Here is a 121896-nt window from a genome sequence, read left to right as displayed (position 1 = left end):
TGCTTACTACCAAGTACGGATCCCTGCACATATATTTACCGTGGCCATGAGTTATGAACTCGTTCCCTTGTTATAGTAAATCGTGGTCAAGCTGGGAACGAATTAATAAAATGAGTGGTCATATATTATATTATATTATATTATATTATATTATATTATATTATATTATATTATATTAGCAAGGTTTACATGTGGTTACATTTTTACTGTAAATGACCTTATATGGGGTGCAAAAATAACAAATGTGATGAGGTTGCTAATAATAATAATAATAATTATTATTAAACATATATTTATTTAAATAATAATAACAATAATTTACCTGTCATGTGGCCTAATTTGGGTATTCATTATTATTATTATCATAATCATTATTATTATTATTATAATGAGAACCCCATCAAGAATATTCTCTCGCGTTCTGAGGGCTTTCATGTCTCGTCCTGCTTTCCGTAGTGAGACCGAAGGGGGCGGGACCGGCATGGCGGCCAAGGTGAGTTCACTTCCAGTTGAGTTAGTTCAAATGATATTGTGTACTATAGTATCACAAATTCTGCAGAATAGTATCACACATTTTGACAAGTATCATTTTTCATGATCTGCGTGATGCAGCTGTTAATCAGAGCGTAAGCACGGTGTTTGTTAAACATTAGCGAAGAACATGCTGCTCTTAAACTCACTGTCACACACTGATGATCTCTCACTGGCTGTGTTTTAAAACATAATCTGCTGCCTAGACTTCACTCTGAGGCATCTGTCCTAGTCAGGCAGCATTCTCTCTTTCTGTCACTCTGAAGACTCGAGACAGTAGGATTAAGATTATTACACGCGGTAAAGCGTCTTCTCTCGCTTCAGTCCATTACACTAATACTGTGCTTAAGGCAAGATCAAGGAGCTGAAACGGAGAAACCACACAGCCAGCCAAAGCTGATAGTTATTATACTGCACACGTTTAATGAAAAGTATACAACACATGCAAAACAAAAAACTTTTGTACATGAACCATGATAGTAGCATCTAAATACTATGGTATATGAATAGGCAGTCATTTAATACCATTGTATTGTGGTCAAAAATTGAAGTATCTGTATTATTAAACTATGTTGATCCTCAGATGCTGAAGTATGCAGCGCTTCCTGCTGTTGCAGTGGGTTTGGGCTCATTCAGGATTTATTCCATAAATGAGAAAATAAACGAGGAGCTAATATCTCCACGAGAGGTAAGAAAAATCATGTTTGCAATTGTAGTCCTATATACAATACTGTTTTTGCGGTATGTATGTGGTGCAATTTGTTAATTTCCTGTATGCATGGAATACCTGAGTGACCTACTACATTTATCAAAATGTATGAACAATGTACCATACAATTGTTTGAAATGTTAGTAGGAAGTGCAAGTTTGCACTTCAGACAACTTCTGTACATTCAAATGTGTCAATAAGACAGTTAAGATTTACTAAAACTCTAAATAAATGCTGTTCTTTTGAATTTTTATTCATCACAAGGATCCTGACTAAATGTATTGCGCCCTCTACCAAAAATAAAGCAGCTCAGCTGTTTTCAACAATTGAAATCAGCAAATCATTGTAGTAGAATGATATCTGAGGGATCATTTGACACTGAAGACGAGTAATGATGCTGAAAATTCAACTTTGCCATTACATTTCAAAATATGTTCAAATAGAAAACACTGATTTTTAAAATCAGATTTTGTGAAAAATAATATTTTTTCACAATATTACTGTTTTTACTGTATTTTTTTTTTTTATAAAATCTTACCTACCCCAAACTTTTGAATGTAAAGTAATACCCATGTTAAATATATCACCATGACCTCTCTCTTTTTTTCTGTCTCTGTCCAGTTGTCTATCTACTCCCCAGATGGTCCTGCTGTGCGGCTTGTGGAGGAACAGCCTGGTGTAGTGCAGACAGGGCTGGGGTCCGTGAGGGTGGGCCTGCAGCCGTACGTCAGAGCAGTGCAGGTGAGCTCTGTCACACTGTCATAATGACTTAATTTGTCATTGTTAGTAGTGTGAGTTTATGAAAGATTATCTGTTCTTGTTTTTACAGAACACCTTCACGTCAGTCAAAGTTGGAGTGATATCTGTTTACCACGCAGGGCAAGGTAAGCCTGACGTTTGCGAATGAGCGAGCGAGTGAGATAGAGGGACGAAATGACTGTGAACCTGACCTTCAACTCTTGACCTTCTCTGGTTTTAGATACATATCGCTTCCTTCGAGATCCACCTCCTGGCTTCCTGCCTAGAGTGGGTGTCATCGGTGTGTCCGGATTGGGTGGCCTGATATTGGCACGCAAGGGTAAACTTTGTATGCGGTTACTTTGTGTTGTTTCACTGTTTAAAAAGACAGCTGGGTATCGAGTTTCATACTTTTTAGGCACTGACCGAATTGCCTCAATACCATTGAGTATCAAAAAATATCTTGTCGTTCGATATACCAAATTTTGATACCTAAGGGTTTAATTTGGTTGTGGTGAGGCATCAAGGTAAAACACTAGTTTACGGGGCTTACACCATCATACATGAGGCTATAGTGTGCAAGCATCACAACACCCATAGATGAAAGGCTACTACTTGCACTAGAGCATTTTTGTTTTAAAATGAAAACAATCCTTGTCCATACTGGTGTTTCCACTGTGCTTCAGAAAAGATCTCCGTCCACGATACATGACCAAAAACACACATTACGTGACCATTTATGCACACTGTAGCACCATGCTATATAAGACAGTTTAAAAGATTTCTGCTACACTTTTACTCAAAACTCTCTTTAAATCACCATCGAGTGTTTGAAAAACGTTTTTTGAGGTGATGTAATATTGTTCAAATGGAATTCATAAAATTGGTATCAAAAAAAGTATTGTTCAGACACCGGCATTGAAGCCAATATATCAGTATCGGTATTGAATATCTTTGACCGATACCCAGCCCTAGTTTAAGTGAATAGTAAGCAGCATCTGTGTGAATGCGTGCTTTTGCGCAGGCTCTCGTTTAAAGAAGATTTTCGTTCCTCTTGGTCTGGCTACTGCTGGTACTGCAGTATGTTACCCCACACAGACTGTTGGAGTCCTGAAGGTACATTCTCTCTTCCACTCAAAAAAAAAACCTACATACTTGATGTTAATTTTTCACCCAAACATAGAAAATTATTGCGCTTATACTTTCAAATATACAAATTTCCCCTCATTTTTGCTCTTTTTTTCATAGATTACTGGTAAAAAGGTGTATACTGTCAGTTCATCTATTGCTTCAATGTTTAAATCCAAACCAAAGGAAGAAGTCATCATGCCTGTTGTTAGTGTGGAGGTAATCTACAAAGTTGCATATTAAAACCATGTTGGTTTTTAAGTGTCTGCTAAATGAATCAATGTCAATGCAAATTTAAAGTCCACTTGTATTGCAATGTAATTTAGATTTTTATGTTTAATATATTTACAGTCTGCTGCCACTGTAACAAGCTCAGATACAGAATCACCTGCTAAAGCGCTTTCTGAACTCCCGCCCAAGTCTGAGCCGGCCGCTGCTGTTCCAGATGAAGATGTCACACCAGTAACACAAGTTGTCCCATCAGTGGATTTAGCCCCAGTAGCAGATGTGTCAGGAGATTCTATTGAACCTCCTCCTGCTTTTGATGTTGCATCTGGAATCGCTGCCCCACTCTCTGAATCTCCCCCTGCACCTGTTCTAGAAACTGCCCCTGAGCCTGTCCTAGATGCACAATCCACCCCTGTTCCCAAACCAGCACCTTCTGCTGAAATGGATATTACTCTTGTTGTGGAGTCTGATCCTGAAATTGCCCCAGAAGCTGCCCCTGCTGCTTCAGAACTTGATGTCCCTGCACCTACAGTTGTTATAGAGGAGGCTACGCCCTCAACTACACCTACTGTAGAGGAAACCACACCCCCTGAAGATGCCAACTTAACCACAGCAGATAAGGAACCTGCTTCTGTTGCCCCGCCCCCTGCTGAGGAAGCCCCGCCTTCATCTGAACCTCCTGTTGATGAGCCAGCCACAGGTGAGGAAAAATATTTAGTTGTGAGGCAAGTATGGTTTTGATTTAGCATTTTCCCCTCCAACTAGTCGAATGCAGCTATCCTAGATAATTCCTGTGGATCAATTTCTTTTTTTATACTACCTGACAAAGACAGAAATGCTTAATTTAAGAGCAAAAGATGCACATTAAGTGTGTCATTTATGCTTTAGATATTTTATGTATTGTTTTTATTCTTTTGCTGCCACAAAGAATGATGGGAAATGTTGCTTAATGTTTTTGAAATAAGTATCATATGCTCACTAAGGCAGCATTTATTTGATCAAAAATAGCCTGAAATGTTCAATTTTATTACAATTTAAAAAAACTGATTTCTGTTTTAATATATTTAAAAATATTCCTGTGACATTACATCAGTCTTCAGAGTCACATGATCCTTCAGAAGTCATTCTAATTTTGATTTGGTGCTCAAGAAATCTTTCTTTCTTAAAACAACAGCATTTATTTTGAATAGAAATCTTTTGTAACATAAGTTTTTACTGATTTTCTACTTCATTTTTGATCAATTTAATGCATCCTTGCTAAATAAAAGTATTAATTTCTTTAAAAGAAAACAAATACTGGTACCAAACCTTTGTTCATGTGCATATTCATGTTTATGTTGAATTCATACATGACTTGACAGCATAAGCACTTCAGTTCTCCACACACTGAAATCCACCGTCCGTCTTTCCCTTCTAGTGAAGTCACATTTTGTCCCTGACCCTTCTCTGCTTGACCACGGCCAGTCGAATCCAGAAGACGCAGACATGTACAGCACACGGAGCTGAATGAGTGACAGAAACTGCACATATGAGATGTTTTAATGTGCCATGATTCCAGCAGCATTTGATCGTTTTGTGATTAGGATATTTGTTTTACCAGTGATGTGGAGGAAGGTAATGTCATGTTTCTTTCTTTCTGTGCTGCCTCACACTTGTGAGAATTTTCTTACCTCAGCAGAGATATCAAACACACACGTGTTAACACGTTATCTACATTTTGTTGACGCTATGGATGAAAACCCAGGGTAACAGTACTTTAATAAAAAGCCTTTGGTCCCTTAGTTTAATCTCCAGATTTATTTCTGACCTCGATTCCTGTAACAACAGGAATTTTGTTCATTTTATACTGTGAAAAAAACCCATCTAAAACTGGACCACACACACAAAAACTTTTTATATGATCAAAAACATTTGATGTATACATGTATTTTCTAAAATACAATTTATAAGGGTTAGGAGTAAATATAACAAGCCTCATCTTATCTATTTGTTTGAAATTGAAAAAAATAAATAACTAAAATAATCTGTCAGAAATAACTCTTAAATTTTGACCCGTTAAAAAATATTTCAAACACGACTCAGTGGTTACTGCTTTTCAGTTCTGGGATCGTCCAGCACCACTTTGGACAGTATTTCAATATATTTTTGTTAAAAGGTTTAATTTATGCTTTCTTTACATAAATCTGTATTGCCTGTGTAATAGAAAAGCATAAAATAAAAATAAAGGTATTTAAAAAATATTTTTGGGCTTGTTTATTTTTCTAAAATGTTTTCTGAAATTACAAACAAGCATATATTATTACTACAAATACAAAACACATTTCCGCCCCATTTACACACAAAATCAGTTTTCCAGTCGCCTAAAACAACTGAACTCGGATCGGAACACACTGAGATCCATTATCTGATTGCACAGGACTTTTTTCTTTGCATGATTATCTTCATGACGTGTGACGTCTCATTGAGTGTCATCAGGCTGGCAGATGTCTGCTGTCCTGTAGAGTTTGGAGCAGATTATTTCTACCCTGCGTTCTCCGAGCAGACAGAGATCAACAATACACACCACGCGCTCCGACTCCAGCTGAGGGGCAGAACGCATCAACGACCCTGCAGAAAAACACACACTTTAGTGCTACAATGTCACAGTGACTCACAGGTTTTTCAGCCGAGATGGACACACACACCTGGTGCGGGGCAGCTACCATCTGGCTGAACACACAGTTGTCCTGTTGATATGCAAGACAGCAGGGAGTTGTCATGCTGAGTGTGCGGCACTTCAGCGGCTCTGGGGTCATCAGGGGAGACGACAGGCACAAACTGAACATCTACTGCAGCTTTTTGATTCAGCCCTGAAAGAAGAAGAGAAGTCCAGTTATTACCTGAAGCTATAGCTCCAGTCCACAACATGGTGAGCTGCAAGTGCTGCTCTTACCCAGAATCGTGAGTGTGAAGTAGCCGGTGCAGGCCACAGGTGTGTGCGTGTGTGTCTGTGAGGTGAGATCGGGCGTCCATCTGGCTGGGCTCAGGTTCAGGTGATGTAGTAGAACTTCTCTGTCATCAAAGTGGAATTTTTCAGGAATGCTTTCCTGATCGAGTCTACCACAGCAAAAGTGATCGGTCACTTGCTGTTTCACTAAAGGCCAGACTCTGCTCTCCCATAATGCAGTAGGGTTGCTGGCAGCTTGCTGTACATCTGGGACTCGGGATGTCTGGTCAACCTCTAGAAAAAAATTTGATTACAATTCAGTTCAAAAGTTTGAGATCAATAAATTTATCGCTTTTTAAAGTCTTTAATGCTCACCAAGACTGCTGTTATTTGATAAAAAAATAGTAATATTACAATTTTAAAGAACTCGTTTATTTTAAAATATAATTTATGTATTTACATATATATTTGTGTCAGTGATGTTTAGAGGGTACAACACCTTTTCCTACAGCTGGCTGTCTAACTGATGCATGTTCGTCTTCAACCTCCGATTCCTCTGACTCCAACTCCCCTTCATCCTGTTGCTCTTCTTCTTCCTCCTCTTCATGAGAGGAAAGGCCCACCTGCCTGAGGGACAGGAAATAATTTTGACTTCATAGTACCTCAGTTAAAATTTACATTACGCATTTATTTACAATAGAAATCTATAGGGCAAGGCACTGCAATTTAAATCAATGTACATTATTACAGAAATGTAAATAAATGCATATTAAATGTAAAATTTTCAAGTCTTGAATATACATCAAAAGAAATTTCAGTCAGTCTGACCTATTTTAATCTCAGCTGGGTAGAACCTCAAAATACAACAGGCAGGTTTTCAGATTAAAATACAACAACATTTTAAAGGAAAAAGAAAATACAGATGTTCTGTTATTACTAGTTTGCTGAATTACACGAAAATATCTGAAATTCTGTCTATGAATAGGCTGAAGTCAGACGTGCTTACATTACCTGTTGGACTGCATTTTGGATCTGGTGAAATACTGCCGATGAACTCCTCTGAATAAAGAGGGAAAATATTTTTGGAACACAAATGAAATCAAGAAGACTTATTTTTTTATAATTTACATAAATTAGGCAATATTCATTCAACCTTGTTTCCACATCTGCCAATGGTAAGTAAACCAGCCATAAATGCTTTACCTGTCAAGAAACAGTATTTTGCACTGTTTTATTGACACATACGTTTTTGCCTTATTGACAATGTAATTATCTGGCTTTAGAATTTTTCTCTCCTCTCCTCCCCTTATCTTCCCTGCTTGCTCTCTCTCGTCTTGTCTATTGTCTAACACTTGAGAGACTCTTTCTGCACTGCTCTCCAAACCGAAAAATCATGGATTTGATCAACTGGTCTCTCAACGCAATTGACACCATATTCTCTACAAGAGCCCTGGGCTCGGGGGAGCCCAATTGTCCGGACGGGACGTTCGCTACTGGCTACACGATGGACGCATGGGAGAGATGGCGGGTCGTGTGTCTGGCGGCTCTTTCGTGGAGGACATTGAAGACATCTACCTATTCGGAACCATGATAACGGGTTTTCTGCTGATTGGATTTGCCCTGGGTTATCAGAGAATTCAGAAGACGGGAACAGCTGTCCAAAGCCTCACAAGGCTGCCCCTCATGATTGAAGCAGTGGGCAGAGCGGTCAGCACTGAGACTGGAACAATCAACCGCAATATGGATTCTATCACGGAGAAGCTCACGGCTGTGCTGAGAAACATTGATGGACTTGGAGACCAGAATGGACAAAGAGAGCTATGAAATTGGTATGCAGCCGCTCGCACCAAGACCAAACAATCTTATCATCTTTCGGCTTCCCAAAACAACAGAACTGCCTCGGACAAGGTCGTTCTGGAAACAACTCCCCCGGAAGGGCACTGCAGTGAGACGCTCTTGCTTCCTGACCCCTTCCACAGACACCTGGTGACTGTCGACTCCGTCTGGGTCCCGATCAAGGCCGTTTCCATGGCAATGCAATTGCTGTGTCGCTATCACAATCTGAGGACTGAGACAACTTGTTTTGGATACCAGCGGGGCGGATTTCCAGGCCTACAAATACACGAACTCACATCACACACATACCCATATATACAGACATTCCATTCACCCCCCCCCCCCCCCCCCCCCCCCGATCCCTCGCCTTCGCCGCTTTGTTCCGCCAGTCCGACAGGCGGGTCTGCGATCGGCGCTGATAATAGCTGCTGGACCGGATGGCTGTTTGTAGGAGCTGGATTACCCCCCACCTGTTGCAAGTTGTGTGTCTATGGTGTATTGATTATGTACTTTTGTTGCTGGGGTGTTTTTTCTGTTCTCACACTGTAATCCCATAGGAGCATAGTCTGGGGGTTATTTTTTTTCTCCCCTCCTTCCTCATGTTTAAGCTGTATTTCTTCCTCAATTCCCTGTCTTCCTGTTCTGTCCACCCCCTTGTCATATTGTATTGTATGTATGTTTGTGTATGTATGGACAGGTTGATGGCTAATTTCGCTGGTACTTGTGACTAGTGACAATAAAGGGCTACTACTACTACTATAATAATGATTTCTGAAGCATCATGTGACACTGAAGACTGGAGTAATGATACTGAAATTTCAGCTTTGCAATCACAGGAACGAAGTACATTTTAAAATATATTCAAACAGAGAGAAAGTTATTTTAAATTGTAATAATATGTCATAATATTTTTGCTTTTACTGAATCTGATAAATGCAGCCTTGGTGAGCATAAGACTTTTCTATTAAAAATATTTTAAAGGTCCCATGGCATGAAAATGTCACTTTATGAGGTTTTTTAACATTAATATGAGTTCCCCTAGCCTGACTATGGTCCCCCAGTGGCTAGAAATGGCGATAGGTGTAAACGGAGCTCTGGGTATCCTGCTTCGCCTTTGAGAAAATAAAAGCTCAGATGGCCCGATCTGGAATCTTCCCCTTATGTCATCATACAGGGAAAGGTTACCTCCCCTTTCTCTGCTTTGCCCGCCCATGAGAAAATGAGCTATGACCGTGCGAGGCGAGCGAGAGACATCACGGCTTGCAAACGAGCGAAGCACTGTTTTGCGTTCGAGTAATAACCTGCGCATATTAACAGACAAATTATGTTGATATTTAAAAGTCCAAAAAGTCCAAGTGCTTGTAAACGCTGTTTTGTAATTGATTTATTGATGAGTCTGCTGCTTTAAGGCAAACTGAAAGCACTGCTTCTCTGCCGCTCGCTGCTCAGAACAGACGGCGAGAGAGGTGACCCTGCGCTGGGAGAGTCAGACCTCGCGCTCGCGGGGCAGTACTGGAGACATCTTCCAAATGAATGATAAGGTTTTTTTGTTTTGTTTTTTTTAAGTCGCTAGGTTTGTTAGTATGTACCCGTAATGGGGAAAAAAGCCGCCTAAAGGGTCTGAAAGATACTCAATATTGTTCTAAAGTCGCGCTCGTGTGTGGGAGACACGGGAGCTGATGGCAGCGGGCAGTGGATATTGTTGCGGTCCGCCCAGGTAAAGTCTATGTGTGGGGAAACACTGACCGTATCCAGACACAATATTTTAAACTAACCATTCGGAGACGTCCTGCTGTAGCCGCTGAGTTGCAACTTCTTCATCTGGTGCTTCTCCATCCAGATCAGTTTCTGGGTCAAACCGAAAAGCTTGAACGACTGCGTGTCTACGAGCCATTGCGATACATCCACTGTCAACATTAACGCATGGTACCGTGGCCGCAAGCTTCAGGCCACACACCCACCCTCCACCTTGCCCCGCCTCTCTCCTCCTGATTAGCATTTAAAGCTACAGACTGAAAAATGGCACGTCCTAAGGAAAGCTCATTGTGGGACTGGCTCATAGTGGCTGAAATTCTGCACCAAGGCTAAATTTCGGAAACGAGACTTCAGATACAGTACTAGGGACCACTTAGGCCTATATAAAAGCATCCAAAAAACAGCATGTCATGGGACCTTTAAAAAATCTCACCGATCCCAAACATTTGAATGGTAGTTTATAATGAACAATATCCTCATGGATTTAATACACCATGGCGACTGGTAAAGAACACCTTACCTTGAGCCTGTCTGCACTCTCCTGCGTTTGGGTGAGACGGTAATATCAGAATCAGGTGAGGTCGAATCCACTTCTGTCTGTGTCAGAGTCATCTCATCCATTGTGGAGGGAGAAGCGGCAGCTCCATCGTCTCTGACTCCTCGTACGGAGACACCCTCCTGCCGTAATGACATATCATTATTTATTATCATTATCAGTACATTTTCTTAAAACGCAGGGGGAAATAACAGACTGTCCTAATGGTGGTTGATCATCTTGATTGAGTTGTACAGACCTGTTGTTCACTGTGTGGTGGCCATGTGTGGTACTGCACAGCAGCCACGTAACCCTGTACAGCCACTCTCCTGTGCTCTCTGTACTGCAGACTCTCCAGCTCCCCCTTCAGATCAGCCACTGCTGTAATTGGCTCATCTGCAACACACAGGAATTCATGTGTTTAGCGTGTTTAATTGAATCATAGTTCAGCACAAAAAGAAAATTCTGTCATCATTTACTCACCCTCATGTTGTTCCAAACCTGTATGAATTTTTGTCTTCACAAAAAAGAATATATTTTGAAGAATTTAGTTAACCAAACTTCCATGGTCAGTGGCTACCAGCAACTGTATGGTTACCAACATTCCTCAAATTATCTTCTTTTATGTTTCACTAAATAAAGAAATTCATACAGGTTTCGAACAACTTGAGTAAACAATGACAAAATTTAAATTTTTGGGTGAACTATCCCTTTAACATTTAAAAAACGCACAACAATTATCTCAATTGCAATACTGTTTAAATTTAATCTCACTGCTCATGTTGCTGTTGGTGATTGGTGCAGGAGGATAGCAGTAATGTCCTCCAACCGCAGTCCTCCGCAGCATGACACTGTCCTTCAGTGTCTTAGTCCACTGAATGAATGCTTTAACTTTTGGCTCATTGACATAGGGCTGCTTTTTATGACAGCCTAAAGCACACACACAGACAATTAAATAAAGCTGAGCTGATTGTGATTATCTGTGACCTCATTGGCTGATTGAATGCTCTGGCTGAAATCTACCTGTGATGAAGAGCTGTGTTTCTGTGCTACTGGTCAGATACACAGAACAGCCCGCCTTACACACTCTCATCTGAGTGCACACCAGATACGTCACTGCAGAGCAAGAGAGAAGTCATAAATAAGGTTATTTAGCATAAGAGAAATGCAATGTATGTGTTCATGGACTGATGGTTTACTTGGGCAGATGTTGTTGAAGATCTCTGGCTGGGATGAAGAGAAGATCTCCAGGATAAATGGCGAGTCAGTTGTCCCATCCACTGTATGTACCCAACGATACGCCCAGAACTTTTCAGGTCCTGACACACACACACACACACACAAGCAGATGTAACGGTGGTTTGACTAATTTCCAACCTTAAGTATGAATAGTAATAATGTAGATTATATTAGCAAGCACAATTACAGACAACCAGCTGTTTAATAAAAGACTATACCTGTCTTCTCCTTGCTCCTAATTCGCTCAACCCGGCCCACGTATGTCACTAGACCAATGATGTCACAGGCTTGGTTATTATTCATCGAGTCCACCTCTGACCTGATCACAGAGAGATATTTAGAAAATTGTTGATTGGCATCATGACAAATTTAAATGTATTGTAAATAAGACAAATGAATAACATAAAGGTATTAAAAACATGCAATTAAAATCCAATAAAATAACAGTTTTTAGCTATGCTTTTTTTTGCATAATTGCATTTGACACACACTGATTTATGCTACCATTCAAACGGTTGGTATCAGTAAGATTTTGTTTTTGAATACAAATTTTTTAAGAACTCTCTTATGCTCACCAAGTTTGCATTTATTTGATAAGCAATACTGTGAAACAGTAATACTGTAAAATATTATTACAATTTAACTGCTTTCTTTTTTTGACATACAGGTACATCTAAAAAAAATTGAATATCATGAAAAAGGTCAATATTTTTTGTCACTCATTTCAGAAAGTGAAACCCATTTATTATATAGATTCATTACAAATAGAGTGAAATATTTCAAGCCTTTATTTCATGAAATTTTGATGATTATGGCTTACAGATCATGAAAACCCAAAACTCAGTGTCTCAGAAAATTAGAATATTACGTAAGATCAATAAAAAAAAAAAAAAAGATATTTTAAATAGAAATGTCAGGCTTCTGAAAAGTATGTTCATTTCTATGCACTCAATACTTGGTTGGGCCTCCTTTTGCATGAATTACTGCATCAATGCGGCGTGGCATGGAGGCAATCAGCCTGTGGCACTGCTCAGGTGTAATGGAAGCCCAGGTTGCTTTGATAGAGGCCTTCAGGTCATCTGCATTGTTGGGTCTGGTGTCTCTCATCTTCCTCTTGACAATACCCCATAGATTCTCTATGGGGTTCAGGTCAGGCGAGTTTGCTGGCCAATCAAACACAGTAACACCATGGTCATTGAACCAGCTTTTGGTACCTTTGGCAGTGTGGGCAGGTGCCAAGTCCTGCTGGAAAATGAAATCAGCATCTCCATAAAGCTTGTCAGCAGAAAGCAGGATGAAGTGCTCTAAAATCTCCTGGTAGATGGCTGCGTTGACTGTTGACTTCAGAAAACACAGTGGACCAACACCAGCAGATGACATGGCAGTCCAAATCATCACTGACTACGGAAACTTCACACTGGACTTGCAACATGGATTCTGTGCCTCTCCACTCTTCCTCCAGACTCTGGTAGCCCTTTTCCTGAAGACATCTGAGCGTGGTGACTCTTGATGCACTGACTCCAGCTTCAGTCCACTCCTTGTGAAGCTCTCATAAGTGTTTGAATCGGCTTTGCTTGACAGTATTCTCAAGCTTGCGGTCATCCCTGTTGCTTGTGCACCTTTTCCTAACCAAATTCTTCCTTCCAGTCAACTTTGCATTTAATATGCTTTGATACAGCACTCTGTAAACAGCCACACCTTTCAGTAATGAAACTTACCCTCTTTGTGGAGGGCGTCAATGTTCGTCTTCTGGATCATTGCCAAGTCAGCAGTCTTCCCCATTATTGTGGTTTCAAAGAACAAGAGATACCCGGAATTTATACTGTAGGGATGGTCATCTGTGGCACGACATTTCGTTCCACTGTATGTCCCCACATGTAGCGGAATGACAATAAAGCTCAACTTGACTCGACTTGACTTGATTAATTGAAACTCAAATATAAATATTCTAATATTTTGAGATACTGATTTTTGACTTTCATGAGCTGTAAGCTCTAATCATCAAAATTAAAACAACAAAACTATTGAAATGTTTTACTTTAAGTTTCACAAAAAAGTTTCAGTTTTTGAAATAAGTTACAAGAAAACTTTTTCACGATATTCAAATTTTTTGAGATGTACCTATATGTGACCCTGGACCACAAAACCAGTCATAAGGGTCAACTTTTCGAAATTGAGATTTATACATCATCTGAAAGCTGAATAAATAAGCTTTCCATTGATGTATAGTTTGTTATGATATGACAATATTTGGCCGAGATACAACTATTTGAAAATCTGGAATCTGAGGGTGCAAAAAAATCTAAATATTGAGAAAATTACCTTTAAATTTGTCCAAATGAAGTTCTTAGCTATCCATATTACTAATCAAAAATTAAGTTTTGATATATTTACAGTAGGAAATTTACAAAATATCTTCATGGAACATGCTCTTTATTTAATGTCCTAATGATTTTTGTCATCAATAATTTTGACCCACACAGTGTATTTTTGGCTTTTGCTGCAAATATACCCCAGCGACTTAAGACTGGTTTTGTGGTCCAGGGTCACATATTATAATATGTCTAATTTATTCCTTTGTGTTCAAAGTTGAATTTTCAGCAGTCACTACTCCAGTTTTCAGTGTCACGTGATCTTTCAGAAATCATTCTAATATGCTGATTTGTTCTGTTTAATGATTTAGTGGAAACTGTAATCATTTATTTCAGGATACTTAGATGAATAGAAAATACAAAAGAACAGCATTTATTTGAAATAAAAATCTTTTGTAATATTATCTAGTCTTTACGATCAATTTATGAACAATTTAATGTATGTTTGCTGAAAAAAAGTAGATTTTAAATTTTAAATAAATCTGTGTACCTTGTGGCAAAGTTGTATGGGACATCAGGCAGATCCCACTGAGGCTGAACACTTTTTGGAGGAATCACTGTCACTACAGAAGCAGGACTTCGAGGATTCAGGCTGATCTCTACAACCCACAGAACCACAACAAACAAAGAGCTGAAATAAAACTTTTTCAAGAAATGGTCCAATACTTAACCTGTATAAAACAAACCTAGGTTAAAATGCAGCATAAGAAAGCTAGCAACAAAAAAGCCCTGGAGTCATACCAATGGAGTGGAAAGTCATAAGTGAGAGTGTGCGGATGTGTGGTCTAGACCGGTTCTGATAACTGTGTTTCAATGAGTACTGCTGCAGATATAGAACCGAGCCGACTGTCAGTCTGCTGAACCATTCAGGACAAAGATCATTCCATACAACCATGGACATGACGCCACTCTGATCAGCCACCTCACAGTACACCTGAAAGAGAGGAAGAGGGAGGAAGCGAAAGAAATAGATCATAGCCTCAAAATGTTTGCGGCGCAGAAGAACCTGTAGACAAAAAGAACGTTACGTTGACTCACCTGAAATGGGAAGTCAATGTTTTGTCCTGGTTTGCCATAGTACCGTATCCTGGACCTGTGCAGAACTCGGACCAGCAGTGGGAGAGGCCGTCTGGAGCTGTGAAAGAATGCTTCCAGATCTGCCAGAAGTGTGATTCTAGACACTGACACACACACAAATATAACATTAACAACATATAATAAAAGATCACACTTTTATTAAATTAAAAAAACTCTTACTGACAGCTAGGCAAAACCTAGTGGTTTTAAGGATAGTGGCAAAGATGGGCAAAGAATTAAAATTAGTTAATAGTCTTTAAAGTTTTGAAAAGAACATGATCTTATAATGTAAACGGTCTTTTTCCATATTCTCATTTCTTTTACACAAATTTGTGTCAACTTTTATTAAACTCAAATTATTTAACACTTTGAAAATACTATAGTTTTAAATATTTAAAAAGCATTCATTTACAAGTATTTAATTTGATTTAAAACAATTATAAGTTTATTAATAACTACAAGCCATTATTTGGGTGCTAAACTAACTAGCTTAAGAAACCATATGAAATAAATATAAACAAAGTGTCTACTTTAAAGCTTCAAATAACTTTTGTCAAAATAAAATTACAAAATATGGGCGAAATGTTCCATTTAGTGTAACAGATGTATTCAAGTAAAAATGAAACAATATATTTATTCTGACCTCCACAAATACTTTGCACATACCAAATAAAAAAAACTCTTGCTGACAAATGGGCAAAACCTAGTGGTTTTAAGGATAGTGGCAAAGATGGGTAAATAATTTAAATGACTTTAGGGGGCTGCGCTGTGAACCTTAAACAGTCTTTAATGTTTTGAAAAGAACATTATCTCATACCATCAATGACCACGTCTGGCGGTGGGCTATAAGGAACCCAAACGCTTCCATAAGGATCATCGTTTATCCACAGTGGTAAATAATATTTTCTGCTCAGCTGCAGGGGTCCATCGGACCGGGTCACATGGTCCTGACTAGGGATGTAACGATTACCGGTTTGACGATAAATCATGATAAAATTCCCCGCGGTTAGTATTACCGTTTCATATTTTAATTATCATTAAAACCGTATTCGATTACCGTGATTTAAACAACTCGCGATAAATAAATACTGTCCGGCATAAAGCAGAGTTTTCAGTAACAGTCTCACGAGCGCACAGCAGCACAGTAGTTTCGTTCTGAGTGAAAACAGGGCGGAAAAGCTGGGAGGTTTTAAAAGAGTGCTAAGGGAATTATACAAATTAATATATCAATGAATTAATTATATGAATGTACCTCTGAAGGTTCGGACTGTCTTCAGAAACAATTTGATGGCATTTTGTTCTCATCTTCGCTCCATGTAATACCTAAAGGAAGTGTTCGCGGAGTTCACAGGAATCAGCTGTAATTCAGCTTTTCCGTATAAAGCGCCACCTGCTGTCAGAGACTGGATTTACAGACACTTATTTACGTTCAGCCTGTGTGCAGTTTCTGTCTGGCCAAAAAATTGACCAAATTTGCATGACCTGCTGTACATTTTAACAGGTTGATGAAAAACAAACTTATGTACATTTAAACAATTCATATATGCTATATAGAATTATTTATGGAGCAGGTAAAATACATATAATCATTTATTAATTATCATTTTAATTTAACCCTTTTCTTTAAAGGCTGAAATGTGTGGTCTACCTTTATGTTAAACTTTTTCAAAGCTTTATTTGAACATTTACATTATTTATTTGAACATGCTATTAAACTGGTGTCAGTCAAATTGTCATTTAAAATCCAGACCTCATTGGTAATGTTATTGTTTTAGTGATTATGCAAACAAAAAGTCATTTTATTTGCTGTTTGTTGATTTTTAAGTATGAAACTTGGTGAAGTGATTTATGTTTCGGTACTTTTTGAACATCTCCAGCACATTTTAACAATACCGTGATAATACTGATAACCGTGATAATTTTGGTCACTATAATCGTGATTAGAAATTTTCATACCGTTACATCCCTAGTCCTGACACCACTCCGGGATACTCCCCAGGTCTATAATGGACAGAAAGCTCTCCGGAAGCTCCACGACGCTGTGGATGCTGTCTATCCTGATGTAACTGTGACTCAGCCTCGTCTCGTCGTGGACCATCGACAGCTGGGACACAAGGACCCCGGCCCCACAACGCAGCGAGCCCGTCCTCACCCACCGGCTCAGACTGTCCGCCAGCTGACACTTTATCCTCCACCGGCCGTCCGTGACCGTCAGGTCGTAGCTGTAGCTCTCAGCGGCGGGATGCTGTGCGCTTAGGTAGCGGTCCAGAGCGATGACAGCCAGGCACAGCGGGCGGGTGAGGGTCAGGGAGAGAGTGTGCGCGGACCGCAGCTGCTTAAACACCGCCTGGAGAGCAGAACCGGACCCGCTGTCACTGCGATCCGCCGGGCCTGCCATCACTGAAACCAGAGACGGTCCAGACTCAAACCCGTTAACTCTAGATTTAACGACGTAAGTTATATAAAAGCGACCGTTTATAGGAGACAGATACTCACTTAATTATATGAAATATACAGGGTTTTATTCATTTACATTTTGAAATATACGTGTTTGCGATTTTATTGCCCATGAAGTCAGCTCAAACCTCACGGAATGTAAACAAACTCCAAGCGCGCGGTGAGTTCGTGTTTCTTCTTCCCGAGTAACTGAACACTAAACGTTAACCATCGCCACCTACAGGCGCGGAGGACACAGCAGCGCCACCTACTGACAACAAAGAAAGTTCTGCCTTTGATCACGTCAAGTTTGATCCACTGAAAACAGCAGGCCGCTTTTTTATGGTCATAAAGTGTATTACGATAGAACAATATCTTTAAATCTATATTGTTGGAGTAACACAATTTCAGAAGAAACAAGACAATTTGAAGCAAAAGGTGGCTTTTCCTCATCCGATATATTATATATATATATATATATATTTTTTTTTTTATTTAGTCATTTAGCAGACGCTTTTATCCAAAGCGATTTACAAATGAGGACATAAGAAGCAATCAAAAACCAACAAAAGAGCAACAACGTGCAAGTGCTATTACAAGTCTTGGTTAGCCTAACGCAGTATAGATAATTATTATTATTATTATTTTTTTTATAAAAAGACATATAGATAAAATAAAATTAGAATAGAAAGTGCTAGAGTTAGAGGGTCAAGTAAAGATGGAACAGATGAGTTTTTAGCCGTTTCTTGACGATGGGTAAGGATTCTGCTACACGGATTGAATTGGGCAGATTATTCCACCAGATGGGAACAGTTAATGAAAAAGTCAGTGAAAGTGTTTTTGCGTGTCTTTGGGATGGCACAATAATGTGTCGTTCACTTGAAGAACGCAAGCTTCTAGAGGGCACATAAGTCTGAAGTAATGAATTTAGGTAAAGGGGTGCAGAGCCAGTGGTGGTTCTGTAGGCAAACATTAATGCCTTGAATTTAATGCGAGCAGCTATTGGTAGCCAGTGCAAATTAATGAACAGAGGTGTGACGTGCGTTCTTTTCGGCTCATTAAAGATTAATCTTGCAGCGGCATTTTGGATTAATTGTAGAGGTTTAATAGAATTGGCTGGAAGACCTGCCAAGAGAGCACTGCAACCGTCAAGTCTGGACAGAACAAGAGCCTGAACAAGGAGTTGTGTTGCATGTTCCGAGAGAAAGGGCCTGATCTTCTTAATATTGTATAATGCAAATCTGCAGGACCGGGCATATTTATAATATGCATTTTATAACTAATGTACCACATATGGGACCCTGGACCACAAAACCATGTCATAAGGGTCTATTTCTCGAAATTAATATTTATGAATCAACTGAAAGCTGAATAAATGAGCTTCCCATTGATGTATGGTTTGATAGGATAGGACAATATTTGGTTGAGATACAACTATTTGAAAATCTGGAATCTGAGGGTGCAAAAAATATATAAATATTGAGAAAATTGCCTTTAAATTTGTCCAAATGAAGTCCTTAGCAATGCATATTAGTAATCAAGTTTTGATATATTTATGGTAATGTACAAAAATATCTTCATGGAACATGATCTTTACTTAATATCCTTATTATTTTTGGCATTATAGAAAAATCAATAATTTTATCCCATACAATGTATTTTTGGCTATTGCTACATTACGTGCTGCTTATGACTGGTTTTGTGGTCCAGGGTCACATTTGATCTACATTGAAAACAGCAGGCCTTGATGAAAATGTTTTTATGGTCCCAAATTACAACAGAAAAAATATCTTAAAATTCTAAATAACACAATTTCAGAAGTAACAAGAAACTGGGGGATACAATATGAAGCAAAAGGTGGCTTTTCCTCATCTGATATATATTCATAATATGCATGTTATAACTAATGTACTTTATAACCACACATATGTTAATAGTAAATGAATGGTGTACACATTCAAGGTACATTTGAATTCATGTGTATTGATTTCCCAAATGAATCTGAACTTTGACAGAAGTCAAAATGAGCTCCATTTACACATGCAGTAGCCTACAAAAACTGGTTGGCACAAAGATGTAGTGTTTTAGGAAAAATTACATCAAAGTGGCCAGAAAGAACAGTGTGTGTGCTATTAAATTGTATAATATAACTATTTCTGAAATATGATATTAATGGGGTTATTATAGTTATTACATATATCTATATGAAATAACTAATTTGACATAAAATATAAATGTTTATATAGAAGTAATACGTAATACATAATTTTAAGCATGTATTATTTTTATATAGTTATATTTTATGTACCTTTTTTTTTTTAAATACAGTGTATTGAAAAGTAATTAAGAGTCGGTATAACATCCAAACTGTTTCAGAATGTAAACTTTTTTTTTTATTAATTTCTTTTAAAACCATATTAACAATATGTTGTGATGGTATATGTACACAGAAGAATAAAAGGGGGGAAAAACAAGCCATACATTGACTGTGCAACATCAACTCGCTGAACTGACAAACAGAAAGCTTTACGTCCCCCCAAAGCCCAAAGTAAGACACTTCAATAATTAATCTGTTACAAAATACCTCTGTTTTTACTTTCAAATCATACACTCTATATAAATTTATTTCAAACTATTTGACATCTTATAAAATAAACAACTATATTTTCCTAGACATTTTTTTGTATATCTTATATTACAATATCTTCCATGTATTTTCTGCAGAGTATCAGCAGAGATGGCTGTTTATACCAGGTGTCATTTTCCGTCTCGTCCCCTCACCTGGGTAGAATATAAATGCATTGACGATGTCACCTGTTCAGGTAACACATAACACATACACTCACAACACACACATAACACACACTCACCAATCCATGAGGCCTAAAACCTCATCAGAACAGACACTTTTGGGGAGAAATTCAGGCCAGAGAGAGAGAGAGAGAGAGAGAGCACAAAGCAAAAGACATAAAGAAGGGAAAAAGAATAAAGTGCAGTTTCCACAACCAGAGCATAGGTTCACAGAGAAAGAGAACAAAGATGAGAGTCAGAACAGTTTTCATCTACCACTCACAACCCCCCAATCAATGAACACAAACACATCTGCAAAACAATCAAACTTTTATCTCAAGAAACATTGAGTCTTGCTGCAATAATGGGCAATAAATGAAGGATGAAACGGCTCATTTTGTTCAGGGGACAATGTACACTCTATATGGCCATCACAGTGGCAACTGGCATAAGTCATAACCTTTGGATTTATTTGTCCTACTCATTTTGAAATGAATGTTCTTCTGGTTTGTTGCTGGTTCTAGATGGTTGGAGCAGCTAATGACCAGCAACAGTGTTATAAAACACATCTACCATATTGGGATGGATTCGTAGGTTGAGCAACCTAAAATTTACAGTTAAATCTGACTCAAAATGCAGTTTCTCTCATGTCTAACTCATTTAAGGGGCATTTGTGAGACCCAAAGATAATCTCAGAGCAGCAGAAGGTGATAAATGGGAGGCACCGATGCAGAACACCAACAGACTCCAGGGAGGCAGAACGAAATGCTGAGATGAGCCGGTAAGATTTAGAAATTTCAGGTGGGCAGGTTTGAGACCTAAATGAGTTTGTGGGAATAGGGGATTTGATATTGTAAGGTTTGTAAATGTAAAAATCTCTGGAGTGCTTCCTTTGAGTGTAGTTTTTAGTATCTGAAACATCTTATTTGATCTAAATATGAACAAGCTAGACACCTGCGTGGAGACGTCACACCTGAGAGAGTCGGGGAGTTTCACACTTTCTATACATGACTGAAGGAATGTTAAGGATATTTTCGTACAAAAATACTTTGGGTTTTCATTCAGACAGCACATTGGCTTCTACTAATATGAAGTGTTTCTTGCTAATACAAGAAAAAACTACCTGACGAAAAACAGAAATCTCTTCGATAAGTATAAATTACACACATTCTTGTTTTTCGATTTGCATTGCACAACATACAGAAGGGCACATGATCTTAGACCGTCTTGAACCGAATTTTCTTAGTTTCAAAAAAATGTAATAATCAGCACCAGCCTTTAAATGTGCTATGCGTGACAGGATGGAGGAAAGTGTAAGCTTGAAGTCCTAGCAAAGAAGAAAATGTAAATGATTTTACAATTCTCCGATTTTTTTTTATTACCTAATCTTTTGAGTTTTCACTCCAGAACATCTAAACATTTTTGCCCTTTGCCTGACACTTCTATGTCTACATCAACTCCCCAAAAATAACAATAATAATACAAAAAATTGTAATGGGGAAACAAAGTATTTTTTTTTTTTACTAATATTTGAGTTGTATTTGTCAAACACTTTGCCCAAGCGACAGGCAGATGAGAACATTTCCATTTCTGCAGCCCTGACATTATGATTGTCTTCAATCATTCAATCTGCATTCATTCTTATTTTACATCTTCATTTTTGCAGTTTATCTGCTGCGGCACTTGCGCCCACCACCATAAAACAGTCACTAAGTCCCTCTACTACGAAGCATAAATTAAACAGAGCTTCATCCCTGTGTAATACTGCAACTAAATATTAAAGCACATCTGTTGTGCTCATATTGACATCAAATCAATGTAGATTTATGTGTGGACAGGCAGACCACATGCACGTCTGAAAACTCAAAGAACTGTTTGATCAGGGAAGCCAACATGCTTCTCCTGACGCGCTATGTTTAGAACCTTAATATGAAATAAATGTACTGAAATATGATGTTCCGGAGCTCAATATGTGGAGAAACTCTACGTACAGTACAGTGGATCGAGAAACAAAGAGTAACAGGGATTGAGTTGAACTCAGCAGTAGGAAAGTTTGCCCTAGTGCCAAATTGTTCTTAAATATTTGAAATATACAACGTGATTCAAGTTTCTTTACGTTAGCATTAACATAACCACAGGAGGGGGCTGACCATGCTCTGCACGATAACAGGAAGCCAAATGTTTTTGAAATATATTTGGGTCTTCGCTGAATTATGCCCAGCTCCTACCATCTGCACACACACATGAAATATGATGTGTGAAATCAGTTCATGACCATGTAATTTTCTTCTTGTTGGTGGGGTGATTTCTCTTTTAGTTAGTATTTTAGTAGCGGTTGAGGACAGAACACAGAGCAGAGTTTACACTCTGTCAAGGCATTACTTGATTTGTTGATTTTGTCTTATGTGTCAGTTTGTGTTGAAAAGTCCAGATAACTGTAACATTACAGTATCAAAAACCCTCCACGGCTTTCTGTCCTTTACGTATCGATCAAAGTGCCTGCTTGACTGCTCTGTGACCCCTGTCTCCATGATGGGTCACGTGCCTCCGGGCTCCTCCTGCGTATCCCAGCATCCTCTGCGTGTAGTCCAGGCCAGGCAGAATCCTTGGGCCTTGTGGCGTTATCACCATCATTTGCTGTCATGGGAACTTTGAGGGACTTTGGCTTTCTCGATTTTGGTTTGGCTCGGGAACGAGCCTTCCTCTGAGCCGAGAGAGTCCCTTCCCATCATGCCTTTCAGAGCTAAACGCTCAACACGCTTTCCCGGCAACCTCTTGGCTTTTCCCAGGTGACGGGGCTACCGCGGGAGCATGTTTCTGTAGTCCAACAGGTTGCCGGACTGCGAGTGATGCTGCTGCTGCTGTTGTTGCTGCTGCTGTTGTTGTGGCTGTACGTATCCCACAGTACTTTGCTGCGGAACGCTAGGGGTGTGGAATAAGGCCTGAGTGGGAGCATTGTGAATCAGACCCTGAGGCTGCATCTTCAAGAGAGAAAGAGAAAGGTTGCCATATTTTTGAGGCATTCTTATCAGACAATGAGATTCGGAACTGTAAATCTGAATCACAATATTGTTTACCTGAAAGAACTGCTGAGGTTGTTGTAGTGGTAAACTGTGTGGGGCAGCCATTGGGTGAGGCGTGTAGGTGGGCGTGGCCTGATGGGTGATGAAACTATTATGGGGGATCATGATTGGTGAGGTGAAGACGGGGGAAGGGACAAGCACAGCGTTACAGTTCACCTGCTGCACAGGGAAGGAAGGAGCCATCATCTGCTGCTCCAGAGGATATCTGTAACACAAACATTTTGGTGAATTTCAAATAGTATGCTTGCATTCTACTCATACTACTTCTGTTATGACACAAATAGCAAAAGTAGTATGCTCTTCCAAATTTAGCCTACCATTCAGTCTATGACTTCACGTTAATTTTGAATGGGGCCGTCATGCTCACACACACTCACTTGGTTTGTTGAATAGTTGAGCTGCATTGGGAAGACTGGGCCCCCCCATTGCTGTCTGGTACAAGCGTCTGCATTGATTGGTTTAGTAGCATCCTACCAATCCAAAAACACCCCGTATGATATTACTGATCAGATCAGGGAACATGTTTGTTATAATGACACATTCTGTAATATTACCAAAATCAGCCAATCATGAAGCTCCCTCACGCTACCAATCAGAAAACACCTCTTATTCCCAGTAAAGTCATGGCTAAATTAGATCTACTATCATGGATCTTCTGTAATCTATTATTTATTGAAAACAGCCAAATAATAGTTTTTTTTTGCTAAAATGGTTAAAATGTCATTAGAAACTGCTATTCCAATCAGAGAAACTGTATTAAAGGGACAGTTGACCCAAAAATAAAAGTTCTGTCATTAATTACTCACCCTCATGTCATCTTCAGAACACAAATTAAGATATTTTTGATGAAATCCATGAGCTTTCCCCGAATAGACAACAATGCAACTGACACGTTCAAGGGCCAGAAAGGTAAGGACATCATTAAAACAGTCCATGTGACATCAGTGGTTCAACTGTAACGCTATGAAGCTTTGAGAATACTTTTTGTGCAAAAAGATAATAAAAATAATGACTTTATTTAACAACTTCTCTTCCGTTTCAGGTGAGTAATTAATGACAGAATTTTCATTTTTGGGAGAACTGTTTTGGGCTCCAAGCCTGTACTCTTTTCAATGGAGAATACTATCTCAACAGCGGTTTAGAAGCACTGTTTATTCATACCACACATTTAATGTGTATAGTTTAATGTGTATAGTTTACACAACATTCTCTGGACTCACGTCATCCTGGACACCAATATTTGAACAATTCATAAAAGATGAACCACTTTCCGAGTTAGGATAAAGGTTAGGGGATCTTGATTTTTCAAGAGTACTGAACCAAATTTTCACACTGAACATTCGTCTTGGTGTGAACAGGCCTTTGCAATGTTCTTCTGCCACAGTAAACTGTGTTTTTCTGTGTGTTTAAGGTGTGTTGTTACCGTAGCTGTCCTTCCTGGCTGTAGTCGGTGTGTGCGTGTCTTTGGCAGTGTGTGTCGTGTTGGGTTCGGTGTCCGTGGTTGGGTGAGAACATCATTGGGTTGCTATAGAAGGGTGTGGTGAGACTGGTGTGTGTCTGCATTGGAACACTGACGGCCTGCATGTGTCCAGTCTGAACCAGTCTCTGCTGGCCCTAATCACACACAAACAAGACATCCATAACTGAATGAGTCTGCGAGTGAGTAATATTTATGTGTGTGTGTGTTGTGCGTAATGGGTACCTGAGCAGATGAGCTACTGGGCTGTTCTCTGAGTAGTGTGTGTGATGAATGTGAAACACAGTGTTGAGGTTTGGGCTGGGTGCTGTGTTGGGACGGCCTGCCTGGACCCTGCTGCTGCAGACCAGAACTGGCAAATTCTCCCTGTATCGGCTGCTGGAGTAACATCTGCAAACACAGAGACCCAAACAGCTTTAGCTCTAAAAATAAAATCAGACTCCAAAACAAACGTCCTCTCTGAATACAGTAGCTTTTTTCCACAGAGAAGGAATATGGTATAACTACACTACAGTTCAAAAATATTAACTGTTTGATACTTACAACAAATGATTCTTGAGCAGTAAATTAGCATATTAGAGCTGATTAGAATAACATGTTATATTTGAAGGATCTGAAGACCGGAGTAATGGTTGCTGAAATTACAGCTTTGCCATCACAGGAATAAATACCATTTTTAAATATATTAAAATAAAACAGTTATTTTAAACTATTCATATTTTGCGATATAACTGTTTCTACTGTGATTTAAATGCAGCCTAGGTGAGCATAGGAGACTTCTTTCAAAAACAAATTAAGAAAAAAAATAAAACCGAAGACAGCAGTTTTTATATTTCATATTTTTATATTATTTTCTATGTTTGAAGTATTCTATCTGTCCCAAATTTGCACAAATAAAGATAACACTGCATGTTTATAATTGTGTGCCTGTACCTGTAGATTAGCAAGTTGTAGTTTCTCTTTAATGTCGTGCAGCTCTTCTTGTTGTGTTTTGATGTCGGCCTGTAGGATGCGAGTCCGCTCTTCTAGCTGCTCTTTCAGCTGATGCATGACACCTAACTGAGGCTGCTGGAATCCGTACAGAGATTGTGTCTGCAACCCACATCCACACAGAACACTGAGAACACACACTCAAATATACAAAAGAAGCAAACACATAGTGCTTTTCTACATTTTGGAAACTTTGAACTTCTTTAAAATCCGGCCATTGTTTCCACTGAGCCGAATGAAGACATGACTGACTACATTATTGCATAACATTTTGAAAAGCAATTTTAGAGCTATTTTGAATGCCACTGTGAGCTGCAATGGGCAGAAGTTATAACAAATACATTTTTATAGCCCTAAACTGCCATTCCTGCAGCAGAAATATGTGGGAAGGTTCTAGATTTGCACTGTCACCCAGTCAACGGTAAAATGTCGACAATCTTTCTATTCTAAGATCACAACAAACACTAAACTGTAGCTTTACTTACACATGGAGGAAAAGAGCGACAAAGGAAAAAGTGGGGAAAGAAAGAGAGCAGCTGGGAGAGACTGACCATAGTGGAATGCTGACTGCAGGAGGGGGAGAGTGACGTGGGCTCAGAGGAGCTCTGCCTCTGAATCAGGGTCTAAAACAGAGAGACAAAATATTCAGATACACACACACGACCATAAAGTTTGGGGGGTCAGTAAGATTTGTTTAATGGGGACATCAGATACAAAATTCACTTTTACATTTGCATATAAATGTGTCTTACTGTATGTATAGAGTGTGGACACAACCACCCTACAATGATAAAAATCAATTTTTTTAAATCCCCAAAAAACATTCTCAATAATCAAAGCCGTTTTGATTTTCAGAGCAGTAGATGTCATATTGCTCAAGCCCCGCCCACAAGTGCATATTAGCATATTTCCTCCCTCACACCGTGTCTACACCCCCGCAACAGCTAAAGTCTGTCTACACTGGACGTGACAAAGCGACCGTTGAAAATCATTCGAAATTTGTGTCAATACGTCATAAATAGAACGCAGCAGCAGTTTTCTGTCGGGGATTTGTCACGCCGCATCCAGTGTAGACAGCATAATAGGTTCTATTGTATTTTGTCGCGTTGTGCTGTGCGCGTCCGGTGTAGACACGGTGTCAGCCAGTTGTACACTGATACCAACTTGTATAAAATGGGCATCCAATGTCCCCTTTTGTTAAGAAATGATTGTTTTATTCAGCAAGGATGCTTTAAATTAAACTAACGTAAGAGTAAAGATTTTTAGTTTGCTAATAAAGATCTCTGTTACATAAATGCTATTCTTTTGAACTTTCTATTCATCAAGTTATTTCATTCAAGAAAAATGATCAGTTTCCACCAAAATATTAAGCAGCACAGCTGTTTTCAACATGCTAATAAGATATGTTTCTTGAGGACCAAATTCAGCGTATTAGAATGATTTCTGAAGGATCATGTGAGACTGAAGACTGCACCTATAAAGGATAAAGATGAAGATGATGATGAGCATGTTTGTACCTTTGATCCACTATGTGGCATTCTGCTGGAACTCTTCTCAGGATTAATGGGAGCAGACTGCCGTGACGACGTGCATGCTTCTGTGTACCTCACTGATGAGTTCGCTATGGACACAGACACACACAGGCATTCACATGATCACCTGATGCACAAGTGCAACTCATAAGTGCAGAGTGTTAGCCGAGGTGTGTTTGTACTCACACGCAGAGTCAGACAGTGCTGTGTGTGATGATTTTCTAGAACTTTGTGATGACACTGATCGAGCGCTGCTGATTCTTTCCCGTGCAGCTTCCAAAGGAGGACACATGTCCAAAAACACCTCCTGCCCCTGCACACAAAACACATTAACGAAATAGTTCAAACAAAAATAAAAAATTGCAGTCATCCTCAAGTCATTCAAGATGTAGAGGAGTTTATTTGTTATTGGAACAGATTTGGAGAAATTTAGCATTACATCACTTGCTCACCAATGGATCCTCTGCAGTGAATGGGTGCCATCAAAAAGAGAGTCCAAACAGCTGAAAAAAACATCACAATAATCCACACCACTCCAGTCCATCAATTAATGTATTTTGAAGTTAAATGTTGCATGTTTGTGAGAAAGAAATCTATCATTAAGGCATTTTAACTTTCAACCGTCACGAAAATCCATAATCGAAAATCCAATTATGAATAATGCATAATTCATAATAAAAGGTTTATTCCCCGTTGCTTGTAAATGGTGCTTGATCTGCACATATGTCTCTCTTGATTCAGACAAGATTAATTTTTTAATGGAGAAAGCAATATTATGGATAGAGGACAGGTATTTTAGCAAGTAGCAACGGTTTGAAGTTAAAATGTCATAATGATAGATTTGATTATTAAAAACAGTTTTTTGCTTCATAAGTTGTTAAGTGATGGACTGGAGTCATGTGGATTACTGTGATGTTTTTTCAGCTGTTTGGACTCTCATTCTGACAGCACCCATTCACTGCAGAGGATCCACTGGTGAGCAAGGGATGGAATGATACATTTCTCCAAATCTGTTCCAAAGAAGAAACAAAATCAATCTACATCTTGGGTAATCTATTTCTTTAACATGAAAAACTATTTATTAAACAAAATAAAATAGCTGTTTTCAGGGAATGGGTAGAACCTTGATTGAGGATGTTGCCATATCAGATGAACTTTCCTCCAATCCAATCTCTCTCCTTCTTTCTGCCCGGACTTCAGCATAGCTTTAGATAGAGAAGCAGCAATTGTTTTTACTTCTAATTTGTCTAACTCACATATTTATAGTGAAAAGCTGTAGACTGATCCTGTAATGTAGTGAATTTCTAAGATTTGCTGTTACACAATCTAACCACTAGATGGAAACATAAGTTAAACAAAAACAGCAAATACTGTAAAACACTTTAATTAATTGTGCTGACTAGTTCAAGAATATTAACTACTCTTGAAGTAGTAATGAACAGGCATTTGCACAATTTTAAATATTTACTAATACTAAAATATTTTAAAAAGCTTGAATGTTTGTGTGTGCATTTATAAAGTTTTTTTTATATGCATATAAATGAGAGTATGTGGCATGCACATTCTTTCCATATACTGTACATGGATAAATAATGATTGTGTGTGTTTTACCTGACCACACTGTGTGTACAGACGATAAACTCCGGTTTGGAGTTCCACTGGTGGTATGTGATGTAATAGTGTGTCTGTAGCCAGATCCACTGCTGCCCTTTAGTCAGAAACCGATAGTAACAGGATTTTCCTTTCCCACACTGCATCACTGCAATACACACACACACACACACAAACACACAAGATCAGTAGTCTCTAAAAATGATTTGAAAGCTTCTTACAGGGTCTTTCATCTTTCCTGGTAGGGGCATTTTCAGCTCCTCTGTGATTCATACAAACAGAACAAAATTTCCAAGACCGTATTCTGACCTAGTTTTTGAGAGAGGAGCAGCGAGAGAGATAACACTCACATTGTTTATGACACTGAGCAATCAGCTCCAGGTCGTCCACGTGGTAGTAATCATAACCCGAGGTCCCCAAAACCTCAAACGGCAGGTACCCAATTATAGGAGAGGCCCTGTGAACACACAAACACACACACATTCAGTACATACTATCTACTTATACTACGCTTCTACTGAGCTGCTACCAGCGTATGCACAATTCAAAGTATTGGTCCATACAGTCGTGATCAGAATTATTGGCACCCTTGGTAAATATGATCAAAGAAGGCTGTGAAAATCAATCTGCATTGTTAATGCTTTTGCTATTTTATTAAAAAAATTCACAAAAGTATAACCTTTCATTGGATAATAAGAATTTAAAATGGGGGGAAATATTATGAAATAAATGTTTTTCTCTAATACACATTGGCCACAATTAACGGCACCCTTTTATTCAATACTTTTTGAAACCTCCATTTGCCAGTTTAACAACTCTAAATTTTCTCCTATAATGCCTGATGAGGTTAGAGAACACCTGACAAGAGATCAGAGACCATTCCTTCATCCAGAATCACTCCAGACCCTTTAGATTCCCAGCTCCATGACGGTGCTTCTTCTCTTCAGTTCATCCCACTCATTTTCTACAGGGTTCAGGTCAGAGGACTGGAATGGCCATAGCAGAAGCTTGGTTTTGTGCTCAATGACCCATTTTTGTGTTGTTTTTGAGATTTGAGTTTGGATTATTGTACGGTTGGAAGATCCAAACATGGCCCATTATAAGATTTCTAACAGAGTCAGTCACTTATTGATTTTTTATCTGTTGGTATTTGATAGAATCCATGATGCCATGTGTCTAAACAAGATGTCCAGGACCTCCAGCAAAAATATAGGCCCACAACATCAAAAATACAGCAGTATATATATTTCATTGTACACATGGGGTACTTTTTATCCCTGTGTTCACCAAACCCATCTTGAGTGTTTGCTGCTAAAAAGCTCATTTTTTAGTTTCATCTGACCATAGAAGCCAGTCCCATTTGAAGTTCCAGTCGTGTCTGATAACTGAATATGCTGGAGTTTGTTTTTGGATGAGCTACGAGAATTTCTCTTGAAACCCTCCCAAACAACATGTGGTGATGTAGGGGCGGTTTGCCAATTTTTGTTTAAGGTTTTCTGACCCCGAGACCCCACTCAAACTCTCCTCCTCACCGTGCATTAGGACGATATAGACACACGTCCTCTTCCAGGCAGTTTCGTAACATTTTCTGCTGATTGGAAATTCTTAATTATTGCCCTGATGGTGGAAATGGGAAATTTTTGCGATTTTTTAAAATAAAAGATCAAAAGGATTAATAATGCAGGTTTATTTTCAGAACCGACTTTGATCAGATTTACCAAGGGTGCCAATAATTCTGACCACGACTGTATGTACTTTAACACCCATTAAACTGGCAGTGCACTAAAGGAATGAATCATGGGGGCTCGGATGAACCTGCAGACACTCATCACCATGGGAACCGCTGAAATAAGAAAGATGGGTATCCATAGCCTGCCTGAGTCATGCATGTGTCTGTGTAAATAAATAGACACATAAGATTCTCCAAGGCTACAATTATTTAATCAAACATATATAGTAAAACAGTAATAATTTGAAATATTATTTTAATTTAAAATAACTGTTAAATCTATTTTAAATAAATGTAATTTTCTTGTTGTACAAAATTACTTTCCAAAAATGTTTTAAATCTTACTAAAATTTCCCAAAGTAAACATTGTGTTTCAAAACAGTTTTCTTAACCGCCTCGACACAGCAACACTGGTTCAACCAATAGCATGATTTTGGGTACGAGACTATCTGTATGACTGAGCATGAAAAACACAGGGAGTATTTGGGAAACTTGTTTGAAAACCACAATATTTTGAGTGAGTGATGTAGAAATGACACACTTCTCCTTTAAAGAGAGAGTTTGACGAGACAGCTCGAATGTCCAATTATAGCGCAGTAGGGAACAAGAACATCCAGTACTCGCGCACACACACGGTTATGTAACTCTCTGTGGGTCACAAATGCCTCCTGAGCAAATAATCTCTATGCTGAAATTTATGAATGGCCAAAGCAGAATAAAAACATATTAAAATACGAGTGTGAGAACGGATTCAAGTACTCGCACATCTGATGACATCGCTAGCCCTCGCAGCCGTGCGTTTGACAGCGGAAAGTCTGAATTAGCAGATGTAAGTGGGTCAGCAACTGATGAATGAATCAAACACATGGCATAATCAGAAGGAGTCATGATTCAAATGGACGTAAATGAGTGTTGCGTAAAAGACCATGCAGAATCATAACTTCAGTGGAGTCGTTTGCATAATGAAGCAGCATTTGACTCACCTATGATCTAAGAAGAGAAATTTCCATTCCAGGCTGTGTCTTGATGTGAATTCATCACACACATCCTCCACGTTGCACAGATCCTTCAACACACACACACAGACAATAAGTGTGTCCTTCCTTTGACGTAAGGATGAATGCAAGCAGTATGTGAGCATAATTTGTGAGCATTGATTTTGTGCGTATGCGTTTAAGTGCATGTGAATCAGTGTGTTTGTGTGTATGCGAGGGTGGTTCCTCTGTTACCTTTAGGAACTGAGGGGTCACGAGTCTCACTGTGGCTATGAGACAGATCTGCTCCTCTAGTGAAGACTGCAGCGTGCGTGGGAAGGCCAGCTCATAACCGTTACATGAGGACAGAGGCACTGTGACACACAGAAATCATGTTCGGTTTAAAAAAAAAAACCTACAATGACCAGATTTTAGAGATCAAGTATTATTCTTAGCCCAAGGTACATTTTATATTCCACTATCTTCTAGTGGAAGAATGGCACTGAAAGAATTTTAAAATGTATTTTTTCTTTCTATTTTTTATTTGGCATTTTGATTTATTATTATTTTCATGTTCATCTTAATATGTCTGCACCGTCTAAGAAGCTGAAATTGTATTCTTTATACAACTGTGTATGCGACAAATACAAATCTTGAAGAAAAGTAAAAATAAATACAAATATCATGTAGTTTTTACGGAAGTTCTAAGCGGCCATGCATTATTATAATTTTTCTGTCTTGTTTTCTCGTGATCACGACTTAATTTTCTCGTGATCACGACATAACGAGTTGTTTTGTCGTTATCACGACTTAATTTCCTCGTGATCTCGACATAACGAAAGTTGTTTTGTGGTTATCTGGACATAACGAAAGTCGTTGATCTCAACCTAAAAACCGTTTTCTCACGATGTAATTGTAGCTATCGTGAGAAAATCAGGGTCGCTATATTGTCTTCAACGATAAAGTTGCAGACCCGACAGCCTCCTTCTCAAGTGTCGAACACTTATGTGTAAGTCGTCAATCACTGACAGACACAGAGCTAAAATGGCCGAGTATGAATATGCATGAAAAGTATTCTATCATGGATCAATGTAGTCGGTCACACACACAACACCTTCAATATTTGGGATGGTACTTATACCATATTTTTATTATTTCAGTTTGAGTGAGTCCCTGATCAAAGTAAAAGCGAATACGATCATCCATGATGCTGCGATGATGCTGCTTCTATAGCATTTTCTCATGCCGAATACACAGAGAAAATTAAGTCGTGATAACGACAAAACAACTTTCGTTATGTCGAGATCACGAGAAAATTAAGTCGTGATAACGACAAAACAACTTTCGTTATGTCCAGATAACCACAAAACAACTTTCGTTATGTCCAGATAACCACAAAACAACTTTCGTTATGTCCAGATAACCAAAAAACAACTTTCGTTATGTCCAGATAACCACAAAACAACTTTCGTTATGTCCAGATAACCACAAAACAACTTTCGTTATGTCGAGATCACGAGGAAAGATGACAGAAAAATTATAATAATGCATGGCCGCTTAGAACTTCCGTAAGTTTTTAATTATATTTTAAAATGTAATTATATTTCAAAAGTAGTAAAATAAAATAATGTTTGTAAACAATAAAACAATAAACATTATTCATTTTATATTATGATTTAAAATTCTATTTCAAATAATAATAACCCTAGTAAAAAAAGTAATATATTTCAAATACATTTCATACCATGTATAGTTCAAATCTATTAACATATTTACTCACTGATATAAAAATGATAATTAAACTTTATTTGGAGTACTACTTGTGTACAATGCACATTTCTTAATATTACGCCTAAAATGTGTTTCAATGTCACTGTTGATGAGGATTATAGGTTGTTAGGTTCACTTTTTACTCCTTAATCGCGTTCTGTACACACATAATTCACTAAAATACAGGAATGACAACCGCATTCGACAACCACATTAATTACTGAAAAATACAGGTAGTGACAACCGCATTTACAGAAATTGTACGCAATGTGTACAGAACCGAACTGAACAACTAATGTTAATGACGTATTTAAACTCGCATCAGAAAATTGTCTTCGTCTGTATGTGAGATGCAAGAAAATAAAGGTGAAATAAGTCTTAACCTTAGCACATTTTGACACGGGGCTAGTTGAGCTCACAAAATAGCCCTGTGGTAAAGTGTCAGTGTTGCCAGATCTTCATAGACAAAAAACAACAAGGCCAAGCACAAAAAACACTAACACCCAAATGCTTTGTTTTATAACACCAAAAAAAATCATATATCTCATATCCGCAACAGACCACATTATTAACTCTATTAAGTGCCTAGCTTTATGAGCTAAGACCAAACAACATGCCTAAAAACACTTGGCAAGACAGTGCTCTCTTAAGCAGCCTCCGGAGCATAAACAAAACAGCATGTCTATGAGCATTAAAATAGATTAGTTTACTTAAAATCTGCTGTTCCTTACACACATGGAACGATAATTCACGGGACTCAGTCCTGCATTTAATGCGGTTGTCACTCCTGAATCTTGCAGTGTGTACATGGCCAATGATCTTTAAATGCAAGATATTTGAAGTGTACCTAAAGTATACTTGCAATAGATCCACTTTAGCACAAACAAATATACTTCAGTACATATTTAGTACGTCAGCACTACTTCCGCACAACTAAAGTACAATTGAGTATAAAGAGTATTTTATTTTTTGAATATAAAGGGTACTTTTATTAGGCACATAAATATGTAAATGTATCTGTAGTATACTTCGCATTTCAAATACATTTTAGTACATTTATTTATCGCTAGGGAATTCAAGTATATTTAAATTATTTTATACTAACCAAATAAGAAAAAAAAAAAAAAAAAAAAATTATATATATATATATATATATATATATATATATATATATATATATATATATATATATATATATATATATATATATATATATATATATATATATATATATATATATATATATATATATATTATACACACACACACATTTCCTATTAGCAAAGATGTAACCTCACAATGACATTCTACATGCAAATGAGGAAACGGACCAATAATTCCAACATAAGCAAATGCCTCCTCCTCATTAAATCTCTTCCTCAACCAAATTAATAAAAAAAGAAAAAACCCACAAATGCGTGTTCATTCCAAATGCGTGTTATCACAGCTGAAGTTTACTTCTAGAATCAAGTAATGAAAAAATCTAACTATCCATCAATTATTAGTGTCTCTGTTTGTGTTGCATGTGGCTGGGAGTACTTAAAGTGACAAAGAAAAACCCACCGTTATTATGAAACTTGAAATCTCCAACAAATTTGACATGTTCGTACGTGGGCGGTTCTTTCGGGTCAATGTTCCCCCTTGCTAAATGACAGCAGAACTCGACATGCGTCTCATCTGAAAGAAAGAAACAAAAGAAAAAGAGTGCACAGGGCAAGGAAAGAGACTGTTAGCAGCTGATATAACAGCAATTCGGTTTGTCAGACGAATACACAAGGTTGAGGCTAATGTTCCATTATGGCTGTGGCCCCAGTGTGACTTTGATGATTATCCTAAAATAGAGTACAATGACCTGACTGACCGTACAACAGTCTCTGTGTGCGTGTGTGTGTTTGTGCACAAGCGAGTGTGACCAGTGAAACAAAGGTGGTTCTGCTGATCGAATAAGATGAAGAATCAACAGTGACTGTTTTTTCAACCAGTATTATTATCTCTCAGTATTGGTGAGCTCGTGTGTGTGTGCGTTTTAGGGATTGGGGTCAGGGTAAGAGATGTATGTGGGATTATCAGAGTGTTGTAACAGATAATCTGTGTTACACTGCACGCACTGATCCTCTATAATTAGCCATGAGTGTAATCATGGAGCACACTACAGCCAGCCACTAAGACAGCAAGCACTCACAGCATACTGCATACATCTGTGTGTGCGAGTGCGTCTGTGTGATATATTGTGTGTTGATCTGTGCATGCATGCATACTGTATGTATACTCACTGCTGTTGAGTAGGTCCACAGCAGAGGGCTCTGTCAAGAGCATGTGTGATGACAGAAGTTTATACACCTCTCCATGTTCTCGTTCTGGCAGGAAGTTCAAAATGTTCTGGTCCACCATATCTGACTGAGACACAGCAGTATCCATGACAACGTCACTCCTTGCTCTCTTTCATTAGTGCTACACAATGCACAACATTTCCCACAGTCCTAAGCGCTTACAAACAACATCATTTCACAAGAAATCTAACATTTTTCACAGATCATTTTTTTTTTTAAATAATTTTAAATAGTAACATTATTATTATTATTAAAAGTAGTAGTAGCATTAGCAGCAGTAGTATTTATGGTTATCAATTAAAATTACACCATTAAAAGAAACCATCTTGTGGCAGTGTTGCTACTAAAAGTAAATCTATTAAAAATTAGCTTTCGGTAATGGATCCTTTTCACATTTTCGGGTTTCTCAAAAGCAGATGTCGTCATAGTTGGGTAACTTCTATCCACCTTTTTCTTGCCGTAAAAATGGCCGTGGCCATTTGTAAATTCTATGGGTCTAGTTTCCGGTCTCATCCGCGTCTAGCTATTTTTAGCTGTGTTCGTTTTGCTGCTTGATATTGAAAATTTGTATTATTTTAATGCATTATGTTAATTATGAACACACTGGTTTGTAGTGTAAACAGTTTCACCATTTACTGCACGTTGCTATTCTTCTCGTTATTTATCTTTAACGGCTAATGAACCGAAAGTCTCACCCAAAGGCTTACTTCCGCATTGAAGATAAAGGTGGATAGAGGTTAACTGTAGACTACATCAAATATGTTTTTTTGTTTTTTGCACTTCCATTTGTAATTGAGGCAAAAGTAATAAAATACCAATTACAATGTACATAAGTGTTTTTTAATGAAAATGAGAAATGTGAAAAGGGTCCATTTGAATAAAGCTGAAATAAATTAGAAATGCTGGCAACTAACTGAAATACATAAACTAAAATTATTAAAACTCATTAAATCTTAATATCACACATCAAATAATAAGTAAAACTAATAAAAAACAAAATTACTGAAACCATATCAAGTACTATTCAAAATATCAATTAACACTATAATAGCACATAAAGAATTCTAAAACTGCCTTGTGGATAGAGGCAGCTTTCTGCTGATATAGGAGCTAGTAGTTCCATCCAACCCAACCACCATCTCAAGAAAATCTTAAGAGTATTAGCACAATCTGAGTAGATCCATAATGGCTACATAGCCTTTGGTGCCACTTGAGTTCAGCTTGTTCTGTTCCTCAATAACAAGGGTCTGCTAAGCCCTCCTCTCTGCTTAATAAGGCCAAAGGTCAAGGTGGGTTTGATAGTTATGAAAGTATCCATCAGTATTATCAAACACACAGTAGGAACTGAAATAAAAGTAAAGTTTGGAAGCAAATCTCATTAGACTGGCAGCATGTGATCACACTATGAATGGATTTTGACGCATTTGCAGCAGTAAGAAGAGAGGAACATTGATTCAGGTTTATGAAATAGGCTTTTTTCTGTAATAAGTGAAACCACTTAACTGCCAATAACCTTCCACTTCAGTTGGGGGTATATTTTTCTGACAATTTCAGAAAAATATTCCATGAGCCACAGCACTTTGCATTTCATGATTTTTAGATACTATACAAATACAACTGAAGGTGTAAAAAAAAATTGAAGCATTTCCTAAGGACTGTTGTCAACAGCCTACAGAAAACCTGCTGTGTGTGGGCTGCCTTATCTAAGTTTAGAAAAACATGACAATTATATTACTAATAACATGAGTTTGTCAGACTAGTCATGGCATTTTCAGGGGTAATGACTTCATTTGATGAAAAGTAAAGCACCAAATCAAGTCCTCTTGGATGCATTGGATTGGGGTTTATTGCATTGCAATGACATCCTTCACGTACCGGCAGATGACCAATGAGAGACGAGACGCTGTCAGATACATATACGATGTTCCCATCTGTGGTAAGAGCTATTAGGAAACCATCCAATGCCTGTCATAACACAAAAAATGCCGTTATGAATCTGAAGAAATTCTCATAATATACTGATGACAATGTTCCTTTTGTTATTTAAGAAATAGTTTATCTAACAATGAAAATTCTATCAGTATTGAATCATCAGTCATTATTCAGTGAATGACAGAACTCAACTTTGAATATTGGTCTTGTCCTCACACAATGTAATAAATGGGTATTCAATTCATCATAGCTGAGAAAGCTGGTTATGAAAAACCTTGGTAGCTGAAGAATGTTGTCTATCAGCCTCTTGAGGTCGCAACGTTTTTTTCATTGTTTTCTTTATGCAACGAGAAACAAATGAAGGATTCCCCAACCCATACCATCTCCCACATTGCTGCTTTTACATGCCTTATTCACTGGACTTGTACTTTGACAAATCTAAGACTGGGAACCGAGAAGAGCCAGAGGTTGTTTTTGAAAGGAAGTGTTCAAGTGTGAATGTTTCCTTAATGCTGGAAACTCTAGGGATAATTCAAAAATACCTCATAAAGCTCAACTTCCGGTTTTAAGGCTATAGGAATGCTGTGCGCAGGTCAGCCTGACTCTCTTTATTAACTTCCTGTATTTCTGCTACATGATTGAATTTAAACGTTTGTTTTATTTGTAATGTTTCTTTTTAAGCAGTCTCCACAGTTATGCCAGAAGCAGCGCTATAAGGCATCTCATAGCCTCGCAAAATACATGATGTGTTGACAGCAAGGCACTTAAATACAGCTGAAGTGTGTGGAGTGTTCCCACATGCCAACAGAGAAACTGAAGGTTGATGAAGCAGATATGATGGTTGCAAGATTCCTTTACCTCCAGCATTAACTGGGTGAATTCCTCGTTGCTGAGGAAAGAAGGCTTCCAGTCCTGCCGGACCTCACAGGATTCTGTTTGCGCCGTGATCTCTGGAAAACATCAAACAGCAGGAAAATGTTGTGAGAACTTGATTGTGGAATTCTCAGAAAGGGATTGTGTGGACTAATAGGTTTTCGATGGAATGGGTGAAAATGAAAAGAATTTCAATCAAACAGTAAGGAAGTTGGAAACGGCACTGGGATTGTAGGATTTATAGGAGCAGTGAAATCTGCTGCCAGTAAACGTTCTGCCGATGGCCTGACAGCTGTGCCCTGGATTCAGACAGGAAATGGAACTGGGCCCATCACATAGCAGCTCCTGGCACACAAAGGTGTTAGTAGTTATACTCCCAGGAGCTTGAGGAAGTTAGCTCCTCTCACCATAGCAAAATAAATTATTCTGTTTTAATCAGGAGTCCAAAATATGTGTAAACCCCAGCATTAGCTAAATAAAACGCAGTCAAAGTTTAAATGAATTGTGGCACTGATAATAAAAAACGATTTTAATCAAATCAAACCATCTACCAAACAAAACATCTGCAACTCGCTTGTCTTCTAATGAGGTTTACCTCTCTGGAAAACCAAGTTTATCTGAATGAAGTTTTTTTTTTGTCATCTCTAGAACTGCATGCGACCACATATGTAAAATATTACTTGCATACATAAATATGAGGAACAAAATCATGATTCATGACTTCAGGTGCCGTTTCACTGAGAGATGATGTTTTGAGAGAGAGTTGGATATTTTTTTTTTTTCTGAAAATCATTTGTTGAAATAACATAATATTAGCACAAAAGTAAAGGCAATGAGAGTGAAACTTGGGAGGTTGGGAGAAGAAATTTGACAAGTGTTAGGCACCAACATAAATGTCCATCAAACTACATTTATTTTTCCATCTGGTTTTATTTAATGTGACTTTTCTCCCTCACCTTTCTGTTTCTGCAGGAAGTCAATGGTTCTCTGCAGGATGGTGGATTTGTCCATCTTGCGGGGGTGACCTTGACCCTGCAGCATCGTACACAGCTCTTTAATGAGAACATTGAACTGGTCTCTTCTCTTCTTCTCTGATTTATTACGGGATGCCCTGCAGAGAAAGTGAGAGAGAGATGGACAAAAAGCATGCATTGAAAATAAATGTACTTCTGTGGTGCACAATGTCATGCAAAATAATTAATATTAATAAAATTAATAATAATACAAATAAAATGTCATGACCATTAGCATTTGTAGTTGTATTGGGAGTAAAAGCAAAAAAGTACTAAAATTATGGTGTGTGTGTGTGTGTGTGTGTGTATATATATATGTAGCAATTGCCAAAAAATACACTGTATGGGTCAAAATGATAAATTTTTCTTTTATGCCAAAAATCATTAGGATATTAAGTATATGTATATATATATATATATATATATACATATATATATATATATACATATATATATACATATATATATATATACACATATATATATATACATATATATATATATATACATATATATATATATACATACATATATATATATATATATACACACATTATATATATATATACACACATTATATACACACATTATATATATATATATATATATATATATATATATATATATATATATATATATATATATATATATATATATACACTTTTTTTTTTTTTCTTCCATCAAAAATCCTTTCAACCCTATAAATTATCTCCAATTTTCATTACTCTCCTTCTTTCTCTCTCAGCCCTAAACACTTTTTCTCAAGGAAAATCTATTGTGTTGAATGAAAGTGTGAAGAGCTTTTAGAGGTGTGATTTCTTAATCACCTCTGGACACAATTAAAGTTCACAGGTTTACAGTCTAGTGTGGGATTTTATTCTTCAACATTGCACAATAATGTGTACTACAACTATGAAGAGCTAAACACACAGACCTTTTTGCTCTGTCTTTCTCATCTTCATCCATTAAATCATCCACACAGCTGCCTGTGCTGAGAGGAAATCACAGGAAAATGTTTTCTATTCAAAATTGATTTTTGGCAAAATTAAAATCTCACAATATACAACATGGCAAATTAATTATAAATGTGCAAAAAGAACCAGTATTTTGTGCCGTTAGTGTAGACTCACTCCCATTCCCTCCGGGTGGACGGACAAAGGCCTCCAAACTCCAAAAGGTTGTCCATGCTCACTCCTTCTCCCATTCAGGCCGTCTAGAAAGGCTAGAGTGTCCCATTCGTGTCTTCTACACTCAAAACACCCACAGAAATCCTAATGGACACCACACGCTAACCACCTAATGCTAGTGGTTAGCCACTACTCGTAAATCTCTGATGGCTAGACTCCGGTGTTGATTGGCAGCCAATAGATGCTGCAGTTATGTTCTTAAAGCTAGCCAGTCCTTAAAGGCCAAAAACTAGCTTACCATCAAGATATTGTTTATCTTGACTCTTGTCTTCCAGATGAAAATTGCTAATGTACACTTGCAAAACTGTTTTCTTTCTCCATGAAGTTAATGATGGAAACAGAAGAACCTGTTGAAGAAAACAAAAAGGGTGTTTTAGTTGCCAGGTTTCATGCTGTATTTATGATTGCTTTAGTCCACAACTAATTTATTCTGTAACTGAAAGTGTCTGACAATGCTAAGTAGTATTGGGCTGGTCATGTGATCTCAACTCAAAAAAGCTTCAGAGGCTCCTGCAAGTTGGCCTACACATCATTTAAAAAATACTTTACTTTTTCCCCTCTCTTTTTTTAATTAAATTTTTTTTAAGCACACACGGATTTTTGCTGACCAATAAAAACAGGAGTCCTGGGTGCACGTTACATGGATAAAGAATACACATTGTTCATTTACATGTAGTACTGACACTGAAACAATACAAAGCTGGTTGAAAAAGTTTAATGCATCTTTAATACCTGGGACAAAGCACAAAGTTTTATTAAATAATAACGAACAATATTAAAAGTATCATACAAGCAGAACATTTGTTCATTGCCTTTTTGTGAAGCAGCAAACTGTTTTGTACACAATCAACAAAAAGTTTCAAATGAGTGATTTATTTTAATTTTTTATATTTTGTTTTTTTAAATTAAACTGTAGCCTGGAAAAATGGAAAAAGACCACCGACATTAAATATTCTCTCTCTCTCTCTCTCTCTGTCAAATGAATAAAACATTGGCACTTCTCCAGATACATTACACTTTACCAAAGCCAGCAAAGATACCACATGCTGTGTGCTTCGTGATCAAAAATCAGCCAAAAATCTAAGTATACAGTTGAAAACTCAGAAGAGTAATGTTAAAAAAGTATTATATTATTTAAAAAAAAAAAAGATTTTGGATAATTACAACTGAAAAGTCCCATACATACTTTTGTTTTAAACATGTTATTCCCTGACAGCTAAAATATTTCCTTTAAAATGTCAAACTACTCAGTGGCATTATTATATTAAAGCAAACTATTACTATGAAATGTGATCTTACTTGAGACACAGTGAATACATAAATTTTTTTCAACTGCTACACTGATTGTAAGACTCGGTCTTGTATTAAATTTAATATTATGATCTATTCTCTAGGTTTATTAATGGTATAAACCATATGTTTCTTAAACCACGTAAAACGTAAAAAGGTTACATCTTCCCCAATCTGATTCCCTTTACATTCACTGTGAAAATATGTAGAATCATCATGCTCTATGGAATGTGTCTGATGAAACTCATACATTTTTATCCTTCTTTTTTTTTTTTTTACCGAACTTGCATCTCGCTTGCTTAAACCTAAAAGTCCTGAGGTTTACCTGTTCGGAACCTGCTCATCATCTAGAGCTACATGCTCATTCAATAACTGCTTGCAATTGTTTCTTACGCCAACCTTTACAATGATGAAGATTCTGGGTGTATCAGAGCCATTTTAGATCAAGTCTAATTATATACATCAGCTGTTGATCTCCACCTTAGTCTAGTCTATAATCCTTCTACTTTGGACTACAGTGTAAACGGTTCGAACTGAGGTGCTGCTTACTCACTTTATCAATTTTTGACATCCGATGACAAAGAAATGAAAATGCACGAAACGTATTGTGTTGACACCTATGCTTAAGCATTAATGCAACACTGGCACAACCCTCAGGAAATACTGCTTCACCAAGGAGTGCCATGACCTAGAAACATCTTTTATGCCAAGCTCTTTTCATAATCCAACACAACAGACAAGAATAAAGAGGAAAAAGTGGGATAGAGAGTGTAATTAAAGAGTGTATGAGAGAGTGAAAATTGTATGTGGAAACAAATAATCAATGGAATAAACCTTTTCAAACTGCACCACAAAAAATCTTTTTCTCAGTTAGTTGTCATGCATTGGGTTGGGTACGCGACCCTACACAGGATAAGCAGTTTGGAGAATTGATATATGAGTACTTTTATCTTGTTTTACTGTAAAAATATCAAAACATATTTTATTATACTTTCAAAAATATATCTGGAATTAAATAGTTTTTTCTTACCCTGTTGAGATAAACTATTTGTCAAAAAAAATAAACTTAAGTCAAGAGACTGTGTCTTATTTTATAATGAAATTTTGCTTCTCAAATCTTGTTTTAATTAAGATATTTTAACTGGAATGCAAGACAAGACATGAGAAAATAAAAACAAAACAAACCAACAAAAAAACGCTGAACCCTGTCACAGAATTTCATCAATCATTTGGAGGATTTCAACATAAGCTTTTAAGTTAGCTGTATGAATTTTTGTCTTGATAGGAGTTTCTCTGCTATTAAAAGGCATATCTTAGCAAATTCTGTGTATTTTTGACTTCTTATTTGGACATTTGCCAGTAACGCAAGTCAATTTGGTTAGCAGCACCGCCTACACCAAGAATATAAATGAAAAAATATAAGCTTTCTGCTTAAACGGCACATGAATGTAAAAAACTGTGTTTTCAAAATCAAATAGTCAGTGGGATGCCTGAATAACTAGTTGACTAAATTAGCACTGGAGGAAGCTGCATGGTTTCAGGTAACTTGACCCTGATCGGAGGCTTACATTCAGAGGCAGAGGATCTGAAAACAGCTTCACCCAAACTTTCCTTGTAAGTTGATTTTTTTATTATTATTAATGAAAACACAAATAGGAAATAAACAACAGTGGTCCATTTTAAAAAGATGTTTTAATAAATAATGTATTTAATAAATAAAGATGACTTGGAACCATTTATTGTTCTCTGTCACTGTGCTTAAACCATCAGCACATATACACACACATCAACTGAAGTTTATGAAACGATTCCAGAAATCTGACAGTTTTTACTTATCAGCTGAGAAGAAGTATGTGTTTGTAAGATAATGACTGACCTATATTCTCTCTCTCTCAAACACACACACCTTTTTACCCTTTTTACACACCCTTTACTTAAAACTATTTCATACCATCAGGCTGCTTCAGAGCACAACGAGAGAGAGAGAGAGAGAGAGAGAGAGAGAGAGAGAGAGAGAGAGGGAGGCAACAAGGCATGTGGCATTGATGGGAATATTAAATGAAATGATCAAATACACAAATGAAAAATTAAAAACTGCAATAACCAAATTATGAGTGTAGGATGTAGGATATTTTCCAGACACCTGGAATCAAGGCCTAATTACACCCATCTTTAAACAAGGAGACAAGTTCGAGCCAATCAATTACAGAGGCATGTGTGTCAATAGCAACCTGGGGAAAATATTCTGTTCGATTATTAACATACGATTACAAAACTTTCTCAAAAAAGTCAAATTGGATTTCTGCCCAAACACAGAACATCTGACCACATTTATACCCTCCACACTATCATTGATAAGCACGTACACCAAAACAAAACCCAAATCTTTGCTTGCTTTATTGACTTTGAAAAAGCTTTTGATTCAATCTGGCATGAAGGACTCTTTCTAAAACTACTGGAAAATGGGATTGGAGGGAAAACTTTCGATCTAATCAGTACCATGTATAAAAACAATACATGTGCTATAAAAATAGGGAACAAACGAACAGAATTTCTCTCTCAACGACGAGGAGTTAGACAAGGTTGCCCATTGAGCCCCACTCTGTTTAACATTTATATAAGTGAATTAGCCAAAGAATTAAACAATTCGACTACCTCCGGCCCAACCCTAACTGAATCAGAAATCAAATGTCTCCTCTTTGCAGATGATTTAGTCATTCTGTCAAAAACAAAAGAGGGACTACAACAGCTCCTCGACATCATAGAGACATTGAGTCAAACATGGGCTCTTAAAATGAATCTAACAAAAGAGACCCAGGTGTAAGGAAAATAAATACACTTTCAGAGCAGGAAACCAGGTCCTCCAACACACCTATGAATACACCTATCTGGGACTAAAAATCAGTTCAACAGGAAACTTCAATCTGGCTGTGAATGCACTGAAAGCAAAGGCACAGAGTCTACATGATCAAAAATACAATTCAGTACGAAATTCCAATTCAAACCTGGCTAAAAATCCTAAAAGCAATAATCGAACCAATTACACTATATGGCAGTGAGATATGGGGACCTCTAAAAACTCAAGATTTCTCTAAATGGGAAAAACATCTAAAAAGTTAACAGAGAGACCCCAAACAACTCGTGCAGCGTTGAATTAGGACAATACCCACTATTAATTAATATTCAATAGAGAGCTGTGAAATTCCACCAGCACTTGAAATACAGTGATCCAAGCTCTTACCAGGCTGAAGCCCTGCAGTGGCAGAAGAGTGCACTTTTACAGCTGGTACTCACACTACACCCAAACCAGCACAGCACAGCACAATCAGACCCAACCAAATCACACAGTTACAAAAACAAAACTACATCGTCTATTGGAAAGATGCAAGTATAATACAAAAGAAGATAGAGCTGTATTTACACCTGAAAAGAGACTACAAACCAGCAGAATACCTGAGCTGTGTAAAAGATCACAAATTAAGAAAGACACTAACGAAGTACAGACTGAGCGATCACTGTCTGGCTATAGAGAGAAGATGGCACAGACAAAGATGGCAACCACGAGAACAGAGACTGTGTTCACTGTGCTCGCAGAAAGAGCTGGAAACAGAGGAACATTTCTTACTGCACTGTGATTACTATCACAACATTAGAGCTGCATATTTCCCCAAATTCTTTCGGATGAGACGTTAAACCGAGGTCCTGACTCTCTGTGGTCGATAAAAATCCCATGGCACTTCTCGTAAAGAGTAGGGGTGTAACCCCGGTGTCCTGGCCAAATTCCCTCCACTGGCCCTTATCAATCATGGCCTCCTAGTAATCCCCATCCACTCGATTGGCTCTATCACACTCTCCTCTCCACCTGTAGCTGGTGTGTGGTGAGCGCACTGGCGCCGTTGTACTGTGGCTGCCGTCGCATCATCCAAGTGGATGCTGCACACTGGTGGTGGTTGAGGAGAGACCCCCACATGATTGTAAAGCGCTTTGGGTGTACGGCAATACACAATAAATGCGCTATATAAATGCATCATTCATTCATTCATTCAAATTCCAACAAATTAAACCAAATTTTATGGCATTACCAAATGCAGAAAAATTATGTCACATTTTAGGGGAAAATCCCAAAATGATCACAACAGTAGCAAGATATGTATCAGCCTGCCACAAGCTAAGACTGTCAGCCATTGGACAAAACTGAAGCAAGATCATTTCTTGTATATTGTACAAAGGTTTTTTTGTTTTGTTTTTAAGCAATGTCTTAAATATTTTTCTTGTTTGTGTAAAGAAAAAAGAAAGAATGCATGTACTTATTTACTTAATTATTTTACAGATCTATTCTTGTTTTATGTATTATATAATCGTTTGTTCCTTATTCATGTAATGGACAATGCTTTGGCAATACTGTGCAAGTCATGCCAATAAAGCTCATTTGAATTGAATTGAGAGATAGATAGATATAGAGCTATAGAGAGAGAGAGAGAGAGAGAGAGAGAGAGAGAGAGAGAGAGAGAGAGAGAGAGAGAGAGAGAGAGAGAGAGAGAGAGAGAGAGAGAGAGAGAGAGAGAGACAGACAGACAGACAGACAGAGAGAGAGATTCATATTGATTTTTACCATACATGAGTTGGTTAAGAATAGTTTCAGCAAAACGGTGGTGATGACCAGACAAGCACAAATGAGAAACAGTAAGATTGGGGTACAGCTGGATGGAATTAGAATACAGCACCTCCACAAACTTTATAAAAACGTTTGTGGCTGTATTTATTTTTTAAGCTGTATTTTTTTTATACTTTATAAATAAAATACAGCGCATACTGTATACACACATATCTACCCACATTTACGCACACACATTTGCTTGTATACAGATCAGGCACGCACACACTGTGTTCTGTCTAATCCACAGTAATTGTGTCTGACAAATAGTTCAAAGTTTTGAACTACAGTTTCGTATTTAATTCTCATTTAAAATGAAAATGAAAAAGATGATGAAAGAGAAGCGACACAAAGAGCGAGACGCAGCAAACTCTCAACTAATGATTAATACAGCAGACTTTCTGCTAATAATAAACGGCAAACTCTCTGTCTATTTATGATGAGCACATAGGATTCAGTCTTGTGTTCAAGCAGCTGGATGGAGCACAACAGAAAAGAACAGAATTCAAAAGTTTCAGTCTACATTTCGTAAAATTTACAGGTCGAGTTGTGAAGCAATGGCCAAGGATGTTTATCTGCATGTGTGTATCACTTGTGCTTTAAAGAGAACTAATTTAGAGAACATTTTCAGAGAGGATTTTACAGTTTTACCAAAACGTTTTAATGGCTTAATGCTAATGCTAACAATAACTGTTATTTTCTTAAAATAAAATAAAAAATAAAAAATTCTAGTCAACCTCACTGCTTGACTAATCAGTTTTAGTTCACGATTGTGACTCATTCCTAACATTAACTCTTTTCTCATAGTAAATCAATTCTCAGCCGATGTTAACAGCAAACTCTGATAATAATGATGCAAATTCTCTGGCAATAATATAAACAGCAAACTGTCTGCTTATAATAAACAACAATCATTCTGATGAATATACAATGTGTGCTGATAATGAATTCAGCAAACTGTCCAGGAGTAATAAACACAGCAAACTCTCATGATAACAAATTTGTCAAATCTGTGCTAGTAATGAACAACTCTCTCTTTGCTAAAAGCCTATTAAAACGTTCAAATCTCAGTTACAATAAACAGAACAAACAATGATAACAGCACATACAACAAACAAACTCTGCTAATAATATTTACTCATATTCAAATTAGTACCGTCAAATCGATCAATGGTGATTAATCGCATCCACAATAAATGTGTGTACACTATGTATTACATGATATATATAAATTACATATATTTTTTAAATACACATGTATGTGTGTGCAGTTATATATATATATATATATATATATATATATATATATATATATATATATATATATACACACACACACATATATACATATATATACACACACACATATATACACACACATACATATATATATATATATATATATATATATATATATATATATATATACATACACACACACACAGTACACACATACAGTGGGGGAAAAAATTATTTGATCCCCTGCTGACTTTGTACATTTGCCCATTGACAAAGAAATGATCAGTCTATAATTTTAATGGTAGGTTTATTTGAACAGTGAGAGACAGAATAACAACAAAAAAATCCAGAAAAACACATTTCAAGAAAGTTATAAATTGATTTGCATTTTAATGAGTCAAATAACTATTTGATTCCCTATCAATCAGCAAGATCTCTGGCTCCAAGGTGTCTTTTATACAGTTAAGGAGCTGAGATTAGCGTACCTAACTTGTCTTCTACCACGCTACAATCCAACCCGCTCCCTAAGGTCGCAAAACTCTGGACTTTTGGTAGTACCTAGGATGGCAAAGTCCACTAAAGGAGGTAGAGCTTTTTCACATTTGGCTCCCAAACTCTGGAATAGCCTTCCTGATAACATTCGGGGTTCAGACACACTCTCTCTGTTTAAATCTAGATTAAAGACACATCTCTTTAGCCAAGCATTCACATAATGCATCTTATAATCTTGTACTGCAGTTATATCTGATCAAATGTATACGTTTATTATTATTCTTTAGCTTGGGTTGAACAAATCATTTTTGCTTAGATGGAACAGCAGCTATGCTAATTATGTCTCTATTTGTTTCTCTGTTTCTGTCACGGGATTAACATCCCATGGTAACTAGGAATGACAACCTTCAGTCTGGATCCAACCCTTAAATGATCTGAGATGACCGAACACCTGAGAAAGATGATGCCAACCCCTCAGAGGACTTCGGAGGATGCCAACGCTCAGACAACATACAGAATTACCAAATTTTGCCATAAGTCAAACATATTAAGGTTCTGCAATATATAAATATATTGTGGAAACTTAAATTCCTGTAGAGCTGCTTTGCAACGATTTGTGTCATAAAAAGCGCTATACAAATAAACTTGAATTGAATTTAGTTGAATTAGGAACACTCTCTTAAAGGGAGTGCTCCTAATCTCAGCTTGTTACTTGTATAAAAGACAACCTGTCCACAGAAGCAATCAATCAATCAGATTCCAAACTCTCCACCATGGCCAAGACCAAAGAGCTGTCCAAGGATGTCAGGGACAAGACTGTAGACCTACACAAGACCATCGCCAAGCAGCTTGGTGAGAAGGTGGCAACAGTTTGTGCGATTATTCGCAAATGGAAGAAACACTAAATAACTGTCAATCTCCCTCGGACTGGGGCTCCATGCAAGATCTCACCTCGTGGAGTTTCAATGATCATGAGAACGGTGAGGAATCAGCCCAGAACTACATGGGAGGATCGTGTCAATGATCTCAAGGCAGCTGGGACCATAGTCACCAAGAAAACAATTGTTAACTCGACGCCGTGAAGGACAGAAATCCTGCAGCACCCGCAAGGTCCCCCTGCTCAAGAAAGCACATGTACAGGCCCGTCTGAAGCTTGCCAGTGATTCAGAGGAGAACTGGGTAAAAGCGTTGTGGTCAGATGAGACCAAAATCGAACTCTTTGGCATGAACTCAACTCGCCATGTTTGGAGGAGAAGGAATGCTGCCTATGACCCCAAGAACACCATCCTCACCGTCAAACATGGAGGTGGAAACATTATGCTTTGGGGGTGTTCTTCTGCTAACCGTGCGTCCACACCGCTGCCAGCGAGAGCGTCAAAGTGGCCGGAAGTCATTCATTTTCAATGTGAGCCGGCGGCGAGCTCCGGCGAGAGTGGTGCGTCTTGGACGGTGAGGGCGTCGAGGAGAGTTGAAGTCAGGTCAACTTTACGGTACTGAGCTATGACGCGGTTGGGCGGCAACCAATCAGAATGTAGAAGTCCTCCGCTTGAGAGGGTTCCAGAGAACGCGGTCCTGTAAACTTTGGTTCCGACCACATTAGTTCCCAAGCATTTTCACCCTAGAATGCTTGTTTTTCAGCGGAAATGCAATTCATTTGCTCAAAACAACACCGATTTGACCAATTGTATTTAGGTTACACTTCAACCAGGACAGTTTGGAATGTAGGCTGCGCACAAATTAATGTTAATATTAATTAAAGACCTAGGCTAGTAAACGTCTCCTATAAACTGCATTTTGAAATTAGACTAACTTAGCACTTAACCATGAACACAAAAACACACCACACAAATGCCTTTTATTGGTTTATTTAGTTAGCAAACATGTAACTATAATTAAGTTCTTTTCATTGATCAATTTCTTACTTTCACAATTAAAATATTTCATGAGGTTAACTTATACCCTACTTGCGGTCAGTTTACACAAGATCAACCTGCTTGTTTACTTTGAGGCTCCTTTAAATACAAGACCAAGCGTTCTATCGTCAGAGCGTCAACTAATCTTTCTACAGCGTTGTTGGCAGGGCAGCCAGAGCGAATTTTGACGCTCTCGCCGGCAGCGGTGTGAACGCACAGTAAGGGGACAGGACAACTGCACCGCATCAAAGGGACGATGGACGGGGCCATGTACCGTCAGGTCCATAATAGAAAATTGGTCATGGATGGGTATTCCACCATGACAATGACCCAAAACACATGGCCAAGGCAACAAAGGAGTAGCTCAAGAAGAAACACATTAAGGTCCTGGAGTGGCCTAGCCAGTCTTCAGACCTTAATCCCATAGAAAATCTGTGGAGGGAGCTGTAGGGTCAAGTTGCCAAACGTCAGCCTCGAAACCTTAATGACTTGGAGAGGATTTGCAAAGAGGAGTGGGACAAAATCCCTCCTGAGACGTGTGCAAACCTGGAGGCCAACTACAAGAAACGTCTGACCTCTGTGATTGCCAACAAGGGTTTTGCCACCAAGTACTAAGTCATGTTTTGCGAAGGGGTCAAATAATTATTTCACTCATTAAAATGCAAATCAATTTGTAACTTTTTTTAAATGCGTTGTTCTGGATTTTTTTTTTTTTTTTGTTATTTTCTCTCACTGTTCAAATAAACCTACCATTAAAATTATAGACTGATCATTTCCTACTCATGCACACAAGATTATTTCACCAAGGTTTAAGTTGAAAACAAACAAACTTTTAATAACTACCACCAAGGGATATAAAAAATTGTATTAAGAAACACTTTAATACAACAGTTAAAGATGAATGGGTTAAGATAAAGATAATGAGTTAGGATGAAAGCAGTTTAGCAGCATACTACTTCAAGATTAATAATTAAAACTATACAGAAAAAGCAAAGCCAACATTGGCTTCAACACATCACATATGACAAAACATCAGTGCCGTCATGAATCATGTAGATAAAGTTCCTGAGTTTGAATTGCTGCATCTTGCTCTCTAAAACACTGCTGTACTTAATATGAACATGTGCTACATTCTCATTCACACAACAAACAGCACTGTAAAACATGAATAAATGGTTTATGAACAGTTTATAGAAACAAAAGGAGGAAAGAAGAGAAAGACTCAACTACGTGAAGGAAGCCACTGAGAAAAGAAGAGATTTTATCTCCATGCAGAAAGACCTGAATATCTCTCTTTTTGTCTTTTTGTCTCTGAAAGACAAACAAAAGACACCTACAAAACAAAATAAAAAATCTACTGTAAACTGGCCACCCCTCCTTACCCAAATATTTTAACCTACACATTTACATTATTATTACTCTGTTTATCCCCTTAAACAGGACATAAACAAATACTGGACATGATCTGATCTAGTTTTCAGAAAAATGTGTGTGCGCGTGCATTCATACCTGACTTTCCACACAGAATCCGCCCTCAGCCACACCCAGTGATGTGTAGCTCACACAGATACATGTTTACAACCTACAGTATGTCCTCAAATTACACACACACACACACAGAGCAATGAGTTCAAATCAAAGTTCATATTAACAATGATTTCTTGAGACACACAGACACCTCTTGGAAAGTACAGAGCATAGACAGGATGAGCAACTTTCAAACACTCCTAATAGATATTAAAAACTAAAAAAGCACATAAATTTAAGTATCTACAGTCATTTTTATTTCCAAGGTTTCCATTCTCGCTGTTTTATGTAGGTCACATCGTAACTCATTGGAAACTTTTTGTCATACATTCATTTATTTTTACATTAAATCATCATGACCCATTTCCACATTCATTGTGAGAAAAATTTCTATATATATTTGGTTTCCATACCAAAATTAGCTGATTTCATGACCGTAACAGTTGAGAAACTGTCCTCCATACTGATGAAAGAATAGTGTTCACCGCTTTTAATGAATATGATGAAAATGCCACAAATTGTGACGTAAGCGGTGTGTTTTATTTGCATCAGTTTACAGTTTGCACATGCTTGCTGAAGAGAGTTGCTCATCTCCGACAGGCCATGATGCATGTTGCAGTAGCATTGTGGTATCTAGCTACTGAAAGCTGCACACGGTCAAATCTTTATTTTTGGGAGAAGTAAAATTTACATATGAGCCTTCAACAACCAGATGCATTTACACTTGTCCGGCTGCTTCTGGAATGAGTCTCAAACCACCTCCTGAAGGTGTGTGTAATCGGATTGCAATCCATCTAGAATACATTTACACCTAGTCTTTTCGTGATCGGATAGCTATCGGAGTAAACTAATAAAGGGCCAAGTATAAATAGGCCCATTGAAATGGTTTATGATGACTTTTCGTTTACAACGGTCTCTAAATTCTGCCATTTAGACACTATTTTTTTATATTTGTTTACTTGGTTACCAAGGAGACAAAAGTGCCAGTGATGAGCTTAAGATGAATTATGAGACATGATTGTGTGAAGAAACAAACAAACAAAAAACGTGAACAGAATATTTCTGCCAATTTATGCAAAAGTGTGAAGATACTATTTAATTATATTTTTAAATTTCACACATCATGACAAAATAAACCAAGCAGGGAAGTTTGACATTGTGAACTGATAGTTAAAAGCCAGATTTATCAAATAATATACGCAACAAAAATACATGTGCTAACTTATTTTTTTATTTGTTTCAATAAACTGTTCCATTTAATATATCTCTATCTATCTATCTATCTATCTATCTATCTATCTATCTATCTATCTATCTATCTATCTGTGTGTGTTTGTTGTCTGCTAAAAGCAACCACACAGCACATAAAATAATAAACTGAGCAAAGAGAACAGAGGTCACTGTAAGAAAGGGGATTATTATTTTATCAGAGAGTTAACTCCTTCCCCATTCTCTGTAACATCTCACTAATAAGAATCTTCCCTACTATCTTACTTAAACACACAATGAACACATAAATACACACAAGCTAACAAACACCTGAACATGACCAAGTAAACGCACACACATCAGACACAGGAGTGTGTAAAAGTAGCTGTTGGGTTCAGAAAGAGGTCAAGGGTCACACTCAGTGGTGAGAGCTGATAGGGGGCCCCAGGAGGATTCCGGAAGGGGTGGAAACACTCGAGAATGTTACAGCAGCAACAGGAAAACACACACACTTTTGGCACAATGTTGGTGCAGTGTTACAGGAGTGTTAATGCGATGTTAGCCCAGAGACGTGTGTACTGGCCTCATTCATGAAACATGAGCAGAACAAATATCTTATTGAATTGAGTGCAAATTTATGCATAGTTGTACGAACGACATTGACCGAAATTCGTTCTGCTTGTGCTTCGTGAATGAGGACCATTATATATACAAGCTTGGACTTTATAGTCAATAGCTGAAAAGCATCACGCAGAGATAAACAACTCTTAAAGAGCTTGGAGTCATTTTTTAAAGAAAACTTTTATTCAGCAAGGACACATTAAACATTAATCAAATTGGCAGTAAATAGCATGTATACTGTTATTAAAGATCATATTTTCATTGCTCTTTAAAATAAATGTATTGAACTTTCTATTTATCAAAGAATCCTAAAAAAATTATGTATTACACTTTTCACAAAAAAATATATTAAGCAACACAACTGTTGTCAATATAAATAAGATATTTTATTTGAGCACCAAATCAGCATATTAGAATGACTACTGAACGATCATGTGACACTGAATACAGGAGTAATGGCTCCTAAATGTTCAGCTTTGCCATAAAACATTTTATCTAAAAATATATTCAAATAGAAAACAGTATTTTAAACTGTATTTTTGACCCCCCCAAAAAAGGGCGCCTTGTTGACTCATCTTTAATAAAATAAAAAAAAAATCTCATTGGCTTTTGAATGGTTGTTAATTGTTTACATGGAAATTTGTACTTGAAGAAAATATTTTATGTCTAAGGGCTCAGATTGTTTGAGCTTAAGGTTTTAAGGTTAGAATATGGTAAATGTCATGACCTTACTAAATTAAAACAAGTGAGTATATGACACATTTTCACTAATATAGCCATAAAGATCTGTGTATGTCTGTGTAGATCTGTATTTTCAGTGTACCAAATATTAGTTACACCTACAAATATAAAGTTAACAACAGTATATCTAAATGTATCTATATGGCACAAGTATTTATTGTGAATTCTGTCTGTTTAGTCATTTCAGTAATATGAAATATAAATTAGCAATAAATGGAGTGAAAAAAATTCATTTGAAATTTAGTTTGTTTAAATTAGAGTTATTCTTTAACTAGTTGTAATTATTAATTATTCACAAAGCAGAATGCATATAAAATGCATTTATGTAAACAATGACAGAGACAACAGCATGTGGATCCTGTGGAGTGCTGATTCGCTGCTGGGATGATTCATGCAGCAGTGTTTTTTCCCTGCATTTACTGTAAATGCTGCTTTCATCAGCCAGGTGAATGTTTCATGGTTTCAGTCAGCCAGGTGAATGTTTCAAGTGCACCCCATTCATCCATAATCACACACACACACACACTCACTCACAAACAAAAACATAACCTAGAGAAAGAAAAGGTCAGGAAAAAGCAATGAGGATCAATTATCCTTCTGTGCTTTTATTAAACAGCTTAATTTGTCTCTCAGGGAAATATGTGCAGTACACACAGAAATGAGAGAAGTATTTATACAAACAGTAATTAGTAACAACGGGCTCCTGACCAGGGCAAGAGACAGAGGAAAACAGATAAGGACAGAGAGAGAGAGAACAACAAGTGATTTCCAGGAACCAAACAGCCTGAGTCCTGACCCCTGTGAGGGAATTATTGCATCACTTACTCTTTACAGTATTATCATGAAGGCGAGAGCCCACCTTTAACCAGGAGCAGCAGCACACACACACATATACACACACCACTGACCAAGGGGCCCCAGGTATAAGCTCTGATACACATCTACACACTCATCCATAGCATATTGACAATGTTGGTTCTTATAAAGAGTTTGGAATATTCCTCATTTGTAAGCCGCACTGGATATTGCTAAATGAATACATTTAATCAAAAACTATTTAAGCAGCAATTTGTTTCAAATCTTTAGTCTTTTATTACTATTCTAAATATTTCATACATAATATGAATCTAAAAAGCTGCATGCATAATAAAGTACATTAACAATGTGGTATGTACACTTGTAATGAAGTGCTAAATAATCTTTTTGTCATAACTTTGTTTATTAATTTTCGTAAACGGAAAGCGGCGTTCTGTTGCCATGGCTGCTTCCTCAGACAAAACGCGACTTCTGTTTGCTAGAGTCTATTTGAAGACGCTCTGACTAAAACATGTAATCTAATTCATTCGTAACATTCGTGTAAATTTAACTTTAAAAAGTCAATGGGCACGTTACGCGTCTGCTGCCCTTCAATTGTTACTTGCAAAGTCCAAATTATGTCCTGAACCACAACAAACAGAACCCAAACACGCACTTCCAGCCCAAACAGCAGAAGGAGTCCAAGGCCACGGAACTAGTAAAAATCAAACCACTAAGCTATTTTCTTATGTTTAAAACCCTGAGGTAAGTCTACTGTAGCTATGCACCTTTCCAACCACTTTGAATGAAGAAACTGATTAAGATAGAAATTAAAGTGACAAGTGGATGGAAACCATGCTGTCACAGCATAAGGATGAAAACATGTGTATCGTGTAAGTAAGTCAGACAGAAGCTCATATGAATTTCTCACGCATGTGTACACTGGTTCAAGTCATTTTTCAAGTCTCAAAAGCCCAACATTAAGTGAGACATATCGTCCAAGCAGGCAGGTTTTATGCTGCTGGAGACACTGGATTCAGCGCATTGTACAGTGACCCATTTTGACCGCATTCCAAGATTTCAGATCAATCCGGAACCAAGACATTCAAAGCAGCAAAAGCCACAGACTAAATATTAATAAGCCTTCATTGCCGTAATTGTATCGTCAGAAACCGGACTGAATGAGTTTGGTTGCGCGCTCATACAATCCATCGCGCACGGGATAAAAAGATTAAGGTGAGGGAAAGCGCGCGGTAACATCACAGAACCAGGCGATTCCCGCGAGTACCGCTTCCTCGCGACCCTTATTATTTACAACTCCGTAACTTAAGATTTCCACTTAGATTCCACAAAAAGCGAAGAATCCAATGGAACCAAACGAACGATCTTTAAATGCTCCGAAAACTTAAATCGTCTTGGTTGTTTGCATCACAATATAGGGAATATCTTACCGTGCGTGCGTTAAGGACTACCGATCCACACTTCACTTTTGCCCTCGTCCGCGCCTCTCATACCGAATCCACGAGTGAGTTCATAAACAACCCACGAAAGAGCCACTCTGAAGTCGGACACGGGACAAAATATGTACAAAGCACACTAACTGAAGAATCCCAGAATAAAAGCGGCACGGGAGCGCACGCGACTCGGCGTTTCGGCGACGTGTTTTCGTTACCGGGTCCACATCCTCCGCTGACGAGCGCCTGTAAACAGCGCTGAGCTGAAGCGAAGTACGAAAGTAGGTCAGACTGGAGTGGAGCTCAATACTCAACCAACGACAGAACTAACCGCCCGCAGCCTCACACACACACGCGCCAGAGAAAAGACACACATGTCAGGAACGCACTTCAACAAACGCTCGACAGCAATCATTTTAAAATGATTTTCATAAGCGATCAGCTCTTTTGGTGAATGTCATGCTGCTGTCAGCCTATGCTGACGGTCGCCTTTCGCAAATGCATGTTTGCCTCAACATAGTTGCTTTAATACCGTGGAATAAATTAACGAAACAATGGTCACACTTTATTTTAAGGTTCCATTCTCGCCATTAACAAACCTTTAACTGCGATTTTTGCCTTTTGCAACTCCTAATTTGCTGCCTATGAATAGTTAATAAGGTTAAGTTTAGGTAGGCCTATTGGTCACGATTAGGAATGTATAATAAATTCATCCAGAATATGTGCTTTTATAAGTACCAATAAAAAGTCAATATGTTAATAGTATGCATGCTAATAAGCAACTAGTAGCAAGAACTGGTTCCTACACTAAAGTGTTACTAACCCTTGCAAGATGATACAACTCTTTGTGCTGTGGGAGTTAATCAAATAAATGATTAACTCACACAGCACAAAAAAATTAAGTTAATTAATAAATTGTATTATTATAACTAATAACTTTGGTTAACTCATGCACATATGTGCATCCAACTGCAGAAAAAAATATTATTGTTATTATGCTTTATTTGTAGAGCGCCTTTCCAAAAATTAAAGGTTGCATTACAAGACCATGAAGAGTGTTAGTTAGGAGTATTTTGGGATGACACAGACAATGCTTATGACTGGATTTGCTTATGACTTAATTTCCATGACTGGGAAGATGTACAGTCGTGGTCAGAATTATTGGGACCCTTGGTAAATATGATCAAAGGAGGCTCTGAAAATAAACCTGCATAATTAATCCTTTTGATCTTTTATTTCTTTATTTTTTAAATCACAAAAATCTAACCTTTCACTGAACTAAAACAACTGAAAATGGGGGGAAATATCATTATGAAATAAATGTTTTCTCAAATACATGTTGGACACAATTATTGGTACCCCTAGAAATTCTTATGAGTAAAATATCTCTGAAGTATATTCCCATTCATAGTTACAATTTTGAGCACTCCAGGGGGATTATGAACATGAAATTATCCAGACAAGGCTGCCTGTTTCACAGAAATATAAATAGGAGGGAAAACAAAGCCCAACTTCCCTTAATCATCCATTACAATGAAAAAAAACAAAGAATATATTTCTGATGTGCAGCAAAAGATAATTGAGCTTCACAAATTAGTGAAGTGGCTTTAAGAAAAGCGCTAGAGCAGTGAAATATTCCCATTTCCACCATCAGGGCAATAATTAAGAATTTACAATCAGCAGAAAATGTTAAGAATCTGCCTGGAAGAGGACGTGTGTCTATATCGTCCTAATGCACGGTGAGGAGGAGAGTTTGAGTGGCCAGACTCTTCAAGGACCACAGCTGGAGAATTGTAGAGAAAGGTTGAGTTTCGGGGTCAGAAAACCTTAAAAAAATAATTATCAAACAGCCCCTATGACCACGTTGTTCAGGAGGGTTTTAAGAACAATTCTCCTCACTCATCCAAAAACAAACTCCAGCATATTCAGTTATCAGACACGACTGGAACTTCAAATGGGACTGGCTTCTATGGTCAAATGAAACTAAAAAATTTGCTTTTTAGCAGCAAACACTCAGGATGGGTTTGGTGAACACAGGGATAAAAAAAGTACCCCATGTGTACAATAAAATATATACTGCTGTTTTTTTTTTTTTTTCTGCTGGAGGTCCTGGACATCTTGTTCAGACACATGGCATCATGAATTCTATCAAATACCAACAGATAAAAAAATCAATAAGTGACTGACCCTGTTAGAAATCTTATAATGGGCCATGTTTGGATCTTCCAAACGGACAATAATCCAAACACAAACCTCAAAAACAACACAAAAATGGGTCACTGAGCACAAAACCAAGCTTCTGCTATGGCCATTCCAGTCCTCTGACCTGAACCCTGTAGAAAATGAGTGAGGTGAACTGAAGAGAAGAAGCACCGTCATGGAGCTGGGAATCTAAAGGGTCTGGAGTGATTCTGGATGAAGGAATGGTCTCTGATCTCTTGTCAGGTGTTTTCTAACCTCATCAGGCATTATAGCAGAAAATTTAGAGCTGTTAAACTGGCAAATGGAGGTTTCAAAAAGTATTGAATAAAAGGATGCCGTTAATTGTGGCCAATGTGTATTAGAGAAAACCATTTATTTCATAATATTTCCTCCCATTTTAAATTCTTATTCTCCAATGAAAGGTTAGATTTTTGAGATTTTTTAAATAAAAGATCAAAAGGATTTATAATGCAGATTAATTTTCACAGCCTTTTTTGATCATATTTACCAAGTGTGCCAATAATTCTGACCACGACTGTATGCAGAGCACTTTGGGTGAAAAAGCAATTCTGTCAGGTAGTTAAAAAAACAGGAAATCACAAAAGAGCAATTAGTCAGGGAAAAAAACATTTAAGTAGTACAGCACAATGCAAAATGTCTATGAAAAAATCTATGTGACAGTTCAACAGTGACCATGGCGGTTGTTGGAAGTGACTGCAATATGTCCAGGCTTAATACATGTATGTGGTGATGCTCAAATTTACAAGAAGCTAAGCCCAGAGCTACCTTTTGAAGGCACACGTGAATATCTTGCTCTATTTTGGAGGTAGTTTTCTCACATATTCCACTGATGCAGCAAAAGGTGAAACTGGGTCTGTTGCAGCAGTGTCAGGAGCTGAAATAACGAGCAGAAATTTGCACTGAATTAATCAAATAAATACATGTTAAACAAATCAAATCTAACACTTCAAGCACTAAAACTTTCTGGCACTGCATACTTTTTTATAGGATAAAACATGCTGTCAACACAAAAACTAATACATTTATGGAACATCTTTTTAATCAGCAAAAGCAGAAATAATATGTGATGCTGGAAAGCCTGTATCAGGACACAGTATTGGTTGCCATGGCAAACACAGAATCCTCTATGAGCCTCTCCGTCCAATATAGCCGCTGGGCAGAAGAGCAGCTAAACCTCTCAAACACATCAGTTGCGTGGCTTTACCGGCTCCGTGCATTTTTACTGTACTCACCAAATAGATGTAATTACTGTGCATTATTCTTAATACTTTAATAGTTTTAGTTGCCATGATGTGCTTGCAAAAGTAGCTTCAAAACTCTGCTAATTATTATAAAACCAAAATGAGTCTAATTAAAGTCTGATGACAATTCTTAATGGAGGGAGTTTTAGATTCATCATGCCATGAGTCATTGGGTATATAATAAGATCAACAACAACAACAAAAAAAAATTCTTTCTTTCTTTCTTTCTTTTGTCTCTAATTTCTTTTGAGATTCGCTTTATGGTTTTTTGATGTCGGTGCTGCTTTGGTCTGAAAGCTGACTGTGGCTCTGTAGCTTTAAAAAACTACCAGAGGAATATGGGTCAGTGGAACACCAGCACAAACGTGAGGGAGGAACTGAGAAAGAGAAAGAAAGGGAGAGAGAGAGAGAGAGAGAGAGAGAGAGAGAGAGAGAGAGAGAATGTAATGCTTTGTAGCAGTTTCTGATATTATTAGTGGACCAGCAGAATAACTGATTCTCCTGTGTCAGTATAGGTGACTTATGAGCAAACAACATTCAGAAGTTCAGGAAATAATAAGAACTTGCTCTTTAGAATCACACAGCAGATATGTGTCAAGGGTGTTTGTGTGTGTCAAATGTTTCTGTGGCAAACCAATAAAAGGTCAAGTGATTTGTTCATAAGGAATTCACAATCTAGTCATCAGATTCTCCCTTTATAGAAGCAAACACACCTCTCCTCAAACATGTCTGCAGACACATACAGTACACAAATATGCAACTGTTCCTTCTGCTTATGATTTGATGTTGATGGTTTATATTAAGCAACAGGTAATCATCCAAATTTGAGGTCAAATCTTGATTTTGTCTGACAGTGGTTTGTGACACTAGTCTAGCAGTGACACAAAATTACAGTCAGATTCATTTCAGCAGTTAATTAATAACCTATTACAAACCTCTGCTTCCTCATACCACAGATCACATCCTAACTTGTACGTCAAGAGAAACATCAGAAATACTGACATTCTGTCATCACCGATAGCATTGTGGGCAGCGTGCCAACATACAGCTCCATACTGCTATACGGGCATCCTGTGTTCGAATCCCGAATCGAGGACCTTTCCCAATCCTGCCCCCTATCTCTCTCCCACTTCACTTCCTGTCAGTTCTGATCTATCCTATATCCTAATAAAAGGGCTAAAACAGAAATACTGACATTCTCTCATCTTTCATACTTTCACTGTGTATATCTGTGAGTCAGTTTCTGTTGATCTTTGGATATCTCTCTCACACAAAGTTGATCAAAATCACTAGTTCTTGGGAGCTTTCAGTTTCTTTATTAATATACACCACGTATTCATGCTATGGCGAGAATCGAGTTAATTAACAAATTTCTCTAACAATACTCAACTGTCCAAACACTTTACATAGACAAACACATCCAAAATTGCTATTGTGAATGTTTTTAAAGGCCAGTGTTGTGCCCATTTTCGACTCCCTGCCAAATTATTACCCCCCCCCCCCCCCCCCCCCGTTGAAATTGCTTAAAACCAATTTTGAATTTGTATGTAGATGCATTTATGTGTACTATTTTTTCATATTAAGTGTTGTGAAAAAGAAAAATTATATATACACACACACACAAAATCGTTTAGTCGCGAGTCATTTAACAGATTGATGGAACATTCCATATATTGCTTTTAAAGCATTAATTGTAAGTCTATGCAATTCATAACATACAGAAGATTATAAAAATGTTTGATTCATGTTCAGTTCAGTGAGTGAGGATGAGTTTAATCTCTCAGCTTCTTTTGTTGAGCCTTACACAAGATTATGTAGGTCAACTGGAGTAAAGCAGCAGTTTGCTTCAATCTCAGTGGACAGGAAAGACTTGTAGATGTTTAAAACCCCACAGCCAGAAATATACCTCTAAATTCTATGACCATTTCACAGGAGGTCATCTTACACTCTGAGCCGAGATAATTGCTGCTCTCTCTTCCTCTATCTATTCACACGTCAAAAGCGCCATCGTTCAGTCCATCCATCCATCTTTCTATTTATTCCCGAGCAATGTCATCATAACATACAGCTGTTCTGGGCTCCGGTCTTTTATGCTTGTGTGACGGTGTATGTTGCAATTATCCACATATGTGTGTGTGTCCTATGCTGCTGTAGTAAACCCCCATTGTTCTTTAATAATTGTAATTATCTTAATGTGGTCTGACTCAACTAAATGAAAAAGCTAATCATCACATATTAGATCAAGTAAAAGGCTGTTCATGAGTGTGTGTGTGTGTGTGTGTGTGTGTGTGTATGCACTCTCACTTTACCGTCAAGAGTCATCAAAAGAGCGCAGTGCTCCACCTCTCCCTTTATGTGTTTGTGCAGAAAAGAGAATAAAGAGAGACTGAAAGAAAAAGAGAGAGTGAGGGGTCTATAATACAGAGTTGAGTGAGGGGTCTATAATACAGAGTTAGAGGGAAAAACACAAACTAATTAAGGGAAGAGAGACTATAATTAAAATGGCCTGTTTTTAATTTAACAGTGAGCTACTTCATATCAAACAGAACAGTGATCACTTAATTATACCGGCAACATCAGAGACAGAGAGAGAGAAAATGGGAGGGTGGCTTTGGTAAGAGGTTGATTGTCTGACTCTGCTGTGAAGTCGATTTTCATTCTGGAGCAAAACCACAATGTTTTTGTAATTGCAAAATTCATTCTTTACATTAACTATTTTAGTATGGAAGCCTTAAAGGGGTCATTGGATGCCCATTTTACAAGTTGATATGATTCTTTAGGGTCTTAATGAAAAGTCTATAACATACTTTGGTTAACATTTCTCAGTGGTAGTGTAAAAAACACATTTACCCTGTCAAAATCAGCTCTGTTTTCATCAAGCCATTCAAGTCAATGTTGCTTTAAATGCTAATGAACTCTGCTGACCCCGCCCCTCTCTTCCGTGGAGTGATGAGCAGAATTGTTTACTTTAGCCGCGAAACTGGCTAACTAACACATTATTAGGAAAGGTGATTTGCAAAGATTCATAAAAACCCTTATACTCACTTCTTCTGTAGATGAAGCTTGATCACGAATGATGCGTGTGAACATAGATGCATTTAGGCAGATCGGCACATTCCCTTCAAAATGAAAGTAATGTTAATCCTCTGTGTCTTCAGCAGCTCAGATGTCGGGAGTAAATGACGACTGCTATATTCATTATTACATCCAACAACTAAACACCTCAATCGCTTAATCGGAGACGTTCTTGTCTTCCCCTGTACCGGAGTCGACACAATGGCTCTCAGCTCTCAGCTCACTCAGAGCGGGTCTAAGGTAAGACGGTCTTGTCAATCAACTATCGTGGGAGCGACCTGTACAGAACTACATCATTCTGACAGGAATCTCAGAACAGCCTGATTTGAGAAAACACTGGGTGGATTTTTATCATTATAGGATGGATGTGTACACACACTCCCAACACACATTTATGTTCAAACAACTTGTAAAGTGAATTTTGCATCCGATGACCCTTTAAGAGGCACTGGGCTATTATTTTTGTCTTTTTTACATATTTAAATATTAAAAATATAAACTCTCAATCCCTCAGTGACCAATGGCTCCAACTCTCTTGCCATTGTTAAATTAACAATTTTTAATTAATAAAGTGCCTGAGCTTGACCAGAACATAGTCTGATTAAACTAAAAAAATTAATTCTTTATATACAACATAATCAGATTTGTTTTTCAGCATAATGGAAATGATTTAAAATACAAATGTATTTAGTGCAAGTTTAAAATGTAACATGTATTGTAATAGACATGTATTGAAAAAAAATACTGCTTTCCAAAAGCAGTTAAGCAAAGTAAATAGAGTGACTGTGCACTCCATGAAGTCTATAAAAACAGAGCCCAATGTACAGAGTAAATATAAAGGAATCTTCCATAGGATTTTTCACAGGAGTTTTAGCTTTATATTGAATTATGCATTGCATTGTGCTGTGTTAGGATTAAAGGAACTGTCCATAAACTTAACGGACAGATAATTAGTGCCTTTTCTAATTTTCCACATTTTTTTTCCTTACAGTGCATGTGAGAGCTCAACAAGAAAACAGCACTGAGAACAGCTTGACTAAAAGATTCTTCACACACGACATGCAGTCATTCCAACAAGAATGTTTGTGTATGTACTTAGCATCCTTTCGATGTGGCACAACTAGCTTAATTTTACATTTGTGTAAAACCTTCTCATGCTAGATTTGAGATGAATCTGACTTTGTGTAATCTAGGTTGATGAAAAATGACATAAATTTAAATAGTTCTCCATATCAATTTTCCGTATTTTTTTTTCAAAATCCTAAAAGATTGTTTATTTTTAAATTAAATAGGAAAATACAATAGTTTTTTTTAACAAAGACTTTTGGACCCCACTGTGAATACACTACATGACTTTTCAAATCTGAGCAGATTTATCATGCAATTGAATTACTGACTTTGTCACAGAGGAAAAACTGGCCATCATACATTAACGGTGTATTCACATGGGGCACAAGTGTCGACGCTTGACAGAGGGCATATCTAAAACTTGGTGCTGATGCAACCATCATAGTGACAACAACCAATCACATAACTTTTCCAGTGTTGCATGAACGCGATTGGATAGTGTCTACGCTAGGCCATTTGCAGATCTGATTGGCTTATCTAAAGTCGATCTGATTGGCTGACGCCTGCGTTGAAACCTGAAAAGTTTAAAAAAATTTTAACTTCTGCCACAAGCAACTTCAGTGACTCAACGGACCCACAAATCAGTTCTGCAATGCATGAGGACACCTATTCAAAGTAAACGAGAACCATGAATGCCGATGCCCCATGTGAATGCACCATAAACGACTGAGGATCACACACTACCAGACTTTTAGGTTGTTCAGAACACAGCGAACTTATGCAGAAGTTCTGCTAGTTGCCTTGTTGCTAGCAGCCATGCTAAAAAATGAAATCAATATGCATTCTAAAATCAGCTCAAGATAAACATGTTTGATTACCTCCGACTGGATGGAATCAGAGTCTAAAGCTGAAAAAAGCGGAGTCTGTGATCATCATACTATGCGATTTTCTATTAAATCTGTCAACTCAAATCTGCATACTGGCTCTGACTTGTGGCAACTAGCATCAAATTGTTCGGACTGTAAATCGGGGCAAAAATTTTGTAGTGTATGCCAACCTATACAAACACACACACATAGAGAACATGATATTTTAACACATTATGTAAGTTCACCAGAGGGACACATTGAAACGTAACCTGATTAGATTGCTTGACGCTATAGTCTAGGGCTACTTCAGAGCTACAGTGGGCCAAATAAGTATTTGATACACTGCAGATTTTTCAAGTTTTCCCACTTACAAAGAATGGAGAGATCTGTAATTTTCATCGTAGGTACACCTCAACTGTGAGACACAAAATCTAAAAAAAAAAAAAATCCAGAAAATCACATTGTATGATTTTTAAATAATTAACTTCCATTTTATTGCATGAAATAAGTATTTGATCACCTACCAACCAGCAAGAATTCTGGCTCTCACAGACCTGTTAGTTTGTCTTTTAAGAAGCCCTCCTATCCTCCACTCATTACCTGTATTAATTGCACCTGTTTGAACTCGTTAGCTGTATAAAAGACACCTGTTCACACAATCAATCAATCAGACTCCAACCTCTCCACTATGGGCAAGACCAAAGAGCTGTCTAAGGACACTAGGGACAAAATTGTCGACCTGCACAAGGCTGGGATGGGCTACAGGACAATAGGCAGACAGCTTGGTGAGAAGGCAAAAACTGTTGGTGCAATTATTAGAAAATGGAAGAAATTCAAGCTGACTGTCAATCTCCCTCGGACTGGGGCTCCATGCAAGATCTCGCCTCGTGGAGTATCAATGATCCTGAGAAAGGTGAGGGATCAGCCTAGAACTACACAGGAGGACCTAGTCAATGACCTGAAGAGAGCTGGGACCACAGTCTCAACGGTTACCATTAATAACACACTACACCGTCATGGATTAAAATCCTGCAGCGCGCGCAAGGTCCCCCTGCTTAAGCCAGCACATGTCCAGACCCGTCTGAAGTTTGCCAAAGACCATCTGGAGGATCCAGAGGAGGCATGGGAGAAGGTCATGTGGTCAGATGAGACCAAAATAGAACTTTTGGTATAAACTCCACTCGCCGTGTTTGGAGGAAGAAGGATGAGTACAATCAGAACACCATCCCAACAGTGAAGCATGGGGGTGGAAACATCATGCTTTGGGGGTGCTTTTCTGCAAAGGGGACAGGACGACTGCTCCGTATTGAGGGGAGGATGGATGGGGCCATGTATCGTGAGATTTTGGGCAACAACCTCCTTCCCTCAGTAAGAGCATTGAAGATGGGTCGTGGCTGGGTCTTCCAGCATGACAATGACCCCAAACACACAGCAAGGGCAACTAAGGAGTGGCTCCGTAAGAAGCATTTCAAGGTCCTGGAGTAGCCTAGCCAGTCTCCAGACCTGAACCCAATAGAAAATCTATGGAGGGAGCTGGAACTCCGTGTTGCCCAGCGACAGCCCCAAAACCTGAAAGATCTGGAGAAGACCTGTATGGAGGAGTGGGCCAAAATCCCTGCTGCAGTGTGTGCAAACCTGGTCAAGAACTACAGGAAACGTCTGACCTCTGTAATTGTAAACAAAGGTTTCTGTACCAAATATTAAGTTCTATTTTTCTATTGTATGAAATACTTATTTCATGCAATAAAATGGAAATTAATTATTCAAAAATCATACAATGTGATTTTCTGGATTTTTTTTTTATATTCTGTCTCTCACAGTTGAGGTGTACCTACGATGAAAATTACAGATCTCTCCATTCTTTGTAAGTGGGAAAACTTGAAAAATCGGCAGTGTATCAAATACTTATTTGCCCCACTGTATACTGGTCCCAAGATGTAATTCAGTGCTGGTAAGACAGACACTTGGGTTGTGGCTAGAAGGGATACAGCTCTGACTGGAAAAGAACAATTAAATTAATTTTCTACCTATTAGATTGTGTTTAATTAACATCTAGCCTACACCTACCCCAACCCTAAACCTACTCCTTACAATAATGAAAAAAAATATTATTAATTTATTAAATGTTATTGCCCAGTAGCACCATACTTAACCAGACACTTGCAGCTATAGGTCAGGCAGTCAATGCAGCTGTATGCAGTTTGACTTTTATAATAAATTCATCTTTCAACCTGTTCCGCATCCAAAACAACAAACACTGCTCTTTCGAATCATCCATTTAATAACCTAGCAAACCATCTTAATATTTGATATGATACAGGCTTCATTAATTTATCAAACTTATATTTTGTTTTTAAAAGGCCTTTTGGCTAATGCTCCGATGTTTTTTAGTGTAATGACTGTTGTGGTTTCCTCTCATTAGTCTATAATTAAAGAACCATCAATCTCTCCTGTGAGCTCCAACATAGCATAAATAATTTACTTGTATATTCAAAACTTTCATTAGATTTCATTAATATTAACCACTCAAACAATCCCCACAGTCCTGCGAAAAGCAAAGAGAAAGAGAGGGGGAGACAATGAGAGAGGCAAACTGAGCGATCAACACGGAGAGAAAGATTGTAACCGCAACAAGAGCTGAAATACTGATCATTTATGCTGGCACAGTTACAAGCAAACTCAAACACATATACTGAAGGCTCTTGGATAATTAATGTTTTGCATAACACAGCAACAAAGACTTGTATTGAGAACATTATCTATGACATCAGCATGACATCACTGATTCCACATCAGTATAGCTGAAGTGACGTTTGTTTATCCGTTTAATTTCTGGGATATCTGTAAACTGACACAAAGGGCCTACGGCTTTTCCTGGCCTTTTAGGAAAACAAACAAGACAAAAGAGTCAAAGTGAGTCATGAGCTAATATGGCATCATTGGTTAGGCTGGATAGTGCAATATTAAACTGAAAATTACAGCCACAAACATAATTTCCCCCTCTCAACTTTTGTGCATCCAAACATTTGTATAGGGCTGCTCGGAAATAGAAATCCTGGATAACGTCATATTGGAAAAACAAATATACTGTATGTCAGCTAATATTATCTAATAGTCATTTCAACAAACCACAAAATCAAAGTCCAGATCTGAATCTCTACCACTGGAGCCACACCCAAGCTGGCTGAACACAGATTGGGAGAACAAACTGTTGGATATCCCATAATGCATCACTGCACGCACACCCACTCAGATAAAAGGCTACACACTAACATGAAATACTACTGGAAAAGTGAGTGTTACTTACTTTTGATCTCTATGATGTTTTCATTTCAAAGCACAATTTGACATTCTTGAAATAGTTCATCATTTTGATTATTAGACGTTCTTTGATATTCTTTGAATTTTTTTTATTATTGTTTTTTTTTTTTAATCATCAATTCAAATGAATCCTTTCAATAAATTTTTTACCTTTTTTAATGAATTATGTTCTACATATTTTATGTAAATTTAGTAAATTCTGTTTAAAAAAAAAGTCTAATTAAATGACGGCAAGATACAATAGAACGTCAAGATTAATATAAAAATCTGATTTTGTCAAATTGGCAAAATGGTCTTTGATAGTCTTGGTAGCACTAGTAAGAAAAACCATAGTCAGCTATGTTTTGCAGCAGTTGCCATCTTTTTACAGTAAAATCGATTTATGGAGTTACATTATGGTTGTAGATATTTCAGCTTGTTTCAGATGTTCTGTTTGTAAAGAAAAACAATATGTAAAAATAATTTATAAAAATCATTCATAGGTGAATGACACTTTTCAAACCACAACTGAAATTTCCTTCAGAGCTCAGTTTTGCAGCCAAATGGTTCACCTGTACTTCTATGTATTTTGGACTACCTATTGATTCTTCTTTCAGATGCCCACTTTACCAGCCACTATTCTATCCTTCACTGTAGGTAGGGTATACATCATATGACATCACATTGGTATACATCAAATACATGAGAAAATGGTTCTTTGAAAGACGTGGTCTCATCTGGCAAAAAAAAACTTCTCATATTGCATCTAGGTCACGAATCACGATTTTGCTTTTTGGTAACTCCAGGCACGCTTTCACGTGGTGCTGTGTGTGTAATGGCTTCTTGTATGCCAACCTCCCTTACAGGACAGCTTTACTCCTTTGAACTACGTCTGCATCAAAAACTACTGTTTTCTGTGGCTTCTCACATGCTTTCTCGTTTGATTTTTGTGGTTTATTGATGTCCAATCTCGCAAGCTGAAAGCCGCAAGTACATGCTCAGAATATCTGTCTCTCCTTCTGGTTTGCTTAATTTGATTTTCCAAGACTGAGACAATGGCTTAAGAGTGATCCCTGAAATGGTTTTTGGAAATATGACCCGCTCCCTGAGATCCACCTTCAGCTGCCTGCTTTGCAGCGGCGGTTGTGGCTTCTCCATTGTTCTGATGAAACGGATGGTCCTTGCACTAGGTATTGGTTTCAGCCATCACCTTCAGAACCTGGTCATGGTGCCACCCAGGTCATTTTCATTTCTTGAATGTCCGCTCCCTGAAACTTTCTTCCGGTCAGACACTTGTTTCCATTTTGTGTACCTTGCTGCCCCATATTCTCCAACTGGCTTATTCGATCCTCCTCTGATATAGGGAGGTTTGCACCTCATGACCAACATGCACCTTTTCTAACCTCATTTCAGTCAGCTCGACTGCATTTTTTGACAGGTAATGGCCATTTGTAAGGCATACCCGAGTAATTATTCAAACATTTGGAATATGCACATATTAATTGAAAAAAAGTATATCAGATTAATTTTTTTTTTGATTAATGGGCCATTACCTTAAAATGTCATGTGGCATGACTATGATTATTGCAAATAATACAAATCTTTTGGATCTCTTTACATATCTTTTAAAGTAATAACATGCCACTTCAAACTGGTGGAACAATGTTTTGTTTTAACTGATTTTGAATGAATCTACAGCACTGCATGAGATTCATTTAATGCAAATGGGAATAGATGCATTACAAAACTATAATCTTCTGTGCTTTGCTTAAGGATACATTGGTGATGGTGCAGAATTTTCATGAGCCAGCCATAAAAGTGAACATACAAAAAAAAAAAAAAAAAAGCCCAAATCCTCAACTGCTACACAACAACACCCGTCAAACAGATGAACTATAATGGAATTAATCCTGGACAGGAATAGTTTTAACCTGAACAGACTCTGCTTTTCTAAGCAGTGGTAAGAATAGGACTAACCTAGAAACCTGGATAAATAACCACTCATGCTTACACAGAAAGAAGACCCCACTCAAGCCTAAGAGATGAATATTCACAGATTAAAAGAGGTCTTAACCTGAAACACTCATGTGTGCATGTACACACTCACACATATAGCTACATTTTCAGTCGACTGTAGTAGTGCTTTAACAAGTGTAATCAGACAACACTTAATCATAGCTGGAGATCAGTCTGTTTAAAGGGGTCATGCATTTATGATTACATTTTTCCACTTATAATTCTATTAAAGGTTTTATTTTTAGTTTTCATGATAATATCCATCCATATCTATAACCCTGAAAAAAACTCATTTTTAGTCAGTTTCATTTCAATAAATGTTCCTTTTGATCTAAAGAAGAACTTAGAAAGATGAAGCTCATTTTTATCTCACAACCATACTTGGAGGATGAACCAACTCCTGGGTAAGGCTAAAAGTAGCGTAATGTTAGTGTAATGCACATCATAAACCTGTCTTTTTAGGCAAGTAGCCTACCAGATATGGGTGATGTCACAATCTCTAGCTGGAGTGCCCATGAGCTCCGCTAGAGGGCACCCCATCCTATATCCTTTACCATTCCCCCCAGACTCCATTTCCCATAATCCTTTGCCTGGACACATCGATTGCAATCACCTGTCTCTCATCACCTCATCAGTCTCCCACTATAATAATGGCACCTGCCTGTGTTTTGACCCTGGATTGTTTCCTTGTTTTTGATTGTTTGCTGATCATTGCCTGTTTGTGGATTACTCTTCTGCCTCTGCCTGGGATTATTACTGTTTGCCGTTTCTGGACCCTGCCTGCTTTGACCACAATCTTTTTTAATAAAGCCTGAAAGTGTATCCACACTCCGTTGCCACTCCTTCATTACAGGTGATGTCATAAGACATTTTTAATATGACTGCATTTGTATTTAACTATCAATTTAATAATAAAAACATTGTAAGTTACTAACTGTAACTCTTTCGCTTTCACGGTTATTCAAAAAGCGAATAAATTCTACAGAGAACGCAAGCAAAGAACACTTACATTATCAAAGAACAGTATGACTGACATCAGTCTAGCACAAGTTTAAGCAGCACTCTCTAAAATAAAATAAAACTTCCGTTATAATCAGTGCAGCTGTCTACACACTGTTTGATGAATGAATCTCTTACCTACATATGTACATCTGCACTTTGTTGTTTATGATAAGAGAATTCATGAGAGTTCAGAATTCAGTCAGCGCACTGATCAAATCTCCGGCGTTTCATTGACTCATCTGAATGCTTCTGATTGGCGGTTGCATTCGTAAACTCAAACGAGTCATGTGATTGGCTGTAATGCGCAACGCTATTAAAAACATGTAAAAATGTATGCAACATGAACAGAACTAAATGTAATGCTGCAATCAACACTTTGCAATTTTTTTTTTCCATTTTATTTGCGACCAGTTGTAATTGATTAACTGAATAGGCAGCGGCATTTTGTCCCAAGCCCCTGTTAATTTCCGACCCGCCTTTTCCACATTTTTCCTAACAAGCTCACTGCATTTTAAATTATGGGAGGCACTTCTGGTTTGGGGAAGTTACACTCAAAAGACTGCAACAAATCATAAGATGGCACTACAAATAATCCTTATCCGTCATTTTGACTGAATGTGCTGTAAATTTAAATGTTCTATATTCAGAAGTCGGGAGAATAACGTTACATTTGGTGTATTATGTGATGTGATATAACAACAATATCTATAGAATAGCGCTCTTCAGCCGGCTACATTAATTTCCTCCTGATTATTTTCATGTTTCCTTTGTATTCCGCTGTAAGTAAATGAAAAAGACAACATGTACTGTGCATTTTTGGCTTGCTCTCCCAATTTAATTTAAAATATAAACCATGAACAATTCCCTGGAATGCACTACATTTAAATTTTAAAATTTTTTTCAAACTTTAAATTTTTCTTCTCAAATCCTCGTGTCTCTTTCCAGGTTTTTCACATGGATGCTGTTAAATGTAACTTTTGAAATATAGATATATATATTAATATAATGATATTTAACACATCTGTAATATTCCTGAGGATTTTAGGAGGATCTTTAGGAGTTATTCATTGTGTTCTGGAAGTAACTTGATAATGTTTTTACACTTTTAAATTTGCTTTTAATGATCAATGGTTGAAGGGTGAGTAAAATAATGTCACCTCATTGTACCCAGATTTTGAGAATGCTTATTACATTCACAGAGTGAACTTTTTGCTGACTGTTTACAGTGTAAATGGAAATTACTCCCATTATTTGAGCAAAGCCTCAAAGGGCATAGGAAAAAGGTGGATACACACTCGGCTCCACCTATGCTCACACATAAAGGAACATTTGACTCCTCATGATATGACCCCTTTAGACTTCCTATGTGCCTCCATCCGGCCTTCCACTGCGTCACTCTGATGATTTCTCATAGGGCAATGCTTTATATCAAGGTTTACAAAATGTAGCTCTGAGACGACGTGCTCAAACAAACCCACACTTACACACAGCCAAACACATACACACACTTATACTTAAATAAAAAGAAGAAAAAAAAAGAGAGAAAGTGGAGGGGGATGAGAAATAGACCTAGAGGGGGAAAAAACAGAAAGAGAGCACTTAAAGGAGAGAGGAGGAGGGATGGCGGGGGGGGAGAGGCATTTGAGCAGAGAATGACGTCTGTATGAGCGGTTATATAATCGTGCGCTGAACATTGCGTATGTCACCATTAGAAGGTTACAGAGAGCGACATGAATACCAGACATTCTCTCTACAGTCATGTGCAGCATACTTCCACTCGCTTAACGTAATCATGAAGCCACAATACAGCTGCCCCTGCCCCGCGAGACCTTCTACGGCCATTAAATCCGTACTCAGAGAGACTTATCTGCCCAACACCATCTACAGCCGTTCACAAGTGCTCTGACTGGGCATCTCTGTCAGGTTTGTTTGAGGTCCTCATTTACTCCCCTCAAACCCATCTGACATGGTTTTCACAATCAAACATAAAAAGAGATGTAAAGCAGAATGTTTACACTGCTCTTTTACATTCAAAGAAAGCAAATCAAGGATGAAAAAGAACCATATTCTACCATTCAAAAATTTAGTAAGATTTCTTTTTTTTTTTTATTCAGCAATTAAATTGATCAAAAGTAAGAGTAAAGAGTCCTGAAAATGTACAATGATTTCCACCCAAATGTTACTTAATCATCAAATCAGCAATATAAAAATGTTTTATTAGAATGATTTCTGAAGTAACGGCTGCTGAAAATTCAGCTTTGTCATTACAGGAATAAATAAATATGTTTAAAATGTATTCAAATAGAACATTTTAGTCAATATCTCCGCTCCTCTCTAAAGCCATATAACAGCCTTGTGCGAGGAGCAGACTGAGATTGTCTTCATAATTTCAGTATTACTGTAAATCTTGCATCACTGACAGCAACATTACGTTACTGTATGTAGAAATGCTGTACAAATTCTACAGCTTCAGACAGAGTAAATTATCCCACCCATTTCTGTATAACTGCATTACAATGCATAAACAACCTCTTCATCTTGAATCTAGGACTTTTTCATTTTTGCATGCTGCAGAAAGCACATTTTGAACCGTTAATAGTTTGCTTAAAACCTGCATGAGTTAAAAAGCCAGTGACTTTTACAAATGGCCCATGAATCATTTTAAACCTTGAATGTCTTTCCAGAGAGTTCTCTGGCACATGCGGCTCATGGCTAAATAAATTTGCTGGATGCAATGCTCGCATGATAATAACGATCAATTTCCATTGAGTGCTTCATCTGTCCCTCTTTTCCCTGTGACGCTGACATTGGGCAGAGCTACAAACACTTCATACACAAAAATAACATTCAAACGCAGTAAAGCGACATGAAGTCATTTGTTTATATGGAGTTGCTAATTTCATGCAGTGATTACAGTGCAGAATGCTGATAAAACAAGTAAGCACATCTAGATAAATAAACAAACACCCATGTATTTTTACAGAATGCTACCCAAATGTGACAGTTAAAAACAAGCATGACCAAGAGTCAGTGCAAAATACAAACATGGCTGATAGTGGTAGCAGTGACCTAATCCCAAATCCGTGACACATCCTGCTCTGGGCTGACACTTTGGTATGATCACTGCAAATAGCAAAGCATACTGAAACTAATGAGACACAACAGAGATATTCTTAGCATGATTCTGGCCTTGCAGCAGAGTACTTTATCAATGAGCTTTCTGTTCAAATCTGTTGAAGGATTGTTAGGCTGCTTTAATTAGGTCAACCGGAACTGGGAACGCTTCCCAAAACACCTGATGTACTTGTTACATTGTTAGAAGAATGACATCTATGCTAATATTAGTCTGTTTCTTTCTTATTCCGAGGTCACCATAGCCACCCAGATCCAGACTGTATCCAGATCAGATGGTGGATCAGCACCTAGAGATGACCTCTACAGCCAGGACAGCTAGATGAGCCCCAGAGACTGATCCCCAGTGAAGACCCTGTCTACAAAACAGTCATCGGGACAAGACTACAGGAACCAGATGAGTCCTTTGCATAATCTGATTCTGCTTTAGCCTAGATTTAAACTTCTGATTTTGTCTGGCCAGAGGAGAATGACACTATTTCGACAAACTTTATCCCCGTCTAAATACTGTAAAGTTGATATAAAGCCACCCAGCTTTATATCAAGCCGATGTAAAGCTGCTTTAACACAATTTGCATTGTTAAAAGCGCTATACAAATAATATTGACTTGACTTGACTTTCTTCTCATCAGAGAATTTAGAATCATGACTGGGAGTGGTTGTAGGCATTCAGTACCAGCTTTTAACCCTCGTATCTCATTTATTACATCTCTATAGCAATGGCTAAATTCAAAGAGTTTTTGACTAAGGGTAAATTTATAAGGTTACAAAAGATTATTTTTCAACTAAATGCTGGTCTTATGAATGTTTTATCCATCAAAGAATCCTAAAAAAAACGCATCACAAATATAAGTCACTAGCCATTGTAGATTTAATTCATCATTTCTTATCAACCTCTCAATCAGACTTTGCATCATTTAGCTGGTAAATAAGCCCTGAAACGGCTGTTTACAGAAGCCATATGGCAAACTACAAGGAAAAATCCAGATGATTGTGCGTGCGTGTGAAAATATCTGACATTAAATAAAAATCATATTAGTTTTAGATATTCACTGCCAAACAAAGAGCATTAGTCAGAGGTAGACATAAACATGCAGTCTTTTCCAAAATATATGGATAAGGACACATAAGGCAAAAGTTTGTGGCCTGGTGGTAATGTTTACAAAAATGTCGAATGAAGTTTTATATTTTGTCATAAAACTTTTTTTTAAAATCACATATCTAAAGACACCACACTGCCAAGCATTAGGCAGCTTCATATAAAATCAGTAATCACATCATTTTTGTTTTGTATGCAGTCTGTTTGTGATGTTAATATGCTTCAGAGTGGGCAAACTATATGTGAACAGGCAGATAAGGACTGAGAGGCTTATCAGAGAACAGCTTTGTTTATTATTTTACTATATACGTAGTTTTTGTTAAATTACTGAGTTTATTTACTATGTTAACAGTATAAGAAATCAGAAAATTGATATGGGGAAGATGATATTTCTATAGTCTGCCTCACCACCAAGCTCTACACACACTCCATCTCCTGCATATTCGACTGAAATATGCAATTAAATTGGCTAACAATAATCCATGATTAATTCTGCAGTATTCAGCAGATATTTCCCTCAGAATGGCACAAAAATGTGAAAAAGTCTGTATCTTTCATCTGGGCCTGCTCAGGGTCTCATGTCTGCCTCTTGACAAAGGTTAGCATCTACTAATGGGAAAGAGTGAGTTAGAGAATGTAAGAGAGAGCAAGATCAAAGAAAGACAGGAAGTGTAAGTAATGCCTCAAAGTGTATCTAAATTAAGCATGAATGTAGGAATTGATTAGCCTGACTCTAATTGATTAGAGTCAAAGAAAGGACAGAGCACAGAAGAAACGACTAAGAAAAAAGGAACAATGAGGAAAAGGCACATGACATTTCAGGAGGAAGAATAATAGAGTAAAATATAGCAATATGCAATAAAAGAAATGAAAGCGGCAGATAAAAGAAATGTCCAGTGTTTAACTATGTTGTGGTCACCAGTAAGAAGCTTTGAGAAGACAGTAGTAAAATCCCTTGAATTAAAAAAAAACAAAAACATCCAAAACAATACAGTGCTGCCCTGAAACTGTGTTTCACAACCTTGAGAATAAATCATTCACACTGCACTCATCTGCCAAACTTATACAACCACCTGAGCGACCTCAGGGCAAGAAGAGACAGTGGGCATGAGTTTAAGAAACGTATAAGGGTGGGCAAGTTTACATCGATTGCTATACTGCATGCTTTTTTTACTGCTATAACTATTGCTATTCCTACTTTACTGCTATTAGTACAAAAAAAAAACTAAAACAACAACAGCAATTATAGCAATACAATTTTAATTACAACAACATATAATGTTCAAGACAGTGGTTCTATTTATATCAGTACCAACAATCCGACCTTTGACTCTTGGTATAGTCTGTCACCTCAGATCAAAGACCTTCACTGCATTAGAAAAATTTCTTTACGTCTTTGAGAAACATCAAGTCATCTAGGCATGACAAAATAACTTTTACAATATGTTTTCACAGTGCAGTTTTATAGGTTTACAGTCTAACTATAAAGCCGGCTCATACAGACACAGAGGCTTCACAAATTGAAAGTTTGTCACAACTGCCACTAGGGGGCAAATTGAGATCGTTGTCCATTAAATTTACTTGTCGTGATGTTTTTATTTAAAGTGATACACACTGTGTCTTTAAGTACTTCCTGAGATTTTAATATTTCATACATTACAGCATGATGTCAATTACTGGCCACATGACATGCAAGTAAATAAAATATTTAATATTTTTAGTAAGTATTCTATTTGGAAAAAGTAAAAGTATTTTAAAAGTATTATTTATTTTAATTTTTATGATTTAATTAGTAGCTTTTAATTGACTCCAAAGCCCCCAGGGGTTCACAAACACTAGTCTGGGAAACCCAAAACTACAGGAATCAGTCAGTCACATCCAAAGTTTGCAGACAGTGAAAATGTGGCTTAAGCGTCAAGTCAGTAAGGTGACCTAATGCCTGACACCATAAAAAAGCAGCATTTTATATTTTTATAAGAGCATGTTCCATGAAAATATTTTGTAAATTTACTACCATAAATATCAACTTTGCCAAGGACTTCATTTGATCTCAATTTCCAAAAATGTACCCTTATGGAATATATATGAATGAAATGCTGTCCTTTCTTTGACTCTAACCAATTAGAGTCAAGCTAATCAATTCCTACATACCTGAAATTCTGCTTTTTTTTTTAATGGTGTCAGGCATTAGTAGGGTGTTTTCTCTAATGTTTTTTTCTTCTTCACTTTCTCTCTCCCCTTCATTGTACCCATTCTCTGCCCGTCTTTGCTGAGTCTTTCATTTTTATCTGTCTACTCAGTTTTTTAGCTTCATGCTCTGTTCACATGGCTGTAGATCTGACACAGAATTTGAACATCCACCACTGCTCTGAGAGCTCTTAAAGGGCTGGCACTTCTTTTAACACTTAGGAGCAGTAGCGGCTCACTGCCATTTCTGCCTGCCGAGTCACAATGACATGCTTGCCTGCATGCTAGGGCAAAGTTTGCAGGCCATGTCCCAGTAACCCAGTTTCCCCAGTGTGATAGCTCTGTATCAGCCCAGCAGTGGCCACTGTGTCACCTGTTACCTAACACACACACACACACACACACACACCAGAGGGGGTGTATCTGTCATATGCCCTCACCACCCACAACCCTGTTTCCGCTGAGGTTTTTTTTTTGTGAGTCGCTGTATGAGATTTTCCACTAATGAGAGCCTTTTTGCAGAACAATTTAACATTTAGAGCAGAGCAGGGCACTTCTATCTGTCTTATCTAGAGAATGACTGACTGAGCCATTCATATGAAACCGATAAAGAGAGCTATATAAAATACTAAAGCCTTCAAAAATACATCTGCGTTGTTCTAATGAGGTAACGTTGAGCTAATCAATGACTGGCAACCTCAGGATGAGCCAATCGAGAGTCAGGAAAGTACTACCAAATAGAAGTTTTGAAAAAAAGATGTCCTCATTCACCGCAAACATAGTCCACTAAGTAAGTGAATGATCAATGAAGTGAGAGAATTTGTCTACTGAGTGTGTTGGAAATGCTGCATGTGAACAAAATGCGGAATTCATTCGGCACGATGCAGACAGCGCATGAGTACTTTCTAGCGGCTAGCCATTAAGTGTACATTAACGGTGTACTAGTTTTTGAGGTGCAATATGGGATTGAATGTCAACTGTGGTTTCGGACACCACTACATATAGTTGTCCCCTAACACAGTGCACTATAAAGGGTATTGGGGCAATTTCAGACACAGCCAGGGTTTTGCCAAATGTCCATTTGCACGGTTTGGACAGCATGTGACACGGCAAACAACTATTCTTTTCTTGACCAACTCTAAATTTACTTTCAAACATCTTACATGAATCTGATTTGATATTCATCACAAACCACTTACATATTCACAATAACAGCATATGGTTCACATTAAGTGACCACTGGGTGATAATCAGCGCGTTACTAATGAGGCTAATTAATTGCCTACTTAATTAACCATGACACAGGCTGATTCACAATCTCTCCCTTTCAATCTCCCACCCCTACACAGTCACTACAGACAGATCAAATACACATGAAACACTAAAATGTACTAAAAATGTACATGGATCGGGATTCACTTCGCTCTCTTTGAATAGGCAATATTGAAAGGAGATATCACAATATGCATGTGACAAAAAGTCACTATGAAAAAGTCTGCTATAACAAAGTAGGGTTTAAATGAAACATAGCACCTCATGCTCTTTGTAGGCTTGACAGTAAACAAAAGGAACAATTATATAAGAGGACCATCACTGAGGGAAAGAATAACAGATGAACGTTCAGAGTTTTGAAAGTCAACTGTTTCCAAATGCTCTGCTCAAAAAGCTCTTGGATCATTAGATGGGTACATGCTTTGACAACTGAGCAAAATCGGTTTGAATTTGACCCGTGTTGTGACATTTCCCCTTCCACTTTTTCTGTCAGATCTGTTAATATATATATATATATATATATATATATATATATATATATATATATATATATATATATATATATATATATCACTTTCCTCAGCCAAAGCACTTTACAGAGCAACCACCAGCAGTGTGCAGAATCAAACCAGATCATGCAACAGCCATAAGGTGCCAACACCAGCAGCTATCTGGTCAGAAAGTTTACATCCCTTCCCTCTTTCAAGAAACTCTATTGGAATTTGTATGCCCACATTGAATCAGGACTTAATTTAAACATTTCTCTCATTCTTTTTACAGAAATGTCACCATCTCTTTATAGGGGTATAATGACCCACAAAAAGCACAGGGTGTGCACCATCTGCTGGCCTCACTACTTCTTCCAGCAGCAGCCTATGTTTCCCCATCCCGTTACTGACCAGGCTCAACTCCCGTTTGGCTTCAACAGGAATGGTGGGGGTTAAAGAAGCTTCTAGTTATAAACAAAACAGCCTAAAAACATGTTTTTGAGCATTACGTTGCTTTTCAGTGCTGTACAGCTGAGAACATTGATTTGAAAATTTAGGATGATGTTTTTCAATGCAACAAAGCAGTTCAAGTGTGAATCCTTCACACCAGTACATTATCAAACATAAAAATGTATTCATAGATTAATTTGATGTAATTTGAGTTTCATCCAGGCAACCACAGAACAAAAACAAAATGAAACTAAATTGAGGACTGACAACTGCCCTCGTGCTAAGCCGGGCATAGACAAACTACACAAACAATAAAGCATAATTATAACACAATCAAACAAGTCACCAATATCCCAAATAATGTTTAACTTGCATCCATTTGTTCACTTAATCCAGAACTAGCAACACCAACAAATTAACTACACATACAATGATCCAATAATCGAGATCAAAGTCATTTTAGAGAGAAAATGATCAGTGAGTGAGGAGTGAAAAAATAAAATCTGAAGGTGTAACCGTGAACATATCGTCAGCAGTGAACTTTTTATTCGCCTCAACGAAATCCAGGGCATGACGTCACTGCGACCGGCTCATGATTCTCAAGTCATGTGTTACATAACTTGCAATCTTTTCATAAGTGCTTTTATTACGTTCAAACTTTTAACAGGCATACAGACATCGTTAAATGCATTATCTATGACTTCAGTCCATAAGAGGCAGTAAAAGAAAACAGAGTAGGACCTCCATTAAACACACACAGAGACGTCAACTCGGCCAATGAATGAATATGTAGATGCAGACTCCCATAATCCGTCCGACCATCTGACACTTATACATAACCACATTCCTGGAATATGGCATTTCACAAGAAGTACAGGAACAAAGTACAGAGACTGTCCTTAACAATTAAGAAACAAATTACTTAATCACAGAGAATGTATTTCAAGAAAAACTAATGTACTTCTCGCTACAAATGAAACAAGACTGAAACACTCAAGTTCTATCTGTTGCAACTTTAACTGCGCATGTAAACCCGTTATGGGCGCTTGCACCGGGCGCCTTTAACACAATGACACACTTCTTCTCGTGTGCTCTAATTTCACAAATTAAACCAAGCAACAACGGGCTGTACTCACCTAATCAGAGGCAGCAATGAAAACCCGACTTCAACAGAAAAGTTGCAAGGAATGTCCAGCGACGAGACACACCGAGAGCGTTTTTTGCCTTCCTTGCCTGCCTTACACATGCAATCGGGTTACATAACCGGCACCGTTTCTGTGGGCAATGAGTGACTTCCAGGGCGCTTTTTTTTCATTCACTGATGTTCATTTTCCAACGCACACACCTCACTCTTTACGTCATCAGCCGTCGTCACACCTAAAAAGGAGCGAAGGGGCGTGGCCGGACCGGATTCGCCAGAGTCGGCGGAGGGGAACGCGGCGCGCGCGCACACCCTCTGCCTCGCTCTCTGTTCTCAAACGGTTTGAACGGCGGCCAGAGAATGTCATCGGCGGAGAATTAAGGAGGCCGTGTCTCAGTGAGGCAAGCTCTTCGTGTGGAAATAAAGGGGGGAACCTGGGTTACAGACTTAGTAGGTTATTACAAATACCATTAGAGTGAACGATATTTAAAAAAATGTCAAAGTTATGCTCGAGTTACCAAATGACGTGGGAGTTCTGTATGCAGTTATGTTATGTAAGGACTATTGTTTCATAAGGTATATTTCGCAGCTTATTATTTTGTGGCTGTAAACGATGCCTTGAAATATTGCGTCACCCCTAACTTAACCCCCATCTGGACCAAGCGAGCACGAGCGCCAGCGGTGGGGTTGGGGTTGCATATGTTTTAGGCTATAATAACTTACCAACATGTAGCCTATATGCGGCAACGGTGTTTTCAAACGTTTCTGCAACCATAAAAGTTGTTTAGATTACACGTTGGTCAGAGCGAATGTTTACAACGGTCTCTAAATAGATTCCGGTGAACGCTCACGTTAGTTGAGTTTGTCTGGGGTGGTAACCATGGAAACAGTACGCCACTTTCCAAGTACGTCAACAAATTTAAAAAAGTAGCCTACTGTCACCATTCAGCATTTTGTTGGCCTAGCTACATATCACAGAACCTATCCCCAGACAGAAATTCGTGACAGACAGAAATTCACTGCATAATTCGTCTGACCCCCGTTTTCTTAACCCTTAAAATTCCAGTTGTTTGCGCGCGTAAACCCTAAGAAACATAATTCTTCGAAGCGGAAAGATTTTCTTTCAAACTGTACACAGAACAGCGGGCGGGAGGGGGTTTAATTGGATCGTGCTGCTGTGGACTGTAACTAGGTCATGTCAGACCGTGATGGCCATCTGCCGACGGTTCGCTCAGCGGTGCTTGGTCAATGAAACGCGCTCCGGCAGTCAGCTGTAGTCCAGAGGCACAAATCACACAGCTGATCCATACTGAGTCACTCGTGTTGTGCAACCTGTAAAGGCAGGCAGTCACTTATCAGTTGGACATACACAAGCAATCAAATAGGACTTGAGGTGTAGAATTATATAGTAACTAGCCGATGTGATTGCTTGAACTTGCTCATAAGATGTCTTTAAAGCCCTAATTTAAAACCCCTTTACAGTAAACCGCTCATGTTAAATGTATAGATGGTGGGAAAAAAATGGTGGAAAGATAACACGCAATGACTTAATTTCATCCTTGACCTTTTTAGCAACTTAATAAGACAGCGTTACCTTACATAGGCTACACAAAATACCGACAGGGTAACACAGAGAATATTGAAAGAATGCAGTAAACATTAACAGAACAAAAGAAAACACAATACAAAACAATTAAATATAATCTAAATACATGTAATTTGTGCAGAGCAATTCTGGGAATTCTCCTTTTAAATAAATTAATAATCCCACACGGATTGTTTTAAGGATAGTTCACCCCAAAATTAAAACTCATCTTTAGGTCTTTTCAAACTTGTTTGACTTTCTTTTTTGTGCAACATAAATTAAGATATTTTGTTAAGATTTATTAATGTTGGTAAGTCACCAAAGAGTTTTGGTGATCAGTTATCATTTATCAAAATATCATCTTTTGTGTTGTGCAGAAAAAGAAACTCATACAGTTTTGGAATGACAAGAGTAAATTATGACAAAAGTTTCATATTTGGGTGAACTCTTCATTCGATGTGCATTTTGTTTCTTTGTCAATTATAAGGTAATTCACTTTTTAAAACCCTAACCTTAAAAACATTTTCAGTAATAATTTATAGTAATTTTAGATGCATTATATTTTAAAATATAATTTTACATAATAAAAAGTCAACCAATTAAACTGCATTCATTTAGCGACTAGCAAATGTATATATACAGAATATACTCAAGTCATTACACACAGTATACACGTACTATAAATAGTGCTAATTATGGCATCATGCAGAATGTTATATAATATACATGGTATACATACATATATGCATAGAACAGGTTAACTTTTTTAGTTATCTGTAACATCAAGGAAATTGAGACATTTGGGACGTGAAAGAGAGAGTGAAGGAAAGAGAGGGTGTTTGGTGTTTAAGTACAGATCAGAGCACACCGTCCCAGTGCCTTGGCAGAATACCCAATGAGTCAGTGTGCCAGCTCACGCCAATGTACCAGCCTGAGCTCAGTGAATAACTGGTCCAGGATCTGAGCCCGGCAAGTCTAGTTCTAGACCAGTAGTCTAGATCATTAGCAACAGCAAATCATTACTGATCAGAAATGACAGTGCATAAATAAAAAAAAACAGATTTACCACTGAATGCTGAGCACATACACATTTCTTTTGTGCAGATAGTTTAGATAAATGTGTTTATGAACCTCAAATTAGCTTTTGAGAATTTAGAATAATTTATAATTCTTCTTTTTTTAATTTTTTATAATTATTAATCTTTTCTCTCTCTCTCTCTCTCTCTCTCTCTCTCTCTCTCTCAGACTGAACTCGAAGGGATCGCTCTAAGAATTCCAAGATAATATGAGAGAGAAGCCAGTCTCCATGGAAATGGTAGCTAGTCGGTGAATCACCCTTAGTTACTTTTGCACAATCAAAATACAGGATGAGAGCCCAAATTGTGTCCATGGCAACTTAGCGGATGTGTTCCACTTGGGGAACAGCATTCTGGTTCTGCAGGTTGAGACGGGACTCATACTTAGACCGACGTCTGAACCAGTTTCCGGCCTTTGGTTTCGCTTCAGATCCCATTGCACTACAGTAGATCTGTTCCATGAGACTCTTAACCGACTACAGCTGTGTCTCATACTTAGCATGAATTACTAAATATGAGCAGAATTATGTGAATATTGTATTAAATGCATTTCATCTATTATGTAATTGTACTGATGAGGTGACATGGCCAACTGACCAACAGCCAAAAAGTGAAATCCCATCGCACTAACCATCTTTAATGGACATGTACTTCCCCTTCCTTAATTCAGCTTTCTACCATGTGTCTCAGGCATCGTCAATAGATATATGATTTATATATGAAATGTATTATTATTTAATATATTGTCATTTTAAGTGTATCTAAATGATTTATTTTAGATGAGATCTTTAAGTCTGAAATGGTCAACTTTTCTGACCTCAGTCAAGTCATGTATTGTCTAACTGTAGAAAGCCACACTTGCATACACACAGGAAATGGGGAGGATTATACAACATCCTCTCACCTCTCTGCATGTGTGTTTACACGACGGGAGTGAGTCACAGGGAATAATAAGGGAAGATTCATACACACACACACACACATACCCACCCATAAACTCAAGCACGTATGCACCCTCGCAGATACGTACACACAGACCTGGATTAATAATTATAATGATGACGCACAAATGGATGAAATATCTCCGTCATCTCTGTGTGTCTGGGGAGGCAGGAGTGATGAGACACAATGAGTGAAACAGAAATAGACAGACTGCTAGTGGTTCTATCGTGTGCTGTGTAGATTTCAGGTCAGGACTGCTATGTCTGAGGAATAGTTGTATAACAGCTATCCTTGCCCTATATATCTGTAACAGCCCCCCCCCCCCCCCCCCCCCCGCCCACAGTGGAGCTGCAGTTGCTTCTAATAAGACCTGTATTTTTTCAGTCACTCCTCTTTTCTTCCAGCTTCCCCTCAGTTCTTTTCTCTTCTGTATGTGCCAAAGTATTGCTGCACTAACATTGATCTCTCCATCTCCTATCTCCATCTACTGTGTTATCAAGACATGTTTAGACCATGTAGGTCCCATTTAGTCCAGCAGTTTAAGACTTGGATGTCTGTACCTGTCTGTAAACCGATCCCGAAGATAGGGCCAGTTTATCTGCTCCCTTAGATATCAGATGCTTAGTCACACACTTTTATTCACACTTGCAACACAGTGGTGATATCAGTAGGAATTGAACCGGCAGCCATTCAGTTACCTTTGAGCTCTAACTATACCACCCCACTTTCAACAAACTCAAAATAATAATTCTAGTGCTGTCAAACGATTAATCACATTCAAAATAAAAGTTTTTGTTTACATAATATATGTGTGTGCTGTGTAGATTTAATACGCGTATATAAATACACACACATACTGTATATATTTTGATCGTATTTATAAATTGATATTATTTATATATATATATACAAATATAACATATTTTTTTAAATATGTACATGCATGTGTGTGTAATATACAGAATACACACACATATATTATGTAAACAACTTTTATTTTGGATGCGATTAATCACGATTAATCATTTGACAGCACTAAATAATTCATAAGGTAAATTAGTAAAAGTTATAATTCAAGCGTAAGAATTCAACTGATCAAATGAAATGCATGTGCTGAAACGTCCCTCTTCTGATCTGAGTACGTTCAGGTAAACACATCATGGTCAAATATTACACGCAGATGGCCATGAACACAAAATACTCAGGTAGGTTTGTTTAAAAAAATAATTTTCTAACATTTAATATTTTAAACATATATGTTTATTTTATAGTTGCATAAAAAATTTTATAACAAAAAACTGTACAGTATCAGCACTAGTGGATTGTTATTGTTGCATAGCGAGCTTTTGTTTGTTAGGAACTATATTATTGGAATTATTTAAAAGAATAGTTCATCATAACATGAAAATTCTACATCCAAGATCTAGATTAGTTTGTTTCTTCATCAGAACAGGTTAGAAATTCAGCATTTCTCCACTTGCTCACCAGCGGATCCTCTGCAGTGAATGAGTGCTGTCAGAATAAGAGCTCAAACATCTGATCAAACAACATCCTAGTAATCCACACCAATCCAGTCCATCAATTAGCATTTTATGAAATGAAAAGTAGCATATTTGTAAACAAATCCATCATTAGACATGTTTAACCTGAAACCTTTGCTTCTGGCTAAAATTCAAGTCCTCTCTGCATAATATTACTCATTCTGTTGGCACCCATTTACTGCAGAGCATCCAATTTAAGTGATGTAATGCTAAATTACTCAATCTATTCCGATGGCCTGAAGGCGAGAACATTTTCAGCAGATTTTCATTTTTGAGTGAACTATTCCTTAATAAAATAACATCTATTAAATATGAGTCCTATATATTTTATTATGTGACGGGCCTAATGTTTTAGAAAAGCGATCGGTTCTTTATTGTAATAGTCGCAGTTAAATGGGTTGCAGGTTATGTGTTGTTTAACTACACTCTTTAGCCTTGACTGCACGGTGTCTCATGTTTTATTGCTTAAACATGAACTTCTATTGTTGTATTATTTAGAGTTAAGTAGACTAATTCTGCTGACAGCAGTGTAGGTTCCTGTAGTGTAGAGTTACTCAGCTGGGCTGCACAGCTCACAGAGGGGGTAGATTGGAGATATAGTTTTAAACAGTGGACCGAGAAAACAACAGAACTGGATGGGAAACCAGGAAATTCTACCAATTCTCCTTTTCCACACTTCCTCTTCCATCCAGACATGCTCTCAATATTTCCGCAGGAATGTTTCCCTGCCCAGCTTCATCCCTCAAGACATTTAACTCACTTTTCCCTTTCGTCTGTTTCTCAGTCATCATCATTTTTGGCTCAGTCTGCTTTAGCAGTCGGTGTGTGAAAGCCCTCATTCCTTCCATTACAAGATGAAAAACAGCACTGTAAGAATCTGTCCAGACCAGAACCCATTCATGAACGCATCAAAACCCAAATGCATTCTTGGGGAGTGATTAGATGTAACTTGATGTAGACTGTCTCAGGGGTTCAAAGACCCTTTTCGTTTGTATATTATGAAACATATGAAATATATAGCCTGCTTTATTATGAAACTTTCCTGATTTGACTTTGTATTTCTTAACTGTTCATTACTTCAGGTACAAAATGCTAAGGAATGAGTTTAAAATGCCCTCAAGGCTGATCTCAAGACAGTTTTCTAGACTTAGTCTTGTCATCGTCTCAACCATGGGTATGCAGGGGTTTATTTTTTAATTAGAATTTGATTGAAACTACATACATCCCTTCTTTGGCACATTTCTGCATGCAATCATCTTCCTGTGTTGCCTTGGGGGCATGTTCTCTTGTCTAAACTAGGCTGAGAAATGCAGAAACTTCTCAGTAATCATGATTTCACTGCCCTCCATCACTGTCCCTAGCTTAGTCTCAGGCTGATTCACTTGTCAAACCTGATTACAGTGAGCTTCCACTTGATAACAAATGAGCAGAGCTTGAAAGCTGAAGCAATCACTTTTGGGCCTGTATTCACAAATCATTTTATAAGAGTTATAGTAAAAAAAGTAAGAAAAATTAAGAGTTAAAGTAAAAATAAATTAGCTAAGAGTTTTGTCTTAAAATCTATTCACAGAGCTGCAGAGACAAACTTTTTCTAAGGAATAGAGAGAATTCTTAAGCAAAGAGTAAGGGCGGGGCTGACCTCGTTTCTATGGATGATGCAAGTGTGCTTACTATGCACATAGTGATTGGCTGATAGGGGAGGGGCCTCTGTCTGAGATTTATTCATAGAAATATTGTAGAGCGCGGTATTATGTTGCCATTCAAATAAAGGGTTAAAAATAAAAGTGTTAATTGCCATATTCAAATAAGGATTGCAAAATACAGGCTAAGTGTTACTAAAACATAAACAATTTGTTGATATGCATATAAACAGCCTTTTAATTAACAGAGTGGAATAATCATGACTGATAGTAAGACATGCAAAAGTAAAAGAAAGCTTGTTAATGAAAACAAGGATATAATCGAAGGAAAATTTGGATTTGGTATAACCTCTAAAACCAAAAAATATGTGTGCAAATAAATGCAGCGTGTTTGTAAAAAGTTTACATTCTGAGTCAGGTTGCTGGCAAACAGCCATTTTAGGATAGTTTATGGCTTGGTCTTCACTACTCCTGTTTCACAGATTTAGGAGGTCGTTTTAGCGCTAAAATGCTTTGTGAAATACTCTTGGAGCAAAAATTTAGGACTGACACGCCCATTATTTTTAAGATTTTCTCCTAAATTGGTAAATTATGAGCTACTTTTATCCTTGAGATGTTTTATGAATACGCTTTGCATGAAATTTTAGTTATGCAAAATTATTATATTGAGTATAAATGTGAGTGCTTCTGTTTTCACATTTAACCAATCAAAGAGACCGTGTTAAAATGGTACAGTAAATGTCACATGGTTCTGAGAGATTAAATATTTATGTGAACCATAAAGATATATTAGAGGCATAGAGCAATCTAAATCAATATTCTGATTATGAATTCATTTTATTTATATTATCCTAAAAAGTGGCACAAACAATGGGCAGATGGAGTATTGATTTATTTGCTACATTGATCTAAAACACATAATGTCAACATATTAACTCTTACCCCACTCGGAACTGTCATTTTAAACTATTTATAAATGATAACATGTCTAGTAAGAACCACACTACTCCTTGGGCTTCAAAAGTGTGAATTTCCAATAAAGATTTAGAGAATGAAAGTTCCAGAGAACCGCTTTAATTGATAAATAAAACAACATAAAATGATCAATTTGGGATTTTTTTTTTTTACTTAATCACAGAGTTAAAAAACACGGTTTAAACCACCAACTGTCTACATGATCACTGCATGTTTGCGTAAAAATACAAGGGAAGACATTGAAATTACACAGAAGGCCTATCTGAATACAACGGCTTGAAATCAGTTGATTCAGAATTGGATTCATCTATGGGATAGACTGAAATGGGTCCAAATATGACACTGCAGGAGCAATGAACTTTCATGAGAACAGCGCGTCTTCTCTTCTGTCCTGTAGTAAAGGAACACTCCACTTTTTTTGGAAATAGGCTCATTTTACAACTCCCCTAGAGTTAAACAGTTGAGTTTTACCGTTTTTGAATCCATTCAGCCTATCTCCGGGTCTGGCGGTAGCATTTTTAGCGTAGCTTAGCATAGATCATTGAATCTGATTAGACCATTAGCATCTCGCTCAAAAATGACCAAAGAGTTTAGATAATTTTCCTATTTAAAACTTGACTCTTCTGTAGTTACATCGTGTACTAAGACTGACGGAAAATGAAAAGTGGCAATTTTCTAGGCCGGTATGGCTAGGAACTATACTTTCAGTCCGGCGTAATAATCAAGAATCTTTGCTGCCGTACCATGAGTGCAGCAGGCGCAATGATATTACACAGCATCTGAAAGTAGTCCCCAGCTAGGTAACTAGTTATGATATAGCTGGGGACTACTTTCAGGCACTGCATATCATTACGCCTGCTGCCCCCATGGTAAATAGATCTATGTTAGATGTTAATCTTTTAAATAGATCTATGCTAAGCTAAGCTAAAAGTGCTACCGCCAGACCCAGAGATCGGCTGAATGGATTAAAAAAATGGTAAAACGCAACTGTTTAACTCTAGGGGAGTTGTAAAATAAGTCTATTTCCAAAAAAGTGGAGTGTTCCTTTAACCCTGCACAAAAACACAGATTAACATCTAACACCTTCTGACACAACCTCCAGCCAGACTTCTGACCTTGACCATTCCGTGAGATGAAGGAGAAATCAGGCATCTTCTCTCTGATAGGCTGAGACATTCAGGAGAGAAGTAAACACACACCGAGAGAGATGGTGTCACTCCATTATGATGCTCTGGTTCAGGAATGAATAAGACAGTGTTGTGTGTGTGTTTCCATCTCTCCCCGTAGTTTTTAATAGTCTTGCTCAATCCTGTTTTCCCTCTCTATATTGATGTGATCCCTCATTCCATGCAACATAAACGAAGAGCGCCAGAACCACATGGACGGCAAGCACAGCAACGATGGCGGCATAGAAGTAGCTGTCATTGCTGGAGTATCCCAGAGAGGCTGTGAAGAATTAAGCAGAAATCATGAATTACCAAAGCAAATCAACAACAAAGGGCTTAATATACTGACCTGTAGTGAGATACTAAATATTATTATTTTAGAACATAAAAAGTTGGTTTATCAGCCTTTGGAAGCAAAATACCTTCAAAGAGAAAAGACTTTGATGCAAAATACAGTCCGATGGGTAGAGTTATCATCAGAAGAGTGAAAAACAATAGCGTCTTGAGTACAGAGACAAGTGAACCGTCATTCCTGAATGAATGCAAGGAAGAAAGTGACAAAGAGAGATTAGACAAATTAAACTAGTCCAAATATGAGCTTTAACTCATTTGAAATTCAACAATGATATTAATTAATGGACTATTTCCATTTAAAATTGCCCTTAGTCATTGTAATTTTGGTTTAAGGTCACGTGCAGTCTGAGCAGAAAAGACACATCATTTTAAATATCTTACCCTCTGAAATCAGGCGCGGTTGGAGGCATGGAGTCCACGGCTGTTTTATCGTAATTTTGCATTTTGTATTTTTAATTATGGACTAAGAAAGAAGAAAGATATGGGAACTCAATAGCCGTGCTGCGACATCTTGAATGATTTGAGCTTCCGGGTTTTTGTCACATGATGCGGATGAACGTGACAGCAGTGTAGCGTGCGTTTTTGCGCATGTCCGCTAGGGGGCGCCGCAGCACTGTCACGAGTTTCCAGTAGCACCTACACTTGGGGACCTACCGCGTTGCACATTTTTATATCTTCCTTAACATTCCTGGTTCAAATCAGATGATTGAAGAATTATGAAAGAGAGCTCTATAAATTAAGTATGTCAGGTAAAAGTACATTTTGGAAATGTCTTTGTAATACAATGGCTGCAAGATTTCTGGACAATTGCAACATTTAAATTAAATTAGGCTATACTAATTTGAGAGATTTTGGAACTGCAAGAGATTTTTATTTATTTTATTAAAACCAGCATAAAAACACTTCTGGAGGACTTTTGAATCAAAACCTTCCAGTTACTGAGGAAACCATGGCCAGATGTCAAACATTTTACTGTATTACATATGGTATTAAGCATAAAATTATTTTAATTTAAGAGAAGATTTTTTTTTTTTTTTTTACTTGAAACCAAAAATACTTCTGGAGATAATTAGACTCTTGCTTCAATACTGAGTTACTGCAGTCTAGCCCTTGTGACCACTTGTATAGCCCCAGTCTCCTAGTATAAGGCAACTTATATATAATATTAATCATATAATATTGTGTTTTTGGCAAATAAAAAAGTAATGTCTTTTAAGTGAATATAGATCTATAAAAATAAATAAAATCTGTCTGCTAAAAATGAATTTGGATTTCAAAAGACCATATATGCTTATACTCCACTGAGCTTGAAAACACACTGATGTCTACAGCTCTTTATGTCTGTGCTGGACATGGCACTGCTAGAGCATCAGGGTTAATACTTCAAGCCATTCTGTGAAAATGACTGCTCTGGAGAAGCTTGCATCAGGTCATCATCATCATCATTGTTGTCTATAATCAACAAATGTATTTTTACTGGAACCGTACTCGACTGCCTTTAAACATGCTTCTGTTCTGCCTCATCTTAAAAAAACAAATTTGATTCTACGATTTTGAGTAATTTTCGCCCTATTTCAAATTTATCTTTCCTATTAAAAATTTTAGAAAAAGTGGTCCTGAGCCAACGTTTGCCTTTCTTGAATGATGACAATATACACAAGAAATTTTAGTCTGATTTTAAAGCCCGTCATAGCACCGAATCGGCCCTCTTAAGAGTCATGAATGATGTAATGCTCACCACTGATACTGGGCAGTCTGTGGCTTTGGTTTTGCTAGACCTTAGCTCCGCATTTGACCTGGTCGATCATAATATTCTCTAGAAACGTGTGTGGGCCTTCGGGGTACGGTGCTGCAATGGTTTCGCTCATATTTGACTAATAGGAGTTACTCTGTCATTCCTTGGGCACCATATATTCTCTGTTATACACTTAAGTTCTGGTGTCCCTCAGGGATCTATTCTTGGCCCGGTACTGTTTAATCTCTACATGCTACCTTTGGGTTCTATTTTACATAGGTATGGTTTATCTTTTTATCTGTACGGTGACGACACACAAATTTATCTGCCTATAAAGCGTGACGACAAGCTTGCCTTTAAGTCTATATTAGACTGCTTAGACGAACTGAAACTTTGGCTTGCTAGTAATTTATTAAGTCTTAATGAGAGTAAGATTGAAATTATTATGTTTGGTTCAAATGATCATATAGCATTCATGATGTTGATCTCTATAAACTGTTATTGTACAGTACCAACTATGTTCGGAATCTGGGGGTTTTGCTTGATAGCAGTCTTAAATTTGATAAGCAGATATGTGCTGTGGTTAGGTCTTGTTTCTATCATCTTCGTCTTTTAGCAAAGGTTAAGCCTTTTTTGTTTGGTAAGAACCTTGAAACTGTCATGCATGTATTTGTAACATCCGACTTGACTATTGTAACTCTTTGTACATTGGTGCTTCTCAGACATGTGTCAGACGCTTACAGCTAGTACAAAATGCCACAGCCCTAAAAGGGAAGCGTAAAAGTGAACACATAACACCGATTCTGATTTGACTTCATTGGTTACCGGGCAAATACAGAATTGATTTCAAAGTCTTGTTATTTGTATTTAAGTCTTTGCGGAACCAGGCACCACAGTACCTATCCGAACTACTGCATCCGCCTTCAGTCTAGATTACTTAGATCTAGGGACTCTGATTTACTATATGTTCCTAGAACTAGACTTAAAAACCAGGGTGATTGCGCATTTGCGGTCATCGGTCCTAAGTTATGGAATAGCCTACCGGCCTACATTAGATCTGCCCAAACTTTGTCAACTTTTAAATCTGCTCTGAAAACACACCTTTTTTTCATGGCTTTCAATATTCCCTGATTCTCACTGGCATTGATATCTTTGATTCTAGCCTTTTCTCCTCTATTTTGTTATAATTCAATTTTAACTTATTTTAGGCTCGTACTTTTGTTTCTTTAGTGCTTAAATATTGTGTTTTATTGTCTGTTTTTTCTTAACTGTAAAGCACTTTGGTCTACACCAGTGGTTTTTAAATGTGCTATACAAATAAACGTTGTTGTTGTTGCCCCTTTCAGCCAGTGCGTTTAGTGAACTTCCTCAAGGGCAGGAGCAAGAGTGTGTAGTGTGTGCAGAAAAATGAAGGTAAGTAATCGGGGTAGAGTGTAAGTATGATTGATATCAGAAAGATACAGCGACAAAAGAAAGACAGGACTACAAAGACAAAGATGTAGTTTAGTTTTCAGCACCATTGCATGCAGACCACTCAGATTGCAAATGCCCACTCTGATTGTACAGAAATACACAACATGAAGTAGTTACATGAAGTATATATATAAAAAGATTTCACTTAAATAATTTTTTGTTGCAAAAATAAAAACATACAACATTAATTATAGATGGATCAACAATAATTATAGTAGTCTCAGTCTTATTTTCCTTTATTACTGGGGGGGGGGGGAAAGAAAAAGAAAAATAGTCCGTTACTAACACACATCCTGATATACAAAACATCCATATAAGCTACAAACAGTTTTCAAAGGACACACAGAGCATCAAAATGTCTTTTTCAGTGATGGTTGCCATGGTATCAGCCAATCTAAGAACTCAAGAGCATATACTCAAAGTCTGCAGTCTTATTTTCTCTGTTTGTTAGCTTAAGTCTGCTCGAACAAAGTATATAAAAAGGCTGACAACCATGGCATTTGTTGAGGAATGTTCATTCAACAAGAAATACCAGTCTTATAGGCCCCTGGACTGCTGTAGAGTAGATAGGATACCACAGGGCTGAAGGCACATATTAGTGAAAATGTTTTGTTGTTGTTGTTGTTGATGGAGCAATACATTTTGTGGGAAAAGAAATCATTCTAGTGGTTTGTTGGCCTGCTATGAACATGAGCAGTTAGGACCTCAACACAGACTTTAACAAGTAGCAAGATGAGTGTTAAAAAGGCCATTGATGAACCAGTTGCTGAATAGACAGCTGTTTTTATTTTTCTCACCGAATTCCACCATGGCGTATCCTGATCTCCAGCCAGAAGGAGCTGAATGCAAAATTTTGAATAATATCAGCCTACAAAATCTGATTTGTGATGCAGCCTAGAATCATAAATCGCCCTATGCTTGCTCATTTGTGATGCTGGACCACAAAACCAGTCTTAAGTCGCTAGGGTAGATTTGTAGCAATAGCCAAAAATACATTGTATGGGTCAAAATTATAAAATTTTCTTTTATGCCAAAAATCTTTTTGATTAGTCTTTTTGATTAGTAATATGCATTGCTAAGAACTTCGTTTGGACAACTTTAAGGGCGATTTTCTCAATATTTTGATTTCTTTTTTTTTTGCAACCTCAGATTCGAGATTTTCAAATAGTTGTATCTCTGCCAAATTTTGTCCTATCATAACAAACCATACATCAATGGAAAGATTCAATTTTTTTATTTATTCAGCTTTCAGATGATGTATAAATCTCAATTTTGGAAAATTGACCCGTATGCCTGGTTTTGTAGTCCAGGGTCACATTTGTCCAGAGAGCTGGCCCCCCATCTGAGCCTGGTTTCTCCCAAGATGGAGTACATGATGCTTGTTTCATAATTGATGAACTTTGCAACATCGACGGTTTCTGAACTGAATTGAAACAACACTGAACTAAACTGAGCTCAATAATGACATGACTCTTCTGTAGAGCTGCTTTACACCTGAAATTGAATTTGTTTGATAATTGATTAACTTCATAGCATTAACACTGTTATTTTCCTGTTTATTAATATAGCATTAACACTGTTATTTTCCTGTTTATTAATGTGAAGCTGCTCTTAAACAATCTATATATAATACTTATATAATATAAAGCTCTATATGAATAAATGTGACTTAACTTCACTTGACTTTTATTTAAAAGTCATAAAAATGTATGAAGTGGCGAGGGAGGCCTTTAACCCACACTAAAGGCTTAGAGTACAAGGCTCACCACCATGGGTCAAAAGGTTGCAATGTTTATACAAATATTTATGCCATTCAGTTCAGTCTGACATCCCAAAGCATGACAAGATCCCCAAGCAATCAACGAATGGTGCTAATATACACTCACAGTGTGTTGTAGTAATACCAACAAGCCTGTGAGCCTGGAGACTGTAGCGTACAGTTCAGACAGTGTTCTCGGTGTAGATGCTTGGACCCGTAAACAGTATTCCATATGTCACAACTTAAAGGGATAGTTCACCCATAAATTAAAATTATGTCATTAATTACTCACCCTCATGTCGTTCCAAACCTGTAAGACCTTCGTTTATCTTCGGAACACAGACTAAGATATTTTTTATGAAATCCGAGAGCTTTCTGACCCAGCATAGACTGCAACGCAACTGACGCGTTCAAGGCCCAGAATGGTAGACATGGTTAAAATAGTCCATGTGATGTCAGTAGTTCAACCTTAAATTTATGAAGATACAAGAATACTTTTTGTGCACAAAGAAAACAAAACAAGACTTTATTCAGCAATTTCTTCTGTTCTGTGTCAGTCTCCACTGCTATTAATTAAAGTGTCATGAAGGCACTGTTGTGAACGTGCATCGAAGTCTGAAATTGAAGAGAATTAATTGTTGAATAAAGTCGTTATTTTTATTTTTCTTTGCGCACAATTTATTCTCAGCTTCATAACATTAAGGTTGAACCACTGATGTCACATGGACTATTTTTAACGATGTCTACCTTTCTGGGTCATAAAACGTGTCAGTTGCGTTGCTGTCTATGCAGGGACAGAAAGATCTCAGATTTCATCAAAAATATTTGAATTTGTGTTCTGAAGATGAACGAAGGTCGTACGGGTTTGGAACGACGTGAAGGTGAGTAATAAATGACAGAATTTTCATTTTTGGGTAAACTATGCGTAACAAGTGGATAGTAATATGTTTTGTGTAAGAAGTTAATAGTTGTTCAAAATGAGAACTTCAGCAAAGTTTTACACCATATTCTATTTATTTTGGTTAACAAAATAATTGCGGTCATTAAAATGTAGTACAAAAAAATACAGAAAAAATGTCAGAAAATAAAAATTCTGAAAGCTTCTTAAATAGCTTGAAGATCTCATAATTTGAGGCTTTACAGTAACAATAAATGATTAATATATTTTAGATTCAAATTTTGATTAAAATTTGATTAATGTATTTTTTTATATTATACATACAGTGATTATCTCAAAGGTAGAAACCCAACGTAAAACATGATAGCAGTTGGGGTTCAGTGGCTTGCTCAAGGGCACCTCGGTCGTGGTATTGAGGTGGAAGAGAGCACTGTACATTCACTCCCCCCACCTACAATCCCTGCTGGACCTGAGACTCGAACCCGTGACCTTTGGGTTACGAGTCCGACTCTCTAACCATTAGGCCACGATTGCCCCAATTGTCATATAACTCTATAAAATAAAATAAAAATAGTCAAATACTAGGTCAGTGTAGAGCAGAATTGACGTTTTATTCGCTGTATAAAGGCTCAGTCAAATTTGCTGGTGCATGGTGAACCGCGGATGTTTAGAAAAGGGCTGCGGAAAAATAAAAACAAATGTGCATTTTACCCTGCTGTGCCTTCAACCCCTTTGTACCCTAATATTGTGGTTGTTAGTTAAATGGGGAGTGATGTACTAGAAAAGAGTGTGTGTTACACCGCCCTTATACATATTGGCCTCTTTCACATTGTTATTGGTTCCCGCCGGCGAATGTTTACTCTTTATTGCCTCAGTGTTGTACCTGGAGCTTTCAGAGAACAACGCTCGTGGGGTGCAGAGAGCGCGGACAATCTGTTTGTATTCTTGCCTGAAGTTCTGGTTGAGCAACCCGTAGATGACAGCATTCAGACAGCTGTTAAAATACGCCATGAAGTAGCTGGTAACAAACAGCCACTCCGGGACATTCGGCGCCACTCTTGCGGGGTTTACCGCCACGGCGAGCCCGATTAAGTTCAGAGGCGCCCAGCACACGGCGAACAGCACGAACACCACAAACATCGTCAAGAAATTCCTCAGGTCGGCCGCTCTGACCTTCGGATTGGGCCGCACACGACCTTTGACCCTAATCACCAACGTCCATATCCGCAGGTAGCAGAAAGAAACCACGCCCAGAGGAACCAGAAAATGGATCAGAACAACGCAGACGGTATAAGAAGAGCTTGCCGTCTGGGTGAACGTGCAGGAGAAGACGCGTGGGTCGTATTTTAGGGAGCCCACCAGGAAGTTGGGCACAGTGGCCAGAGCGGTTAGCATCCAGGTGAGCAGCAGGTACAGACAGGTGTTCCGACGAGAATACAGCCGGTCGTAGCGGAGACTGTGGCAGATGTAGCAGTAGCGGTTGATGGCGATAGCTGTGATGTTGAAGACCGAGCCGATTACACTCAGTCCCATAACAAACCCGCTCAGCTGGCAGTGCAGGGAGCCCATTGTCCAGCCGTTATGGAAGATAGCGACCAGAGCCAAGGGGTAGGGGTACAGCGCCACCACCAGGTCAGCCACAGAAAGACTCACCACAAAGATGTTGCCTATTAATGAGAGAGAGTGAGAAAGTGACATAATTCTGTTATATTTACATACTTAGATATTTACATAAATAATTGAAGTTTATAATTAAATTATACCATATTGCAATTACACATGATAACTGGGTAACCCAAACACAACAGCAAAGTAAAATAAAATAAAATGAAAATTCTGTCATCATTTACTGAAGCTTGAAAGAGAAAAGAAGATATGGTTTCACTTTGTTTTAAGGTGTTCTTGTTACACGTTACGTGTACTTGCTAGTGATGCTCCGATCAGCATTTTTGGGGCCGATCACCGATTACCGATCACCAAAATCATGATCTGCCGATTGCCGATCACTGCCGATCACAGAATGGCAGGGGAATGGGAATCTTTTATCAGTAGAAATATGCTAGAGTCAAGAAAATCTTAAAGAACCACCAATATTTATTTGATTGTAGTTAGAAAACAAGATAACATAAGGCTACTGTATGCCATATTTTCCAAATAAGGCAGATTAACATTTTTCAAAACATTGCGTGGATTTTCTCTTTTTGGATCCCCCATGACTGAAACATGCCGCTAAATGCGTTCACCAAAGCCTCCGCAGAATGTGACCCCGTGAAATCCTGACAGTGTAGCACAATGTTGTGTCTTTTGAAGTTTGAGTCAATAAAGTGCGCTGTTAAGCTTAGCAGGGACATTGGACAGGCGTCTGCACTCCATATATCGCTTGTGAAGCTAATATGAACGCTATCATTCAGAAGCTTGTCAATGTGTGTGTGCACGGATTTGTACAACGCGGGGAGACACACATCAGTTAGATATTTCCTGCCTGGGGGCTCGTATCGTGGATCAAGGCAGGTTAGCAAGCGACGGAACCCTTTATCCTCCACAACGGATAGAGGTTGTTCGTCGAGGCAAATGAATTCCATGATTCTGGACGTGATGTCTTTCCATCTCTTACTATCCCGGCTGTATGGTTCACGTCTTTTAAAGGCATCACTCACAGTCGGCTGATTGAGGGATGGGGATGTTTGCGTCGGCTGGTTTAGTCTCTCATACTCTGCATATTCAGCTGTTGTATGGCGTGTTCGAAGATGCCTAATCATGTTGGTTGTATTAAAATGCCGTTGGTGTATTCCACCTCGAGGGATTTCAGCACGACATGTATTGCATATGGCTAATTTTATGTCTTTGTCTGACACTTTGAAAAACCTCCAGACGGGAGAAGGAGAAGTCATTTTGCTGCTGTCTGGCCAGCTCTGCTCTGCTGTTGTGTTCCCGCGCGCCACATGCAGAAAAGTTGCGCAAGTTATTTACGTCACGTGATCGGCTTTTTTGATCGGCGCTTTTGGGGGTTGCCGATTAAGCTATTTTTAACCAATATCGACCGATCATGATCGGCGGCCGATCAATCGGAGCATCACTAGTACTTACTATTATAATGGCAATAAATTATGCATAATTACATGCAAGTAACCCTAATCCTAACTCTAACCATGTAAGTACATGAAGTTAATTAATATTACTCAGTACTTAAATGTATAATAACATTATAACAAAGACACCTTCAAATAAAGTGTTACTGAAGATATTTAAGAGTCGTTGGAGCTTCAAACAACATTGGACCCCATTGACTTTCAAAATATTTTCCAAATTATCTTCTTTTGTGGTCCACAAAAGTTCACATTTCTTCAAGCTAAAAAAAATAAAAAATAAATAAATAAATTAAGTCATTGGGGTTCAGACAACATTGGACATGAAGTACATAGATGTTTTTTGTGTTCTATAGAAGACAAAATGAAGAAAGAAACTTTAACCATATTGCAATTACAGGTGATTATGGGCAACCCAAACAACAGCTCAGAAAAATAAATTAGACTCTAAAGCCCCGTTCACACCAAGAACGATATTAATGTCCACACCAGCAAACGATATCATCTGTTTATTCTAAGAGCATGTCTCGAGCTCATTATAGCAGGATGGATTCTGATTGGCTGTCAATGTTTGTATCGTTCATCATCTGGAAAAAATAGTTCTGGAAGTGATTCCAACGATATCGTTTCTCTGTGCCTTTATCGTTATAGTTGTGGTGTGGACTGTGCTATTCTTTAATATTGAGAACAATTTTTAGAACTATATCATTATCATTTATAGTTTTTGTCCTTGAACGGGCCTTAACACTGAGACAATTTTCAAAACTTCTTTTCATCTTTTGTGCTCCACAGAATAAAGGAAGACATGCAGGTTTGGTACGACGTGAGGGTGAGTAAATGATGAACTATCCCTTTAATTTACATAAATCCCCCAACTGTATCTAACGGTATCATGTGATGGGTCACACGTGCTCGCTCTCTGCACTCTGTCATATTATCTCATAGTCACATTATGTCACTGTAGATTTGCATAGAGTTGAACTCTGCTCAACTTTGTTGCATCGCCGTCGGTCTCTGTTGCTCGTGTCGCCTCAAATCACCAACTCTCATTGAAAATGAATGACTTCCAGTTGCTTTGTCGCTGTAAATCGCTGTCAGTGTGAACGGCCCTTCGGGGACCACAAAGACTGCTGTGCACAGGATGCCTTTGCCTGTTACTACTATTCCTTTTCATCAGCTTCACTTTTATTACTTTTTTTATTGTATGTTTTATTGTCTTACTTTTTATTTATTATTTATTCCTTCATTATTTATCCATTAATTATCCATTATTTATCCTTATCCTTTATTTTGCATTTAAAAATTTAAAATGTAACTTAACTTTTAAATTTTAATTTAAAATATTTAATTTCATATAATTTCTTTTATATTTTAAATCTTTAAAATTTAAGCAACAAATGATAAGGCACTACACAGCATGTACTGTATTTGTCAGCATTTATCAAAAACTGAAACAGAAAATGATATCTGAAATCTAAGTAGAAAAAAAGTATAAAAGTAATATTATAGTAATAGTAATTTTCCTGCTCTGTAAAATCAGCACAGTGCATTTCTGAGACAGTGTGTCTGTGTCCTTTAAAAGTGTGTGTTTGTGAAGGTCTGCGTCAGGACTGTGTGTGGACTGACAGAATACAGACACCGGTGTATAATTTATAACTCGATTAGGGAGGCGCTGTAATAACTATTATCCCTGCAGGCTAACTTTAAGTCTCCTCACACTGTTCACAACACTCTAAAAGATAACAAAGAAAAAAAATGTGCCAGACCCTGTCTGGATGCCTTTAAAAGTGATTCAGCCTCATGTTTTATCTCAAAAACAAAACGGTCAGACACATCCATCTTCTCCAAAATTGACCTCATTGTTTCTGTGCACAAATGCATTTCTGATTGAGTCGCCCCCGTAAACCCATTTACGAATCATTCGCTGAATTCAAAAGCAGCTCATTTCTGCAGTTTCAATTATTCTTTGGCTCTATGCAACACTGATCAGGTCATGCTTGTTTTGCTCACAATTTTCCATTCATGAACTCTCATTGACTGTTTCCCACCATCACACTCCATCTCCATTTCGACTCAAAGCAGCCGAGAATATTACGTGCCAAGAAAACTAAAACTGCTTCACAACTCCCGAAGGTTGTATTTATGAGTGAAACAGATTCAAATAGCATCAGATCCTCTGCCTTTTGTGCATGTAACACCTGGAATCACCTATGACTTTCACTCATGCAAAGTGTTCTAAAGTGTTCAGACTGGGTCACACTTTACTGTAAAGCTGATATAAAGCCACCCAGCTTTATATCAAGCCGATGTAAAGCTGCTTTGACACAATTTGCATTGTTAAAAGCGCTATACAAATAATATTGACTTGACTTTATATACACTGTCAGAAAAAAGCTACAATGCTGTCACTGGAATGGTAAAGCTAAAAGTTACATCTTTGTACCTTATTTACCCCTAAATAGTACATACCAAGTGAATGTTTTGTGCCTTTTTTTTGAGGGTGTATGATCATTTTCTACTTGAGGTTGAAGAACACTTTCAAGGTCTGTTCTGTCTGCAACAAACAGCAGACTGTGACGTAAAAAAAGAGAGAAACGAGATTCAGTTACAGATTACATCAGCCTAGTGATCGCAATTGCACACTTACACAAAATCTGCACCTTTTTCATTGTCACCTTTAGCATCAGAAATGCTAAATGAGCATTTCATTTAAATCTACAGTGGCATTTTGACTAGTGCCTCAGTCTGCCAAACATTTGTCAACCCGAAGCCACAACTGACAGGAAGTACGCTTTGACAAGATCACCATCTCCCGCCATCAGTCCAGCATGAGTCCAATAACCTGAGGCATCACACACTGGACAACAAACAGGGCAGCTTCAGTTCTCTGAGCTAAAAAGTGTATTCAAAAATTATAATCTTGAAATATCTGTACTACTTATACATTTGTTGTGATGATTGATACTTGCATAATAACATCAGTTCTCAAATTCTCAATATTAATATTCAATTTGAATAACTGAATATTTGACATGGAAAAACAAACCTAAAAAAGATACATTTATTTTAAAAAAAATCTAGAGGTGAAACCAGAGATCTCATAATTAACAGTTTATTTACTCTTAATATGATGGCTTTTAAATCTTACGTTCATAATGAAAAAAAAATAATCAGTATCATTCAAACTAAAATCACACACATATACAGTGCCCTCCAAAAGTATTGCTCTGTTGGCTGTGGAGTCAAGACATTTGCAAATATGATTAAAAGATGAATATGAGACAAAACTCACATTTTATTATTAGCCGTTTCAACACATACATGTTTTACCAAATAAAAGAACAGCACTTTTAGAGTTCATCCCACTCATTGATGTGAGCATAAGTATTGGGACAGTTGAACATAAGGCAGATATAAAAGATTAAAAGCTATTATTTAGTTACAGATCTCTTGCACACAATCACAGCAGTGAGTCTGTGACCCATAGACATCACCAGACTCTTGGTCTCATCCTTTGAAATACTTTTCCCAGCCTTTAATGCAGCCAATTCCAATTGTTGCTTGTTTTGGGGAGTTTCTGCCTTTACTCTCCTCTCCAGCTGGTGAAATTCATGTTCAATCGGATTTAAATCTGGAGATTGACTTGGGCAATCTAAGACTTTCCATTTATTTGCCCTTATAAATTCCTTGACTGAACTGGCAGGGTGTTTTGGATCATTGTCCTGATGCAATATGAAGCACTTCCCAATGAATCTGGTGGCATTTTGAGCAAGACGGTTTTGTACCCTTCCAGATTCATTCTGCTACTGTCATCATACATTAAGTCATCAGTAAAGTTGAGAGGTCCTGTTCCAGAGGCAGCCACGACACCACCTCCACCATGCTTTACAGATGAGGCTATGCTTGGGATCATTGCAGTTCCCTTTTTTCTCCACATTTTTGCTTTCCCATCACAGATAAAGGTTCATCTTTGTCTCATCGGTTCATAAACAGTTCTAAAACTCTTCTGGCTCACCTTTGTGCTTTTTTGCAAACTCTAATCTTGCCTTTCTATTTTTGGTGCTGGTCAGAGGTTTGCATCTTGCTGTGTAGCATCTGTAATTCTGTGTCAAAGTCTCCTGAGGACAGTAGATTGTCAGAGCATCACCCCAGCGTTCTGGAAGTTGTTGATGATTTTACAGACACGTCTTTCAGGATTCATTTTCACAGCTTTTATGATTTGTCAGTTGTTCTAAATTCCCTATGTATCTTTATAGGGAAGGACCTTTATTAAGGACTTTTATTATGAATGCATGCCGTTAGTTGACGTTGGTTTCCGCTAATCCGCTTTACTTTCACTTTCCCAGTCGTGTGCTCCGTTATTTCTTTAGGTGTTATTGTGCGTGATTGAATGTAAGTTTACTTAATCATTCCTGATTATAAGCCAATGATGTTTATTTCATTGTTGTGTTGAAATATTAATCTTGTGCAATCGAACATTATATCGTTTCTGTTGTTGTTATATTTAAGATAAATGGTGATTCAAATGCGTATGCTTGCTACTGTTAATCCTCTCCTCGTCATGTTGATTCATGTATAATGTATCAGTAGCAGGTTGTTATTCACATGTTTGTAATTTACATTCAGCAGATGCAAACTGATGTTTACTTTATTCTGTTTATTTCAGAGAGACCACATTTAACACTTTGTGAACATAAGTTGTACAATATCCGATCCAGTTGCAGCAATGTTGTACCATCTGCTGTGAGCAGTTAAATACAGATAAACAGTTGAAGAGTGCCCTGTCTCCTGTCGCACTTTTTACACGAGTCCCGTGGTGGATTAGTATCAATACCCCTACCGATCTATTAGTCCCGTTCATTTGGTCCTTCGAGCCGGATACTATATTCACTGCGGTGATATGGAGCAACAGAGCCAGCTTCATTCCCCGGATACTACGCACGCTGTTCGCACACAGACGAGAGCACGCCAGCTTTCCACACGTCTGCAAGCTTATGATGTAGCCTTGCCGAAGTCTCTTATACCAGACCCTGTGCCTCACGACAGTTCGTACCACCTATCAAGGATGGATTCTCCAGCAGCACCGTTGAACCTCAGTGGACAGGCCGAGCCAGTCTCGACTGTGGAGCAGCTGCCCATGGATGATCTATCGCTGGTGCAGTATGGAGAAGTTTACGCTGTGAGTCATCAGGTGGATATTGAGAGATCTGCCAGTCTTCCTAGATTTTCAGTAGCTCCTCCAGGGTATCACAGCCCATCAGAGTGTGATTCATTCAGCAGTGGTGCTGCATCGCCCACGTTCCAGGTAGATGTACTAGCCAGAGCTATTTCACCACCTGTGGTCAGACCGAAGGCTACTGCAGTTTCATCTGTAGCGCTTCCGCCTTTAGGCCAGTCATTTCTCGCTCAGACGACCCACATTGATGTTTCTCAGCAGTCAGCTTTGTGGCACGGGACACGAGCTACCACCCCTGCTGCACATTGTTCTATTTCGCCATACCATGGTGTTCCCCCCTTATCTGTTCCACAGGTAACGCGACAACAGGCAGCTCTGTTTAGCACAGCAGATCCAGCATGTCAGGTGACCTCATCACTGCCACATACTGTTACATCAGTGCAGCTGCCTTTGACCACTACGACATACAGGCCCCTAGTGCCCCCTGTATATCAGTTACAGGCTCACGCACTAAGCCAATCTACACAGCAGTCGTTTGCTGCGTCTGACCCGTATCGCCCTCCACTATTGAATGATGGGCATTATCCGGTTCGGCCTCCCGTTCACACTCCTGTGCAGCCTTGGTATCACCCTTTAGTGGTTCACCAGCCACCCCCTCCTCTTCCAGTTTACCAACCTAGGCCTGCTACACCCCCACTACAACCAGTTCCTATGCCAGCCTTGCCTAAGCTCGTGAACGACAGCGAGAGGGAGTTTACAGACCTGAAGATGGCCCTGGATAATCTTCTCAATCCTCACACAGAGCTCACTGAGCACTATAAGTACAGAGTACTGATGGAGCAGTTGGTTCTGGAGGAAGCTAGATTGATTGCCCAAGCCTGCCGGCATCATCCTGCGCCCTATATGACAGCGATGATAGCGTTGCAACGTCAGTATGGCCAGCCGCATCAACTGGCACAAAGCGAGATCGCAGCCCTGCTGAATTCACCTGATATCAGAGTTGGGGATGCGAAGGCCTTTCAGAGTTTTGCACTCAATGTTGACTTGCTAGTCGGTATGCTGATGTCACTCGAGGGTCCACAGGGGCGAGAGCTCTCCTGTACGGGGCATGTTGACAGATTACTCAGTAAATTGCCCAAACACTACCGAGACAGCTTTATAGAGCACTTACAGTTGCGAGGCCGATTGCACACTGACAGCCTTAACCCATATAACCTGCATGATCTTGCTGACTGGTTGAAGTTTAAGGCGGAAGCGCAGCGTTTATCGACCAAGATGGTGCAGCGCTATCAGACTGAGAGAGTACAGATCTCACGGAAGGATCGCCAAGCTGTTCCTAAACCGCAGATTCGATCCACTGCCGTCTATCATGGCAGTGATCAGCACACAGAAGCTAGCACAGGGCAGTCTGTCCGTATCAGTGCAACTCACGCTCAGTCATCAGCTGGGAGACTGAAACGTTTGTGTCTGTTCTGTAAGAGTCAGGAGCATTACCTGTCACAGTGTAACAAAATCACTGAGTGCTCACCTGATCAGATTCTAAAGTGGGTAAAGGATGGCAAAAGATGCTGGAAATGTGGGCGCACAAGTCATAAATGGGAGGAATGTACGTTGAGGAAGCCCTGCAAGGACTGTGGTAACATACATCTCGGAGTCCTGCATTCCATTGCCCAGGATGGTCCTAACAGTGTGCTGCTGACAACATCTCATGAGCGAGCATATTTTACTTCTCCTAGTTTGACGGGACGTGTGTACCTGAAAGTAGTTCCAGTGCTGCTATGGAGAGGCAAGAGGTCGGTTTCGACCTATGCTATCCTGGACGATGGAGCTCAGCGGAGTATCATCCTTCCTGCAGCAGTCCAGCAGCTAGGAATTCAGGGAAGGGAGGAGATTATGGCCCTTCGCACCATCCGACATGACATCACAGAGCTGAAGGGGCAGTCAATTGACCTGCTGCTTTCCCCGCAGTCAAGGCCAGAGGAGAAGCACAGTCTTACGGGTGTTTTCACCGCTCCTCTCCTCACGTTAACCGAGCAAACCTACCCCGTCAAGAGGCTCCAGCGATGTTATCACCATCTCAGAGGGATCCCCATTCCATCTTTCGATAGGGTCCAACCCCTAATTTTAATCGGGTCCGATTATCCGACTCTGATTACCCCTAAGGAGCCCATCAGATTGGGACCAGCGGGCGGACCCGTCGCTGTACGCACGCAGCTTGGTTGGGTCCTCCAGGGACCAGATGGATTGCTCCCACATCAGGTATCCTCCCCACAGTGTTTGTTCACTTCTCTTACACCACTACGAGACCCCATTTATCAACATGTCGAGCGACTCTGGCAGCTTGATGTCCTTCCATTTCGCAGCGAGAAAGTGATAATTCGGTCTAAACAGGATCAGATGGCTGCAGACATGTTGGAGACCAGGATGCGACGAGTAGACGTTGACGGAGTCTGGCGCTATGCTACTCCACTCCTTCGTGCTCCAGACGCTCCACCGCTGAAGGGGACGATGGAATCCGTTCTGTCCAGCCTCAGGAATACTGAGAAGCGCCTGAGCAGAGACCCTGAGAGGGCTAAGGTGTACGACGCTGAAATACAGAAGCTCCTTGATTCAGGGTATGTTGTCAAGGTACTACCAGAAGGCCAACACGTAGACGAGGAGTCGTGGTTCATACCACACCATCTCGTGCAGCATAACGGCAAATACAGGCTTGTTTTCAATTGTTCCTTCGCATACCAAGGTGTCTCCCTTAACCAGCAGTTGCTACCAGGTCCTACCCTCGGTGCCTCACTGCTAGGAGTCCTACTCCGGTTCCGGCAGTATGCAGTCGCCATTAGTGGGGATATCCGTGGTATGTTCCACCAAGTGAGACTCCTACCAGAGGACAGACCCCTTCTGAGGTTCATTTGGAGGAACATGCGCCGCCAGGACCCACCGGACATCTACGAATGGCAAGTCTTGCCTTTCGGCACGACCTGTAGCCCTTGCTGCGCTACCTTTGCGCTGCAGATGCACGTTCGCTGCCAGCAGGTCGGGAATGAGGATGTGTTGCAGTCCATAGAGCGAAGCTTCTACGTGGACAACTGCCTACAGAGCCTACCCACTGTTGAGGAGGCCAAGCAACTAATCGACAAGATAAGGCATCTCTTAGCCTCTGGGGGCTTCGAGATCAGGCAGTGGGCCACGAATGTCCCCTCCGTTGTCCAGCACCTACCAATTAAGGCCCGTTCAGAGAATATCGAACTGTGGTTACAGCAAAACCATTCGGACCCGCTGGAGCCGGCTCTTGGCTTAATGTGGCACTGCCTAGAAGACAGCCTGGGCTACAGGCATCGTGCATTAGCAGAGCATCATCCGACCATGAGGTATATCTATAAGGTCTTAGCAACGCAATATGATCCCTTAGGATTCTCCATTCCCTTCACCACCCGAGCCAAGGTTCTTGTCCAGAGGCTCTGGACCAGACCGAGGGATTGGGACGATCCGAATCTTCCTGCAGACCTGCTGGAGAAATGGAATACGTGGGAGAAGGAGTTACCTGGTCTCTGTAAGCTCCGACTTCCTAGGTGCTATCTTCCTGTCGATTTTGATGTGGAGGAATCAAGATTCAGCCTACATGTTTTCGGTGATGCTTCGGAGGTTGCTTATGGATCAGTGGCTTACCTCCGTGCCGAGAAGCAGGGTAAGATCCACACTGCCTTCGTTATGGCTCGCTCTAGGGTGGCCCCCAAGCGGCAGCTGTCGATGCCACGCCTCGAGCTGTGTGCAGCACTGACCAGCGCCCAGCTTGCACAGTTCCTCAAACAGGAATTGACCATTGCCATAGAGACGGTGACGTTATGGACCGACTCGACTACAGTACTCACCTGGATCCAGTCCGAGTCCTGTAGGTACAAGGTGTTCGTCGGGACGAGGGTGGCGGAAATACAAGAGTTGACCGAGCTCCACTCTTGGCGGTATGTTGATTCTTCGAATAACCCGGCGGACGACATTACCAGAGGGAGGACGCTCATGGAGCTGGCGAACTCTGACATGTGGATTCGAGGCCCAGGATTCCTCCGCGAACCACCAGACCGATGGCCAGCCAAGCCCCTTGGAGAGGCCCAAGAGGATACCTCAGAGACAAGGAAAGCTGTCTTCTGTGGATTAGTTGCAGATCATCGCAATCTAGACATGCTTGATTCAGCTCAGTACGCTTCTTGGAGTGCCTTGGTCGACGCGACCCACCAGTCTCTCTATGGGGTGGCCGCCCAAGATCTGAATAAAGAATCCTTAGATTACAAGCATGCGGAAGCGCTCATCTTGAGCCAATGTCAAAAGGATTCCTTCCCAGAGGAGTTCAAGGCTTTAAAGTCAGGGAACCAGATGCCCACAGCCAGCCGTCTAAACACGCTTGCGCCTGAGTTCGACACTGAGTTTAGCCTGATTCGTGTGGGAGGTAGGCTACGGCAATTGGATAGCTTCAGCGAAGCCGAGATACATCCAGTGGTTCTAGATTCCCACCATCAGGTGACCAGACTCATTATAAAGCACTTTGACGAGCGTCTACTCCATCCAGGACCTGATAGGGTCTTTGCAGAGCTACGTCGCCATTTCTGGGTTCTAAAGGGCAGGCAGGCCATCAAACGACACCAGAGAGAGTGCGTAGAGTGCCAAAAGTGGAGAGCTAAGCCGACTCTACCTATTATGGCTGAATTACCCTCAGCTCGTCTGCGAATATATAAACCCCCCTTCTTCTCCACCGGAGTTGATTGCTTCGGGCCCTTCATGGTCAAGATTGGCCGTCGCCAGGAGAAACGATGGGGTGTCATCTTCAAGTGCCTGACGACCAGATGCGTTCACCTCGACTTGCTCAACAGCATCGACACCGATGCATTCTTACTGGCATTAAGACGCTTCATAGCACGTAGAGGAACCCCGTCTGAGATCTTTTCGGATCAGGGGACTAACTTTCGGGGAGCCGAAACCGAACTGAGAGAAGCTTTCAAGGAGATGGAGCCCAGACTGCAGGAGCAGCTGGCTAGCTACCAGATCACCTTTAAGATGAATCCTCCCGCCGCACCCCACTTCGGAGGCGCATGGGAAAGGGAGATCCGATCAGTAAAGTCTGCACTGCGAGTAGTAATCGGGAGCCAGTCTGTGCCTGAGGATGTCCTGCAGACTGTACTGATCGAAGTAGAAGGTATCCTGAACAGCAAGCCCTTAGGATACGTTTCATCCGACGTGGCGGACTTAGATCCGGTTACCCCCAATATGCTTCTCATGGGGCGGCGAGACGCCTCACTTCCCCAGGTGATATACACCCCTGAGCCCTTGTCCAGGCGTCGTTGGCGTCATTCCCAGACTATCGTCGATCACTTCTGGTCTTACTTCACAAGACATTACCTCCCAGATCTTCAGACTCGCCAGAAGTGGCAGCGGGTAACGCCAGATCTAACTGAAAACACAGTGGTCATGATAATCGACCCGCAGCTTCCCAGAGCCCAATGGCCAGTTGGTCGAGTTGTCAAACTGGTCCCCAGCGCTGACGGACACATTAGGTCAGCTCAAGTACAGATCAATGATCGCCTATACTTACGACCTGTGGCCAAACTTGTCAGACTTCCAGCACTTCCGGATGGAGGTGACACTGTCCCCAACGACTAGGGAATTTCCTTTTAGACATATTAGCTATGCTAATCTGGGGGCGGCTGTTCTAAATTCCCTATGTATCTTTATAGGGAAGGACCTTTATTAAGGACTTTTATTATGAATGCATGCCGTTAGTTGACGTTGGTTTCCGCTAATCCGCTTTACTTTCACTTTCCCAGTCGTGTGCTCCGTTATTTCTTTAGGTGTTATTGTGCGTGATTGAATGTAAGTTTACTTAATCATTCCTGATTATAAGCCAATGATGTTTATTTCATTGTTGTGTTGAAATATTAATCTTGTGCAATCGAACATTATATCGTTTCTGTTGTTGTTATATTTAAGATAAATGGTGATTCAAATGCGTATGCTTGCTACTGTTAATCCTCTCCTCGTCATGTTGATTCATGTATAATGTATCAGTAGCAGGTTGTTATTCACATGTTTGTAATTTACATTCAGCAGATGCAAACTGATGTTTACTTTATTCTGTTTATTTCAGAGAGACCACATTTAACACTTTGTGAACATAAGTTGTACAATATCCGATCCAGTTGCAGCAATGTTGTACCATCTGCTGTGAGCAGTTAAATACAGATAAACAGTTGAAGAGTGCCCTGTCTCCTGTCGCACTTTTTACACGAGTCCCGTGGTGGATTAGTATCAATACCCCTACCGATCTATTAGTCCCGTTCATCAGTCATCAATTACTGTTGTTTTCTCAGCCGATCAGGTCGTTGTTGGTTGCTGATGTCACTGGTGGTTTCCAAACTCTTGATTTCTCCATGCCCTTTGTTTTTGCTAGAGCTCTAACTGACTTCCTCTTTTCTTTTAGCATCCAAATTACTTTCTTTTCTCTCAAAGTCAGCTCCCTCGTCTTCATCCTGGTTTGTGTGTGTCATCATCAAATGCAAGATTCAGAATGCATACGTAATGGACATAACTGATACGACACATTCTCTGCTTTTAATATCTGAAGAATTAATGCAACAGGACACAGCTGATCACTTAGAAAGACCTGTGAGGTAACTGTTCCAATACTTATGCTCACATCAGATAGACGGATGAACTCTAAAAGTGCTGAACTTCTTAGCTGGTAAAACATCTATGTGTTGAATCACCCAATAATAAAATGTGACATTCTGTAGTTTTGTCTCATATTCATCTTTTAATCATATTTGCAAATGTCTTGGCTCCACAGCCAACAGAGCAATTTTGTATTTACTGTTCCAATACTTTTGGAGGGCACTGTATGTGACCCTGGACCACAAAACCAGTCTCAAGTTGCTGGGGAATATTTGTAGTAATAGCCAAAAATACACTGCATGTGTCAAAATGATAGATTTTTCTTTTATGCCAAAAATCATTAGGACATTAAGTAAAGATCATGCTCCATAAAGATATTTTGTAAGTTTCCTACTGCAGATATATAAAAACTTAATTTTTGATTAGTAATATGCATTGCTAAAAACTTAATTTGGACAACTTTAAAGGCAATTTTCTAAATATTTTGATTTTTTTTGCACCCTCGGATTCCAGATTTTCAAATAGTTGTATCTCGGTCAAATATTGTGCTATCATAATAAATTATACATCAATGGAAAGCTTATTATTATTCAGCTTTCAGATGATGTATAAATCTCAATTTCACACATTTGACACTTTTAACTGGTTTTGTGGTCCAGGGTCACATATATTACACATTATTTATTATTAGAAATGAATTGACTTTACAAAGATTTTAAAGTAGCCTGCTAATTATTTCTGATTATCAATAAATAAAAAGATTATTAAATGACAAAATGAGAGAAATGTTTTATGTAAAATGATTTACTGCAGCCATGAGCTATTCCTTTCATTTAAAATAATCTGGATGTGTCAGAACTAACTTATTTGGTATGAGAACGTTTTATTTGCACATAAATAGGCAAAATGTACAACATTACTATGAATTTTTACTGTGTCATTTTGGTGTCAATATCAGGTATGCTTAATATCAGACTGAAAATATAGTGCCTTTTTACTTTTATTCTAATAGGAATCCTGATTATAAATTCTGCTTATTTAATTTTTATGTAACTCAACTGATCAAATTGAACCATTTTGTACAATTAGAAATATTTTCAAGATACAATTCCCTCAAGGTTGTAATATCTATTCTGCTGAAACCCTTTTTCAGTGGTGCGCTCAAATGCCTCAGTGGTCTGATCTCTGCAGCTTATCACTGAGATCAGAGCAGAATCCTCAATCTAAGCTCAAGTCGGACCTCAGGCTTAAAAAAGCTGTTTTTGACTTTTTTCAAACAGTCACTGGAAATGGATCCTCTGGCAACAGAGTCCAAATGGTCAGGGAATTGCACACAGGTCACTGCAGGTCCTTCGCACTGACATTTACAATGACATTTATATGGAGAGTCAGTGCTGTTGGCGCCGGACAAAGACGTCATTTCTGAACGGGAATGTTTTTTGGACAAAAACTAAAAAAGAAATTCTCGCTTAAGCAAAGATATAGAAGTTATAATTGAAATACAAAGAAGCATTTTTACATTGTTTTACTCTTGGTCCCTTTAGAAGCTGAGGTTGAGCTGGATTTGAATTGCAGTCATCTTGCAGTTGGTCGCTTTATATCTGCATGAACCCACAAAGCTGTCACATGACCCACAATAAAGGTACCATCAGAGTATCAAACCTTTACAGAGCTGTATTTCAACATCTAATAACACCACAAATCATGAGAGATAAGGTGTGAATGCGGAACCTTTCCTCTATCACTATCTTCTAGCTTGAATGGAGATGCATCTGCTCTTATTTTTTATTCCTCATCAAGGTTGAAGGACATAACGACAGTGTAATAATGACAGTCTTATTTTAAAGAGGCTCATATATCTATTTAGGAGAGAAAGAGAGAAGAGCATTTATTTTGTCTGCAGTTCAGATCAGGACAGTTCCTGGGCCGGGGCGACTGCCTGAGGATCCCTATAAATCCACATGATTATCCTGGACAGAACGGTTAATTGGTTTCCTTCTCCACAATTTCTAATGGCAAACTCTATACAAAGGCGTATGTTCAACAAGCCTGAATCATATATTTAAGAGCAGCATGCGTAAGTAAGTCACATGGAAGACACACGGGAGAACATAAAATCAAAACAGACCTGTGCATGCTTCATCAGAATCATATTTCATCAAAATTGCTCCACCGTGACTTCCTTTACAGCTGATATTCCAGTGATCCCTAACCGGAGTTAAGTAGAAGTATTATTGTTGAATTTGAAACGGCATGGGCTGCTACCCGTACTATTTCTGTCATATCTTTAGGCTATTTGGCAGACATAGTAAGAGTGTGCCATTTTGAATTCAGCCTATATGCTTTTGCTATGTGAAACCCATAAAAGAAGTGACACTGTTTGAAATGTATTGTTAATCTCTCACATTTTCTGTGTTTTTTAGGAGTTAAGACATGAAAGATGCAAGTTGTCATTTAAATACAAAAAGCAATTTTACATAGTTTCTTCCTAATGGGAGGTATGTAGAAATATTATTGGAGAATTTGAAATGACATGGGCTACTCTTACTATTTCTGTCATATCTGGGCATTTGGCAGAAATAGAAAGAGTATGCTATTCTAAATTCATCCTATAATTTTGCTTTGCTAAACCCATAGAAATAGTGACAATGCTAGCACTTTCTCATTTGTAAGTTGCTTTGGATAAAAGCATCTGCTAAATGAATGAATAAATGTGTCAAATGTAAACATAAATTATAAATGAATAATATTAGAGAACAGATAAAATGTAGAAATTTATAGTTAACACATTCATTCATTTTTTTGTGTGGATGCCATTTACAAAAATTTTTTTTTTTTTTTTTTTGGTACAGACAGCCAATCACTATCAAAAAATAAATCCTGATGCAGAGCAAATATTCACCAAATCTATACATACGGTACATTAAATATTGCTTCGACTTAAAGTTATTTTAGAATTTTTCCTACATCACAATATTAAAGCTTCTGCTAAGAAAAAAAACATCCACAACTATAGTAATTCGATAAGGAGATCTAATTACCACCTCCTTAGTGAAATGGAAATTCCACGTTGTTTAACATGTGGCCAAATGATAAGACTGAGAAAGAATTCATTGAAACATATGCAACAGATATCTGGGCTTCGTGTTTTCCTCCAGCTGGATACAATATTGTTTCATCTAGCAGCATGAGGAGAGATGATTTTATAGGCAGTCACAACGCTGAGCTAGAAAAACTCAGAAGCTCTGATGAGTTTCTGCAGCACAGAACTGGGGGGAAAAGACCTTGGCAAACAGCAAACAAGGAAGAATCTGATAGGAGAGTAAACCGGAAGATGGATGCACATAAAAGGTTTTTTTCCAGGCAAGCGTCTTGTCAAAAATATCCAAATTGATTCTCAAACTTCACTCTGTTGCAAACAGCAGAGAAACTAAAATCTAGTCCGAGGAAAGCTTGTTTTGAGGTGTCAGCATGTTCTGAGTTCCATCTAGATGTTTGGGCTTTGGAAATGCATACAGTGCAGTCTTCTTGCAATGCTAAGAAAAGACCAGAATAGATTTCACACCTTTGTTGCAACTTATGGCTTCATAAAACTCACATTCTAATAAAATCAGATTTTTTTTTACTTATGATCTTTTCAAAATTAATATATTGAGAGTTATCTGCAGAGGACATCATGCATTTAGAGTTTTTATGTACTATAAGCTGACAGCAATTTGAAATGTCATATTAAAAAAAAGAGTCTACAACAAATGTTAGGAATTTATAAAATAACATGCCACAATATATTGTAACCTCTCCTAGAAAATATATCAGAGACTGCATCATACCTGAGGTGTTTGATGGACTGAAGCAAAGCTGAATGTGCTTATGCAACCCCCTTCCCACACACACATGCATGCACAATTACACAGACATGCACATGTCCTTTTGCTTCCTATGGCTCTATTTATATAAAACATATGTTCTTTATATGTCATTTTATTTAATTCTTAAAATTAGACAAAATATTGGCTAATTATAATATGGGTCAATATCACCATAGTGTGCCTTTTAGCCCTCACAATACTCCAAAATTTTGGTTTTAATTTCTCATTCGCTTTGTCATTTCATAAATAGAACTGAGATATCTGGATGCAGTTTTTTGTTTGCATGTTATTGCCCCAACACATAGCCATAAAGCAAGACAAAAAATGACAATAAAACATTTATTTAACTTCGAAAAAAAAATTACATTCTTAATCACATTGATATACACCCCCCCCCCCCCCACCCCCCCACCCCCCCATTAATTTTAGTTTAGTTTAATTCATATCGATTCAGTACATGTATAAACGCCATGTAAACACCACATTATGAACAGGGCGAAACACACTTCTGAAAATAAATCTATATACATTCACAAACAATAACAATAACAACTCCACTGTTGTCCTGGCTTTAGCTCTGGCAGCTCTTCTTCCCTGTATCTCTATATTTCCTCCATTTCTCCCTTTCTTTCTTAAGGTATGCTTCTCAAAGTTTTCTGTATTCCAGTGCAATTTCTGCTGCACTCAGAGGCATGTCCTGAAAAAGAGCAATGATTTTATGTTTTTATAAATTTCAAAATATTATCTATCTACAGCAGATCTTTCTATAAATTACAATATACATTTCTATAAATTGCAATATTACCTAAAAAAATGAATGCTGTGTCCACCCTGTCATGTCTAAGTGGCCGACAGGGTGGAAATTTTGGAACAACGATAGAGTGGAGATTTTGAGATTCAAGTAGCATATTAGCTTACAACAAAGTGTGACTAGCTAAATTAGTCTGGTTGTTGAAGAGAATTTGGTATATTTAAATGTACATATTTTGAAAATACTGTATGGCGACAGGGTGGACATGTTAAGCTTTGGCAAAGCAAGTAAGCAAACTCATACAAAGAAAATTTGTCAACTGAAAAGTCACCAACTTGCTCATCTCAGCTGTTGAAATTCCCGCCACTGAAGAGACAAAAAAATCTGTTGTCCTGATGTCACTAAAGTGGATGGCCTTTTCTTAAAGGGGCGAAAAACTTAGCCTATATAACACACCCTTTCATAGTCATTTTTATTTTAAGTTATCATGGGAAATGAGTTATTTATGTACAGGACACCAAAAGGCACCCTACAGTGATATTAACCCATATCCTTGTGAAAGGCAATATACACTTTAATGAATGTTTCACTTAAACAAAGCAATAGGAAGAACACAGTAATATATGAAAGAGTGGTTTGATATTTTCGGAGAGAGATGGAACATTAAAAAAGCCAAAACTTTTTCTAAATATGTCTGTGTGCGGAAAAAGAAGAAATCTGCAGTTAGCGGATGAGTTTCAGAGGAAACAATTAAAATGCAATTACCTGTTCTTTTTCCCAGTACCTCTTTGAGCCAGTTTCAGGTTATCGTAGCTGTGAGGATGACGCTGATCTGGCTGCGTCTGTGCTGTCTGTCATAAATGTATTTAATGGATTGTCTGGCTCTGCTCGTCTGGAACATCTTTGCTGGAATTAGCTGATATTAAAATGCATTTTACAGGCTTAGTTTAATACACACAGATCAGACAGTCTATTATAACTCTGCACACCTCATCTTTATGTCCAGGATTATATGTGTGGAACATGAAATCTGCCAACCATCGTCTGGTAAATTATTGGATTATAAAATTCATTAGATACTGGTGAGATACCACCAACTCTACTCTGAAAACACACACACACACGCACACACACGCACACATATATAACCACAGCACCTTAGATACAAGCACTAGAGGTATCTACACACACAGACCCATATTCCCTTTTACATTCCAGTTCATTACAGCTTACAATACAGCTGTTCTTTGTAAGTCCATGTTAGCTCAGGTCCATTCGATAACATTAATCCATTTTAATACTGATTTTAATAATGTATTAGTAAATGTTGGAATCAAGATGAACTACAATTAATAAATGCTTCAGAAGTATTTTTCATTATTAGTTCATGTTAACTAATGTAGTTAACTAATGTTAACAAATGCAACCTTACTGTAAAGTGTTATTAGCGAGAAGTGTTCAGAAAGAAAGGAGGCTATTTTTGGGGCCTTTGTAAGTATTTATATTTTGAAGCAGTGTGTGTGTGTGTGTGTGTGTGTGTGTGTGTGTGTGTGAGTGTTTATGCGTATGCATGAACAAGAAAGAAGGGAAGCATTTCCCCCCTTCATTTCCATAAGTACTTAATGCTGAATTATTCCTGTACACCAGCCAGTCATATAAAACAGCCAACCATCCTCTCAGGAGCTCTGCCAACAGACAGATCAAACCTACTCCAGCTATCTAAACAACATCTTCATACTGCGATATGCAAATGATCATGTTGTTCTATTATTATTAAAAATCTATTAGATTTCCAAAAAGACATTGCAATTTGTAGTGAGATATTCTATTGGCTGTTGAGCTTGTTTGCCAAGCAGAGTGTCCAGTGAGAGTGTGCAGCGGTCAGACGGTGGAGCCTGAGGCTGCAGCTCAAGCCAGAAAACATTACCATTGCCATCAAAGACTTTCACAATTACTGCAACACTCCATCTCAACAATTCTCATCTGTACACATGCATTCCAGTCTAATTCAAACCAATTCAGATCAGAAATTACCGTATAAGAGCATTAACATGCCTCAGCGTGAACTGGAGACACATTCAATTATGTTGATGACGCTAGATGTGAGTGTGTTTGTGTGTCTGTATATTATGTGAGAGAATGGTGCAGTGAGACCACACATTCTCATTGACTGAGTGTGTGTGTTGCATAGACTGATATGCCATTAACAGAATTTATGGTGCATAACAAACACAAAATTGCAACTAGGCCTGTTTTTCACATTTTCTGAAGAGGTGCAAAAGTTGCTCCCAGGATGCTAAGGAGTTGTGGTGGCTGTCATGATGTTGCTATGCAGCTACCATTGTGTTCTCTTCAACAAGTTGTGCAAATTGAGGTAGAAATCATGTTTAATGACACAGCTGAACCAGTTAATCAATGTGTTCAGGATGACTTAAATTACAGTCAGGTTGGAAGTGAAGTCTGCAGCCCTTTAGAACTACAGCTGGCTACCCTTGACTAGAGTTAGGGGTTGTTTAAATACCTAACTTTACATTTAAGCAACAGTATGCTTGCCTTAGCAAGAGTAGAGAATTCTAATACTGTCATGCCATCCTTCACTCACCATCTGTGAGTATTACTACACTGAGAGTAGCTCATTGCCTCTCCTCTGAAAGCCATCTGCCCATCAGGAGCCCTGAGTGTGTGCCAATGCCAAACACTGCTGCTAATTCAGGTGAGACATAATGGATGAACTGCAGTATGCTTCTGCTGCTAATGGAGACACCGTAATGCAGAAGTTAAACAGTGAATATCTAAATGCCCTTCCCTCCGACCAGTAGTGCCATTTCAATCTCTGGGGTCATTCTTTTATTTATTTTTTTGGTAATTGAAAGAAATTATTACTTTTATTCAGCAAGGATGCATTAAATTGATCAAATGTGACAGAGACTTTTGCATGGAAATGGAACTGTTACTTGAGCATAGGGTTGCAAAGGAGTGGAAAATTTCTGGTAAATTTCCGGAAACTTTCCAAAAATTCTGGAATGTTTCTTTCAAAATTTACAGGAAATTTTCCAGCTTTTTGCAACCCTATTGAGCGCCAATCAGCATATTAGAATGATTTCTGAGGGATCAAGTGACACTGAAGTCTGGAGTAACGGCTGCTGAAAATTCATTTTAAAATAAATTGAATTAGAAAACAATTATTTTCAATTGTATTTCACAATATTGCTATTTTTACAGTATTTGTCATCATATAAATGCAGTCTTGGTGAGCATAAGAGACCTTTTTATACTGTGTTTTAGATGATTCAGACCGGTTGGGATGCTTGACTTGGGCAGATCTAATATGTGCCAGAATCTCCTGAACAGTGTGTGGGAACGCCAACTGATGCTGGACATTAAAAAGCTATCAATCAGCATTCTAGTCTAAAGATGGGCCAGCAGAAGGGGGTAAGGGAGTATTGATTAAACCCAACTCAGGCTGCCAGAACTTGCATAGCCCCATAACCAAACCTGACGTCAATAAAAATAGGCTGAGCTGAAAGAAAACAAAAAAGAAAAGAGAGGAATGTGGTTTTCAGTGTCCTATATCTTGACATATTAGTGCAGTTTTTACAAAGCCATGTGCATGTCTTATTTTCCTTCTTACTGCAGTAAGTACAAGCCCATATAGCCCAACATTTTGACATCAGTTTATCATTGTTACAGACATTTATGCATCTAAATAAATAAATAGATTTGACATGTTTTTTAAATTTATGGATAAAAATGTATATAATATTGTGATAAGGTCATTTTTTATGGATTGAAATGTATATAACCTTTCTGGCAGTTACCATTTTTCTTTTTATGGTTAAATGAACTGAATTTTTTTAGTGCATTCAATTGTCATTCTAAAGTACAACACAGTGTAGTATTAATATGTAATACTTAAAACACACAACTTAAAAAGCACAACTGCCCACCCTTCACTGGTTAATATACTTATTAAGAATAAAATTAACCAACAACAACATTTCCATCAACAAACACAAAAATTGTGCTTAGCTGCGGCACAGTGAGCAGTGCACATGCCCACAACACATAAACAGCCTGTGTTATGTCCTGATCCCACTGTCTCTGTCCTCAATGGTTTCCTGTCTCTCTCCACTTGTTCTGTGCTTAAAGGCATTAAAGCCCATAAATAGACATATAAAAAGCAACCACTAATACTGCACAAGCAGATCGCGTCCCTCTCTTTTCTATGCAATTCCTGCCGTCACGCACAGAATTCTGATGTTACTCCAGACTCTAACATTCCAAACTGTCCCTAACAGCCTTACTGACACATTCTGAACACTGAGATGGAATCAGCGCAGTATGTGCAGTCACTGATCATTTTGAAACTAAGCATCTGGTGTTTGTCCATCTCTGTCAGGAGCAATGCTGGATATCCATTCTTTTTGCAAACATACAGGGTTGCACATACTCAAGTAGCTCATGGCTCAGGGCAGGCTGGGAAAACACCGCATGATCTGAGGCAGCGACATTTCGACACGCTGCCAAAAGAGTTAGGAGCAGCTGCAGAGATCGGAACGGTCTGATGACAGGAATATGCAAAGAGAACAAGACTATCCATACTGAAGCATTATTTTCTGATTTTATGATTGATGTGCATCTCATAATTCCCTTTCTGTGGATGCCAACATGGACAATTAACCACTGTCTTCAAATCATGGGAAATTCTCATCTCCCAGAGTGCTTTAAACATGCGTAAACAGCACACTGTACTCTTCAAAATAAAGCTTCCAAAAGAGGATTTTCCAATGGAAGAACCACTTCAGGTTCCTCAAAGAACCAATTCCAATCATTTTTTCTTGGTGTGAGGAACCTAAAAATGGAACCAAATGGAAAAGGTTACACGGAAAAAAAATGGAAAGGTTACATGGATGTTAAAGGTTTTTCATGGAACCATAGATGCCAATAAATGTGTCTGATGACGGCACTTTAGCTCTGATGGAATCTTTTCAGTTTCTGTCTGCCCAGCTCAGATCATAGTTATTCTCGTACCTAGTACAGCATAATCACGTGAAATAACCCTGAACTCAGTGAAATCGATAGAGATATCTACCCCACGCAGGCAGAGCTCCGCTCTCTCGCTCTCACCTGTATAAGATAACATGCAAAGAAAAAGCTCCTTTAACAGGAATACAAAGGCCAGAATGTCGGAGAAGACACTGTTAAATGCAATAAATATCTATTAAATTAGAAAAAGCAATACAGGAAAATTTTTAATAAAGGTCTCAGACTTTTGGACATCTCTGTATGTGTGAGCGTTGGAGAGACTGTGCGTGCGTTTTATGTTCCCGCAGCCCTATAACAGTCTCACATATCTAGTAATTGTTTGTTCATTGCACTGCCTGCAGTATAAAATGAAGCCCTGTAAAATGAGTTGTTTGCTGACGTGCTTCTGTTGAAGTGATCATGCCTTGGGTTACATTCTCCTGACACTTCATTGCACATCAAAAACTATTAAAATTACTATGCCATTCAACATCTTGTGTTGTTGCACAACATAAAAAAAGACAGCCATGTTTTGCTGGTGTCTCTTATGTAATTCTGGAGAAAAGGGTGCATCAAAACACTGGACACACAGAGAAAAGCATGTGGCTGATGTTTTGATATAGCATGAAAAGACATTCTATGTAGCTTTAGTGTAATTAAAAACCACTATCAACTGAAATAAAATATGATTCATGCCAAACTGACACCAGCAGCTGGGAACAACTTCAGCCAACCTGAAAATCCAATGCTGTTTTAACTTAAATGCGTTTAGATGCTTTTTGGCTACACACGGTTACAGATGCACACTCTACAAATGTTTCATTTCTCATCTAAAAATTCAATCTCAACTAAAGATGCGTGATGTTTGCCTGACATTACAGTTTCTGTATCT

At 38.3% G+C, this 121896-nt stretch overlaps 5 protein-coding genes across 6 annotated transcripts in view; 1 reads left to right on the top strand and 4 right to left on the bottom strand.

Moving 5' to 3' along the window:
- The first annotated feature begins 422 nt into the window (after nucleotides 1-422).
- On the top strand, nucleotides 423-5566 carry LOC306869236 (uncharacterized protein). Its single transcript, XM_079415914.1, has 9 exons — nucleotides 423-493; nucleotides 1115-1219; nucleotides 1862-1981; nucleotides 2070-2124; nucleotides 2220-2318; nucleotides 3003-3094; nucleotides 3227-3325; nucleotides 3458-4034; nucleotides 4752-5566. The coding sequence occupies exons 1-9, from the start codon at nucleotides 434-436 to the stop codon at nucleotides 4838-4840; spliced, it is 1296 nt and encodes a 431-aa protein (XP_079272040.1). The 5' UTR covers nucleotides 423-433; the 3' UTR covers nucleotides 4841-5566.
- Nucleotides 5110-22944, bottom strand: LOC306869489 (RPA-related protein RADX-like; the record flags this gene model as incomplete). The annotated part of the gene is made up of 18 exons (XM_079416257.1): nucleotides 5110-5941; nucleotides 6019-6183; nucleotides 6267-6554; nucleotides 6760-6887; nucleotides 7272-7319; nucleotides 10372-10529; nucleotides 10646-10782; nucleotides 11161-11316; nucleotides 11410-11502; nucleotides 11586-11705; nucleotides 11844-11944; nucleotides 14488-14596; nucleotides 14739-14931; nucleotides 15036-15178; nucleotides 15892-16025; nucleotides 17052-17304; nucleotides 20292-20324; nucleotides 22800-22944. 18 exons carry the CDS (start codon nucleotides 22942-22944, stop codon nucleotides 5793-5795), a joined length of 2553 nt encoding a protein of 850 aa, XP_079272383.1. The 3' UTR covers nucleotides 5110-5792.
- Nucleotides 19884-57052, bottom strand: npas2 (neuronal PAS domain protein 2). Its single transcript, XM_079417292.1, has 22 exons — nucleotides 56734-57052; nucleotides 40745-41148; nucleotides 40549-40605; nucleotides 39558-39712; nucleotides 38587-38678; nucleotides 37672-37761; nucleotides 35740-35863; nucleotides 35030-35143; nucleotides 31952-32070; nucleotides 31706-31788; nucleotides 29344-29450; nucleotides 28994-29141; nucleotides 28506-28587; nucleotides 27569-27695; nucleotides 27368-27471; nucleotides 26402-26473; nucleotides 25794-25952; nucleotides 25086-25250; nucleotides 24807-24997; nucleotides 23761-23853; nucleotides 23378-23588; nucleotides 19884-23281 (listed from the first exon to the last, which is right to left on the bottom strand). The coding sequence occupies exons 2-22, from the start codon at nucleotides 40816-40818 to the stop codon at nucleotides 23099-23101; spliced, it is 2550 nt and encodes an 849-aa protein (XP_079273418.1). The 5' UTR covers nucleotides 40819-41148; nucleotides 56734-57052; the 3' UTR covers nucleotides 19884-23098.
- A 31853-nt stretch (nucleotides 57053-88905) lies between these two features.
- Nucleotides 88906-91132, bottom strand: vma21 (vacuolar ATPase assembly factor VMA21). Of its 2 annotated transcripts, XR_013784190.1 has the most exons (4): nucleotides 90960-91110; nucleotides 90647-90756; nucleotides 90016-90504; nucleotides 88959-89561 (listed from the first exon to the last, which is right to left on the bottom strand). XR_013784190.1 is itself a non-coding variant. In XM_079416544.1 (3 exons), the coding sequence occupies exons 1-3, from the start codon at nucleotides 91019-91021 to the stop codon at nucleotides 90362-90364; spliced, it is 315 nt and encodes a 104-aa protein (XP_079272670.1). In that variant the 5' UTR covers nucleotides 91022-91132; the 3' UTR covers nucleotides 88906-90361. The 2 variants fall into 2 exon arrangements, 1 of the variants encoding a protein (XP_079272670.1); XM_079416544.1 differs by having other exon boundaries at nucleotides 88906-90504; nucleotides 90960-91132.
- A 6088-nt stretch (nucleotides 91133-97220) lies between these two features.
- LOC306869552 (melatonin receptor type 1B-like) overlaps nucleotides 97221-121896 on the bottom strand; it is a gene marked incomplete at both ends in the record, with an annotated part of 24880 nt that continues 204 nt past the window's right edge. The window contains one exon of the mRNA XM_079416307.1: nucleotides 97221-98110. Coding sequence (XP_079272433.1) covers nucleotides 97221-98110 — 890 coding nt within the window. The remainder of the gene's footprint in view (nucleotides 98111-121896) is intronic.

This window comes from Barbus barbus (genome assembly GCF_936440315.1).
Source record: "Barbus barbus genome assembly, chromosome: 5".
Taxonomy (NCBI): domain Eukaryota; kingdom Metazoa; phylum Chordata; class Actinopteri; order Cypriniformes; family Cyprinidae; genus Barbus; species Barbus barbus.
This window is presented reverse-complemented; position numbering and strand designations above follow the sequence as displayed.

Excerpts from the sequence above, each read along its gene's own strand:
- vma21 (XM_079416544.1), bottom strand. The coding sequence starts at position 91,021 with ATGCAAAATTACGATAAAACAGCCGTGGACTCCATGCCTCCAACCGCG. Across the intron at positions 90,757-90,959 it reads ACCGCGCCTGATTTCAGAGG|GAATGACGGTTCACTTGTCT; the intron begins GTAAGATATTTA and ends GCATTCATTCAG. Across the intron at positions 90,505-90,646 it reads AAAGTCTTTTCTCTTTGAAG|CCTCTCTGGGATACTCCAGC; the intron begins GTATTTTGCTTC and ends AATTCTTCACAG.
- LOC306869236 (XM_079415914.1), top strand. The coding sequence starts at position 434 with ATGTCTCGTCCTGCTTTCCGTAGTGAGACCGAAGGGGGCGGGACCGGC. Across the intron at positions 1,220-1,861 it reads AGCTAATATCTCCACGAGAG|TTGTCTATCTACTCCCCAGA; the intron begins GTAAGAAAAATC and ends GTCTCTGTCCAG. Across the intron at positions 4,035-4,751 it reads TGTTGATGAGCCAGCCACAG|TGAAGTCACATTTTGTCCCT; the intron begins GTGAGGAAAAAT and ends TTTCCCTTCTAG.
- npas2 (XM_079417292.1), bottom strand. The coding sequence starts at position 40,818 with ATGGGAGAAGGAGTGAGCATGGACAACCTTTTGGAGTTTGGAGGCCTT. Across the intron at positions 39,713-40,548 it reads GAGAAAGACAGAGCAAAAAG|GGCATCCCGTAATAAATCAG; the intron begins GTCTGTGTGTTT and ends CTTTCTCTGCAG. Across the intron at positions 24,998-25,085 it reads CCAGTAGCTCATCTGCTCAG|GGCCAGCAGAGACTGGTTCA; the intron begins GTACCCATTACG and ends GTGTGTGATTAG.